Genomic DNA, 142990 nt, shown 5'->3' with positions numbered 1-142990 from the left:
TCAGTCTCAGGGACAGTTTACTGTATCATATATTAAAGGGTGTTTTGTTGCTGGTTACCATCTGATAGATGTAATTACTGTTTTGGATTTTGTTTGTTTGTTTTTTCACACTAATAAGGCCACTTACACCAGTTACAAATGAATGTTGTTTTGCTGTGAGGTACTCTCCCTGATCATTCTGACAAGAGAGACAGTGAATTCTGTGATTCAGGTCTGTCCATAGTTAGTCCTTATACATTCTCTGAAAATACTGTTCACAATCTAGAAGCAGACCTTGACCAAAAGGATGCCAGAATACATCAGACACTTCTCTTTGGACTCTGGCAGCCATTTTATGAATATTTGTTCCCTGTGGAAAACAGTTGGCTCACTATGGCAATTGATTTTTTCCCTCCTGCTTTGGGGTTACCAGGGACACCTTGGCCCATATGCAATTCCACTTTTCTCCTGTGATTTCTCCTAGGAGATAATTTTTCATCTTCTATTTAAAATAACTTTCCAGCACTTTTCAACTGAAAAAGTACTGAGACGTAAGTGCAAAAGTACTATCAAAATTATTTTGAGTATTATCTTGCTTACTGGGGGCTTAACAGGCATTTTATTGACACATTTAAAAACATCACCTAGGAGAAAACTCAGGTGAAAAAGTGAATTGCATATGGCCCCTTGCCTTTCGTGATAACCACTGTGTGGCAAAGCTTTAGTATATTTTATATTGTTTCAGGCACCTGATTTGCCACAACAACGTGAATGTTAGTCTGCACTAAAGTGTATCTAAGGGCCGGTTTCCACTGAGCTGCCAAGCATCTTGCAGGACACACCGGCACTTGCAGTGATGCGAGTAAAATGCAGCATGTGGAATCGGCAAAGTTTTTTTTTTTTTCCACAAGCGATTAAACGGGGAAATGCTGCCTGTTCCACCAATAGCCGAGCCCTCCAAATGGCATGCTGGCAGGATTCGGAACAGCAGGGCCATTGGCGGAATGGGCAGCATTTTCCTGCTGTAATTGCTTGCGGGAAAACGCTGTGGATCCTGCATTTGTGGAAATAGGCCCTAATATATTAACATTAACCACCTTGCCGGTAATGACGAGCTCAGCTCATCCATTACCGCCGCGGTGGATTTCTAAGGCCCTGCTGGGCCGATTTTCACAATTTTTTTTTTAAACACGCAGCTAGCACTTTGCTAGCTGCGTGTTGGATGCGATCGCCGCTGATCTGTCGCTACCCGATGCGTAACAGGCCACTCCCCCCCCTTCACAGCCTGGCCAATCAGTGCCAGGTAGTGCTGAGGGGTGGATCGGGACTCCCTCTGACATCGGTGACGTCATCACGATCGTCGCCATGGCGACGGGGGAAGTCAAACAGGAAATCCCGTTCTGAACGGGATTTCCTGTTTGCTCTGATCGCCGGAGGCGATCAGAAGGGGCGGGGGGTGTGAGGCTAGCTACATGATTTAACAAAAAAAAGAATTTAAAAAATAGTGCTGCGCAGGCACCCTGGCGCAATCAATAGAACGCCAGGGCGATTAAAGGTTTTCTACTTACCAGGGACTTCCTCCAGCTCCCTGTGGTCCCCAAGTTCCCTTGACTTCGTCCTGGTTTCCTCTGAGGTGCTGCTGTTAGCCCTCCGATCGTGATTTTGTGCACGGGAGCATTCTGCGCATGTGCAGTTAGTTTAGACTGTGACTGAAGTTAAGCAGAACTCTCCTGGCCAAAGGAGCACAATCAGCGAGTGCATTGGCTGGACTGCACATGCACAGTGGCCCACAGTCCAGTTCGATCGCGGACTCCACTGCGACGCAACGGAGGGAGCTAATAGACCACAGGGGGCTGGAGGAAGCCTCAGGTAAGTATAAATTATTTTATGTGTATTGTCTCAGGTTTGCTTTAAAGCTCGAAGACTGAAGGTGGGGCGGAGCTCCGCCCCTCAAGGAGGAGATGCGCGCGATCTCCTGCAGTAGCCACCCCAGGACCTGACGCCGATTGTAGAGTAAGGCGGTCCTGAGGCTGCCGCTGCGGTCGGCTCATTGGCGTGGGGCGGTCCTAGAGTAGTTAAAGGGTAACCGCAGTGACATGATGATAGACATGTGTATGTACAGTGCCTGAAAGAGTTAAACATCAGGTATGTACAGTAAGTGGCAGTTCCTGTCTGAGTCAGACTACAGTGTGACCCTGATAAGAAATTACAACTATAAAACACTTTCCTAGCAAAAAAAATGGCTTGTGAGAGCAGGAAAGAATAAAAAGGGTCAATAGTTCATAGATTTTAGCTCTGGCATACTTCAATGAATGTGTCATTGAGCAAAAACAATAAAACAGTAAAAAGTAGATTTAAATATAAAATAAAACTGGAATATCCTAAAAAGTCATTTTCAAGAGAAGGAAGATGGCTACAATTGTTTTTCATTAGTTTATTTTCACCTCGGGTGTCCTTTGACCTTCACTTTAAAGCACCCTGACAATATATAGTAATCAATTATTCTTAAACATTTAGGTTACGTTTACAGTGGGGCGTTGTGCGAAACAATATGATATTGTTAATGTAATGCATATTGTAATGGTACATTTACACTTATGTGTTAGCAGTCCAGGCATAACACGATGCATGCTGTGTGGTACCGCATAAGGCATGTGACAGTGAAGCATACTTTCTATGTACTGTATGCGTTGCTCTGCAACTTTTTATCTCTGTTGTGGTCCTGCTTTTACAGAATGTGCAAGGTGGCGTGGTGCCCCACTGTGAGCGTAGCCATATGTTAGTCGTGGCATACAGGCAGAAATTTTCTGCAAGGCAGTATTAGTTTAGCCTCACTTGTATACAGTTCAGTAGCTTTGTTTCCTGTACTTTATTATATTTCAGGACCCTTAGCAACAAATATTTACAACTATACTTACATAGTACAGCCAAGTACAATTTTTTGCCTTCCTAAAACAGATGGTATGTGCAGGTATTGAGCTTCACAGAAATTTCTCCCATAATGCATCGCTTAAAGGACAACTGAAGTGAGAAGAATATGGAGGCTGCCATATTTATTTTCTTTTAAACTATATCAGTTGCCTGACAGCCCTGCTGATCTATTTGGCAGCAGTAGTGCCTGAATCACACCAGAAGCATGCAGTTAATCTAGTCAGATCTGACAATAATGTCAGAAACACCTGATGTGCTGCATGCTTGTTCAGGGTCTATGGCTTAAAGTATTAGAGGCAGGGGGTCAGCAGGATAGCCAGGCAACTGTTATTGCTTAAAAGGAAATAAATATGGCAGCCTCCATAGCCCTCTTGCTTCAGTTGTCCTTTAAGCTCAGTGGGTTAATATGCAAACCATTCAAAGCCAGAAATATATGTAACTGCTATTTTATACCACACCTATAGCCTATTAATTTTACAGAGTCATATAATGCAACTTCAAAACGGCTCTTTAAACGTTATATGCCTTCATCAGCCCAAGGAATAGATTGAGGAGGCTGTATGGGTAGCGGTAGGACATGCAATGAACAGGCATTACAAGGTACACAGTTCAGTCATGGAGAACCGGAGCTAACAGTATATCTGTAGAGGGCCAAAGGGAAGTGCAACTATAGCCTATTACATTTTCACTGCTTTATAATCCAGATTGTACAGTTGTCTCAGAATGATTTGTCTCAGCAGTGCAAGGTGTGAATTGTGGTATCCAGGGGCGTAGCAATAGGGGTTGCAGAGGTAGCGACTGCATCAGGGCCCTTGGGTCAGAGGGGCCCTTCCTCAAGCACAATATTAGCTCTCTATTGGTCCTGTGCTGGTAATAATCACTTCTATAGATGCTTTAAATAGTAGGGGGGCCCATTATAAAACTTGCACCCGGGCCCAAAGCTTATTAACTACGCCACTGGTGGTATCTGAACAAAAGATGAAGAATATTCTATATTAGTGCTACAGAACAATGTCATGACCTATAGCAATGCTTCAGCATGTTTGTAATAAAGAGATTAATTGAGAAAATTACCACAGCCCAGAAATTCTTGGCTTCAGATGAGAGAAGGTAGTATGAACATGAGCCATGCTATATGTGGGGCATGGCAGTCAAGGGAACAACACCAACGCTCAAAATGGCGAGAATGAATGAAGGTACTTCAGGATCATGCCTGCGAACAATATTATGAATCACAATACAAATTGCTAAATAAACTATTTCTAAACTTCATTAAAACAGATCTGTAATTAAGCTACAAGCAAGTTGTAAAACCACAGTTCCATTTTTGTGTTCGGCAGAATTCGTAATATTCAAAGTCTGTTGGACTATATACTACATGCAGGTGGTAAACTTGGTCAGTGATTGGCCAATCAAAATTGGATTTGTGTATGCACCCTAAAACCTGGTACACATTTTCCATTATGATTGGCCAATCACTGACCAATTTTACCTCCATGTAGTATGAGGGTCAACATATATTGAGTACTATGAGCTGAGTGTGTTAGTAAACCTTCATACTACACGGAGGTGGTAAAATTGGTCAGTGATTGGCCAATCATAACTGAATGTGTGTACCAGGCTTAAGAAAGAGGCTACACAGGTTGTTTTAATTGCTCAAGATCAAGAAAATGTAAATCCTAGAGGTAGCCATTAATGGCACAATTTTCTGTTCTGATTGACTTTCAGATCTGATAATCGGGATCAGAAGGAAAAGATCATAAATGATCGATTACAGCCATCAATGGGATGAAAATGTATAACCAATTTGATCATTTTACATGGAATCAATCCACAAAATTGATCACTTGCAGGGTAACCGACTGATGAAACTAGCATTTGTTGTCAATTGGCAAAATCAACGCCCTCTAATTTCAACCAATTAAATCGCTATTATCAGACTGGAAAGTCGAATGGAACAGAAAATTGTACCATTAATGGGCACCTTTACAGCTGCCTCATTTACAATCTGCACACTACAAACAAAACCAATGCCTACAAGGAGTTAAATCTTTTGATTTCAAATAACTAATCTTCCTCTTTTATTCCAGACCTTAAAGGGAAGGTTCAGGGAGGGTAGTGAAAAAATAAAAATCAATTTCCACTTACCTGGGGCTTCCTCCAGCCCGTGGCAGGCAGGAGGTGCCCTCGCCGCCGCTCCGCAGGCTCCCGGTGGCCGACCCGACCTGGCCAGGCCGGCTGCCAGGTCGGGCTCTTCTGCACTCCAAGGCCCGGCACTTCTGCGTTTCACGCGGGTGCGCTGACATCATCGGACGTCCTCCGGGCTGTACTGCGCAGGCTTCCTTGTTCCTCCAGGACGCACTGGTGCGTCATCTCACGATGCGCGAGATTAACAGGGAACGAGTGCTCGTAGGAGCACTTGTTCACTGCAGGAGGAACAGTGAGACGGCTGCAAACAGCTGGCCAGCCGCCAGTGCAGTTTCTAGGCTAAAATTCACCCAGGGCGAGGGTGTAAAAATTGCGCCCCCCCCCGAGCAAGGTATGGGTGCCCGCAGTATAGGTTAGCCAGGTCTAGTTGCACTTAGTATAGGTTCCCCCAGTATAGGTAGCCAAGAATAGGTACCCCAGTATAGGTAGCCAGGCATAGGTGAGCCAATATAGTTGTCCCCCGCTATAGGTTAGCCAGGTAGGTGCCTCCAGTATAGGTAGCCAGTATAGTTGCCACCTGTATAGGCTAGCTAGGTAGATGCCCCCAATACAGGTTAGATAAGTGCCCCCAGTATAGGTTAGATTAGGTAGCTGCCCCCCAGTGTAGGTTAGATAGGTAGCTGCCCCCCAGTGTAGGTTAGATTAGGTAGGTGCCCCCCAGTATAGGTTAGATAGGTAGCTGCCCCCCAGCGTGGGTTAGATAGGTAGCTGTCCCCTATAAGGGAGGGGGGAGCCGGAGCCACGGGAGGGCAGCCCGACCTCTCCCGGGCCACCCTCCTGCTCCCCCCTCAGATGCAGAGCGAGCAGGCAGGGAGCGCTGTATACAACACACCTTCCTGGCTCCAAGCACTGCTCTCTCGCCGCCGGTCTCTTCCTCTCTGCCTATACGATGATACACACGCTGCTTCCGGCTAAATAGGAAGCAGCGTGTGTATCAGTGTATGGGCAGAGAGGAAGAGACCGGCGGCGAGAGAGCGGCGATTGGAACGCAGGAAGGTATGTTGTATACAGCGCTCCCTGCCTGCTCGCTCTGCATCTGAGGGGGGAGCAGGAGGGCGGCCCGGGAGAGGAGAGGAAGGGAGAGGTCAGGCTGCCCTCCCCGCGGCTCCGGCTCCCCCCTCCATTACAGCGCCCCCTCCCAACAGCGCCCCGGGCGGCGGCACGCCCCGCACGGCCCTAGAAACGGGCCTGGCAGCCGCGATCAGAGCTGGCAGGCTGTAAATATAATTAAAAAAAGGCAAAAATCATTTGTACAGTGCTGCAATCTAGCGCAGTGCTGTACGGGGAACATTTCTGTCACTGATCTGTCCCCTGGAGAGGCACACAACTGAGTTCCACTCATAGGCTGATGCCTATGAGAGGTGATATAATGATGGATCTTGGGGGGGAGGTAAAATAAAAAAAAAATAATACTAAAAGAAAAACACTTTTCAAATTCATTTTTTTCAATGTTTTAATCAGATGCCACCAACAGAAAGGAGGCAAGATGCATTTGTGTGTTAAGTTGTATGGCCGTGCAGCAAACTGTTAAAGCTGCAGAGTGCTGAATTGTAAAAAATGGTCTGGTCACTAGGGAGGTGTAATGCTGGGCATAGATGGTTAGATTATGCAGCGGTATTCAGCCAGCGGCTCGATGCCGGCTCGTCCCCGCAGGGATCGAGCAGGGAATCTATCCGGCAGGTCATCGGACATTATCATCAGCGGCTCGATTGATAAGCAAGAAACGAATAGTGTATGCCCAGAATAAGCCTGTGTTCCTCAAGAGGTTAAGGACCAGAGACTGCTGGTACCACAAAACGGCGCCTGCCAACAAATCGCAGCACATTCCCGCCGCTACTGCTGATCTCACCGCTCTCTCTCTGCCTAAACCCCGCTCTCTGCTGTCCTTATGACGACAGCTCTGTGCGCCGTTTGAGAGCTGCTTTCATTGGCTCCTGACACTGTCCATCAAAATGAGCCAATGTGATTGGCTCACAGTGATCACATGGTCAGGAGACAATGAAAGCGGCTCCTGACCAGCTCACAGAGCTCTGCCATCACATAGACAGCAGGGCAAGTGAACTGCGGTGGGGAGAGAGCGGCAAGATCGACAGTAGCTGTTGTAGTGCGTGGCGAAGTTGTTGAAATCTATGTCCTGTCAGAGCCGCACAGCCACCTGCAGGATGTAGATTTCAACTAGCATGGTCTGGAAGCAGTTAATATCCACTGTTAATGACTGTTTTGGGTAACAGTTTAGGAAAGATCTCCATACAGGCACACTGCCTAGCTATCTGCGGAGTTGTCTGTTCAGTTCTGTGTAGGTAGTAAGGAGACGAGCAGGAGGCCCCCACTGTGGGAACTACAATTGGACTGCATCAGAAGTGGAATCCAATGCCGCACAATTACCATCTCAAGCAATGGAGCTCTGGTATATTTATGTAGTTTAAACAAATTTACATTCCTTCATGTGAGCTTTACATTTCAGTATTATATTTATAGTCAGTTAGATAATTAATTACATTACCTTGGTGACCTGATGCTAACATATCACATTCCCGGAAGACTGAGGATTAGAACCAGACAAGATGTAGGGACATTCCAGCATGCAGCTAGAATGGAGAAGTCTCTAACAAGCATTCTATGACACTATATTTGGGATTGACATAATAGCCAGCTGGTGGCTTGTGCTTAACTCCTAGCTACATGTCACAATGCTGACCTTACATAAACTTATTTCAGGTAAAATGCTGAAGTCCAATTGGCTATTTGCAATGTAACTTTAAAGCATTCACTTCCTGTAAGTTGTGGAATATCTTGCAAAGAAAGGAACTACAATACCATAAATATAAATATTTCTGTTTTATAACAGACCTTAAACCACATTCATCTTGGCTTTAACATATTAAAGGTTTGATGAATCATTTCTGGGCGAATTTTTAATATTCTTCATCAACATGAAGATGTCGGCAAAAAAATCTCCTCACAGTGAAACTTAAAGTGGTTCTCCAGACTGGAATGGAGACATTTTTCAACGTGCTCTGCACCCATCCAGATTTCATGTGACGTGTTGTTCCTGCTTACCAAAAAGATCACCCCAATACACCTCCACCTATGATGCATTACTCGTACTGATAAATGAACATCATTGTAACGATTGTGGAACTTTCTCCGTGATCAGCGCACAACGCGTGCGCTGATACGGCGGCAATCCTCCACAAGCGTATAATTACAGGCACCCAGCAAAAGGTGCTACGCACCCGTAGAGGGAAATTCCTGTCGGCAGATGGCGCTGGGGAGTGCAGAGGAACCAATCCTCTGTACCTCCACAAATGCCAGACAGGAATTGTACGAAGCGCAGAACGCAATCGCAAGAGAAGCGATTGTGAATGAGAACGAGCAAAGGGACAGATTGTATGTGTGTGCGCCAATCTAGTCGCCACCCCGCGACCGCGCACACACAACAGCAGATACGAAACAGAAACGCAACCGCAAGAAAGGCGATTGCCAGAAGTGACACAAGGCAGATCAGAACAGAATACGAGGATAGCAAAGGCACAGCAAATCATACAATGAGGAGATGCGGAAAATAACAAACGCTAGCTAACCGCGAACACCGCACTCATTCGCAACAGTGCACGCGGTTATGCGCGGTCTCCACGTGATAAGCACAATAGAGACAAGCACACCTAACTAACCATCGACAGACAAACATGAAACAGAGGACGCGAACGCTTGCTTAACGGTTACCTCACCGAGCCTCCAGCAAGCGTCCGTAGCAGACAAGACAGACACACGAAAACAGGGACAAGCGAGAGATAGAATCCACAGCACTAGCGAAAGTGGCTAGCGCGATCCAGGAAGACAGAACAGAAGGATCCACAGCACTAGCGAAAAGTGGCTAGCGCGATCCCAGGAGACAGAACAGAAGGATCCACAGCGCTAGCGAAAAGTGGCTAGCGCGATCCCAGGAGACAGAACAGAAGGATCCACAGCGCTAGCGAAAAGTGGCTAGCGCGATCCCAGGAGACAGAACAGAAGAGATAGCTGGGAGCAACCGCTGCACCAGCTATACTCCAAGAGCAGAGATCAGAACCATTTCCTGTCGACCACCGCTGGGACAGGACAACAGCAACAGAACATACAAACAGATAAACAATCCTAACTGCACTAAGGAATCTGCCTAGCACAGTTTCCAGGAATTACTCTAAGCTGATCTTCAAACAAAGAGCATGGCTGACACTCTCCAGAGTGTTTCACAGGAAGACTCCTTATGACCAGCGAAGCATTGTGGGAAAGACATAGTACTTAGAGTACACGCCTCCAATGAATGTGGCCAGGCAATTTGCATGACAATGTATGCAAATTCCTCTGCAAGCACAAGCTGCAAAACTGACAGAAGCTCTTCTTTCCAGAGTCCTGCAGCATGCAAACCTACACAATGGTCAAAAAGCTGCCTGCCTGCACAGGCAGCTGAGCAAATCATCACAATCATGCTGTACTCTCCATCTTTGCTTCCTCATTTTCCTGTGGCAATCTGTCAGGGAAGGTGAGAATCGGGGCTAGTGCAAGAGATGTATATACAAACCTCTTTATACGCACCAATCAGGTGAATGGCTTCCTTATTCTATCTTTCTAGCCTTCCTGCTCATTGAACTGGTTGACAGGAAGTTATCTAAAGCAATCCTGTCAGAGTTCACAATGTAAATAAAGAGACAAAGTTTAGTTGAAGGTATTGGAAGAGGCCTGGAAGTACTTTTCTTGCACTGTAAAAATATTCCTTGTGCACCAAGGAAGCCACTCTAGCTTTGGGATTTCTGTGAATAGAGAATGGCCTTAGTCAATAACTTTGAGCTTTGCCTTACCTCTTGCTATCACTGAAACAGATGTGATATTGTTACATAGACCCAAGGTGCTCTCTTATTTTTAACACCAGTAAGGAAGAAAAGGACAGAATTTGGGATGATAAAGCTTTAAGTTGGCAAAGTCTCCATTATGGACATTAAAGGGACTCCGCGCACCTTTCATGGGTATGCCTTTAAGCCAGACGAATTCCAACAAAGTCACGCTATGACCCCTCTGGAGGAGCCTCTTGCAATGGCGATGCGTCTCACTTCCTCTTATTGCTTCATTCAGTGATGCACTTCTCTAACAGAGAAGACAGGGGTGACCCGGGAGTTATAACATAGCCAAGATGGCAGCCGCAACTTTTAAATTGAAATCGAACGAAAACTATTTAGTGTAGAATGGAGATTCAGGCATCAAATGAAAGAGGAGAGCACAAGCTACAGAAGGGCATGCATCTTTAAGTACTTTGCAGTACTGGTCGGAGTCTCTTTAAAGGCATTCCTATGAGAGGTGCTCGGAGTCCCATTAACACACAGGAAAGGGCCTGCAGTATACCATTTGTATCTGTAGGTACCTTGTAGTTGTACAGAAAATTCATCTGTAGCATTGAATTATCATTAGATTAGAATCATAATTGACTTGAGTACTCTTCTGCTAAACAGATGTGTCAAAATTAGATGACTGTATGGCAACGTTTAGAATACACTCTCTTAGGTTTAAAAAAATTTTTCCAGAAAAGTAATTTTTAGGCTGTTATGCACAGATACATTTCAAGGATTACAATTCATTTTTGAGTTGAATTTTGTGTTACCTACATTTACTTAGAAATGGCTTACAGTACTAAATGCATTAAATGAATCCCGGAGGAAGTGGGGGTGAGATTATATGTGGATGTCAGATATCCACTTTTGCATAATAATCAAAATAAATCATGTGATCTAAAAAGAGAAAGATTGAGGGTTATAGCTTCTCCTTCATCTTTTTCATGGAGAGCAAACAAACAATGAAACTGCTCCTGCCCTGTGAGTGACGTATATGGAAATGCAGCTATATAAATGCAGGCATGCAGATCTGTTGGTGCTGTGTGTTTAGTCATTGGATCACTGGGTTACCCACTGGCTTAGCTGTGACTACCCACATGGAAATAATATGTAGATGAATTACATGTAACACAATGTATTGGGTCATTCTAAATAAGAACTCACATCCTGATGGCGTGGTTATGACTAGACAGGGCCGGGCCGAGGCATAGGCTGGAGAGGCTCCAGCCTCAGGGCGCAGTGTTGGAGGGGGTGCACAATTCATTCAGCTGTCATTCCTAATTGTGTTTGAAGCAGAAAGAAATTAGAAAAGGAGATACATGGAATTGACTACAAGCCAGATAACTAGAGATTAAGGTGTTGGGGGCCCTGGGATGCCTCTTAGTCTAATAGCAATCAGTGTGTGACGGCTGGGGTGGAGGGATGGAGGGGCGCACTTTGGTGTCTCAGCCTTGGGTGCTGGAGGACCTTGTCCCGGCTTTGAGTCAGGACTCTTTCACATGAGTGGCTAGGTGCTTGTTTCCTGAGAAGCTTTATGGAGCAAGTGTCCTGATATTTTACTGGGAAGTAGTGATGGCTAATGCAGCACTCAAGCACAGTGGCGTAGCTAAGGAGCTGTGGTCCCCGATGCAAGTTTTACAATGGGGCCCCCCAAGCACTCTATACATAACAATTGATATGGCGCACCAAAACCTGCCAATGGCAACCACAGTGTCAGAGGAGCAAGAAGGGGATGGGGAACAGCTTGTTAATGATTACTACTATTCAAAGCTATCTATAGAAGTGATTATTATGAGCACAGGACCAATAGAGAGCTAATACTGTAGTTGAGGGAGGGCCCCTCTGGCCCAAGGGCCCCGATGCGGTCGCTACCGCTGCACCCCCTATTGCTACGCCCCTGCTCAAGCATAATGGCTACCAAGAAAAAAAACCCTTTTTTTTATCCCGTATATTCACCAAGGCCCTGATTGAATTATCTGTAGGTGAAAAAGTGCTATTAAAATTACTCTGAGTATTTTGTCGCTTGCTGGTGGCCTAAAGGGCATTATATACACACATTACACACACACGTACACTGCTTCTGCTTGCAGTAGTTCATGTACAGCAAGATGAGTAGAGTGACCTCCTGAGTGCCTGGCACTTCCAATCTCAGCTGCAGGAAGCACGGTATACCATTCGCGCTCACTTGGACTCAGCACAGGTTCTATTTTTGCAGTACTGAGAACAAGCTTTTATTTAGGTTTGGTTGGAGGCCAAATGTCCACAGCGTGTTCTTCCTGCTAGAAGGAAATCGCTAATCATATGTTTTCTCTTTCCTATTTTGAAGCAGATTTTTCGGGGCAAGGAAAACATTTATTTGCTGTTGCAGTAATGATATGCTTCTGCCAGCGCCTCACAATCCACATACAGAGACACACAGATGTTGCTAATAGAGTTAGTGCGCATTCATAAGTGGGACGTTATTGTCCTGTGTTAAAAAGTCATTATAACACAGGTTAACGCACTGTAATGCTAAGCTTATGCGATGCTACCACGCTTTAAATGTTGCGTTATGCTTGCAGTGTGTTACCTCTAAACACAGATGTTAAACAGATACAGAGAGGCATACTTTTCATTGCCTGTGTGCTCCACTGCATCTACTGTATGTCATGGTAACGCAGTGTTAATGTGCGTTATAACCATTTTTTTTCGTTGTGTTGTAATGCTGTGTTTGACTTTAACGTTGCATTACAACACAACGTCCCACTGTGAATATGACCTTAAGGAGCATTATGGCGAAAAACTGTAAGATACATATGCACACATGCATGCAAGATGTACATTTGCCCCAGAGTACATTGCATTGTAAATTACTTTTTCCTATGTATTGGTTAGGAGGTACTATCAATATGATGGCTCTGAAGCTTTCAGATTTTGGACTAGTCCATCTCCTCATGGGGCATTTTCAAGGTATCCTTTAGTAAATTGGATAGCACTCTCTGGCAAAGCCCTATAAAAACATGTAGGGATGGCCCTGGTTAGGAGAATTCATGGAGAAGCATGTGATCAGTTTGATCAGCTGATAGATTTGTAAGGCTCTGATTTGCTGGTCCTGATCATGTGTTAAACCAGGAAGTCATCACAGCAAATCAGAGCCTTACAAATCTATCAGCTGATCAACCTGCTCACATGCTTCTCCATGAGTGTTCCTAATCAGGGCCATCATTAAAAACATGTAATACCATTTGTTCTAAAGCAAGCTGAGGTTATATTAAAGGGAACCTGAAGTGAAAGGGATATGGTGACTGCCATATTTATGCACTTTTAAACAATACCAGATGCCTGGCTGTACAGCTGATTTCGTTGCCTGTAGTAGTGTCTGAACCACACACCTGAAACAAGCATACAGCTAATTTAGTGAACTTTCTTCCCAAATGTACTTACCTCTTCTGCTTGATGACAGCTCCTAGCTCCTCCCCCCAACCTAGTTCCAAACTGAATACAATTTGCATGCATGCGAGTGATTAGCAACTCACTGGCCATCTCTAGTGTTGGATGTGTTACCCCATTCACATATACTGAATCCATGTAGATAGTCTCTTCCCTGAGAGTGAATACTGGGATTCTAGGCCCTGCAACACCAAGGGTGTCTGCTAGAAATACTGTAGCTGATCATTTATAAAGTTTATACCACTGTAGTAAAAGAAAAAAAAGATTTTTGTCAGATACAATGCAAGGAAGAGCTGCAGATAGCTCAGCATTCTGTGGGTAGTTTATGCTGTGTGGCTGGATGTTATCTGTACACAGTCTGTGTGCTCATGCTGAGAGTGACGTTTGGCTGCAGTCATACACTAGCTGCTCTCAGAAGATAATGCTATAGCTAGCATGGAGAAAGTATATAGAGTTTCTTTCCTTTATTCTTCTGGGATGTCACCTACACTTGTGCACTGTCAGTGGCGCAGCAATAGGGGGTGCTGCGGTTGAGACCACAATGGGGCGCTTGGAACAGAGGTTCCCTAGCTCAACCGCAGTATTAGCTTTTTATTGGTCCTGTGCTGGAAATGATCACTTCTTAACATGTTTTAAACAGGGCTGGTTTTAGGCTTTTTGCTGCCTGAGGCAAACTTATCAGGATGCACCCCCCCCCCCTACCCCCCAATTTAGAATGATCACACAACACAGGATAATTTACTCTACTTCATTTAATGTTCTCACATGACATGATGCAGCTCAACACAATAGCACACTGGCTGGCTGTGAGTCTGTGACAAACAACCTGCTCACCCTGAGGCCACTCCATTCCTCCCACCAAAAATAATTTACTCTCATAAACATAGAGACTTCCTATATACACGACACACAAATGCAGTCAATAAAACATGCATTTATTGTCCATACAGACAGGGGGCGTAGCAATAGCCATAGCAGCTGCTATGGGGCCTGGAGCAGAGAGAGCCCAGGTGGTACTTGATGTTTTCACTATTAACTTTCTTCTGTTCCTACTCTCTCTCACTTTGTCTTAGTGCCCATGGACTATATGCAATGAAGATATCATGTGAATGTAAAAGTCGCACACGCCAGTGAATAGGCTCCTCTGGATATGTATGTGTATTGTGTACCTTACCTACCACTTGCCCTGTGACATACCCTATACAGCCTAGGGTCCAGTTTAGAGTCCTTTTGCACTGTCTAAATTGCATTGTGATAACATTGCAAGCAACAGTGCCGAAAAGTCACAATCTGTGTAGCAGATTTCATATATTGTTATAGTAGAGCTGTTACTGAACAGCTTCTGTAACATAAACACCTGGAAAACAGCTCTGATCTAGCGTTTTTCAGAGCGTTTTTCCACTTTCCTATACTTTAACCTTTTGCCGACCGCGTCACGGCGATGGGCGTGGCTGCGGCAGCAGCCCCAGGACCGCCTAACGCCAATTGGCGTAAAGTCCTGGGGCTCTGTTTTGCAGGAGATCGTGCGCAGGCTGCGTGCGCATCTCCTGCTTGGGGGGCGGAGCTCAGCCCGCCTTCAGTCTCCGAGCGGCTATTGCCGCTCGGGAGACTAATAGACAGCGTGATCGCCGTCTATTTGCATGTACAGCGCTGCGATCGGCTGCAGCGCTGTACTGGGGACAGCCGTGTGACACGGCTGTCCCCCTGGGGGACAAGAGAGCGATCGGCTCTCATAGGCAGAAGCCTATGACAGCCGATCGCCATAATTGGCTGGCTGTGGGGAGGGAGGGAGGGGACATTTTTAAAGAAACAGCTTTTTAGCCTTAAAGCTGCAGTGGGCTATTTTACTAAAAATAGCCTGGTCACTAGGGGGGTTTAGCACTGCGGTCCTCAAGAGGTTAACATTGAGGCAGAAACGCCTCATAAATCTAAACAATGCTACAGCCCCCGAGTTTGCGTTTGTGGAAAAAACGAGCCGCTCTGGTGTGCACCGTCCTATTCACTTTCATTAGCCAAGCGGTTTTCCCCCTGCAAGCGTGTTAAAAAAGCTCTTCAGAACCGCTCTGATGTGCACCAGCCCTTACAAAAGCATCTCCACTGCTGAAATCAAAAATGATTTAGGAAACCTGGGCTGTATTAGAAAATAACAATCTGCTTCTCCAATGATGTTATTAAAATTATCTTTCCATTTCAAACATCAGCCAGGTAATAAAATCCAAAGATGATATGCAGCTCAAATTGCTTTTCTTTGCAGCCTGAGCTAGATTCACAGTGTGAGGGCTGGTGCACACCAAGAGCGCTTCTGAGCGCTTTTAGAAATGCCATCACTTTGAAAAGCGCTTGGCTAACGTATTTGAATGGGATGGAGCACACCAGAGTGATGAGCTTTTTTCCCAAACGCAAACGGGTCTTGCAGCATTTTTTGCTGATTTCTGAGGCGATTCAGTGGAAAGTGGAAAATCTCTCTGAAGCGCTAGATCAGAGTGGTTTTTCAAGCGTTTTTGTTACAGAAGCTGTTCAGTTACAGCTGTATTGTAACAAAAAATAACAAACACTACACCAAAATGCTCCAAAAATCGCTAGGCATGATTAAAAAATCGCTAGGGACATGCCTAGAATCACCTAGGAAAATCACTTCAAAAGCGATGAGCGTTTGCGATTATGCTAGCGCTTTTTGGTGTGCACTGGCCCTAACAACAGGAATCAGAAAAGGGTATACATGGCAGTGACTGCAAGCCAGATAAATAAATGTTGAGGGCCCTGGGACATCTTTTAGTTTAATAGCAATCAGTGTATGGGTAGCCCAATGGGGAAGGGGCGTCCTTAGCAGAAAAGGCACTCCTGTAAAACGCCCCCTCTGGAATGCTCCTTCTCCACCTCTCTTCCACCCCTGCAGCATCATGACCCCGGGGTCACAACCATTTTTTTTTTTTAAAAAGCAACAGTAGTGGCGGTAATGGGCTCTTGCCTGATTCGGCTAGCCTACTGCATCAGGTAGTGTGCAGCCGGCTCGGGTGTGCTAGGACTGCCTAACGCTGATAGGCAGCGGCGGGTTTAAGTGGTTATTACATGGAGCGGCCTCTCCATGTCAGTTCACGGAGACTGTCTCCGTGAACAGTGTGCGAGCCGCCGATTGCGGCTCGCACGCCTAATGTAAACACGCGGGGAAGAAATCCCCGCTGTTTACATCAATACAGCGCTGCTGTGCAGCAGCGCCGTAAGGCAGATCGGCGATCCCCGGCCTCTGATTGGCCGGGGATCGCCGTCATTTGATAGGCTGAAGCCTATCCTACATTGCGCAGGACGGATATCCGTCCTGCGCAGCCTAATAAGGAAGAGGGAGGTAAGGGGAAGGAGGGAGCGCGGAAAACGCTGCGGAGGGGGGCTTTGAAGAGCCCCCCCCCCGCTCGGCTACACGGAGTGGCAGCGATCAGACCCCCCCAGCAGGTCATCCCCCTAGTGGGGAAAAAAGGGGGGAAGTCTGATCGCCCTGCCTTGCTCACGATCTGCGCTACGGGCTGGAGAGCCCATGCAGCGCAGATCTCAAAGAACACTGAAGCGAAAAAAAATATATGATATAATGAATTGGTTGTGTACTATGAATAATTACTAGAAGATTAGCAGCAAAGAAAATATTCTCATATTTTTATTTTCAGGTATATAGTGTTTTTTCTAACATGGCATTATTCTTTAATATGTTCAGATTACACAACACTCAGCATTCAAAATGATTCTTTCAGAGCAGTCTGTGAACTACTGACCTCTCCTCTGGCAGAGGAAAAGTAAATAGTTAACTAACAGTTGAGATAATAAAAGTCAGATAACAGCCCTCTCCACGACTTTGAAAGTCATAGAGCTTAATGGCTTTTTTGCATAGAGATAACAACTGGAGTTTCTTAAATCTTCCTGTACTGGAAACAATTAGACTGATGTATCTGATCTTAATGTTTTATTTCTTAGCTGTACTACACATACAAATCATAATATCATCATTTTTTTTCGCTTCAGTGTCTCTTTAAGTGGTTAAAGGGAACCTAAACTGAGAGGGATGTGGATGTTTCTTTTTAAACAATACCAGTTGCCTGGCAGTCCTGCTGGTCTCTTTGGCTGCAGTAGTAAGAGGATCACACGCCTGAAACAAGCATGCAGCTAATCCAGTCTGACTTCAGTCAAAGCACCTGATCTGCATGCTTGTTCAGGGGCTGTGGCTGAAAGTATTAGAGACACAAGATCAGCAGGAGAGTCAGGCAACTGGTATTATTTTAAAAGGAAAAATTCATATCCTTCTCAGGTTAGGTTCCATTTAAGGTTAGGTATGGGGAGTTAGCTAGGTTTAGGCATCGGAGGGAGGGGGTAGGGTTAGGGTCAGGCATTGGTAGAATGAGCATTCTGTGTGAGAATATGGTAAGGTTTAGCTGAAGTAAAATATCAGTATAATTTACCGATAGTTCACTATTGGAATTTGCAATGCAAAATAGTAGAACATCAGTAAATGTACTGATATACTATTGGCTATTTCGGGTGACCAGATTTCCATCCGTCGTTTTAGCATGTATGCCTATCATGGCGGGTAGAGGGAGTGATGCTACATCTAGATTACTTATATAGCAGGGGATACCTGTTTAGTTATACGCGGAAGGGGGGGGGGTGCATCTAGCTACCTAATACTGGGGGGGAGGGGCTACCGCTTGGCTAATCTAATGAAAACTGAGGGTCACCACTGGCTACCACAACAGCGTGCTTGAGCCTGGGATTTTTATATGGATAATCGCATTCACAGTACCAGTGAAGCATACTTTCATTGTACTGCATGTTTCACTGTATGGTCCCACGGCATGTCTAATGTGTTGCAATGGTATTGCAAAGCAATGTGCACATAATGGAAGTTGCTGTAATAGGGGTAATAACCAGGGGCGTAGCAATAGGGGGTACAGAGGTAGCGACCGCATCAGGGCCCTTGGGCCAGAGGGGCCCCGAGGGGCCCTCCCTCAACTACAGTATTAGCTCTCTATTGGTCCTGTGCTCATAATAATCACTTCTATAGATACTTTGAATAGTGACAATCATTAACAAACTGTTCCCCATCCCCTTCTTGCACCTCTGACACTGCAGTTGCCATTGGCAGGTTTTGGTGTGTCGTATCAATTGTCATGTATAGAGTGCTAGGGGGGGGGGAGGGGGGGGGAGGGGGGGGGCCCATTGTAAAACTTCCATCGGGGCCCACAGCTCCTGAGCTACGCCACTGGTAATAACCCAGTGCTATTAATTGTTCTCTGCAGGTGAATTTAAACTTCTGTACAGTGCAATATTCCTAGAGACCACATAAAACGTTATAAAACTTGTGAAAACATTCCTGACAGTTTCGTGCAAAAAAAAAAAAAAAAAAGAAGGAAAAATCATGTCCTTCGGACCGGAATCGAACCAGTGACCTAAGGATTACAGCTGGGTAACTCCACTACAGTCCTCCGCTCTACCAACTGAGCTACCGAAGGATTTCTGAAACAAACATGCTCAGTAGGGAATATGAGCCGTTCTACCAGGATGTACGTCACACGTGTGCGTCTGACATCGAAAGGGAGGTTTTCTTGTTGCGTTCAACTAGTGCAGAGGTTATTTCTTATAGAATGAATAGCCATGGCTATATATATTGTGAAGCAAGTGTTGTGTATGTTCTGCTGCTTAGTATAGTCCTTGCAGATTTCAGAAAATGATCGAGTTTTATACAAAGCGATACTCCACCATGAAGCTTAAAAATGGTGTATTAGCGACACCTACTGGCAGTTATGGCACACTGCAGATATGGCACTGCTCAGATGGTGAGCATATGCTACTAATTCGAGATGAGTGTTGTTGAATAAATATCAGAACTCCATGCTGGATGGAAAATCTTGCAAGGCTGTACATACCTTATAATGACGATGAGTGGCTACAAAGGACCTCTAAAGTGGTATAGTTGCAATGTGTGAGTGCACAGCCCAGAGGCAGCAGTTTCTCTCTTACATGCTGGTAAATGTACAGGCTTCTTGTACTACAGTATATCACTCCCTTACACACTCCAATCAGTTCTGGGTCACCATGAGTTTGCTGGTTAGTCTGTGACTCACAGAAGGAGGCCCACTACCACTAGTGTTCAATGTATTGCATGTCACACGCACTACATGTTACGGCCAGAGCCCTTCATCAGGTGTGCTGAAGCCCGTAACATGTAGTGTGCGTGACATGCAATTAATTGAACGCTCCTTCTGTGAGTGATATTGCACTGTGTGGCCGCAGAAGTGGTGTATTTGCCTGAAGGATTGGCACCGCCACCATCTCTACACACTAGGTTAGAGTCTCCTGAGGTTTAATTTATTGTTCATGTACTAACTATCTCATTACACGCAGGCCTCTACACAACTGTTTTATCTTGTTTCAAGGAAATCAAGCAGTCTTCAGTTCCTCAAGAAGAAGCAAATGTCCATGTCTCTCTGTGCACATTGCTTCTGGATGATTGCAGAGAACCTGCTTCTGAAATACATTCCACAAACAAAGCAGATAAGATTATTCTGAGAAGGAGGTTAGTGTTAGCCCATATAAAAAATGCAGCACACATTACCCCATATATAAAATGCAGCACACGCTATCACATATACAAAGTGCAGCGCACATTAGCCCATATATAAAGTGTAGCACACATTATCCCATATATAAAATGCAACACACATTTGCCCATATATAAAATGCAGCAACGATACTTGCTGCACTGGCACCACAGTTTCAAGTATAGGTCTGAGCACACTACCACAGTGGCCAATAGTGGAGGGAGCATAAAAGGAGAAGCAGGAGGGGGGCAGTTTTAAACGAGAGGCCGCAGCGCTGTCAGTATCTTCAACTATAACTGCACCTGCATCATCCATTACACCGGTGCAGCCAGCCCTGATTGGAGCAGAGTGCATGGGCCTGCTCCTCTGCACTTCAAGGGGCCTGTTATGAGTCTGCATGAGGCCCACAGTGGACCACCTTATCGCCCTGGACCACTGGCCCCTTTTGGCGACAGGCTCTATAGCAGCCACTATGGCTGCTTTGGTGATCCCCACGCTACTGTCAATACTAATTAACTGTAGAAGTTTTTCCCTTAGGCATAATACAGAACTAGATCAAAGCTGTACTGTACAGAATGGGATTTTATACGCACAGATTGATATAAGCTCATACCTGTTACATTAAGTTCTGTATGTTCCTGGTCTAATTCTGTATCAGGCATTAGGAAGGAACTTAAAGCGGACCCAAAGATACCTAAAAAAGTTTCACTTACCTTGGGCTTCTGACACCCCCCTGCAGCCGTCCTGTGACCACACCATCCTGGAATGATCCTCCGGTCCCCCGCCGCAGCTCATTTTCTCTTTCGCCAACTTAGAAGTCGACACCCACTGCGCCTGGCTGCGTGAGTCCTTGTTTGTGCTCCCGTCGCCAGGAGTGTCCTGCACAGGCGCAGTACGAGAACATCTGTACTGCACTTGCGCAGGACTCTCCCGCGGAGGGAGTCCTGCGCAGATGCAGTAGAGATATTCTTGTATTGCGCCTGTGCAGGACACTACTGGCGACGTGAGCACAAACAAGGACTCACGCAGCCAGGGCCGCATTGGCGACTGGCAAAAGAGAAAGTGAGCCGCAGCGGGGGACTGGAGGTTCGTTCCAGGATAGCGAGGGCACAGGACGGCTGCAGGGGGCTGTCAGAAGCCTCAGGTAAAATAAACTTGTTTTTTTTAGGTATCTTCAGGTCTGCTTTAAAGAGAAACCGTGACCAAGAATTGAACTTCATCCCAATCAGTTGCTGATACCCCCTTTTACATGAGGAATCTATTCCTTTTCACAAATGGATCATCAGGGGGCTTTGTATAGCTGATATTGTGGTGAAGCCCCTCCCACAGGAGACTGTGAGGAACATTTTTCCGGCAGTTTCCTGTCTGGGAACCTTGTTGCATTGTGGGAAATAGCTGTTTACAGTTGTTTTCAACTGCCAAAACAGCAATCAGCAGCTACATCACCTGCCAGCAGTAAAAATTTCACCATGTGATAAATGTCAGAATGTAAACCAAGGAGAGGTAAGCTTTTACAATGTGCAAAAACACTGACTAAATCGTTTATACATAATTATTGTAAAAATGAAGCACTTTTCTTTATTACATAATTTTCACTGGAGTTTGTCTTTAAAGAAAACCTGAACTGAGAATTAAAACTCAAAATAAGCATACACAAGTCATACTTACCTTCCATGTAGTCTACTCCTCAGTGTCTTTCTCCTCTCCCGAGTCCTGTTTGTTCACTGTGATCAAGGGAATTTTCCGTCCTCCATTTTGAAAATGGCCATTACCCATAACAGCTTTCTGGTCAGCACACAGTTAAACTGTAACATCGCCCACCTGAGCCATAGGGAAACATGGACATTACCGGGAACGTCAGTTTTCCTCTCAGCTATAACTGACAGCAACTGATATTTTACTGACAGCAACTGATATATTTCAGATCTGACAAAATATTGTCAGAACTGGAAGGGATTACTGTCAGAAGAAAATGGTGAGCTTCTGAGAGGAACTGATGGCAAGGTAACTATGTAATGTTCATTTGAAGTTACCTCATGTGTTTATTTTAAATATTTTTACTCAGTACAGGTTCTCTTTAAGTTCTGAAGCATACAAGACAACCATATAAAATTGTATGTAGTGGTGCTTGAACTTTCCAGTACAAGGCACCCTTCTGTAACACTGACATTTTATAATGCTGGCAAGCAGGGCCAGATTACCGAGCAGGCAACAGAAGCAGTCGCTTGGGGGGGGCCCCCATTCAGAGTCAAAGGGGCCCCATCAGCACATAATCCAGCCCTCGCCATCCTGTCAAAGGACACCGCCCGCTGCTGACTGTCTTCAGAGCCGGGCTCTCCTCCTGGGTCCCTCTCCTGCTACTGTGAGCTCTGCCGCTGCCCGCTCCTCCCTCCCTTCCCACAGAGAACCACAGCTGCAGTGGGCAGGAATGATAGTAGCAGATGACAAACGCCCACTCACCTATCCGTGATACAAGCGATAGAGGTCCCATCTTCCGAAACCTATCTGTCTCCTCTACGGTGCCGCAGCTTGCTCTGAACTTCCTGATTCTCAGATCAGACAGGAAGTAGGAAGTAGTAATAGTAGTAGTAACAGAGCAGCGGCACTCTAGTGGAGACAGATGAGCTCCGGATGACAGGACCTCTATTTCTTGGTTGTTTGGTGGTGGTGGTGGGGGGGGTTATGTAATTCTGTCTGGGGGGGCTGCTTCTGGGTTGGCGGTGTCCAGAGCTTTCTGTTATTGCCAGGCTGGAGATGCAGGGGGAAAGCGCTGCTGCTGTGATATCTGGCACCCTCTTTACAGGGGTACCCCGAGTGACAACGTCCCAGCCATTCATCTCTCCCCCTGCATGTTGGCGCTGCTATTCCGTGCATTGTGCACCCGCAGAGGAAAGCGGGCTGTTGTCCATAGCAACCAGTAGGGCAGCTGCCCTGGTGTTTCCAGCATGTTACTGTGCACAGCACGAAGCAGCTGCATCTTCCCATTCTAATATGGGGGGGGGGGACCCAAATCAGTTACTTTGCTTAGGGCCCCATTTAGCCTTAATCCGGCTCTGCTGGCAAGGTGCATTACTGTGGAATGTTTTATTTTTCCATACTGTGAAGTGAGCAGACACCTCACTTGATCTCCCAGAGTGCTCTGGGGCAGAAAGCGTCACATCATAGCCTAAGCTGAGCATCACTGGGAGGGTAGTGTTACATATCAATATACAGCAATATATAGATGCGTTTCTGATGCTGAAACCAGAATAATTAAGGTAAAAATGGGTATCCTGATTAATTTATAATTTTTAATATGTGAAATTACAGTTCCTTTTTCAGGCAGCAAAGCCACATTTTGAAGGGGGTGATTCTGTACTCACTGTAGGTCACCTCGTACACAGCAGAAGCACAATAAAGCACTGTTCACTGCTATAAATCTGCAGTGTTTCTCCAACCTGTGATTAGGACAGGGAAACAGCCTTTTGAAATCAATAGACAGCCATCTAAATCACACGCAGGGGGAAAAAAGAGGATGGAATTTAGCGTAATTTTGCAATGCTCATGTGATTCCGCAAAGCCGTTGGAATCAGATGCATGCATACATTGTAACAAGTGGTGTCGTGCAATCCAGAAACGCACACTGGGCACAAGTGGAAACAGGCCCATAAGCTGCATAAAACTCTCTGCAACTCAGAACATGTTTTTGTATTTACTTACATATTAAATAGGAAAAAGCCCACTGTGGCCCCTCTCCCCAGCTAGTAATACCAGTTATAAAGTGATAAGCAGAGGGAGACCTATGAGTGTGGGGTCCCTCTCTTTGTTTCCAGTATAGCAGATTCGCAGTGTTTCCCCGCATGCAAATTTGGAAGCGTAATTGCAGCCTATTGACATCAATAGTTGCTTCTGAAATTTGTGTGTGGGGACTAAAGTGCCAGCAGCATTTTTCGGACAACACATCTAAATCCTTATAGCCGTGCATGGCATATTGCCGCTGTTGGATCCATTGTTTAGGTGAGCCACGCTGCCTGCCGCTACTTCTGCGGGGAGCAGATGAGACATGGGGGCTGGTGGAGGACACTACAGGGAGTCCCTGACATCGTGGCAGGTCAGCGGTTCGTATAGGCGGGCTATCGTAAGTTAGGGAATGCCTGTATTTGGCATATAAGACGCAGGCACTTTTTCTCCAGCTTTTTTGGGGAGAAAAAGTACATCATATATGCCGGGAAAAAAAATTCACATCGAAAGTAAAACAGGTATACTCCACACAGTCTCATAGATCACTATCACAGAGGGCTGCGCAGATAACTTGGCAAGGGCCGGGTGTCTTCCAAGTCACCTGCTCGCATGTGTGCTTCGCTCTATGTGAGTGTGGCAATAATTTTAACTACTGCACAATAGCATGCTCTCTCAGCCTCTCACGCATGCGCAGTACGGAGCCGCCTGTCTTCGGGAGCACTTGGGACTCCCGAAGCCTTCTGCAGTGGGGGATTCCAACGGGGGTGACATCACTGGAACGACGGGACTGTGAGAGGAACGGGAAGGCTCTATAGGAACCAGAGCCTTCCCACTAGCTTTAAAGTGTTATACTTGTAATAAAGTATACATAATATATTGTAATAAAGTTGTGACATTTAACAAAGTGTCTTGCCTTTATTTCTTGTTTTTTAATGAATTACTGTATTATTATTTATGACTGCCCAAGGGTTTTAGCATAGCTCCCAACTGTCCCTTTTTCGGTGGGACAGTCCCTTTTTGGGAGCCCTGTCCCTCTTTCACCCTCATTTGTCCCTCTTTCAGGACTTTGCCCCTCTTTCTATGTATATATGTATATTTCTCTACTAAAAATGTGTTTGATTGACTCTAAACTTTATTCCCAACCTTTAAATTGATATATTACTAATTTTAAAATGTTACTATGAAGGAAAATGAACCAGAATAGTAAGGACCAGTGTGGTTTGAATTATAAAACAACATGTTTCTTATGAAATCTTTATGGTATTCGTGACTAGAGGCGTGGTGAGGGCGTGGGCTGGGGTGTGGCTTAAGTGTCCCTTTTTCTCATCTCAAAAAGTTGGGAGGTATGGTTTTAGTTTGTGTTACCTGCAATCCCATAGAAACACAACATGCAAAATGTAGCAAGCCATGTCTTCACATATTCAATAAAAAACTAAAACCACTTCATCAATGGGTGGGGCGTTTATAGGTTTATAGGAAAATGCATGCTCTAAAGACCAGGCCCGGGACAGCATACTGAGTCTGATCACATGGCCTGCAGTGCTAAGCTGCAAGAGAGCCTGTAAAGTTCAGCTCTTCTGGTTGAGTGATCCAGTTGTAGAAGCCTCCTCATTACCGTATATTACAAATGATGTAATGAATAAGCCTTCCTGGATCAAACAAGTGATAAGAGCGCCAAACACAAGACAGGCAGACATGTAATAGCCACAACCACACGCCATAGATATGCGGGCACATACTTGGCAACTAAGCGGCAGCGCGTCTTGCCACACCCGAGCACGCTATTGGCTCCGAGCTGCGCCTGTCATGCCAGAAGCTGCCGCCAGCCAATAGTAAGCGTGTTTCTCGCCTTAGAGGAGCTCAGCGGCGGCAGAATGCGGGGCGTGGAGTGCGGGCTGCAGAAGACGGAGAGCGCGGTGAGTGTTGCGGTCTCATGCTTCACTACTATGATCCACTAATGGGGGTGCGCGCGCTCAGCACGTGTCTTCCATTCCTGGACAGTGTGATGGGAAGAGATATTTTATAGCGACTTTGACTTGCTAGGATCTGTAAATTCCACAACTGTGTGGCCCTCACTTATCACCCACTTCCTAGCCGATCCCTGCCTGTTGTAGCATTTAGCTCTGTGCATAAGATGGCTGGTGGTGTAATGGGCACCTAAATACCCACTGCTCTCTTCTGCGGGAAAATGTTAGATTTGAATTGTTTATTGTATATTTGACAGATCTGGCACTGCACGGAGTGGGGGAGGGGTAGAGTATTTTAATTCTGTCTGGGTCGTTGTTGGAAAGGTTTCGTTTTCAATGATTATCATTCCCAAGAACAGAAAGTGAGGGATGTAACTTCAACGAACAACTTTTGTTTTGTACAATTTAGATGTGTTTTTTTTGTGTGTGGTCTTTTTTCTTCTAGTCTGGGATCTCATATAGAAGAAAACCACTAACCACTTTGTATTGCTTTCCCACCAAATATAGAACGGGAAAAATAACCTGACAGTTTTTGGTAACCGATTTCAACACTATTGGCTAGAGTTCTGCTTTGATTACAGAAAATCTTATTAGTTGTTTGTTTGTTGATTACAGAAAACCAGTTACAATGTGCATGTGGAGTGTGAAAAATGATTTGGAATTTTGGTAGCCTTAAGTTTCAGTCTTTTCTACTATAAAATAATAGTAGTACTATAAAACAGACTAATTTTTTGGTGAATTGTTGAACAGTATAAACCAGTGGTCCTCAGGCTGAATGTGGCCCCTTGAGGCTTTTTTACCGGCCCCCCGCACAGAAAATGTATTACTTATAAATATTAGTGGTCCACATATGGAATAGTAGTGCTGGCACCACCCATCCACTAGGAAGCAATAATTTTGCTGGTTTCCAATCAAATTGCACATCAGGTGACACTGCTGTCCAATTGGACAGCATGTTTTTGCCTGGGTATGCTTCACTGTCTGGCCTGTAAAGACTTCTACATCATCTTATGTATACTCCGGCCCCCAAGCAGTATGTTGACCTGGCCCTCCACCCAAAACGTTTGGGGACCCCTGGTGTAAACAACTGTGTTGTAGCTTCTGGGAGACTTTCGTTGACCAAAAGGCTGGTATTTTGTGTCTGATAAACTTGTGATCTCTGCAGATGAACATACCTATGTATTAGAGCTAGTCCACACTAGGTCCGGAAACGTATCCGTGGCTGCGTTTTTCAGCCCTGATGAAAAACGGAGTCCCGGATACTAATGTTAAAAATAGCAGCCGTCCTCACCCAAGAAAAAAACTGATTCGTCTGCATTTGCAGGGATCCGTTCTCAAAACCTGAACGGAAGGTCCGGATCTGCTGCATTTTCACGCAACGGATCAGGACCCTGATACACGCAGGGGTAGTGAAAAACTCCATCTCCACAGGCAAAATAGCACCAAAAACGGCTGAAAAACTGGATAGCCTGAACCAGGGGCGTTTCTAGGGTCCTTGGAGATCAGTGGCACCTGTGGGCACCAGGTGGGGAGGCCGCGGCAAAAAAATGGGCGTGACCATGAGGTAAGTGGGCGTGGCCATGGGTGGGGCCAAATGTACATGAACTTAGCAGCGGTGTAAGCTACGGATAACGGGCCTGCCCATCGAAATATTGGACGGAGCCCCCTGTCCTTTATTTAGATCATTTACAATCAGTATAGGCATAGATCAAAGATGTACACGCACATACAATTTTGATTGGTCAATCACTGACCCCCAATTTTCCCACCCCCGTGCAGTAAGTGGGCCAACAGACAATGAATTTTATGAACAGAGCTAAAATTGGCTAATCAAAATTGTATGTGTGTACCAGGCTTTACAGCTAATACTGTACATACTGAAAGTAGCAGGGATCAGCATACAATACAGCTGGTTTACAATCAATAAAGGCACAGAGTAACACCTTACACTGTACACACTGGAGGTAAATCAGCACACAGTGCAAGCACTAGAGAACAGCGTATACTGTACATACTGTAGGCAGCAGAATTCAGCACACTGCAGCTAGCGTGCCAAAAATATGACGATCACGTTGTGCGGCGTGCTTATCGCGCCGCACCAAAAAATTGGTGGGCCATGGACCAGAATATAGGTGTGGTAACGGGTGGAGACAAATTTACATGAACCTAGCAATGGTGGGACATCAGATTAGGACAGTGGTGGCGAACCTTTTGGAGGCCGAGTGCCCAAACTGCAACCCAAAAGTCACTTATCTATCGCAAAGTGGCAACAGCAATTTAAACTAAATACTGTACAAACGTTTTAACTCATACATGAACATTATGGAAAATCCAAGTTGAAAATAAACTGTGAAGATAAACAATTTCATCCATCCTACTCCTGAAAAATGTATTCAATTTTTTAGAACCTCCCAGTTTTATTTTCTGTTTTAAAACGCTAAAAAAGTAGGTTTAATGCTATTGTCTCATATGATAAGGATTCAGCTTTTCCCATAGTCTCGCAGTTAGCAATCATGTGACCCCCAACAAGACAAATTCAGCAATCATGAGGCCTCCAACAAATCATGAGGCCCCCAACAAGACAAATTCAGCAATCATGAGGCCCCCAACAAATCATGAGGCCCCCAACAAGACAAATTCAGCAATCATGAGGCCCCCAACAAATCATGAGGCCCCCAACAAGACAAATTCAGCAATCATGAGGCCCCCAACAAATCATGAGGCCCCCAACAAGACAAATTCAGCAATCATGAGGCCCCCAACAAGACAAATTCAGCAGTCATGAGGCACATAAATAGACAGCATTTCACATAAATAGGCAGAATGCCCCCTTAATATGGTAGCCCCCCAAGTTAGGTAGTGAGTGACAGGGACCCCCAGGTTAGCTAGTGAGTGACAGGCGCCTCCAGTTAAGTAGTGAGTGACAGGGACCCCGATGGTGAGTGACAGGGAGCACCTTTAGGTAGTGAGTGAGTGCCAGGGGAGCCCCTTTAGGCAGTGAGTGAGTGACAGGAAGCCCCTTTAGGCAGTGAGTGAGTGCCAGGGAGCCCCTTTAGGCAGTGAGTGAGTGACAGGGAGCCCCTTTAGGCAGTGAGTGAGTGACAGGGAGCCCCTTTAGGGAGTGAGTGAGTGACAGGGAGGCCCTTTAGGGAGTGAGTGAATGACAGGGAGCCCCTTTAGGAAGTGAGTGAGTGCCAGGGAGCCCCTTTAGTGAGTGAGTACGTGCCAGGGAGCCCCTTTAGGGAGTGAGTGAGTGACAGAGAGGCCCTTTAGGGAGTGAGTGCGTGCCAGGGAGCCCCTTTAGGGAGTGATTGAGTGACAGGGAGGCCCTTTAGGGAGTGAGTGCGTGCCAGGGAGCCCCTTTAGGGAGTGAGTGAGTGACAGGGAGCCCCTTTAGGGAGTGAGTGACAGGGAGCCCCTTTAGGGAGTGAGTGAGTGACAGGGAGCCCCTTTAGGGAGTGAGTGAGTGACAGGGAGCCCCTTTAGGGAGTGGGTGCGTGCCAGGGAGCCCCTTTAGGGAGTGGGTGCGTGCCAGGGAGCCCCTTTAGGGAGTGAGTGAGTGACAGGGAGCCCCTTTAGGGAGTGAGTGAGTGACAGGGAGCCCCTTTAGGGAGTGAGTGAGTGACAGGGAGCCCCTTTAGGGAGTGAGTGAGTGCCAGGGAGCCCCTTTAGGGAGTGAGTGAGTGCCAGGGAGCCCCTTTAGGGAGTGAGTGCTTGCCAGGGAGCCCCTTTAGGGAGTGAGTGAGTGCCAGGGAGCCCCTTTAGGGAGTGAGTGCGTGCCAGGGAGCCCCTTTAGGGAGTGAGTGAGTGCCAGGGAGCCCCTTTAGGGAGTGAGTGAGTGCCAGGGAGCCCCTTTAGGGAGTGAGTGAGTGCCAGGGAGCCCCTTTAGGGAGTGAGTGCGTGCCAGGGAGCCCCTTTAGGGAGTGAGTGAGTGCCAGGGAGCCCCTTTAGGGAGTGAGTGAGTGCCAGGGAGCCCCTTTAGGGAGTGAGTGAGTGCCAGGGAGCCCCTTTAGGGAGTGAGTGCGTGCCAGGGACCCCCTTTAGGGAGTGAGTGAGTGACAGGGAGCCCCTTTAGGGAGTGAGTGAGTGACAGGGAGCCCCTTTAGGGAGTGAGTGCGTGCCAGGGAGCCCCTTTAGGGAGTGAGTGCGTGCCAGGGAGCCCCTTTAGGGAGTGAGTGAGTGAGTGACAGGGAGGCCCCCCCTCTAGCCGCCGCTCCCCCCCCTACCTCTCAGCAGACCTCAGGATCAGCGGCGACCCGACCAGATGTACGAGCGGGCACTGGACGCACCCGCTCGATATGCGGAAGTGATGTCACTTCCGCATATCAGTGCGGGCGCTGGGTCCTAGCGCCCGCACGATTGGTCGCCGGCTCGCCGCCTGATCCTGAGGTCTGAGACTGTCAGTGACGCGGCGGCTGGAGGGAGCCGCTGAGTCTTGACAGAGGGGGCGGCCGGGCGGAGATCCGTGGCACCCCAGGACAGATTGGGGGCACGTGCCCCCCTAAAACAGGGCTAGCGACGCCCCTGGCCTGAACTTTATTATTGGCCCAAAAAATCCTCCCACTACCTTCCTAATCACAGAGACGTTTTCTGTCCGTGTTTTGGGGTAAAAAACTGAACGAAAACTGATGCACTTTTTATAAAAACGGATCCTCCCACTACCTTCCTAATCACAGAGACGTTTTCTGTCCGTGTTTTGGGGTAAAAAACTGAACAAAAACTGATGCACTTTTTATGAAAACGGATCAGTTTGCAGTCTGGTGGTACTTCCCCTGATCCCGGACTGCAGTATCCGTCCTGCAACTGTGCCTAGCGTGGACCTAGCCTTATACTATTTGGAGTAGATTAGGGAAACATCCTGTGAATCCCAGTATCAATAATTTCCCTGGTCTACCACATTTCACCATTTGATGCTGCATCAGATTCTAGTAGCAGTTTGATGTGTTGTCAGTCACACTGCCAGCTTACGGCTCCATACAGTGTTGTGACATCTTTCATCACTTCTGCCCACTTTTCCACATGCTGCTACTGTAATCGATGCAGATTTTTATAGCCGTTCCCATTCAGCGTTCAATTGATACCCCGATTGACCATTAATTGAGGGGTCTTTGTGAGATTGTCAGCTTTTATTGAATCTTATGTTTAATTTGTTGAATATATAGCATAGCGTTTGGTTAGCTTCAGGCAAGTATAGAAAGAGAAAAACGGGTTCCTAATCACTGCCTTTTTACACGGCAGCCCAGAGATAGCAGATGTGTATATTGGGTAAATGCAAGCTTGTTTTATTGTTGTTAAATGATCACATTTGGATCAAGAAAATTATTGGGGTCTCCTTTCCACCTCATAAAGGGTTAACATTTCTTTCTGGTAAAATACACCTTGCAACAAAAATAAAAGTTTACAAATAAGATAGTATACTGAATACACACGTATCTCATCAGTGCAGTTACTGTACATATATATATAGGGCTAATGGTGTTTATTGTGTCGACTGTAGGAAAAGCCTTGTACAAAAGCCTACCAACAAGAACCTATTCTCACTTGGCTGACAGGCAGAGCTAATGTAGAGGACTTATAACCGAGGGGACTTATACATTCTTTAAAGAGGAGCTGTCAGCCATACTATCTCAGAATGATCATTTATCAACAAGACAAGTAAGAGGGATTTTAACTTTTGGATTGCCTGGTTAGCATCCTTATTATTTGTTTACCAGATAAAAATAAAGACTTGATTTTATGCCCAACAGTTACGCTTTAAAACCGCCGTTGCACAACACTGCCAAGGCCTCGTTCACATCATTTAGCGCAGATGGCTGTGCGATTGGAACGCAACGCGTCCGATCGCACGCCATCTGTGCTCCTATGCGCTGCGCTGCAGATCCCATTCATTACAATGAATGGGATCTGCGCTGCGATTCCCAAAAATGCGTGCAGCACGCGATAGCGCAATCACGCTGCCATGCAGCGCATATGATGGGAACGGTAGAAGGGCTGTCTATGCCCTTCTACCGTTCTTGCGTGTCGCACACTATACGCGCTGCCAAAATGCGGACGGCAGCGCGTATAGTCTGAACGAGGCCTAACACATACAAGCATGCAGTTTCTATGCAGGGACACAAATAACGGTCAAAGCTAAGTGTGGTTAGCATGTCAGTTACTCCCGAATGCAGATAATGTCACATTTATTTGAAGTATGCCTTCAATAAACGCTTGCTTATAATATCCATCCACACAGTAGCCAGATTCCAGTAATATATTAACCACTTGCCGACCGCCTACTTCATATTGGCGGCGGCAAAGTGGCAGCCCCAGGACAACGTAACGCAGATTGGCGTCAGGTCCTGGGGCACTCTCTGGCCGGGGATCGCGCGCTGGGATGCGCGCGCATCCGCCGGCAATAGGCTCCGCCCACCCGCGACGTCAACCCGCCGGCCAATCGGAAGCGCCGGCGGGTTGTTAATCCGACGATCGCCGGATAGGAAGCGTATAATACGCTTTGTAATGTTTACAAAGTGTATTATACAGGCTGCCTCCTGCCCTGGTGGTCCCAGTGTCCGAGGGACCACCAGGGCAGGCTGCAGCCACCCTAGTCTGCACCCAAACACACTGATCTGCCCCCCCCTGCCCCCTGATCGCCCACAGTACCCCTCAGACCCCCCCCTGCCCACCCCCCAGACCACCGTTTGCACACAATCACCCCCCTAATCACCCATCAATCACTCCCTGTCACTATCTGTCAACGCTATTTTTTTTTTTAGTCCCTAAACTGCCCCCTGCTCCCTCCTGATCATCCCCCCACCCCTCAGATTCTTCCCAGACCCCCCCAGACCCTCCCCCCCCCTGTGTACTGTATGCATCTATCCCCCCTGATCACCTGTCAATCACCCCCTGTCACTGCCACCCATCAATCAGCCCCTAACCTGCCCCTTGCGGGCAATCTGATCACCCACCCACACCAATAGATCTCCCGCAGATCCGACATCAGATCACCTCCCAAATCCATTGTTTACATCTATTCTCTCCTCTAAACACCCACTAATTACCCATCAATCACCCATCAATCACCCCCTATCACCACCTGTCACTTTTACCCATCAGATTAGACCCTTGCGGGCACCCAATCACCCGCCCACACGCTCAGATTGCCCTCAAACCCCCCCTTATCGATTCGCCAGTGCATTATTTACATCCGTTCTTCCCTGTAATAACCCACTGATCACCTGTCAATCACCCCCTGTCACTGCCACCCATCAATCACCCCCTGTCACTGCCACCCATCAATCAGCCCCTAACCTGCCCCTTGCGGGCAATCTGATCACCCACCCACACCAATAGATCGCCCGCAGATCCGACATCAGATCACCTCCCAAATCCATTGTTTACATCTATTCTCTCCTCTAAACACCCACTAATTACCCATCAATCACCCATCAATCACCCCCTATCACCACCTGTCACTGTTACCCATCAGATTAGACCCTTGCGGGCACCCAATCACCCGCCCACACGCTCAGATTGCCCTCAGACCCCCGCCTTATCAATTCGCCAGTGCAATATTTACATCTGTTATTCCCTGTAATAACCCACTGATCACCTGTCAATCACCCATCAATCACCCCCTGTCATTGCCACCCATCAATCACCCCCTGTCACTGCCACCCATCAATCAGCCCCTAACCTGCCCCTTGCGGGCAATCTGATCACCCACCCACACCAATAGATCGCCCGCAGATCCGACATCAGATCACCTCCCAAGTGCAGTGTTTACATCTCTTCTCTCCTCTAAACACCCACTAATTACCCATCAATCACCCCCTATCACCACCTGTCACTGTTACCCATCAGATTAGACCCTAATCTGCCCCTTGCGGGCACCCAATCACCCGCCCACACGCTCAGATTGCCCTCAGACCCCCGCCTTATCAATTCGCCAGTGCAATATTTACATCTGTTATTCCCTGTAATAACCCACTGATCACCTGTCAATCACCCATTAATCACCCCCTGTCATTGCCACCCATCAATCACCCCCTGTCACTGCCACCCATCAATCAGCCCCTAACCTGCCCCTTGCGGGCAATCTGATCACCCACCCACACCAATAGATCGCCCGCAGATCCGACATCAGATCACCTCCCAAGTGCAGTGTTTACATTTCTTCTCTCCTCTAAACACCCACTAATTACCCATCAATCACCCCCTATCACCACCTGTCACTGTTACCCATCAGATTAGACCCTAATCTGCCCCTTGCGGGCACCCAATCACCCGCCCACACGCTCAGATTGCCCTCAGACCCCCGCCTTATCAATTCGCCAGTGCAATATTTACATCTGTTATTCCCTGTAATAACCCACTGATCACCTGTCAATCACCCATCAATCACCCCCTGTCACTGCCACCCATCAATCACCCCCTGTCACTGCCACCCATCAATCAGCCCCTAACCTGCCCCTTGCGGGCAATCTGATCACCCACCCACACCAATAGATCGCCCGCAGATCCGACATCAGATCACCTCCCAAGTGCAGTGTTTACATCTCTTCTCTCCTCTAAACACCCACTAATTACCCATCAATCACCCCCTATCACCACCTGTCATTGTTACCCATCAGATTAGACCCTAATCTGCCCCTTGCGGGCACCCAATCACCCGCCCACACCTCAGAACGCCCTCAGACCCCAGCCCTGATCACCTCGCTAGTGCATTGCTTGCATCTATTTCCCCCCTCTAATCACACCTTGAGACACCCATAAATCACCTCCTGTCACCCCCTAGCACACCTACCCATCAGATCAGGCCCTAATTTGCCCCGTGTGGGCTCCTGATCACTCGGCCAAACCCTCAGATCCCCCTCAGACCCCCTTCCGATCACCTCCCCAGTGCATTGATTGCATCTATTTTCCCCTCTAACCGCCCCCTGAGACACCCATCAATCACCTCCTGTCACCCCCCTAGCACTCCTATCCATCAGATCAGGCCCAATACATCCTGTCATCTAAGAGGCCACCCTGCTTATGACCGTTTCCACAAAATTTGCCCCCTCATAGACCACCTGTCATCAAAATTTGCAGATGCTTATACCCCTGAACAGTCATTTTGAGAAATTTGGTTTCCAGACTACTCACAGTTTTGGGCCCGTAAAATGCCAGGGCAGTATAGGAACCCCACAAGTGACCCCATTTTAGAAAGAAGACACCCCAAGGTATTCTGTTAGGCGTATGATGAGTTCATAGAAGATTTTATTTTTTGTCAAAAGTTAGCGGAAATTGGATTTTTATTGTTTTTTTCACAAAGTGTCATTTTTCACTAACTTGTGACAAAAAATAAAATCTTCTATGAACTCACCATACCCCTAACGGAATACCTTGGGGTGTCTTCTTTCTAAAATGGGGTCACTTGTGGGGTTCCTATACTTCCCTGGCATTTTAGGGGCCCTAAACCGTGGGGAGTAGTCTAGAAAACAAATGCCTCAAAATGACCTGTGAATAGGACGTTGGGCCCCTTAGCGCACCTAGGCTGCAAAAAAGTGTCACACATGTAGTATCGCCATACTCAGGAGAAGTAGTATAATGTGTTTTGTGGTGTATTTTTACACATACCCATGCTGGGTGGGAGAAATCTCTCTGTAAATGGACAATTGTGTGTAAAAAAAAAATCAAAAATGTGTCATTTACAGAGATATTTCTCCCACCCAGCATGGTTATATGTAAAAATACACCACAAAACACATTATACTACTTCTTCTGAGTACGGCGATACCACATGTGTGACACTTTTTTGCAGCCTAACTGTGCTAAGGGGCCCAAAGTCCAATGAGTACCTTTAGGATTTCACAGGTCATTTTGAGACATTTGGGTTCAAGACTACTCCTCACGGTTTAGGGCCCCTAAAATGCCAGGGCAGTATTGGAACCCCACAAATGACCCCATTCTAGAAAGAAGACACCCCAAGGTATTCTGTTAGGTGTATGATGAGTTCATAGAAGATTTTATTTTTTGTCAAAAGTTAGCGGAAATTGGATTTTTATTGTTTTTTTCACAAAGTGTCATTTTTCACTAACTTGTGACAAAAAATAAAATCTTCTATGAACTCACCATACCCCTAACGGAATACCTTGGGGTGTCTTCTTTCTAAAATGGGGTCACTTGTGGGGTTCCTATACTGCCCTGGCATTTTAGGGGCCCTAAACCGTGAGGAGTAGTCTAGAATCCAAATGCCTCAAAATGACCTGTGAATAGGACGTTAGGCCCCTTAGCGCACCTAGGTTGCAAAAAAGTGTCACACATGTGGTATCGCCGTACTCAGAAGAAGTAGTATAATGTGTTTTGGGTATGTATTTTTATACATACCCATGCTGGGTGGGAGAAATCTCTCTGTAAATGGACAATTGTGTGTAAAACAAATCAAATAATTGTCATTTACAGAGATATTTCTCCCACCTAGCATCTGTATGTGTAAAAATACACCCCAAAACACATTATACTACTTCTCCTGAGTACGGCGGTACCACATGTGTGGCACTTTTTTGCACCCTAAGTGCGCTAAGGGGCCCAAAGTCCAATGAGTACCTTTAGGATTTCACAGGTCATTTTGCGACATTTGGTTTCAAGACTACTCCTCACGGTTTAGGGCCCCTAAAATGCCAGGGCAGTATAGGAACCCCACAAATGACCCCATTTTAGAAAGAAGACACCCCAAGGTATTCCGTTAGGAGTATGGTGAGTTCATAGAAGATTTTATTTTTGTCACAAGTTAGCGGAAAATGACACTTTGTGAAAAAAAAACAATTAAAATCAATTTCCGCTAACTTGTGACAAAAAAAAAAAATCTTCTATGAACTCACCATACTCCTAATGGAATACCTTGGGGTGTCTTCTTTCTAAAATGGGGTAATTTGTGGGATTCCTATACTGTCCTGGCATTTTAGGGGCCCTAAACCGTGAGGAGCAGTCTTGAAACGAAATTTCTCAAAATGACCTGTGAAATCCTAAAGGTACTTATTGGACTTTGGGCCCCTTAGCGCAGTTAGGGTGCAAAAAAGTGCCACACATGTGGTATCGCCGTACTCAGGAGAAGTAGTATAATGTGTTTTGGGGTGTATTTTTCCACATACCCATGCTGAGTGGGAGAAATATCTCTATAAATTGACAATTGTGTGTAAAAAAAATAAAAAAATTGTCATTTACGGAGATATTTCTCCCACCCAGCATGGGTATGTGTAAAAATACACCCCAAAACACATTATACTACTTCTCCTGAGTACGGCAATACCACATGTGTGGCACTTTTTTGCAGCCTAACTGCGCTAAGGGGCCCAAAGTCCAATGAGCATCTTTAGGCTTTACAGGGGTGCTTACAATTAGGCACCCCCCAAAATGCCAGGACAGTGAACACACCCCACAAATGACCCCATTTTGGAAAGTAGACACTTCAAGGTATTCAGAGAGGAGCATAGTGAGTCCGTGGCAGATTTCATTTTTTTTTTGTCGCAAGTTAGAAGAAATGGAAACTTTTTTTTTTTTTTTTCTGTCACAAAGTGTCATTTTCCGCTAACTTGTGACAAAAAATAAAATCTTCTATGAACGCACCATGCCTCTCACTGAATACTTTGGGATGTCTTCTTTCCAAAATGGGGTCATTTGGGGGGTATTTGTACTATCCTGGAATTTTAGCCCCTCACGAAACCTGACAGGTGCGCAGAAAAGTCAGAGATGCTTGAAAATGGGAAAATTCACTTTTTGCACCATAGTTTGTAAACGCTATAACTTTTACCCAATCCAATAAATATACACTGAATGGTTTTTTTTTTATCAAAGACATGTAGCAGAATAACTTTCGCGCTCAAATGTATAGGAAATTTTACTTTATTTGAAAAATGTCAGCACAGAAAGTTAAAAAAGTCGTTTTTTTTGACAAAATTCATGTCTTTTTTGATGAATATAATAAAAAGTAAAACTCGCAGCAGCAATCAAATAGCACCAAAAGAAAGCTGTATTAGTGACAAGAAAAGGAGGTAAAATTCATTTAGGTGGTAGGTTGTATGACTGAGCAATAAACCGTGAAAGCTGCAGTGGTCTGAATGGAAAAAAAGGCTCTGGTCCTTAAGGGGTTTTATGACTGCAGTCCTTAAAGAGAATCTGTACTCTGAAATTCTTACAATAAAAAGCATACCATTCTATTCATTATGTGCTCCTGGTCCCCTCTGTGCTGTTTCTGCCATTCTCTGCTGCAAACCTGGCTTGTAATTGCCAGTTTTAGGCAGTGTTTACAAACAAACTAACCAGCTTCTAATAGGCTCAGCTAAGCAGAGTGTGTTAGTCACACAGAGCCTGCAGGGGGTGTGTACAGCTTCTAGCTAATCACAAGCAGCCCTGCACATTCCAGTCTGACTGCCTCAGCCTGACTGTGCCGACTATAGAGAGAAGATTAGATCATATAACAGAGATAACACAGCTACTGTGCAATTAGGAAAAGCTGCAGTAAGCCAGACCACATTAGAAAAGGCATAGGAACTTATAGCATAGAAGAAATAAAGATAAACAATTTGTTACAGAGTCTCTTTAAGTGGTTAAAAAATCAAAAACACATTTAATCAGCACTATTTATATTTAAGAAATACTTATGTAGTTTTGTTTACAGTAAGTAAAAGAAAAGGATTAATATGAAATGGGGCCCTATGTAAGATAGCAGTCTTTGCCCAGCGCTGATGACTTTTTTTAGTTAGATTTGTTGCTGATCTGTTGCATGTGTACAGCATCTGTGTGTGCAGCATCTTACAAAGATTTTTATCTGATGGGGAGTTCAGCTCAATAGAATAGACTGTGTAGGTGTGGCTCTCATACTACATGGAAGGGGTAAAATTGGTCTGTGATCTTTCATTTTCCAAAGACTTTTATCTGATGTGTGTACCCACCTTGACTCTCTATCTTCTGGCCACGCTCCTGCCTATGTACGAGCACATCCAGACAGGGCGTGCGTGTGTAAAGTTTGCTGATGGACTCGTTTTTTTACTCTATGCACAGAGCTTCATTCTACTGGGCATACAAAGACTTTACTCACACATGCCAAGTCGAGATGTGCTCGTCCATGGCCAGGAGGCCGACCACCAGAAACAGGATAGGTATAGGACCCAGGGCTGCAGAAGTAACCCGTTTTTTTGCTTCAGGTACATGTTAAACAAAGCTCAACACTTTCCCCTATGTCTCATATATTATGCAATTACTGTGAAGTACAAATGCAGCAAAAGAAGTTAAGCATAAGGCTCGGCTCACATTGTAACACAAAACTGACATTTTTTGTCCCTTTAACCAGATTCCAATGGATTTTAAAAACTGGCTCTTGAACGAATCATATTAACTGCCTAACAACTGCTCCACGCCGATTGGCGTGAGCAGCGCGGCAGCCTCAGGATCACTCCACGCCGATTGGCTTGAGTGCCTGGGAATGGGGATAGCAGGGGATCATCCCCGCTTGAATGGCGGAGCGGAACTCCGTCATCAGCCTCCCGGTGATGATTGCCGCTAGGGACTGTTAGACATCTAATAATCATGTACAGGTTTGCAATCTAAAGCCGCATCTACACGAGTAGATGCGGCCGCGATGCTCCTTATCAATCGAGCCGCTAATGCGGCTCGATTGATAAGATCCAGCAGGACGGATCTCCGCACCGCCGATTCCCTGCTCGATCCCCGCGAGGGGACAATGGCAGGGAATCGTGCGGGAGATAAGCGGCGCCGGCGAGGACGAGCAGGCACGAGCAGGGAATCGAATGCGGTGAGCGGGGACGCGGCGGGGACGCGCAAGAGGCCGCCGATCGCCACAACATCTCCCCGTGTAGACGGGGCTTATGGCAGCGCTGCACTGGGGACTGCGATCTAAAGCAGCGCTGCACTGGGGACAGCCGTGTGACACGGCTGTCCCCCTGGGAGGCAAAAGTGTGATCCACTGTCATAGGCTGAAGCCTATGTTAGCCAATCATGCTGATTGGCTGGTGGATGGAAGGATATTAAAATAATTTTTAAAAAAAGGCAGGATTTATTAGCAAAATAATACAATAAATATTTACACATATAAAAAAATAAACTTTGGGGGAGCAATCAGACCCCACCAGCAGAAAGCTCTGTTGGTGGGGAGAAAAGGGGGAATGAATCACTTGTGTGCTGAGTTGTATGCAGGGCTGTGGAGTCGGAGTCGTGGAGTCGGGCAATTTTGGGTGCCTGGAGTCGGAGTCGGGAAAAAATGCTCCGACTCCGACTCCTAATGAATTTGTAACTGTAATTAAAATAGAAAATATGATAAAATGTTCTATTTCTCAGATAATAGTCATTAAAAATAATGTATATATACAGTATATATACAGTAATAGCTGTGCTTAGTCCACAAAAATGAAATAAACCAATCAAAATTAGTTACTTGTGCTGCTTCAATAAAGCAGTCCCCGTATTTTTAAGGTCAGATATACATATCTGATTTGACTGTATATATGATGTGTACACAGGAATCTCTTATATATACTAAATAACATCTATGCTGTAAGAATAAAGCCTGATGTGTAGCTGTGTCACTAATAGAGATGGTCAATGAGATGGAAATAATTCTGCATTGATGCTGATTTATGCAAATGTATGCACTCCCTTTGCTGATGAAATGAAATAATTTGATATGTTAAATTTGGTTTAGTGACTGCAAATTAAAGGGTACCTGAGACGGATGAAAAGTAAAGTTTTATACATACCTGGGGCTTCCTCCAGCCCCCTTCAGGCTAATCAGTCCCTCGCTGTCCTCCACCACCCGGATCTTCTGCTATGAGTCCTGGTAATTCAGCCAGTCAGCGCTGTCCGGCCGCATGCCGCTCCCACAGCCAGGAACATTCTGCACCTGCGCAATAGTGCTGCGCAGGTGTAGTATGCTCCTGGCGGCGTAGTGTGTGCATGCACACTACGCCCGACTGGCTCAAGTACCTGGACTCATAGCAGAAGATCCAGGTGGTGGAGGAGGACAACGAGGGACTGATTATTCTGAAGGCGGCTGGAGGAAGCCCCAGGTATGTATAAAACTTTAATTTCATCAGTCTCAGGTTTACTTTGTTACACAGTAGTACTATACTCTACATATGCACTCCCCACAGAGCTGCAGGGAATCCACTGAGAATGCTGTGCACATTGAACACAGAGGTGTTGTCTGTTTACAATCTCCTCATTCCCCTGCAGAGTACCTGCACATCATTCTTACATGTACCCACACTTACATTGCCTAGGGCCTGATAGATGTTCTTTGTTCCGGTTTGTACCTTTTACAAGTACTCTTACCAAGGACTAGTTTTAGCCTAAAGGGAATACATATGGCAGTCTCCATATCCTTCTCACTTCAGTTGTCTTGTACTGGTTGAACTCGATGGACATATGTCTTTTTTCAACCAAAATAACTATGTAACTATGTAAAATTCCTAAGCGTTGGCAGTTAAGAGACGAATTTCATGTTACATACTTTTAATCAACAAAATTGTAATATGCAAATTAGAGGAGTCGGAGTCGAGGAGTTGGAGTCGGTGGAATCCTAAACTGAGGAGTCGGAGTCGGTGGATTTTTGGACCGACTCCACAGCCCTGGTTGTATGGCCCTGCAGCGAGCACTTAAAGGGAACCTTAACTGAGTAAAATTATTTAAAATAAACAAATGAGGTAACTTCAAATGAACATTACATAGTTGACTTGCCATCAGTTCCACTCAGAAGCTCACAATTTTCTTCTGACAACGATCATTTCCAGTTCTGACAACATTTTGTCAGAACTGAAATATATCAGTTGCTGTCAGTTATATGTCAGTTATAGCTGAGAGGACAACTGATGTGCCAGGTAATGTCCATGTCTGCCTATGGCTCAAGTGGGCAATGTTACAGTTTAACAGTGTGCTGACCAGAAAGCTGTTATGGGGTAATGGCCATTTTCAAAATGGAGGACAGAGAATTCCATTGATCACAGTGGACTAACAGGATGCCGGAGAGGAGAAAGAGATTGAGTAGTAGACTACACGGGAGGTAAGTATGACCTGTGTATTGTTATTTTGACTTTTAATTTGCAGTTCAAGTTTTCTTTAAAGGGAAGGTTCAAGGACTATGAAAAAAAAAATCCTTATCCACTTACCTGGGGCTTCCTCCAGCCCGTGGCAGGCAGGAGGTGCCCTCGGCGCTGCTCCGCAGGCTCCCGGTGGCCAACCCGACCTGGCCAGGTCGGGCCTCTTCTGTGCTCCATTGTGCGTTCCACACCGGGGCACTGACGTCATCAGACGTCCTCCGGGCTGTACTGCGCAGGCTCAGAACTACTGAGCCTGCACAGTACAGCCCGGAGGACGTCCGATGACGTCAGCGCGCCGGCGTGGACCGCACAATGGAGCGCAGAAGAGGCCCGACCTGGCCGCCGGCCTGGTCGGGTCGGCCACCGGAGACCACCGGGAGCCTGCGGAGCAGCGCCGAGGGCACTTCCTGCCTGCCACGGGTTGGAGGAAGCCCCAGGTAAGTGGATAAGGATTTTTATTTTTTTTTCATAGTCCCTGAACCTTCCCTTTAAAGCTGCCGTGGCGTCTTTTGTAAAAAATGACCTGGTCACTAGGGGGGTTTAAGACTGCGGTCCTCAAGTGGTTAATAGAATCCGTTCACACGTGTCAGTCTGCAAAGGATCCGTCGGGCAATGCAAACTCCGAACCTGCACAATGTTTCTGGACAGCGGATGCTGCACTTGCTAGAGAAGTCTGCGCTGGAAACGCATCTGCTCCGGATTCCAACCAGGCACAACTCATCATCAGAGCGGACACTGCACTATTTGCTCTGAACTGGCCACTTGTGATCTGGCCCAATGTGAATTGAGCCTAAATGAAAGTATACACCTTATTAACCAGGATTCCTCATCAAGAATATATGCAGGTGAAGCGGATCATGTCATCTCAGTGCCTGATCCGTGCCGCACTGCACCTGATTTGTACAAGCCATAGACCGCAATTTTAAATGACGCAGGGAGATTTCTCAAGAAATCCCAGTATAGGTAGTCCCCGGTTAACGAACGAGATAGGGACTGTGGGTTCGTTCGTAACCTGAATCTGTTCTTAAGTTGGAACACCGTGCCATCTCTGTCCCCTGTACCTCCTATGTGCCTCCAGTGTCCCCCTCTGTGTCACCTCTGCCCTTTGTACCTGTTTATACAAGCTTAAAAGCCATTTTTTTCTTTGATTTTTTTTAAACGATTTTCTCAAAAACTACAAGTCCAATTTGAATTTTTTTTCTGACTTGTTCCCATGGAAACAGAGAATCCAATTCTTTCATATCGGCGGGTCGTTCGTAAGTCGGGTACTACCTGTAATTTGGATGCCTGCAATAGCCAGACCCTGAATTACGTGTGTCTCCCCCAAGTTGCTACCACTTAGAGGGGGAATAGTATTTAACGTATCCACAGAGTTTCAGCAGGAGCAGAGTGAGCCTTCTTTTCGGCTAGCCCTGCGCCCAACTACTGAACAGTGATGGGATAATATGGACTGTATCAGCTAAAGGACACATGTGTTATATTAGAGAGCAATGTGCACATACATATTTTATGAACAGTTCAGAAAACAAATTACACCACAAATTGTAAAGCTGGCCACTAACGGTCCAATTTCTAGCGAAAAATCGTTCGAGCGATCAGAAATTCTGATCGGACGAAAAATCGTTCACTACACCATCAACTAACCAATCTTTGCTTACTATTTATCACGACCACCAAGAAAATCCAAATTTTCGTTCGACGAAAATTCATTCGGGCGACATTTTTTTCACTCGTTCATAATCGATTGTGTCCACCAATGGAGATTATTTACAACCAATCCGATCAGAATTTCTGATCGCTCGAACGATTTTTCGCTAGAAATTGGACCGTTAGTGGCCAGCTTTAGAAAGAAAATGATTTATTGAAGCAGCCCTGAAAAGGCTCATAAGGTGGTGCTATTCAAGTTTCTACTAAAGGTGCCCATGCATTGGCAGATGGGGCAGCAGATTCCATCTGCAGATAGATCCCTCAATTATCAAATCTGATCAAAAAGATATCTATTTCTGCCACACATCTGCACACAGATTTCCAATACATTTCAGCATGAAATCTATTGGAAATCTGTGCAGCCGCCTCAGCCTGCTTCCCCCCCCCCCCCTCCCCCGGGTATTTCCCATGTAATGTGGCCCATGGGCCTATAGTGTGTGTTGCGGTGTCGTTTTGGCCAGGGCTGTGGAGTAGGCAAAAAAAATCATCCGACTCCTCAGTTTATTAAACTACCAACTCCTCGACTCCGACTCTTTAGTCTAAAACTTACCAGGGCTGTGGATTTGGTACAAAAATCATCCAACTCCGACCCCTTAGTTTATGAAACCCCCGACTCCGGGTAACCACAATTGCTCCAACTCTGACTCCACAGCCCTGATTTTGGCTAACCTGTGTACTGGTTCACCTCCTCCTGTGTTCTGTGTTTCATGTCTCCTCTCTGTTGCCGCTGGGAAGCCTGTACTCTGTTATGTGACATGTGCATGGCCTCATACAGGGCATAGGTTACAGACGCCCCGGTGGCAATGAAGAGAAGACACAATATAAGAGGGGGTAGGGAAAGAGGGAACCAAAACTACACTACAACGCTCACCACGGGCTGTAAAAATCATCCGACTCCTCAGTTTATGTAACCGCTGACTCCAGGTACCCAAAATTGCTCTGACTCCTTAGTCTAATTCTTACCAGGGTTTGGAAGTTGGTACAAAAATCATCCAAATCTAACTCCTCTGTTTAATAAGACCCCCGACTCCAGGTACCCATAATTGTTCCGAATCCTCAGCCCTGGTCAGTTGTTAGGAAATCGAATGCTGCTATGAAACAATGATTGGGAAGCCACGTGGCAGCATCAATATGCCAGAATTGATTGTTATGATCGAATCTTTGGGATATTGATGCCGCAAATTGAGTAATGTAATTAATGATCTCAACCTAAAGTCAATGTATTTTACAATAAATGACACTCTAAACATGAATCCATTATGAAAATGCCAAAGAGGAGAGACAGCTGTCTTGCATTTATCCAGATGTGCCATTAAGTGGTGCTCTTTTCCGTACATAAACAGAATTATTTCTCATGATTATTAAGTTGTGTAACAGCATATAAGAATTTGTGATACCAAAGTGCTGCCCATCTGATGAATGAGGAATCCAGGAGGAGTGTATGTGCTGTCACCTCGGTATAGGAGATGTTATTTATGAGGGGTTCCCTGTATTATGATTGGGTAGCAAAGTCCCTATTTCTGGAACCAGGTCTTTGGTGCAATGATTTGGGCACTGGTACTCTGCAATAGAAAAATTATTGGTTCTGGGGTGTTGCATTAGGCATTGGTGCTGAAGCAAAAAAAAAAAAAAGGTGTAAGGTAAGTACCAAAATGCTAAAGCTAGGGAGGTTAGTTTAGAGGAAATTATGGTTTGGACCATTAGGAGAGTTAGGAAGTAGTTTAGGGCTAGACACCAGGAGGTGAAGTGGTTTGGGCCAGATGAACGTGGTGACAAAAACACTGTGCTGTACCCATGATCCTAACCATCTGTGCCAATTTGACACATAGTCACACTTCTGTGGACTGGAGAAGTATCATTGAAAGGATGTGTCATTTGAGGTTGCACGAGAAGTTAGGATAAATATGAAAAACAAACAATGAAAAAAAAAAAAAATACTGTTGCAAGACACATAGACACACCAAATAATATTTGTTGCATTGCATTTCAAAGTTAGGGCCATTGACAGAATTACTGTACAGTTTACTTGCAGACTAAGAATAGTGTTTTATATTACGGAATATATTATACAATAGTATATATTGCTGTAAACCTATAAATAAAATAATAAAATGTTAGGCCCCCTTTCTCCATTTGTGCATTGCTGGTCACGTTTTCAACAAGGCGTTGTGTGGGCAACACACAAGGACAACAGAACACATTGGGCTCTATTCATAAAAAAGTTGTGGCGAAAAAACTCGTGGAGGTAAAATACCGCAGCGGTATTTTAGACTTCTGGGTGGTCATTCATAAAAATCTTGCCAGCTGCGATGCAAGAGCAGAGATCTCCCGCTGAAGGCTGGCGGTAAGCTGTCGGAAGGCATGCGGAAACACTTCAGCCGGCAGAGTCCCTCCGTGCGTTGCTCCCTCTGGGAGGTCTGTCCCATTCACTTTCATGTAATCCGAACTCTTCTCGCTACATCAGAGGAAGTGGTATTTCCCGTCCACTTACCGCTTCCTCTAATCTTTATGAATTGACATTTTGTAACTTTTTCTAGATAAATCTAGAAAAACACTGCAGAAGGCGGAAATTTCTCGCTCTGCTGGGGGATTGTAGATTTTCATGCGGAAACAGCTTTTATGAATGCCCACTTTGCTAAATGGTCGGGAAAGTCCGCTGTTTTGAGCGGAAAACTTGCGGTAAAGTTTTATGAATAGAGCCCATAGTGGCATGCAATTTTGAGTGAATATTTATTATACATTATATTTTGCTTGGATGAAATGGTATCCAGTATTTACAGCATCAGGGGTGAGGGTACAGAGTGTCTGGCCTAACAGCAGCCCTGTACCTAGTGAGGTGGCCTCATTTTGATTGATGAGAGGTCTGATGTGGGAATTGGTGAGTTGCAATCCAACGCCCGAAGACAGCAGGGCGACGTTTATGACTAACTGGGACATTGTACATATTCAACAGGCATACTAGGTGACACACTTTAATAGCTTCTGACCAAGTGGGAAAGCCTGCAATACAGCTGTTAGGTCTGACACTTGCACACACACTCTAAGTGTCAAGTGGATTAAAAAAAATCGGATACTTACCTAAGGAGGAGGTAGGTTCTGGGTCCTACAGAGCCTTCCCGTTTCTCTCATGATCCCCGCGTTCCAGCGCTGTCACCCCCAGTAGCAGTATCTCACTGCCCTCTGTCACTGCAGGAGGCTTTGGATGTCTTTGGGAGCTTGAGTGCTCCTGAAGACGGCCGGCTCAGTACTGTGCATGTGCGAGTGTGCTCTCTTGCGTGCTCATGCATGCGCAGTACGGAGCCGCCCATCTTTGGGAGTACTTAGGACTCCCGAAGCCTCTTGCAGCAGGCGATTCAAACGGGGGTGACATTGTTGAAACGTGGGGACCGTGAGAGGAACCCTGAGCCTTCCCCCTACTTATGTATCTAAATTTTTTTTTCTACCCCCAATTGACATTAGCTTTAAATAGCATGCATGGCACCAGTGCCCAGACTCCTTCTTTCACATTGGATTATTGTGCTTTTATCATTGTTGACAAGGTCATTGGTGATCCCTTTTTCTACTGTGTCCCCTCTGAACAGTACATAGTGCTCAGCAAAGAGAAGAGCAGTATGTCTGTGCAGTGCCTGCTCCTATACTGTTACCCAAAATGACCCCTCTCCAATCCAGTTTTTGGATCACCCACGTCATCTCCAGCCTTTACTTTTTTCCTGGAGTGTGGGGGGACACATGGGTAATCTAGGGAGGTCTCTACCTCCTCACTATAGGCAATCCAGCATCAGGGGGACAGACAGGACTGGCACTAGCTTGCACACACGCCAGCATAATTGCACAGCGTGGTTCTGAAGGGGATCTGGTGACAGCTCCCCTAGTGACAAACCCAAATGTTTGTGGGAGAGCTGGCAGGCACTCGTGTAGCGCTATGTTCTGCAGGCAATTAACATACACCCTGCAATAACTATGTGCTCAAGACACCAAGGCAAAGTCTATGCAAAATATCCAGGAGAACAAGAAAAAAGGTCTGGCACTATAGTTTTAATGTGCAGCAAAGTGACACATAAGTTAAATTATATTGTAACATTGCAGGTGAAAAACAAGCTTGATTAACATCAAAACAACGCGTTGTCACAAAAGTGTCCAAAAGCTGTACCTGGGTGTAATGGGAGGCAGCGGATGTGGGTGCCAATAGGTGCACAGCCTAACGACCGTTTCGCATGGCTGGTGCCAAGCTTCTTCTGAGGTGAATGTGAGGTGAAAGACGCCAAGCTTCTTCTGAGTTGAATGTGCGTTCACCTCACATTCACCTCAGAAGACACATTCACCTCACCCACATCCACTGCCTCCCATTACACACAGGTACAGATTTTGGACACTTTTGTGACAACACGTTGTTTTGATGTTAATCAAGCCTGTATTTCACAAACCCAAATGTGCCCACTTAATATTTAAATTACATGGCACAGCGGCGGATGATGGGGCCAGTGGCAATCAGAGTGTCAGAATTAGTCCAACACTTTGATCTAAAGGGGCTGATGTTGGGATGGATTTTAACAGGCAACAGCACCCCCAGCGGCAGCCATATTTTCCTATGGCGGACTATTCCTGATATTGGAGACATTGGACATATACTGGAACAGGCCAGTCTTGGACATAGTCCAATATAGGATTGGAAAGGGTTAACATATTAAGTTAAGCTGCAGGAATTTAATGCGTGTATATAGCTTAATTTTAATCACCCAAATTTCCTTGCAGCGTTGTCACAAGATGAGGATGGCTAGCAATGAAGAAACAGGTGGCAAGTCTCATAGCTATGAGTCTTTGTCCTCTGGGATTCCAGGGAAGAAGTCTTCACGGCTGCCCAAGTGTGCCCGCTGCAGGAATCATGGCTACACATCTCCTCTGAAGGGGCACAAACGTTACTGTGAGTGGCGGGAATGCCAGTGCCCCAAGTGTTGCCTCATCGCAGAAAGGCAGCGTGTCATGGCAGCTCAGGTAAGAGCCATTATGTGTATCAGTGTTTCCCATTGAGCAGAATATGCAACAGTCCACCACTAGGACTTTCTCTCAGTCTTCCTAGCATTGCCTTGTGGAAAATGATGCCACATGCAAGTAGGAGGGGTTATACAAGAAGCCTGATAAACTGATTTATGGGTTTATATGCATTTCAAGGAGATTTTGAGAAAATATAGCAACATAACAGGAAATCAATATTTTTGGTGTGTAGAACATCTGACTGTAGTTAATACAGTTGTATATTGTAAGTGTTACTTGCATAATAGAGGTTGTGATTGTAGTACTCAGGAGAGCCAAGTTAGAAATACTGGTTCAAAAGTGGGGTGATTTGGTGAGGTAGAAAAATACTGGAGAACATACTGTGTGATCCAACAGGTCCAACAAATATGGGCTGGAAGTTTTGTTTTTATGTTTATTGTTAGGTACAAACTTTTGCAATCCCCACCTGGGGCAGAGCAGAGCGCAGCGGGGATTACTGGAAGGCTAGTAAACTAGATTATGTGCAGTTTCAGTCACACGTATGTACCTACTGCAAGAACTTAACTTTAGTGAATCAACTGAAATGTCTCCTCCCTACAATTTACACACTATGTGCCTCTTTTGTCCCCATGTTTCCCCCCCCCCCCATTTTCCTTGACAAGCCCCAAGTAGATGACATACTTACCAAGGCAGCCGTTGAGTCCCACGATGAACCGATACAGGGATTCCTTCCTTGTGCCCGTGCGGCTCCAGCTTACTGGGGTCCCCGTTTAAAGGGAATGTCCAAGAAAAATAAAAATTGAGTTTCACTTACCTGGGGCTTCTACCAGCCCCATGCAGCCATCCTGTGCCCTTGTAGTCACTCACTGCTGCTCCAGTCCCCCGCTGGCAGCTTGCCGACCTCGGAGGTCGGCGGGACGCATTGCGTACATTTTTACGCATTCCCGCTAGTGCAGGAACATTAACACGTACATTTTTACGCATTACTGGTTAAATTCGTAAAAATGTACGCATTGAACCAGTAACGCGTATAAATGTATGTGTTAATGTTCCTGCACTAGTGGGAATGCGTAAAAATGTACGCAATGCGTCCCGCCGACCTCCGAGGTTGGCAAGCTGCCAATGGGGGACTGGAGCAGCAGTGAGTGACTACGAGGGCACAGGATGGCTGCATGGGGCTAGTAGAAGCCCCAGGTAAGTGAAACTCATTTTTTTTTGCTTGAACCTTCCCTTTAAGATTGAGCGGCCAATCCGGTGGGGGAGCTGCAGGGGAACTGTCAATTCAGCGCCCCCTGCTGTTCAAACTGGAGCCGACAGTGTCTCTTGCGGGACCAGAACTCCATCACTGGCCAATCACTAAACTCCAGCTAGTGCAGTGATTTGCCAGTGACAGAGCTCCAGCGAGACTGCCGGCTCCAGTTAGACACAGAAGACACACAGGTTCTTAAAGAGAATCTGTACTCTAAAATTTTTACAGCAAAAAGCATACCATTCCATTCATTATGTTCTCCTGGGCCCCTCTGTGCTGTTTCTGCCACTCTCTGCTGCAATCCTGGCTTGTAATTAACAGTTTTAGGCAGTGTTTACAAACAAACTAACCAGCTTGTGATAGGCTCACATAAGCAGAGTGTGTGAGTCATACAGAGCCTGCAGGGGGCCTGCAGAGGGTGTGTATCGCTTCTATCCAATCACAAGCAGCCCTGCACATTCCACACATTCCAGCCTTAGCCCACTGAAGAAAACAGATTAGATCATATAACAGAGATAACACAGCCACTGTGCAATTAGGAAAGGCTGCAGTAAGACAGAGCACATTAGAACAGGCAAAGGAACTTATAGGATAGAAGAACTAAGGCTGAAAATTTTGTTAGAGTCTCTATAAGAGGCACTGGTGGACACGGAGGACACACTGGGGACAAGAGAGGCACCACGGGACACGGAGGATACATGGGGACAAAGAAGACAAAAGAGACACAGAGGACAAGGACACGGGGACAAAAGAGGCACCGGGGGACACGGGGACAAAAGATGCACTGGGGGACATGAAAGATAAAGCTAATTTTTTTACTAGATCCTGCTCAGTTTTTTTTTTACTTTCTGCTAATTGTCCTACAGATTAATGCATTTTGCATTTTCCTAGTACAGTACCTATAAAAACTACACAGAAAGAGTAGAAGACATTCACACTGAGTTTTTCTTCTCATTCTGATTGTTTCTAGGTTGCATTGCGGAGGCAGCAAGCTCAGGAAGAGGAACTTGGAATAAGCCACCCTATTCCTCTATCTGGTGCAGCGGCACCGGCTGTGAAATGTGAACAGAGCAGCAGCAGTTCCCCTATGCCTGAAAACAATCACATCCATGCAGCTAGTGCCATTTCTGGGGGCCCTACCTCCAGCTCTTCCGGTAAATGTGTATGAAATCAGCAATATACCATTCGGGGCCCAATCTCTGTCAGTTATGCTTAGTAGAGTCTACCCGTAGTCCTGTGGCATTTGTTCTTCCTACTGCATAGGAGGAGGATGCTGAGAATCAGGGTCTCAGTGGGCTCCAGAAGGAGTGGGTGACATCACACACAAGTCTGGAGTGCCTTACACAGGAGCTTGGTCCTGCAAGTGACGCGGCAGGGAATGTGCGCGGTACAGATACATCACTCTGGTTCTGCTTCAAAGAGTGGGTAGATTCTTCCAGAAGGAATGTCTGCCCTACTGAGTAGTTACTCAGTAGGGCAATTGTGGATATGATGAGGGGTAAATTGTCAGTTTCTTTCATGTCAAGAACATCAAGAAAATATTGTTAGTTCCTTCCAGTCCAGTATATACTCTGTAATATTACCATTTCGCCTGGAGTAAAATTGTAGGCATAATTCAGAGTGATCCTTAAATAACACAAAAAATGTCCAAACAGTTCTCATCCGCTGTTTGATTACTACCAATAATCCCTTGAATCTTTAAAGATTCCCCCTGCGCATGCATCCTTTCGCACAGCACTGCATACACGCCGTGCCTGTTACAACTGCCTATTAGTATATTAGATCAATAAATGTGTGAACTCGTTTGCACTGGTCTCCTGTTTACTGGCTGTGAGCGTAGGTGTGAAATCTAATGAAATGTCAACTAGTGGATGGCAATATCCAGATGAACAATCAACATTAGTCAGATATTGTTCATTTTTATGATCTGAATGCCATTCTGTAGTGTGTGGAAGTACTAAAGCAAAGTACATACTTTAAATATTCCTCAAATAAAACAGTCATTCCTAATTGACATTTTCCTTAGGATGATATTGCAAGGAGATCAGGACGTTTATATACCTCTCAACGTTTGGAGTCAGGAAAGAGGGACACTTAGACACGCCCCTGCCACACCTTTAACCATGCACGCATTTTATATGTGCCATGCCCCCTAGCATATAAACACCCCCCCCCCCCCCCATATAGCTTGCATGGTGGCCTAGTTCTCCCCCCCCCCATGGCTTCCCTGGTAGTATAGAGGTCTTTCACCCCCCCCCCCCCCCCCCCATTTAGCTTACTTGGTGATCCAGTATTGCTCCCCCCTATACCCAATGACTATCCTGTTATTTTAGGACTTCCTTTCCCCAAACACTATAGTTTTCCTGGTAGTCTAGTGCCCCTTCCCCCTAAATGCTTCTCTGTGTCCCCCATAATCACTCCAAGCAGGAGAGTACTTGGGGACATATGGAGGGGCGCTCAGGAGTGTACTTGGGGACGTATGGAATGGGGCCCAGGAGAGTACTTGGGGATGTATGGAGGGGGCCCAGGAGAGTACTTGGGGACGTATGGGGGGGGGGGGCCCAGGAGAGTACTTGGGGACATATGGAGGGGGGCCCAGGAGAGTACTTGGGGATGTATGGAGGGGGCTCCAGGAGAGTACTTGGGAACGTATGGAGGGGGGCCCAGGAGAGTACTTGGGGACATATGGAGGGGGCCCCAGGAGAGTACTTAGGGACGTATGGAGGGGGGCCCAGGAGAGTACTTGGGGACATATGGAGGGGGCCCAGGAGAGTACTTGGGGATGTATGGAGTGGGGCCCAGGAGAGTACTTGGGGATGTATGGAGGGGGGCCCAGGAGAGTACTTGGGGACGTATGGAGGGGGGCCCAGGAGAGTACTTGGGGATATATGAAGGGGGACCCAGGAGAGTGCTTGGGGACATATGGAGGGGGGCCCAGGAGAGTACTTGGGGACATATGGAGGGGGGCCCAGGAGAGTACTTGGGGAAATATGGAGGGGGGCCCAGGAGAGTACTTGGGGACATATGGAGGGGGGCCCAGGAGAGTACTTGGGGACGTATGGAGTGGGGCCCAGAAGAGTACTTGGGGATGTATGGAGGAGGGCCCAGGAGAGTACTTGGGAACGTATGGAGGGGGGCCCAGGAGAGTACCTGGGGACGTATGGAGGGGGCCCAGCTTTCTGCTTCCCTCCCCTCCATCTCGTGCATACACACCTTTGACGGATGTCGTCTGTTGGGGATCAGGACCTGATCCCCTTGGCTGACATTGCTGGGCCACTGCACACACACGTGTCAGCTGTGTAGCTGACGACGCGCTGTGTTGCAATGGGGGGGGGGGGGGTGGACGATGAGCGCTGCATGCATGATGTCACAGAAAATGGGATCTGTGGGGGTGAGTAGATCCGCGGGACGGATCACTCGCGGGTTAGGTGCCACCGTACACATACCTGATTATCGGTTGGGGAGCTTGTTATCGGCTGCCTCAGCTAACTTAAGTCAGGCGTGTGTATGGGCCTTAAGAATTGGCAAGTTAAAAATATTTTTCTGAAGACCAGTGAATCTGAATAGAAAAGGCTGGCCAAATCCCATGTGAAGTTTATTGTTCTTACTGTAATGTGAATGACATCATCCCCTCTCTATATCAGCAACTTGTCACTATTGTAAATGTTGCAGATAGTAACTGTATTTATGTAATTAATTTTACATATTTTGTAATGTTGTCATTTGTGTACTCAAGTTGTAAGCTGTGGATATATTTTTGTCTGTTTTGCAGAGAGCAAATGTTTTTTTCATGCTATTTCAGCTAGCACCAGCAGAGGGCACATGGAGAGCACATCTGAATTTGTTGTAGACCCAGCTTATTACAGCAGCATCTATCATCAAGCCTCCTTCTATCCTTATTGCAACAGTCTCTACAATTATCCTCCCTACCAAATGGCCATGAACGCTGACCCAGCTGGCGCCAATGATATAGGTGTAATGGGTGGATCGCCAGTAAATACCAGTCTAAGGAATGTCTCAGCTACTTACCAGTGGCAGGTAAAAAAGTGCTAAGAGAATATATTGTAAATTACAAACACAAGATTGAGGTGGCAGAAATTGTGATTTCCTGTAGTTCTGGTCTGACTAATAATAATAATCCAGTGCCGCTGGTCACTTTTGGTTGTGAGCTTGCCCCGTTAGCAGTGGACTTACATATTGGTGAAAAAGATGTTCTGTGGAAATTGGGGAGCTCTGGAAGATGTGAAGGTAGAACACTCGGGTCAGCTCTGATGTGAGCCACACACACACACCAATCTTATGGCAAGTCACACCAGCACGTATATAGTACGAAAGCACTCCTAAGATAGATAATAGTTTAATTCTGTTGCAGCTTCATACAACACTATGTATTATCACATTAGAGGTAATTAACCACTTTATCCACCACTACAGTATAACTATGTCCTCTGTGACTTCATCTAAGTCACAAGGATGTAGATTTATGTCTTGTAGCTAAAGCACAGCTATTCACAGTTGTGCATTGTTCCTGTGCACACCTCTGGCACTAGCTGATGCAACACTAATTGGTGAACGGAAATATATGTTCCTTGAGCCAATGAGATTGTTTTTTACCATTAAAATACTTTTTGTTTCTCAGTTCATAGTAAAAAATACCCACTGTAGCATTATTTCAGTTGCAAATATCCTCAACATAAATTGTGACAGGACCATAATCTAAGTTTTGTGATAAACGGTAGAAATAGCCAAACAAAACTTGTGGTATTTTATCTACAGTAGCGCTTTTTATTTTAAACTTGAATTGGTAAAACTGAGAAATAAGGTTTCCTTCTATTTTTTTCCCTCTTTTTCCCATTAAATGGATGAAAAACAAAATAGCTTGAGGTAGGCCTGAACGATAAATTGAATTTAAACCGAAATCGCGATCACCAAGATAACGATTTCGGAATTGTCAAAGCGACAATTTCCGCGATTACGTCATTTTTGCATGGGGAAGTCTGAAGAAGTGGCTTCAAACTCCACCCCCCCCCCCCCCCCCCCAAGTTCCAACACATGTAGTGTTGGACATACCATGCAGCATCGGCAGTGTTGGACATACCTTCCGCACAAATCCAATGCTGTCCGTCCTCTATCGCCGTCTGCCGCCTCTTGTGCACGGCATACTTCCTGGTTCCTTTATGTCACGTGACATACAGGAAGTATTCTGTGCTTTAGAGCCTGCAGTAGGCGAAGTGGATAGACGAGTATTGCTGGACTCATGCTGGATGGTGTGTCCAGCACTGCCACAGCTTGGGTGACAGAGAGATGAAAGGGGCACAGAGAGAGACCCAGAGGGGGCACAAAGAGAGACACAATGGACACAAAGAGAGACACAGAGAGGACACAAAGACAAAGTGGGCACAAAGACACAGAGGGCGCACAAAGGGGGACAGAGAGGCACAGAGGGGGAACAAACGGGCACCAACGGGGAACAAAGCTAGATTTGGAGGAAATTGTGAATCGAATCGAATCGTAATCATGATTTTAGGCAGAAATCGCTCAATTCAATAGCTGAAATGTCAAAACTGCTCTAGGGGAAACAGGGTCTAAATGTGAAGTGGTTAAAACAGTATTACCATTCACTGTTTATCACTCCCAATCAGGTCCAATCTCGCCTGAACTATGTGGTTCTAGGTTGACGTAGATTTAATGCTATTAATTACAATACGTAAAGCTCACTTGAACTTAGAAGAATATGGAGGCTGGCATATTTATTTCCTTTTAAACAATGCTCATAGCTTGGCTATCCTGATAAACCTGGGCCTCAAATTCTTTTAGCCATAGACCAACAAGCATGCAGATGTTTCTGAGTGAAGTGTGATGAGATTTGCCACATGCCTGTTTCAGGTGGTTGATACAGACATTGCTGATGCCAAAGAAATCAGCAGGACTGCCAGGCATCTGATATTGTTTAACCACTTAAGGACCACAGGCTCCCCCCACAGTGACCAGGCTATTTTTTACAATTCAGTGCCCTGCAGAGCCATACAACTGTGCACACAGAGGAATAGCTTCCCCCCCCCCCCTCCATTTCTGCCCACCAACAGAGCTTTCTGTTGGTGGGCTCTGATGCCTGCTGGCATGTTTATTTTATTAATTAATTTATTTTTTAAAATAAAAGTGCCTAATTTTTTTTTTATTTATACCTCCCCCGACAGCCAATCAGGGTGACCCTCTCTTATAAGCATCAGCTTATGAGAGGGGATCACGTTTTGGTGCCTCTCCAGGGGACAGCCGAGTGACAGAGTTGTTCCCAGTACAGCGCTGCCGTAGATCGTAGCACTGTAGAATGCAAATAGGCCGTGGTTTCATCGTCTAATAGGCTGTTAGCGATCACCGCTGGCAGACTGTTGACGGAGTGGTGCTCAAGCAGGGCGATCCCCTGCAATCTCAGCCCCCAGGACTTGACCGCCAATCGGCATTACGCCGTCCTGGGGGAGCCACCTTGCGGCCGCCGATCGGCATTAAGCGGTCGTAAGGCGGTTAAAAGGAAATACATATGACAGCCTCCCTTTCAGTTCAGGGGAACTTTAAGTTTGCTGGTAAAAGTGGCCAGATATAACCTCTAAAGATTGCTGCATGTGGTCACTGGTATTGGGACCTGGGATGCTGTCTGTAAGAAGTATGTTTCTTCTCTTAGTGTCATAGTATACCCAACAGCTTTCACCACCATTGCTGCAGAGGCTGGAGGATGGCTGTTGTCAGTAAAATCTCTACCTGAAAAGTGGAGAGCCACACAAACACCTTTTTAAAACCTTAGGTCAGGATTGCGGGTTTCTAAATCCATTTTGTGTGCAATATACAGGTAGTCCCCGCTTAACGAACGAGATAGGGACTGTAGGTTTGTTCTTAACCTGAATCTGTTCTTAAGTCAGAACATTGTGCCATCTCTGTCCCCTGTACCTCTTCTGTGCCTCCAGTGTCCCCCTCTGTGTCACCTCTGCTCTTTGTACTTGTTTATACAAGTTTAAAAGCCATTTTTACTTTGATTTTTTTAAAATCGATTTTCTCAAAAACTACAAGTCAAATTTGAAAAATGTTTTTTTTTTCCTGCTCCCGTGGAAACAGAGAATCCATGCCAGTCGTATCAGTGGGTCATTCATAAGTCGGGCGTTTGTAAGTCGGGGACTACCTGTATCATAATTTGCAAAGTTTTGTAAACCATTTCTGCACTATTATTTTTATTACCTGGATGACTGGGATTTCAAAAATGATTTCCTGTGTGAATGTCAGATGCAGTTGACTGAATAGCAGTATGTTGACCGTCCAAACACCTACCCTTGTGCCATCAGCACCCATAAGGCTTCTTTCACATCCGTGAACGCGTGCAGGAGCCATTCTCCTGCACGCGTTATGGCCTGTGGCATGTCGCCGGGATGTTGCAGTGCCAAGCAATCAGTGGCGGTAGTTATTAATTCACCTTAAGGCCTGGAACCCACTGAAAACCGCAAACGCAACCGCTAGCGTTTTGTCTGAGCGGTTTGCAAGCGGATTCATGCGCGTTTTGGGTTGTGTTTTGCAACATTGTATTTTTTTCCCCAGCGGGTGCCTAGCGTTTTGCGTTTTGCGTTTTTATCCTGATTGGTCCTGTGAATTATTTTTCATTTTGTTACAGTGTGCTGAACCGCAAAACGCTAGCAAAACCGCTCAGTTTAGGTTTTGCTGAGCGTTTCTGCTAGCGTTTCAATACTTTACATTGAAGCGCTAACGCTCCCAAAATGCTGCAGGTCCTGCGTTTGCGTTTCTGGGAAACGCAAACGCTCCTGTGAAAGTTGCCTTATCCATTAACATTAGCCCAGCGTTTTGGCAAACTGCTAGCGTATCGCAGTGCTGCCAAAACGCTGCCAAAAGCGCTCCTGTGGGTTCCAGCCCTAAGGGAAAACATTGGCTGTCGGCGAGTAAAAGCTCTCGGGTGCGTCGAACTATAACTCACCAAAATGCAGCGTCGGATATGACAGTCTATGGACTTTCATTTTGCCTTGGTTAACGCAAAGTTTTTACACAAAACTGGTTCAGATGTGAAAGAGCCCTAAGAGGTAATCGGGGTGGAGCTGGGAGGGAATACTTCTTCTGAAGGGAGTTGAGCTATTTGTGGCCAGGACTGTAAGGGCTCGTTCAGACTATACACGCTGTCGTGTGCATTTTGGCAGCGCACATAGTGTGCGGCACGCAAGAACGGTAGAAGGGCATAGACAGCCCTTCTATTGATCCCATCATATGCGCTGCACAGCAGTCCGATGCGCTATCGACCTGCAGCATGCATTCTCGGAGATCGCAGCGCATAGTAGCACAGATGGCATGCGATCATACGCGATCGCACAACCATCTGCGTGGAATGATCTGAACGAGGCTTTACACTGCAGCTCTAAAAAGTCTCATCATGAGTTTCTCTTTATTTCCCTTCTGCTCTGTATGCACTCCTCAGAGTGTTTATAAAAAAAGTTCTGTAGAAGAGCAGTGAGGAATGGCTTTTAATTGCTGGCTGGGCAGAGCGATGAGAGGTACACATGGCTTCCAGTGGGCTGGGTCAAGGGATTGCTCTGCACTGAGTAAGGAACTTATACTCTCCTGGACATAGGGGTGGTCTATATAGATCAAATGATTATGACTAACATGAAGAATATGACTAACATAAAGTAATGAAGTATAGATTCAGCATGGAATTGAGCTAATTAGATACACTTTCTGCAGTTCTGATTAGCTCTCTCTCTTCCAAGATACATAGAATTTGCATGCAAGATGAAATTATTTGCACCTTATTGGCCATCTCTGCTTGGCAATATAGAGCTCTGGATGAAGCCTGCCAGAAGCCGTACAAGTACTTTTAATATACATATTGCAGATATATATACAGGTGTGCAATGAGCTAAACTTTGTGTATTGCAAATGATTGCAGTATGTAATAAAATAGGTTGCTGAACTAGGGCTTTAAAGCACATATTACAAATAAAATTAAAATGTTAAATACATGTGTATGATTACATACAGTATGTACATTTGTCCCAGAGTAAAATGCACTATAAATATTTATTTTCCTAAGTAGCTGTCCCTGGAAGTAGGTATTACTAATCTGACAGATTTTGGACTAATCCATCGCCTCATGGGGGATTCTCAGCATTATTCTATCTTACAAACTACTTCCTGCATCTTTCTTTCGGTCCATTACAGGGTATTCTTTTGAAAAGAATACATACAAATTTGAGAATCCCCCATGAGAACATGGAAGTAGTCCAAAAGCTGTCAGAATCATCAGAATAATAATATAAGTTACAGCAGCATAGGCAAAAAGTAATTTACAGTGCATTATATTCTGGGACAAATGTACATCTTATATGTATGTATTTTACCTTTTACACACAGTATGTTTTGCGATGCTTTTGTAGTGTGAATTAGCCCAAAGGAAGGGATGATATAAGGAATTTTGTATGGCTGCAGATTGTGCAATGTTGCATGTAATTAGCTTTAAAAAAAAATTTCCTTTTAAATAATACAAGTTGCCTGGCTGTCTTGCTGATTCTCTGCCTCTAATACTTTTAGTTATAGACCCTGAACAAACATACAGATCAGGTGTTTCTGACTGAAGTCTGATTGGATTAGCTGCATGCTTGTTTAAGATGTGCGATTCAGACACTACTGATGCCTGAAGGATCAGGACACCAGGCAACTGGTATTGTTTAAAAGGAAATAAATATGGCAGCCGTCATATCCCTCTCACTTCAGATGTCCCTTAAACCCTATTCCAGCAGAAAATATTTTAATTTTGGATATTTTCAAATCCAAACATCTTCACATAGTTTGTTTTCCCTTATACCCATGTGTTAGAATGTCTGTCACTTTCCTCCCAAACAGGAAGGAGGAACACATGAAATCTTTTTTTAGAGTAAAAAAAAGAGTCTGAATTCCCAACTAATTTTATTGCTGCCATTTATTTCCTGTCAATAGGACCTCCAGTTTTCATGTTACATATCACAAAAGCCCCATTAAGTTCTCAGGGACAGGAAGTAAGGGGACATATGTCCTCAATGGAGGAATAGACAGTGGTGATAACACCCTTTCTAAACCCATCCCATGCTATTCCAAGGTAAAATTTTGAAAATGTTGTTAGTAGGCATTCAATACAGAAATGGTTAGGTATTACCTAAATCGGATGCCTATTGATAACGTTTAAGCAAAACTAGATAAATAGCTCCATCAGATAGCTGTTTTAACTTGCAACAAATACTGTGTAAATAGTTCAGTCACTGTAGATCTGTGACAGAAGGTAAGATGAGACCGCTGTTTCATATGATGACACTAGAAGCTTCAAATTTGAACTGGGAAATAGCAGTTTTCTCTGGTATTATTATGCATTCATACGGCAATAAATCATTTCGTCTCACTGAATGTCCCACAATGGGGCCAATTTTTTGAGTAAAGCCAATTGTCTTACTGGTATATTTTTTGGGTTCGGTTAGGGAAGGAAACTGGATCCCCGAGAGGAAGCTCACACAAATGAGGAGAACATGCAAACTCCATGCAGATTTTGAGCTGTGGGAAATTCAAACCTGGGACCCTAGCTCTTGCCACCAAGTCATTGGGCCACCCATCCACACGTTTGCATTTCAATTGTGTATCCAGTTTTTTAATTTTTTTTTGTGTTTCCAACCATTAAATCAGTACTCTTTTGTTGTACTATATAGCATGGACAGCCTAGTAATACTACTCCTCCTACATGAGTAATTAGCTGCAGAAAGCTGGAAACATTAAAAACATAGGGTGCTCTTAGCCTTTATATTAACATAGATAATCTATAAGGCCGAATCGATACTATAAGTGCTTTTCTGATCGCTGTGTGATTGATTAGCGCTTTCTGAGCGCTTTTTAAAAATGTCATTCATTAAAATCGTGGTAAAAATTGCTGCGCTCGCGTACACGAAAAATCGCCATGATTTTTACCGCAATTGTAATGAAAGTGAATGGGAGAAATTTTTTAAAAGTGCTAATCAATCACAAAGTGCTCAGAAAAGCACTTGTAGGCCTAGTGCACACCAAAAACCGCTAGCAGATCCGCAAAATGCTAGCAGATTTTGAAACGCTTTTTCTTATTTTTCTGCAGCGTTTCAGCTAGCGTTTTGCGGTTTTGTGTAGCGGTTTTGGTATAGTAGATTTCATGTATTGTTACAGTAAAGCTGTTACTGAACAGCTACTGTAACAAAAAACGCCTGGCAAACCGCTCTGAAGTGCCGTTTTTCAGAGCGGTTTGCGTTTTTCCTATACTTAACATTGAGGCAGAAACGCATCCGCAATTCAAAATCTGCAGCAGCCCGGGAGTATGCGTTTCTGCAAAACGCCTCCCGCTCTGGTGTGCACCAGCCCATTGAAATACATTACCCTAGCGGATCCGCACCCGCAAGCAGATCGCAAACCGCAGCGGAAACGCTCCGGTGTGCACTAGGCCATAGTGTGGATCCGGCCTAAGAGCAGAAGGGAAATTTTAAATGTAGTTCCACTTTAAGATTACGTGGGAGTAATCCATGAAGCAGCTTACAAATAATAGAATCCGTTTTATGTGATATTGATATAGATGACATAAACACCTTGCTATCGCCGGTGTTCAGATGTCCAGGAAGGCTTCTTTCTGCATTGGGATTTTACTTCTCTCTACTCTCCTTTCACAGAAAAAAAAAATGAAGTTACTGCTCTTTAATGTCAAAAAGACAAATACGCTATGTATTCTCACTAAAATGAGATTGATAATCCTGAAATGATTTATTGCAGTTGCTTGTTGAAAACACTCTATTGCAAAGGATTTATAAGACAAACCATTTGCGATAATGTTTATTTCAAATCCATGGTCAGAAATATAACAGTATAATGCCGCCTGTCTGCGGGACTTGATGAAATGATTTTTAGCTGGCTGCCAGCAAGAGCCGCAAGCATTGAATTTGCATAATATCTGTGACTGCGGTCCTGACCTTCCCTGAGATATATTTATGTACAGTGTAAGTACAGCACATTGCACTGCACAAGCACATATAAAAGCACCATTTAAAGCGGACCTCCAGCCAGTGGCCAGAGCTAAGGCCCTTCCTATCCTATACCTGACTTTAAATAACTAGTTTAATGAAATCCCTATTCCAGCATGCACATTACAGTGAATCTGCATTGATTAACAAGGCACATAGTTTTCTACATTTATGCAATAAATATATTGAAAATGCCTGGCTTACTGCATCCTGCAGCTTCTTGCTGCCAGAGGAGGGCAGACTTCCTGTATTTTTTCAACATCAATAATAAACCAGTAGCAATAAGAAATCATTCCTACTGTTGTTTTATTTAACCATGTTGTAAAGACACTCAAATGGGTTGAATACTTTTTACATTGAATAGGAACAGGGAGATAACTCTATTGAGATGTTGCTGTAGTGCTGGCCACAAAGAGCAGCACAGGTAGGAGATGGGAAGGGCCATCTGTGTATACACAAGGAAAATACTGGTTGCTCCTCCCTGACTACCTCACGATGGGTATTAAATTGGAATAAGGAAGAAGTTTGAAAAGGTGCAATGCAATAAAATTGCACTGTCAACTCAAGAGGAAATGGAGCTACAAGAATCATCTAGTTAGGTTCATTCAATATATCGCAAAAAGTACAGACAAAACTTTGTGCATTGCTAATTCTGATTTACTATCATATGCAAAAAAAAACAAAAAACCAAACAGGAGTACGTCAGCAAGTCAGCCAACAGAATCAATGCGTGGACATTGGATCACCTAACTGACCGCAATCCAGTCTCTGCTCCAGTGCCAAGGTTGGAATGTGAAAGTAAATTAACAGGCAGATCCTCCCCAAAATAGTATATATGCTACATCACTCACCTGTGTATATTCCCCTTCACTTTTTAAAACGCCTTAGATCGGTGCTGCTAAGTTTCATTTGGGGTAAAGGCAGGGCCAAATGGCGCTTTTTGTTACTGCAAAATCGAAATAGCCTCGAAAGTATAGCTTTTCCATCGTTCCACAAGTATTATTTAGCAGCACAACTACAGCATATGGCTGCTTGGTTTGTAGTTCCATACGCAGTTAATGATGAGACCTTAGGATACGACCCTGATCCCCAAAAAGAAAGCCTGGTGCTGGATATTCTCACATCGTGTCTGCCTGGGGAAAGATGGGAAACACTATTCTAAGCCAGGCGGTTGGAGTATGGAAGTGTATTCAAAAGGAGTACATTTCGGAGGGATATGAATATCACACCCCTTTATGGAATAACCCCTCTATGCCAACATTTCTTACAATACCGAATCACAAATTTCCCCAGACAGCAGTTCCGATATATGCAGCTTAACCACTTGAGCCTAACTGGACAAACATTTTTATCCAGTTAGGCTGCGCGCACTCCCACGCGTCGCGTGCGCTCCCGCCCCCCCCGTGCGCGCTTCCGCTGCTGGCCGTTAGTGATCGGAACCCCCCCCCCCCCCCCCCGGAGAAAAGCCGACAGCGTATCTTTTCTGAGCTAAAAAAGTTCCTGGTCTTCTTTCTTCTTCCTGGGGGCGAGATTGATCGCTCCCAGGACCTTTTAACTGGCCATCTTGTGGCCAAATAGTAAAACTACACCCCAAACCACATTTTATTGAATAAATACATGTTTAAACATTTAAAATCCCCTGTTTACCTCCCACACCAAAAAATACCCACATAAAAGTTTTAATAAAAAATAAAATAAAAAAAATTACAAAAATTATAATTAAAAAAAACAACATAAATAGTTACCTAAGGGTCTGAACTTTTTTAAATATTAATGTCAAAGGAGTATATCAATATGATTTGTTAAATTATGGGCTTCTAAATAGTGATGGATGCAAATTTAAAAAATGCACCTTTATTTCCAAATTAAATATCGGCGCCATACATTGTGATAGGAACATAATGTAAATGGTGTAATAAATAAAGTACATAGGTTTTAATTATGGTGGCATGTATAAATTTCAAACTATAATGGCCAAAAGCTGAGCAATAATGATTTGTTTCCATTCCTTTCTTAATATTCCTGTTAAAATGGATTTAGAATAAAATAATTCTCAGCAAAATGTATCACCCACAGAAAGCCTAATTGGTGGCGGGAAAAACAAGATATAGATCAATTCATTGTGATGAGTAGTGATCAAGTTATTGGCAAATGAGTGAGAGGTGAAAGTTGCTCAGATGTAAAAAAAAAATCTCAACCCTGTAGGCTGAAGTGGTTAAACATGCCTTCATGTGTCAATTCTAGAAATTTCCGCTTAAGATTTTTATCTCCCCTGTAGTAGATATCATTTCTAATGGCCCAAGCCCGCATCTCATTGGCAATATATATAAGGAATTAGTTGACAACGGAGCCTTAGAGCTTACCACCCCATCCAGATGTAAATGGGAGGGCAGTTGGCATTGATATATCTGAGGAGGACTGGGATGATGCACTGATGGCAGTTAAAAAAATCCTCTCCCTGTGTTCAGTATTACTCAGTTATACATACTTCATCAATCATTTCTGACCCCTGCCAGACTATGTAAATACAATCCCTCCATTCCTGACTGCCTCTAACATCCTTCTTTCACTTTATTTAGGAATGCCCTGTTTAGTGGATTTTTGGACACGTGATGAAATTTCTCTATTGCAGAATGGGTTGCCCTGGACCCTATACTCTGTTTGTTGGGAGTTATACAAGATGAGGGCCTAGATTCACATTTAAAGACCTTCATGACGAAACGCTTTTCGTGGCTAGGCAGGAGGTGGCATGCAGATGGCTTGTGCCAGCGCTCCCTCTAGTCGCCAACTGGATCAAAAGAGTTAGTAGCTCCCTTCCATACAGGAAACTTATATATGTCCATAGAGGCACGGCTCCCAAATTTCACCTAATATGGGATAAGTGGAAAGATCGCTAGGTCGCCCCATCTGTGTCTTCCATGCGGCTCCCTCTTTTGTTTTTCCTGGCATTAGATCTGCTTGGTATTCACCAGTTCGTTTTTACATTACGCTGGCCTATACTTACGCTAGTGTATATGACTTATTTACCTTCTCCATGCCTTGTTTCTTTCTCATCTATATTACTTAATGGTTTCATTTGCACCATTTGTTTGCTACTTTTCATTTTTGTACGACACTTGTAAAGTTTTTTTTTTTCTTTTTTGATTATTACTGCATAATACCCTAGTTGTACAAATGTGATTACTTCTTGTCAGCAAGTTATATTATTGTCTTGTGCTTCATAAAGCCTTGTTTTTGTTTAAAAATAAATAAGTAAAGAGAGGGGGCTTCATCCAAAGTTTTGCTGGGTGGGCCCACAGTCTTAGAATTACACTGATTCTAAGTTCATATACATTTGGTCCCGCCCATGACCATGCCCAATTTGGCTGCATGGCCATGCCCATTTTTCATTACGGTGTGGTATACATGCATGCTCCAATCTGGTGTCCAGGGGTGCCCTGGGTCTTTCATGATCCTAGTAGCGCCTCTGGTACTTACATCTAAATTTGGCTTCTTAAACCTGAATTATTGCAGATTCCTTTTGTATTAAAAAAAAATCTCCCATGAAGAAGGATTATTTATGAGCTCTTATGAGCTTTTTTTTTTTTTTTTTTAAATAACCAACCACAGTTTTTTCCCCTTAAAAACCAGAGCAATTTTACCCATCACACTCCTCCTATTCATTAGCCAATAACTTAATTGTTACATATCACACCAAAATGCTCTATATATTGTTTTGTTTTGTTTTTCACTACAAATTAGGCTTTCTTTAGGTGGCACTTTTTATTAAGAATAATTTTATTCTGTATCCATTTTAAAAAGAATAAGTCATTTTCAGCCATTCTAGTTAAAATAAATAAAACGTGCTATTGTAGATAAAACCCACACATTTTATTTGCCCATTTGTTCCGGTTATTACAACATTTAAATTATGTTCCTAGTACAATGTATGGCAATAATATTTTATTTGGAAATAACGGTGTATTTTTTCAAATTTACAGTCAGCTCACCCTCCAGACTAGTGTAGGACAAACCAGGCAGCAGTGCTCGGATCTGTGCTATTCACTCATTTACTACAATATTCAGAAAGCAATCAGGAATCAGCAACTTACATGCAGCTTCCAGCTTACAATGAGCATTTTGTTTGTGTCACTTACACATATATCTTATCTTATATACTGTATATATCTTATATATCCAATATTTCTTATCTTACTGATGGCTAATACAATACTCTACTGCTACATATAGCTTGGTTTGGTTTACATGGGTTGGATCTCCTGGGTCATTAATCATAGCCACACATCCATCAACCTTATCACAAGCCAGCCTTTGCTCCAATATAAAGGCTGGAGACGTGGTGGAGGGACATAGTTTGGTTAATGCAGAAAGACCTGACCGGACAGTGCATATATATACTATGCATGCTTTTCAAGCGCAGCTTCCACGTAACCCAGAAGCAACTAGGTCTTCCCTTACCTTGGTGCCTGTTAGTCATTTGGTCTAGTAGTGTCAGAAACACTATCTCTGCATACTATAGAGTAACCAAGCAGCTCAGGGTGACCCAAACTACTAGGAATGTATAGGGGGATAAAAGGAACCAAAAAGCCCTCCTACTAAAAAAGCAAAGCTTTGTGTAATTGCCTTCTTAAAACAGAAGGAAATTTGCAATAATTCATTTATACGTGAACATTTGTGGTTACCCACAATGCACTACCACTAAATATGCAAATTATCCCTTTTCGCCCTTGTAAGCCAAGCAAGCATCCAGAACCGCTGGTGTATAGCAAGCTTATAACTTTTTAGTTTTACACAGCCATATCAAACCCACATGTAGACAGCCTGTTTCGGACTTTTGGTCCTCATCGGTACATGGCAGGGATTGATAAGGCTGTATGAAATAGGGCTTGGACGAGTACAACAGAGTAACCAAGCAGCTCAGGGTGACCCAAACTACTAGGAATGTATAGGGGGATAAAAGGAACCAAAAAGCCCTCCTACTAAAAAAGCAAAGCTTGGTGTAATTGCCTTCTTAAAACAGAAGGAAATTTGCAATAATTCAGTTATACGTGAACATTTGTGGTTACCCACAATGCACTACCACTAAATATGCAAAGTATCTGCATACTATAATGGATTCAGACAGTGGTTTTACTATCTACTCACCCTCGGCCAACTCTGTGATGTATAAAGGCCCATACACACGTCGGATTTGCGCGAACGACGGGTCGTTTGAACGTTCCGTCGTTCGCACGTTTCCGCATGAAATCCGGCGTGTGTACAGACTATCGTTCGGGAGATAAGACTGGTTACCAACGATCCGCCGGGCGGATCGCTGGTAACCAGTCTTATCTCCCGAACGATAGTCTGTACACACGCCGGATTTCATGCGGAAACGTGCGAACGACGGAACGTTCAAACGACCCGTCGTTCGCGCAAATCCGACGTGTGTATGAGCCTTAAGGAGAAGGCCTGCCCCATTCTGAAAATATGGTGTTTTTTCTGAGGGCGGGGTTACTGCCTCCACAGCCCAGCCTCCTGCCCTGTAGCCAGCTTCTATCCCAGTGGCCGGGGTGTAACTGCGATTCCTCTTTGAGGAGAGAGGAAATCTTGGCAATTGTGCAAGAACCACTACTGTGAAAAATACATGTTTATTTATACATATAAGCAGGAAGTTTTGAATCAGGATGATCAAAACTTCCGGCTCTTACTGATGGCTAACACGGTACAATACTCAACTGCTACTACTATGTATACATGTACATTTCTCCCAGAGTAGAATGCACTATAAATTAATTTTTTACATGTTAAAGTCACTTACAGTAGGTTGAAAAATGTCCTCCCATGGGATTCTTAGTATTTCCCTTATTCTTTACTAAAACACTCCCTCAGGCAGAGGAAGGGGTATGGAGGGAAGATTTTACAATAATTAAGCACTGAATAAATAATGTATAAATATTGTAAAAAAAAAAAAAATCAAAAAAAACTACTCCTCTTTAAAGAGACACTGAAGTGGAAAAAATTATGATATAATGGTTGTATAGTACGGATATTTACTAGAACATTAGCAGCAAAGAAAATATTCTCATTTTTATTTTCAGTTATATAGTGTGTTTTTTTTATAACATTGCATCATTCTCTAATACTTGCAGTTTACACACTACTCAGCATTCTAAATGATTTTACAGAGCAGGCTTGTGAACTATTGACTTGTCCTCTGCAGAGAAAAAGAAAATAGTGACTGACAGTTGAGATAACAAGCTTCAGAAGACAGAGCTCCCTGTGACTTTCAAAGTGGTGGACCTCAATGGCTCTTTTGCATAGATAACAAATGGAGTTTCTTAACTCTTCCTGAACTGGAAACATTATTAGACTTATGTCTCTGCTCCTAATGTTTAATTTCTTAGCTGTACTACACATACAAATCATTATATCATAATTTTTTTACCCGAAGTGACATGATGAGATAGACATGTATTTGTACATTCCCTAGCACACAAATAACTATGCTGTGTTCCTTTTTTTCTTTCTCTGCCTGAAAGAGTTAAATATCAGGTATGTAAGTGGCTGACTCAGTCCTGACTCAGACAGGAAGTGACTACAGTGTGACCCTCGCTGATAAGAAATTCCCATTTTTTTATCTCTTTCTTGCTCTCAGAAGCCATTTTCTGCTAGGAAAGTGATTTATAGTTGGAATTTCTTATCACTGAGAGTCACACTGTAGTCACTTCCTGTCTGAGTCAGGACTGAGTCAGCCACTTACATACCTGATATTTAACTCTTTCAGGCAGAGAAAGAAAAAAAGGAACACAGCATAGTTATTTTTGTGCTTGGCACTGTACATACACATGTCTATCTCGTCACGTCACTTCGGCTATCCTTTAAGTGTTAACCATCTATAAGAGCAACATTGACATAAAATAAAGCAGATGTAGCATTAAAATCAATTTTGAAGTAGGAAGCCTAAATCATCATTGTTCCAATCTAGTGTCCAGAGTAACAACTGAAGCTTGCTCAGTTCACCCCAGATTATGCTGCTGAGTGAACCCATGCAGAAACGTGAAAACATTGGGAAGTGCCCTATGATATACAGTATCAAATATCAAAAATGATTTAAAAGGGAAAGTAAGGGAGGGTTCACACATATCATTGTGGAAAACTGAAAGTTTTTTTTGCAGTCAAATCCTAATTTTCTAATTTTTTTTAAAGAACGGCTTATGAAAGTCAATGGGAAATCATATGCAATGTGTGAATTTATGCTGCAAATAGTATGTTTTTTTCCACGCATACAAATTTTAGCAGAAGTGCAATTTTTTCATTGACTTTCATTAGATGTATGGCAAATGCATTTTCTCACATTTTAAAAAACAATTTTTATTAAGTGTGAACCCAGCCTTAGGGTTGGTTTGCCTCCCAGATGATGTTACAAACCAGTCAAAAAGACCAAAATTCTTATTAAAGGGGATTTACAGCGAAAAACAGTAAAATTTTAAATATGTGCAAACATATTCAAATAAGAAGTACGTTTTTTCCAGAGTAAAATGAGCCATAAATTACTTTTTTTCCTATGTTGCTGTCACTTACAGTAGTAAGTCCATCTCTAGTCCATCTCTTTATAGGGGATTCTCAGGGATATACCGGTATTTATTTTCAGAAGCACTTAGTGAATGGCAGTTGCTCTGTCCAACTGCCAAAAAACTGTGTAGGGAGCAGGGAAGCTGGCCAGCATTATTGTTTAAATCCTTTTTAGGGAATATCTTTATAAAGAATAAAAGCTCTGCTGAGAATCCCCTATGAAGAGATGGACTAGTCCAAAATCTGTCACTTCTGTCAGATTTCTTCTACCTACTGTAAGTGACAGCAACATAGGAGAAAAGTAATTTATGGCTCATTTTACTCTGGAAGAAACGTACTTCTTATTTGAATATGTTTGCACATATTTTAAATTTTACAGATTTTCGCTGTAGTGCCCCTTTATTGTCGCAGATTTGTAGGCTGTGCTCTTCCCTGTGACCAGCCTTGTTGCCACCCATGTACACCCCCTCCTGCTCCTCAGCCTGCCTCTCTCTGCCCGCTCCTGCATCTGCCAGTCTCATCCCCGCAGGCGCAGTCTGAGTGTCATCATAATTGCAGTGCTGGAGCTGTGCGCGAGTAACCTAATTTAGTGCACAAGAGGATGTTCTATGCATGCACGATAATGGTGAGCAGTGCATGGGTAATGTACACGCAGCAAAGCCCCGGAAGTAGTTCTCTGGGTCGCACTCATATTCTCATATTGAAAAATGAACAGGAGTAAAGAGTAATAACTATATGACTAAACAGCCTTGGAGAGCGGCAAAATATGAATCGGGCACATCAGGATCTAACGGGGAACAGGTACATATGTTTGTTTTGAATGGATCTCTCTTACAGTTGTCCTTTAACCACTTCACCTCGAAGGGTTTTTACCCCTTAAAGAACCAGAGCAATTTTCACCCGTCGGCGCTCCTTCCATTCATCCACCTATAACTTTATTACTACTTATCACAACGAAACCTATATCTTGTTTTTTTTCCGCCACTGATTAGGTTTTCTTTGGGGGGTACTTTTTGCTAAGAATTATTTTATTCTAACTCCGTTTTAATGGGAATAATAAGAAAAAAAATTAAAAAATTCATTATTTAGTTTTCAGAAATTATAGTTTCAAAATAAAACATGCTACCGTAATTAAAACCCACACATTTTATTTGCCCATTTGTCTTGGTTAATGCAACGTTTACAATTTTTCCCTAGTACAATGTATGGCGCCAATATTTTATTTGGAAATAAAGGTGCTTTTTTCAGTTTTGCGTCTATCCCTAATTACAACCCATAATTTCTAAAGTAATTGTAGTATACAGTTTTTATATACATATTAAAAAAGTTCAGTCCCTTTTTTTATTTGTAATTTTTTTTTCATTAAAAAAAAGAGGGTAACTTTAGGGAGTGTGGGAGGTCAGGGGTTAATTTAAAAAGAAAAAAAAAGGTAACTAGGGATCATTAACTGAAAAAAGGGGGATGTAATATTACAATTTGGCCACAAGATGTCCTCAGTGGTGACTTCAGCTTACCGTACTATTAGTACAGAAACGGAAGCACTCCGTGGATGGGATTTATGAATGGCAGAGCTGCGGCCATTCACGGGGACTTGGATCAATGAATGGGATTTGTGTTCCCATTCATTGATCTAGCGGCTAACGATCTACAGTAATGAGCGGCGGTACCGACGCGGGGGAAGGGGGGCGAGTAGGGGGGGGGGCGCAGCGGGAGGGACGTAGTAGCTACACCCCTGCACAGAATGCGGGTTTTTGCAGGGGCATAGTTACTTGTCCTGGCAGAGGGGAAGTGGTTAAATGAAATGTGGATGTAGGGTGGGGGTTGTGTAATTGGTGCTCAGATCACTGACAGTTATCTGACAACACATGTATGCTGGGGTGAGGCTTAATGCAAAGTTAATGTAGAAATCCATGAGACGGTTTGTCTCAAAAGCAGTTTTAGATATTGTAATTAGCATGTAGCACCTCCTAATGTTTCTAGTTTCTAGTCGGTCACCTCTATTGTCTGGTCAATATTTTATGTTCTAGATATTTTTATTTTTTTTAGAGTGACCCAACAGTTTGAGAGAGACCATATACCTGAGTGAGGACAGACCATATACCTGAGTGAGGACAGTGCATATCCTCTACTTACTACACCATCAAACTTACTAGTTTCGCTCTCTGTGCCTTGCCTATTTGTTTTTAAGGTCCTTTGGAACAAATTTCTCCTTTGTCCATGCAAAACTGTTCACTTGCTCACCCCGTGTACACAAATATTTTATTTGACAAGGCCATTTTTAACCAACCATGCTTCAAAGGATTTGTGTCTTTATCATGCAATATTACCTGTCTTTCAACTCCACACAATACTGAATAACTGGAACAGCAACCTAAATGTTTAGGTTGAAAGTTTATATTTCCAATATTCACAGACACTTTATAAACAAAAAGTTGCAGAAGATAGGCTTGTTGGAAAGAAACAATATTTTCTCTCCTTACCATAATATGCTGACCCAGCATTGTTTTTGAATGGGTAAGTTGACAGCATTGATGATCTGGCACTGGATCTCCATCTAGAATATTTTCATGTTTTTTGTTTCCCCATCATAGCCTTGGCCACATTACATTTATTTTGCTGTATTTTTAGATTTCTAAGTTGATCAAAATGTCCTGCTCACTTTCCTGTCTTCATTCTTATTTTGTAGAAGCTTTATGTCACGAACACTGTTGCATCCTACTTCACCTGCTGGTGTTATCACAAGTCACCAGCAGGTGGCTCTGCTACGTCACCTGCAGTTTCCAGTTTCACCACAAGATGGTGTATCACATTCTGGGCATGTCTCTGATCAACAGGTGTTCTTCTAGCAGTTTAGCATTTCCTAAAGAGTGTCTGAAGCGAGAATAAATCTCGCTTCAGACCTCATATATAGCAGGGGCACGTGTGCCCCTGCTAAACCGCCGCTATCCCGCGGCTTAACGGGGGTCCCTTGACCCCCAAATACCCCTCCGTGCAGCGGGGGAGCGCTTCCTGGTTGGGGCAGGGCTAACCGCCGCAGCCCTGTCCCACGCGCGTCTGTCAGCGCGTATCTCCGCCTCTCCCCCGCCCCTCTCAGTCTTCCTTCACTGAGAGGGGCGGGGGAGAGGCGGCGATGCGCGGCTGATAGACGCGACTGGAGGCAGGGCTGCAGCCGTTAGCCCTGCCTCCAGGAGCGACCAAGCCTGCGACCAAGTGTCGCAGTGGGGGGTTTGGGGGTGAAGGGACCCCCGTTTAGCGGCGCGTATGCGGCGGTTTAGCAGGGGCACACGTGCACCTGCTAACTATGAGCTCTGAAGCGAGATTTATTCTCGCTGCAGAGTCTCTTTAACCACTTCGCATCCAGACCTTGTTTTCAACTTATTGACCAGAGCAGTTTTGACAGTTTAGCTATGTCCCTATTTAATCAGAAAAAACTTTATCCCTACTTATGACACAGAAATGAAATATATATTGTTTTTTTCAAGACAAACTAGGCTTTCATTGTATGCCATTTTTTCCCTCAAACAATTTTGTTTTCTATGAATTTTAATGGGAAAACAAAGAAAAAAATAGAAAAAAACATGTATTTCTCAGTTTTACCAATTCCAGTTTAAAAATAAAAAGTGCTACTGTCAATAAAAAACACACATTTTGTTTGGCTATTCTTACTGCTTATCACAAAACTTCGATTATGTTCCTGTCACAATTTATGGTGAAGATATTTGATTCTGAAATAGTGCTACAAAGTGTGTTTTTCACTATGAAATGAGAAAATACAAGTATTTTTCATAGTAAAAATCAATCTCATTAGCTCAGGAAACTTATATTCACATTCACCAATTAGTCCTGCATCAAATAGTGCCAGAAATATGCACAGGAGCAAGCCCAATCCTGCACAGCACTGCTTCTGCTACAAGTCGTATATCTACTGACCTGTGGCTTAGATGAAGTCCCAGAGGACGTATATCTACTGACCTGTGGACGAAGTGGTTAAAGAGAGTCTGAAGCAAGAATAAATCTCGCTTCAGACCTCATAGTTAGCAGGGGCATGTGTGCCCCTGCTAAAGTGCCGCTATCCCGCGGCTTAACGGGGGTCCCCTCACCCCCAAATCCCCTCGGTGTAGCGGGGGATCTCTTCCTGGTTGGGGCAGGGCTAACCGCCGCAGCCCTGTCCCACGCGCGTCTGTCAGCGCGTATCTCCGCCTCTCCCCTGCCCCTCTCAGTCTTCCTTCACTGAGAGGGGCGGGGGAGAGGTGGCGATGCGCCGCTGATAGACATGACTGGAGGCAGGGCTGCAGCCGTTAGCCCTGCCTCCACGAACGACCAATTCTACGACTAACGTTTGCGGGGGTGGGTTTGGGGGTGAAGGGACCCCCGTTTAGCCGCGGGATAGCGGCGTTTTAGCAGGGGCACACATGCCCCTGCTAACTATGAGCTCTGAAGCGAGATTTATTCTCGCTTCAGAGTCTCTTTAAGTCAACCACACCCCTTGCAAGATTGTCAGATCTCCAGTTAGCTTGGCTTCTGTTGCTTGGTACACCTTCTGATACTCTGCTCTATAATCTTTAAAGAGAACCCGAGGTGTGTTTAAGGAATGTTATCTGCATACAGAGGCTGGATCTGCCTATACAGCCCAGCCTCTGTTGCTATCCCAAACCCCACTAAGGTTACCCCTGCACTCTGCAATCCCTCATAAATCACAGCCATGCTGTGAGGCTGTGTTTACATCTGTAGTGTCAGTCTCCGCTGCTCCCCCGCCTCATGCATATCTCCGGTCCCTGCCCCCGTCCCTTCCCTCCAATCAGCAGGGAGGGAAGGAATGCAGGCGGGGACTGGAGTTCTGCAGGAGGTGGGGAGAGCAGCAGACTGACACTATAGAGATAAACACAGCCAGCTCTGACAAGCTGTTTGTCAGCAGCGTGGCTGTGATTTATGAGGGATTGCAGAGTGCAGGGGGACCTTAGGGGGTTTGGGATAGCAACAGAGGCTGGTCTGTATAGGCAGATCCAGCCTCTGTATGCAGATAATATTCTTCAAACCCACCTCGGGTTCTCTTTAATCCTGATCTATGAATTTAGCTTGTTCTCTGACTTTTATCCTGTTACCTGATTTTTGTCTGCTCTGTACTCGTTAATCCTGATCTGCCCGTGAATGACCTTAGCTTGCTCTCTGACATTGCTTCTGTTTCCTGATTCTGTCTGATCTGTATGCATTTATCCTGATCTGCCCATGTATGACCCTGGCTTGATTCCTGACATTGCTCCTGTTACCTGATCCTGTACCTTGATTATATGAGTATTGTGATATTGTATATTTTGTATATAGTTTGCTAGTCTGCTGTGTGTTTGTGGGAGAGATCACTGTCACTTATATGTATATAGCACAGTTCATTAAAAGCACAGTTTCACTTCATCTTTGTGTCCAGACTTTTGTATATGCTGCTAAACGTGATCACCAGATACCTTGTCTACGGAAGTCGTAACACTTTAGTTGTGTCTGTATATTAGAACCTCTATGCAAGTCATTCCTCTCTCGCCACTCTTCAGGAATTCATATTCTTTTACCGGCCACCGGTCAGTGAATAGTTTTAAAAACCCTTCTTCATCACCCATTACCTTCGTGTCCCAACTTTTGTCCCCTGATACTTTTACATTTAGTTTTCCTGTCCAAAACCATCACCACTTCCATCTCAGCCAATCTATGGTCAACTGTCTCAATTCAAAGATCAGCCAACTATTTTCATCTCAGCTGCTCTGCACACATCCGTCATCTTTTCCAGCTCCTCCACCCAGTCTTTTTCCAGCTACTCTACAAACAGTTGATGCTAATCACAGCTTCTTTACCCAATCTCTTTTCATCTCAGCCACTCTACATAGAGCGCCCACCATTCTCAGTTCCTCCATCCACTTTTTTATAAGCTTAGCTATGCCATACACCCAGTATCCTTCAATCACTGCACTTTCCATTCTCATTCACCGTATCCTCTTTGGCCATGGCTTTCTTTACTGCCCAGATTCTTTTATAGTCTAAACTCCTTAATCTTTGATTAGCTGCACTCCACAGTCTTCTTCACAAAGACATGCCAGAAATGTGCAGCTGACTTAGTCCACTAAGTCTTCATCTGTAACTGAGATATTAGGGTTGAATGAACTTCTCCTTTACTGATAGATGCTTCGTGTTTCCAGCACAGGTCCACTTTGATAAGAAAGTTCTTACAACTGCTGTCTTATGGTTATCATGCTGTAAATTGATGATGATGAGTAAAAATAAAAGCTATGGAGTAGAGAGATATACTGAGTGTTCTGTCTGGATGAATGTTCCGCTTGTCTAGAAGTCATAGAATATGTATTATTATGTCCTCCAGCCTGCAGATTTATGCTAAAAGTATCATAGTGTTTCTGACAGCTCATGTGTGACATAAATAGAAGCTATATTTCTTAGCGCAGGTAATATAAAAGATTTTTTTTCTCCTCCAATAGTGCTGATAGGGCTATATCTCTTTGGTGTCACAGCAATTTGAGATTGTGATGGCAACATATTGTTTATGGGTCAATGATTTTGTCTAAAACAGTAGCTTGGAACAGAATAGCAGAGGTTAATTAAGTATGTCTATCAGCGTGGACAGATATAGATGTTTCCTCTCAAAGCCACGCCAGCATTTGCAGTGATTCAAGCTTGTGTGTGCCCTGTTCTTTTTTCCTTAGTGCAGCACTACGTGATTTCGATTTAGAATAGACAGCAAGAGTTTCCAGAAAGCTGTTTTACTGGTGCTAGAAAATTCATCCATAAGTCTGTTTGTGTAAGCTCTCTAGCTTTTGTTTCTGGCAAAGTAATAATCCCTTTTTATTGCAGTGTTAATATTTAAAGGTAAAGTATATTGAAATTATATACAACACCAAACACTTTACAAATAGGGGTTTAAATGGAGCAAACGTGAGGTAATATTAATTTTTAAATAGCATCACAATTTTTCTTCATAAATTTCTTCTGGTTTCATACAATACGAGTAGTGACGTGTAGCTCCATATGCATCGTTAGGTCAGACAAGTTAGGTCTTATTGGGCTAATTCTTATCATTGGCATAATGACCTCTCATAAACGACCACTGCAGCGAAAAAAGTAAAGCAAGTAAAAGTAAGCAATTAAAATCTAACAGAACCGTCAGATTTTAGACTGGTCCATCTCCTGGGGAGGGGGGGGGGGAGGTTCTCAGGGTTTTCTTTGCTTTCAGGGTTTTCTTTGTATTGCATTCCCTGAAGGGCAATTGCTCAGTCCAAATGCCAAAATAGTGTGCAACTAAGTAGGAAGGTAGGCAGGAAAAGCTTTTAGTATAGTAAGAAAACCCTTAGACTCCCCGGTGAGGAGTAGGGATGATCAATGAGATGCAAATTGTTTTGAAATTATGCACATTTTGATGCAATATTTGCATAAAAATTTGCATAAATTTGAATCAAATAGGAACAATTTGAATATCAGTGATCATCCCTAGTGAGGAGATGGAGTAGTTCAATACCTGTCGGTTTTGAGCTGCTTACTTTTTTCAGTATAGTGGTCCTTTAAGTGTATCAGGTTGCAAAAATAAATTGCCATTAACATAGCTTGCAAAACAGCTGTGGTGTAAAATGTTCATAGCAACAGTGTCATCTTTATGGCCAGGCAACTAGCACATTCACAAAGATCTTTCATGTTTTTCTCATGAGTGTACGTTATGACTGGCATGCTTGGTAAAGTACCAGTGTAGTGTACTGTTCTCACTTGTTTTCAGATTACTGTAAGTAAACTTTTATGAGCCATCCTATAAAATGTAACAATTTTTTTTTCTTACATATGTACAGATGAAAAGCAGCGATACCCGCTTGGCAGGACATAGTACAAGTTCTCAGTATCGAATGCACTCCTACTATCCTCCGTACCTGGGGCATGGCATGGCTGCTCCTGCCTGTGTTCAGCCTATCTTTACTTTTGAGGAAAACCCAAGTTTCCCAGATGCCAAGGCAAATGGTAGGTCTCCGATCATTGTAGAAGAGCAAAGTAAATACAGTATATACTCATAGACAAAACCACTGACATGTTTAAGCCTGACAATAGGTATTAAAAATGAAGGCCAGAATATCCAGTCCTCTTGAATCCTTCCCATGCATCCTCAGGCCCCCACCCCACAGGCCTCTGTACAGATTGGTGTTGGAAACTTGTGGGTTGCAGTGCACAATTTGAGCAGCATGCTGATGGTATATATTTACAGCAGTCCCTGTATTAGCTCTGCACTGTTTGATTCCTGACATGAGCACGGGGATGGTTTTGAACCCATATTCTGACCCTCAAATGTTTGCAACGCAGCGGGTGTACCTGAAAACGTGGGGAGGTGATTGCCAATGGGCAAAATCAGATATCAATGGTATCAAACAGTTCCTGTAATTTTCTATGCATTTTGAATGTTTACATTTAGGGCTTCGGAGTCGAAGAGTCGGAGCAATTTTGGGCACCTGGAGTCTGAGATTTCATGAACTCGGATGATTTTTGTACTCCACAGCCCTGTTTACATTTACCGTTCACCACCTGGGTGATTTGTTTATACTGACATATTATGTATTTGTGAAGGAAATGTGCAGATATACATAGCATGACTGCTGACACAGCTATGCATGTACGGCCCTATAAATGCTACATTAAGACTTTTCTTCTGTACTGTTTATGATCATTTGTGAGTTTTTAACATAGTAAAGAAAAGTTTGTTACATTTTAAATCATAGAGCATCATTAGAAATAGTTCTTGACATTAATTACATTATCCAGGAATTGTTCTTGACATTTATTATATGTATTAATACACATAAGGACCCTTCTTTGCAGCACGTCCTGCTCTCCATTTGACATATCATCTGATATTGGGGTACCAGAACTTGTTTTCGATAAAGTTCTATGTCCACTCTTACCTAACCCAGGGTTAGAGTTATGCTAGGTTTGAAGTCGTTATAATACCCACTAGTAAGAGGTTAAGGCTGGTGCTTCCATAGGAGAATCCAGATAACTTTGCAAATTCCCTAAGGACCTTTTTTCATTACAGAAATGTAAGGTTCCTCGTATTCATATCTTCTCAGGAACCCATTTTATCTTAGTTTTATTTTAAACTATTCCTGTGGAGAATTATGTTAAGTGTACTGTAGGTGGGAGGTTTGTGTTGCCCTTAAGGGGAAATAATAGTATTTAGATTTAAAGGACACCAGAGGCAAAATAAACTGATGAAATAAACGATTGTATCTATCTTCCTTCTCCTAAAAATGACTTTTTTAAGATACTCCAAAGTTGTATTTTATGTTTAAATCTACTTTTTAAGTTTTAACTGTTTTATTGGTTTTGCTCAATGACACATTCATTGAAGTATGCCAGAGCTAAAATCTATGAACTATTGACCCTTGTTATCTCTTTCCTGCTCTCAGAAGCCATTTTTTGCTAGGAAAGTGTTTTATAGTTTGAATTTCTTATCAGTGAGGGTCACACTGTAGTCACTTCCGGTCTGAGTCAGGACTGAGTCAGCCACTTACATACCTGATATTTAACTCCTTCAGGCAGAGAAATTAAAAAAGGAACACAGCATAGTTATTTGTGTGCTAGGCTCTGTACATATCCATGTCTAGCTCATCATGTCACATTTCACCTCAGGTATCCTTTAGTGAAAAAAAACCAAAACAATAATTAACAGCTTTTGGCAATTTAACAGCAGGCAACTAAGCAAACAAATCTATGCTGGAAATACTTACTACCAAGGTTTCAGAACCAAAAAAAGAAGAGAGTTCCATTTTAGCAACAGCATTTTTAATATTTGTCCAAGAGCCAGAACTTTCTTCTACCCCCTCCACTGCCCACTCACCCATGAAACTGCTGTACAACACTTGTTGCTGTGTCAGCACTGTGTGGCACTTGATTGACAGTGCCACATTGTCTTTTAGCTTTTCAGGTGGTATTATTGTGTGCATTGCAGTCCAACAGCACATAGAAGCTGCATCAGAGAACCTTGGCTAACCTCGGCGTAACGTGTTGAACCAGTAACGCGTAAAGATGTATGTGTTAATGTTCCTGCACTAGCGGGAATGCGTAAAAATGTACGCAATGCGGCCCCCGACCTCCGAGGTCGGCAAAAACTAAACTAGCTGCCAGAAGGGGACTGGAGCAGCAGTGAGTGACTACGAGGGCACAGGATGGCTGCATGGGGCTGGTAGAAGCCCCTGGTAAGTGAAACTCATTTTTTTTTTTTTGCCTGGACCTTCCCTTTAAACTTTCCTGCACTTAAACCTCATCAGAAGCCTTATCTCACTGTTTCTTGTTTTTGCCTCTATTTACTTTTAAGGAAACCATACTGAATTTGTCAGGCTGTCGAAAGCTCTTTTGCATAGAAAACAACTCAAGTATTTTAACTCTTACTGTATTAGAAAACAGAAAGAGACTTCAGAGAATTTTTTTTTACTAGGGATAGTACTATAAGTGCCTATATACTAGGCCTGAAAGATAAATTTAAATTTAAACCGAAATCGTGATCACCAAGATCACAATTCCGGAATCGTCAAAGCGGCGATTATCGCTATTAAGTAATTTCCACATGGGGCAAGTTTGAACAAGCGTCTTCAAACTTCCCCAAAGTCCCGGCGCTTGCAGCCCGCAGCGTTGAACATACCTTTCGCACGAGTCCAACGCTGTCAGTCCACTATCTCCGGCTCTTGTGCTTGCCGAAACTGCAGGGCCTCTATGTCACATGACATACAGGAAGCATTAGAGCCTGCAGGAGGCGAGGTGGTTAGATGGGCATTGCTGGACTTGTTTAGAAGGCTATGTCCAGAACTGTTGCAGCTTGGGGGACAGAGGAGGCACTGAGAGACACAGAACGGGCACAGAGAGAGACAGAGTGGGCACAGAGACACAAAGGGGGCAAGAGAGAGACCCAGAGGAGGCATAAAGAGGGCACGAAGAGAGACAGGGGGACAGAGGGGGAACAAACAGGCACAAAGGGGGAACAAAGCTTGATTTGAAGGAAATCATGAATCGAAATCGCAATTTTGGACAGAAATCGCTCAATTCAATTTTTTCCAAAAATCGTTCAGGCCTACTATATACCTTATGTCTCTGCAGGTGCCCTTTATTACATCCCTGTAAGCACTCCTGTTGAGGGGAGTTATGGTGGATCAATTCATGTTTCTGAAATATTTCTTTTGTGATGTTTTTTCTTATGTTTTTCTGCTCAAACATTATGGCATGTGAGGAATTTCACATAAGGAAGAAAATGAGCATTAGCTGAGAAATAGCAGGATAGAAACAGCTGCATGATAGGTGAAGGCTCAGCAGATGTTAGTTAACTATTTGAAATGACAGTGTTAATAGTGAAATGACAGCGTTAACATGTCCTGTTTATCTTAGGAGCTTCCAATCTAGACTGTTGCACATTGGTTGGCTTGTAAGCAAAATAAGCCAGGCACGGGTAGAATAACCTTCAGGGGAGCAATGCTGTCCTTCTGTCAGCCGCTGTCTTTGAAAATTGCCTACAGAGTTAGTGAGCAGGAACAGTTAAGATTTACAAACAATGATGAAGCTTGTCACGCATCTTTCACCATTCATCATTGGGGCCGCCGGAGCCGGGCGGTGAAGTGTTCTTCATAAAAACCAGCTCAGTGTGAAATACACCTCGCTGCAATGTTTACTGCTCTGAAACTCGTCACAGCCCTTTATAGTAAATCCAGATTGCGATGTGACATTACAGTATATCATTGCAGAGCGCGCTGGGGTTTACACTAGGAATGAGTGCAGTTCACACCAGATGAGATGTCCAGATTGAGTTATGTAGGAATTTGGCTGTTAGATGGGGATAACTTATTTTTTTCCCCTCTCATGTTTAGTTTTATGCTTTTTTCCTCTTTATTTTTAAGCGAGGAAAGTTAACTTCTATTTCTACATTCTTCTTTTTCCTCACGGCTTGATCTTTCCATCAGAAATTCCCTTGTTTATTTTTGCTGTTAACCTTGGATTTGGAGATTGAAAACGTTAGTATGATTCACAAGCTCACAATGTGCAGGGCAATATACTTTATATAGTGGGGCATATATCAGGTACGCTCATTCCTTATGGAGGATAACGTATTACAAATTCTGCTTGCTTTGTGTCCCTGTCCAATGCTGCATGTAATGAAATTGCCATGTCTAGCCATTGAAATGCATTTCCTCTGGATCAGACAAACCTGAGGTTACAATAACTGGCCTTGTCAATTTTAACCATAGGAATATTTCCTGAAATCCCAGGTGTATATATGTATTTTCTCTTTAATGTGTCATTTTGTGTATTGGTATTTCTGATAGCAAACTTGTGTTGGGTGCCAGATGTCCAGAAATGACTAGGGATATACATAATATTCTCCTAACATGCAGATTACTAGTGACTCAGGAATGTGATGCTGCGATAGTAAAAGAAAGACACTAGCTGCCAATCGGTTAACTGTGTTATTAACCATTCTCCAGCTTGTTGATTGACTTTTATTATTATTCTATGTATAAGACACCAACATAATTCCTAGTGGCTTTAATTTTGTTGCATTCCTTGCATTTATAGGGACCCTGAAAGTATAGAGGCTTCCATATTTATTTCCTTTTAAACAATACCAGTTGTCTGGCAGTCTTGCTGATCTCTTTGGCTACAGCGTGTCTGAATCACACACCTGAAACCATGCATCTAATCTTGTCAGATTTTTGTCAGAAAGACCTGATCTGCTGCATGTTTGTTCGGGGTCTATGGCAAAAAGTTTTAGAGACAGAGGATCAGCAGGACTGATGGGCAATGTGCATTTCTTTAAACTACGTATGTCAGCCTCCATATCCCTCTTGCTTCAGGTTCCCTTGAAACATTAAAAAGAGAAAGAGGTACAGCGCCAATGTTTATAATCTAAAGACCGTAGCTGAGAGAAAACAGTGTCCAATGTTCAAGCAATAATAATGCCGTTGAATCAGCGCAAGTCACAAGTAGGTATGTGATACAATTCCCCCGTGCTTCACATCTGAGGTATCAGACAAAGAAAGTGAGTCCCAGCACCCAAAAGGAAAAAGGCTTACCAGCCAATAACAACCCACGTTATAAGGTTGTATACATAGCGTGAGACTCCCAGCGGTCACAGAACTGTTCCATTCTTTAGCTGCGTAAAGTCGTCCTGCAGGTAGCAAGATCAATGATATATCATAAAATGATAAAAATAGCAGTACTAAGTGTAGACCGCTTTATTGAGGATAAATGAACCATAAAATCATAAAAGACATAAAAAGAGTACTCACATATGGGGCCCAAAGTTATGGGTTCCCCAAATTAAAATAGTGCGTGTATACTGGCCAGTGGTAGGAACAAGAATATGAGGTGTCGCTTGTCTCCTTCCAGACTGGTTTCGCAAACTTGCATCATCAGTGGATAAGGAGAGTGAGCTACTGACACCTTATATATAACTTCTTGTAATGGTAGACAAGTATTGCTAATCAACCACCAAATCAGTCAGCAGACCAAAGTAATAGAATGAGAAAGGTGGATTGAGGGAAAAGGATAAATAGTATGCATATTATTTTCATTAGATATCCCTTTAAACATTGTTCAAGTGTTTGATAAATATTTAAAGAGAACCTGTAACCAAAAAAAAAGTTCCCCTGGTGTAGGGCTGCACGGTTTTTCAGTTTAAAACCGAAACCGCGGTTCGTGGCAAGACGATCTGCTGATCGTCACTACCTTCGGTTTTTCGGTCCTGTTTAATAATTTGCTTCTGGCCCCGCTGTGCGCGGATTGGCCAGAAGCACTGAATATGTATGAGTGTTAATGAGCGAGGGGCGGATCCACTCGAGCGAGCGGCCGGGCACATCATACAGCATTACCAATCACTGGCTAGCGATGGAATGACGGCAGTGGTAGGCGGAGCTGTACAGAGCATACAGCTCCGCCCACCGCTGCCGTCATTCCATCACTAGCCAATGATTGGCAATGCTGTATGATGTGCCCAGCCGCTCGCTGGAGTGGATCCGCCCCCCCTCCCCCGCTCATTAACACTCATACATATTCACTGCTTCTGGCCAATCCGCACACAGCGGGGCCAGAAGCAAAGTATTACAGACAGCGGACCGGGCAGTGCAGAACCCCCCCCCCCCCCAGCATTTGAAAAAAATCGGGGGAAAATCGAAATTGCAATGAGGCTTCCCCGTCCGCTGTAGCTGCAGGCAATCCAGCGCTGGCTCCCCCGAAGACTCCAGCAATTATTTACCTTCCCTGGCTCCAGCGGGGGCGCTGTTGCGGCTCTCAGCACGGAGATAGGCGGAAATATCCGATCTCCATCGCTGGAGCCGGGAAGGTAAATATTTACATCCCGGCCATTCGGAGGGCCTGAGCGAGACTGTTGTGGGGCACAGGAGGACGGGGGAAGCCGCGATAGGATCCGGAGGCTTCCCCTACCCGAGGTGAGTACCCCCCAGGGGAACATTTTTTGGTTACAGGTTTTCTTTAACCACTTCCCGACCGCCTAACGCACAGAGGCGGCCGGGAAGTGCACCCCGCAAGGACCGCCGTATAGACAAATGGCGGCGGTCCTTGTAGGGGCATGGGCGGAGCGATCGCGTCATCCTTGACGCGATCCTCCGCCGGCGCCTGTCACCGCTCGCCCGCCGCAACATCCCGCCGGCTATACGGAAGCGCCGGCGGGATGTTAACCCCGCGATCGCCGCATACAAAGTGTATAATACACTTTGTAATGTTTACAAAGTGTATTATACAGGCTGCCTCCTGCCCTGGTGGTCCCAGTGTCCGAGGGACCACCAGGGCAGGCTGCAGCCACCCTAGTCTGCACCCAAGCACACTGATTTCTCCCCCCCCTGCCCCAGATCGCCCACAGCACCCCTCAGACCCCCCAGACCCCTGTTTGCACCCAATCACCCCCCTAATCACCCATCAATCACTCCCTGTCACTATCTGTCAACGCTATTTTTTTTTATCTCCCCCCCTGCCCACTGCCCCCTCCTGATCACCCCCCCACCCCTCAGATTCTCCCCAGACTCCCCCCCCCCCTGTGTACTGTATGCATCTATCCCCCCTGATCACCTGTCAATCACCCATCAATCACCCCCTGTCACTGCCACCCATCAATCAGCCCCTAACCTGCCCCTTGCGGGCAATCTGATCACCCACCCACACCAATAGATCGCCCGTAGATCCGACATCAGATCACCACCCAAACGCAGTGTTTACATCTATTCTCTCCTCTAAACACCCACTAATTACCCATCAATCACCCCCTATCACCACCTGTCACTGTTACCCATCAGATCAGACCCTAATCTGCCCCTTGCGGGCACCCAATCACCCGCCTACACGCTCAGATTGCCCTCAGACCGCCCTTATCAATTCGCCAGTGTAATATTTACATCTGTTCTTCCCTGTAATAACCCACTGATCACCTGTCAATCACCCATCAATCACCCCCTGTCACTGCCACCCATCAATCACCCCCTGTCACTGCCACCCATCAATCAGCCCCTAACCTGCCCCTTGCGGGCAATCTGATCACCCACCCACACCAATAGATCGCCCGCAGATCCGACATCAGATCACCACCCAAGCGCAGTGTTTACATCTATTCTCTCCTCTAAACACCCACTAATTACCCATCAATCACCCCCTATCACCACCTGTCACTGTTACCCATCAGATCAGACCCTAATCTGCCCCTTGCGGGCACCCAATCACCCGCCTACACGCTCAGATTGCCCTCAGACCCCCCCTTATCAATTCGCCAGTGCATTAGTTACATCTGTTCTTCCCTGTAATAACCCACTGATCACCTGTCAATCACCCATCAATCACCCCCTGTCACTGCCACCCATTAATCACCCCCTGGCACTGCCACCCATCAATCACCCCCTGTCACTGCCACTCATCAATCAGCCCCTAACCTGCCCCTTACGGGCAATCTGATCACCCACCCACACCAATAGTTCGCCCGCAGATCCGACGTCAGATCACCTCCCAAGGGCAGTGTTTATATCTGTTCTCTACCCTAAACACCCACTAATTACCCATCAATCACCCCCTGTCACTGCTACCTATCAGATTAGACCCCTATCTGCCCCTAGGGCACTCAATCACCCGCCCACACCCTCAGAATGCCCTCAGGCCCCAGCCCTGATCACCTCGCCAGTGCATTGCTTGCATCTATTCCCCCCTCTAATCACACCTTGAGACACCCATCAATCACCTCCTGTCACCCCCTAGCACACCTACCCATCAGATCAGGCCCTAATTTGCCCCGTGTGGGCTCCTGATCACTCGGCCAAACCCTCAGATCCCCCTCAGACCCCCTTCCGATCACCTCCCCAGTGCATTGATTGCATCTATTTTCCCCTCTAACCACCCCCTGAGACACCCATCAATCACCTCCTGTCACCCCCCTAGCACTCCTATCCATCAGATCAGACCCAATACAACCTGTCATCTAAAAGGCCACCCTGCATATGACCGGTTCCACAAAATTCGCCCCCTCATAGACCACCTGTCATCAAAATTTGCAGATGCTTATACCCCTGAACAGTCATTTTGAGACATTTGGTTTCCAGACTACTCACGGTTTTGGGCCCGTAAAATGCCAGGGCGGTATAGGAACCCCAGAAACGGACCCCATTTTAGAAAAAAGACACCCCAATGTATTCTGTTAGGTGTATGACGAGTTCATAGAAGATTTTATTTTTTGTCAAAAGTTAGCGGAAATTGATTTTTGTTTTTTTTTCACAAAGTGTCATTTTTCACTAACTTGTGCCAAAAAAATAAAATCTTCTATAAACTCGCCATACACCTAACGGAATACCTTGGGGTGTCTTCTTTCTAAAATGGGGTCACTTGTGGGGTTCCTATACTGCCCTGGCATTTTAGGGGCCCTAAACCGTCTAGAAAACAAATGCCTCAAAATGACCTGTGATTAGGACGTTGGGCCCCTTAGCGCACCTAGGCTGCAAAAAAGTGTCACACATGTGGTATCGCCGTACTCAGGAGAAGTAGTATAATGTGTTTGTGGGTGTATTTTTACACATACCCATGCTGGGTGGGAGCAATCTCTCTGTAAATGGACAATTGTGTGTAAAAAAAAATCAAACAATTGTCATTTACAGAGGTATTTCTCCCACCCAGCATGGGTATGTGTAAAAATACACCCCAAAACACATTATACTACATCTCCCGAGTACGGCGATACCACATGATTGGCACTTTTTTGCAGCCTAACTGCGCTAAGGGGCCCAAAGTCCAATGAGTACCTTTAGGATTTCACAGGTCATTTTTGTTTCAAGACTACTCCTCACGGTTTAGGGCCCCTAAAATGCCAGGGCAGTATAGGAACCCCACAAATGACCCCATTCTAGAAAGAAGACACCCAAACGTATTCCGTTAGGAGTATGGTGAGTTCATAGAAGATTTTATTTTTTGTCACAAGTTAGCGGAAAATGACACTTTGTGAAAAAAAACAATTAAAATCAATTTCCGCTAACTTGTGACAAAAAAATAAAAACTTCTATGAACTCACCATACTCCTAGCGGAATACCTTGGGGTGTTTTCTTTCTAAAATGGGGTCATTAGTGGGGTTCCTATACTGCCCTGGCATTTTAGGGGCCCTAAACCGTGAGGAGTAGTCTTGAAACAAAAATGACCTGTGAAATCCTAAAGGTACTCATTGGACTTTGGGCCCCTTAGCGCAGTTAGGGTGCAAAAAAGTGCCACACATGTGGTATCGCCGTACTCGGGAGAAGTAGTACAATGTGTTTTGGGGTATATTTTTACACATACCCATGCTGGGTAGGAGAAATACCGCTGTAAATGGACAATTGTGTGTAAAAAAATCAAAAGATTGTCATTTACAGAGGTGTTTCTCCCACCCAGCATGGGTATGTGTAAAAATACACCCCAAAACACATTGTACTACTTCTCCCGAGTACGGCGATACCACATGTGTGGCACTTTTTTGCACCCTAACTGCGCTAAAGGGCCCAAAGTCCAATGAGTACCTTTAGGATTTCACAGGTCATTTTGAGAAATTTCGTTTCAAGACTACTCCTCACGGTATAGGGCCCCTAAAATGCCAGGGCAGTATAGGAACCCCACAAATGACCCCATTTTAGAAAGAAGACACCCCAAGGTATTCCGTTAGTAGTATGGCGAATTCATAGAAGATTTTATTTTTTGTCTCAAGTTAGCGGAAATTGATTTTAATTGTGTTTTTTCACAAAGTGAGGGGCATGGTTTTTGTCGCAAGTTTGAAGAAATGGAAACTTTATTTTATTTTTTTTTTGTCACAAAGTGTCATTTTCCGCTTACTTGTGACAAAAAATAATATCTTCTATGAACTCACTATGCCTCTCAGTGAATACTTTGGGATGTCTTCTTTCCAAAATGGGGTCATTTGGGGGGTATTTATACTATCCTGGAATTCTAGCCCCTCATGAAACATGACAGGGGGGCAGAAAAGTCATAGATGCTTGAAAATGGGAAAATTCACTTTTTGCACCATAGTTTGTAAACGCTATAACTTTTACCCAAACCAATAAATATACACTGAATGGTTTTTTTTTTTTATCAAAAACATGTTTGTCCACATTTTTCGCGCTGCATGTATACAGAAATTTTACTTTATTTGAAAAATGTCAGCACAGAAAGTTAAAAAAATCATTTTTTTGCCAAAATTCATGTCTTTTATGATGAATATAATAAAAAGTAAAAATCGCAGGAGCAATCAAATAGCACCAAAAGAAAGCTTTATTAGTGACAAGAAAAGGAGCCAAAATTCATTTAGGTGGTAGGTTGTATGAGCGAGCAATAAACCGTGAAAGCTGCAGTGGTCTGAATGGAAAAAAAGTGGCCGGTCCTTAAGGGGTAGAAAGCCCTAGGTTCTCAAGTGGTTAAGATGCTTTTAATGTGGAACTTTACTAAATGTAACTTCATTATTAAAATTAACGTTTTACAAGATTCATTTCTAAAATATTTAGTAAATCTTTCCCCATTATAAAATCTTTCTGATTCATACTCTTACATTTATCACAGGTGGTGACATCCTTTCTGCTGGCAAGGTGCATCACTACGGAATGTTTATTTGTTGTATGTTCCAAAGTGAGCAGAAACAACACCTGGTCTCCCAGAGCGCACTGAGAAGGCAGCATAACTAAATCACCTAGGCTAAACATAACTGGGAGGGCAGGGTTACATACCAATATACTTCTATATACTGATGCTGAAACCAGGATAATTAAGGTAGATTTGGGTATCCTCATTTAGGACAGGAAATGGCTTCTCTTTATGTCCATCCTTTTCCTGTGCAAGCCAACTGCTTTAAGTCCAATGAAAAAATGCACCTATATTGGTTTTCAGTTTAGTCCTTGCAGTGAGAAAAAGGAACACTGCTTGATTCTGTCTAAGATTAGGAATTTTCATACACATCTCATAATGCTACGTGCCACTTCAAGTACCCTTTAAAGTTGAAAGTTTAACCATTACTGCCACTGGGATGTGAGCTTCACGTCCTCAGTGGCAACTGCTATAGTCATGTCCCTGTAGTTTGGGGGTACTGTGCGGGTGGAAGTTTGCGATCGCGATGTTCCCGGCAACAGGGGGGATTGGTGGCAAGGGACGGAAGTCCCCTGAGCCAATCCATGCATGTCCACCGAGAATGATCAGTTTTTGCTCAAAAACAGTGATCATTCTTAAATCGTGCCACCGCGCTGCCTCCCGATCGCTCGTTACCGCCTCTCGCGCCGCTGATCGTTAGCAATAGCAGCATAGGGGGCGATATACAGGCTAGGAACGCGAATAATCACTCGCGTTCCCATGCCTGTCGGCCGGGGATGGCGAAACCGGAAGTCGTCGCCGGTGGATCCAGAGGCATCGGAGCGGAGCTGCGAGGGCACCGATCGGCTGCAGGGGGCTGAGGGGAGCCCCGGGTGAGTTAGGGCCTGTTCAGACTATGCGCGTTCCTAGACGTTTTCAGGGAACGTCTCTGGGTACCAAAAACGCATAGAAACGGCTCCTAATGCTTTTGAATGGGCTAGTTCACATGTATGCGTATGAGACGCATACGTTTCTCATCCGCATTGCTGCACGCAGTTCTGTGCGTCACGCATAGAAACGGACGCAATGAAAGTCTATGGACGCGTATCAAAAACTCGTACTATTGCGTTTTTAGCGTCCGTTTTCCTCTGCGGTTCCCATAATTCTTTTTTTCCCCCTGGGTCACGTGTGTGTGCAAAACGCAATAGAATACGCATTAGAACGCAAGAAAAACGCATGCGTTTTTCAACTTGCGTTTCTTTGATTTTAAACGCATTCTTCATACGCAGATAGTCTGAACAGGCCCTAAATCTAATTTTTTTTTTAACCGGCTTTAGGTTCACTTTAAAGAAAACCTGAACTGAAAATTAAAAGTCAAAATAAGGATACACAAGTCATACTTACCTTCCATGTAGTCTACTCCTCAGTGTCTTTCTCCTGTCCCACACCCTGTTTGTTCACTGTGATCAAGGGAATTTTCCGTCCTCCATTTTGAAAATGGCTATTACCCATAACAGCTTTCTGGTCAGCACACAGTTAAACTGTAGCATCGCCCACTTGAGCCATAGGGAAACATGGACATTACCTGATACATCAGTTTTCATCTCAGCTATAACTGACAGCAACTGATATTTTACTGACAGCAACTGATATATTTCAGATCTGACAAAATATTGTCAGAACTGGAAGGGATTATTGTCAGAAGAAAATGGTGAGCTTCTGAGAGGAACTGGTGGCAAGGGAACTATGTAATGTTTATTTAAAGTTACCTTGTGTGTTAATTTTAAATATTTTTACTCAGTACGGGTTCTCTTTAAGCAGTGATAATGTTATTGGGGAATGAATGGAAGAAGTGCTGAAATGTGAAAATTCCTCTCATCCATAAGGTGAAAACAAAACAGTAAAATTTTGCTTGACATAAATATATTGGGTACATTTCCTTGTTACAAAATCATGTTACTTTGAATAAAGCTGTCCCTCTTTCTTTCTATGAATGAAAAATATTGCTCTTACTTTTCAGCTTTTATGCTGTTAATTTGCCATGAAAGTAGAAGCTGTAATGATAATAATATCTTCATTTGCACATTGGCATTAGGAAGATGCATAGAGAGTGTGTGATATTTAATGTGCGTAAAGAGAAAAGGATCATGAAATAAGACAAGAAGAAGTACACACTTGTGACCACTCTAGGAAGCCTGGCTGTCCTTTTAGGGTGAAGATCTACTTTATGAGGTTTTAACTTGTTATATGTTCCCTAACAGTGATTAGTGCAAACATCAGCCTGCTGGCAGCAGTAATGGGGCAGAGTAGTGTTGGCCTATAAAGCCAGGCAAGTGATGGAGGATTGGAATGTTGGTGATAGAAGTTATTCACCATGCTGGAACTTGTGTACAGTCTGTACAGAAAAAGATGTTTTAGCTGAACTTACAGCTTTGGCCATTGATGTGAAACTGGATATTTATTAGACCTTTTGAAACAAGGTAGAAAAAACCCTGCTGTTGGTGCATATTTCATTCCTCTGTACTTCCCACATCGCTGCTGTTACCGTGCGAGTTAAATAGGTAGATAATTTCCCAATGTATTTACTATTGGGTGATCAGTTGCATTGTTGCACAGACTATACAGCTTTTTGTAGGCTGAGGATTGTGGCAAGTGCAGGTGTTTAGCTTTCTATGTTTTCACACTGCACTCTGTGAGCAGATTTCAGTAATCCTTTTTAAACCTTTGACTGTGAAATGATAACAGGTCTTTGTAGCAGCTTGATTGAGTTACCTTTCCTTTGCACATAAGGATGTGGAAGAACAGGCTCTCACTGTACTGCTGTCTGGCACCAGTGTTTCCTTCACTATAGAAGATACTCAGTTGAGCCGGAATGCAGTATGTTGCCAGAATTCTTTATTTACCCATGCAGTGCTGGAGACGGCTTAATTGCCATGTAGTGTTAAGCAGGGTTGTGTGGTTTCATCACTAGCAATATACTCCATTAATATAAGTAATACCTCATGACTATAATAATGCTTTGATGGATCTTTCTGTATTAGTAGAACATTTTAGAAATACTGGATTGTTGCAAATGTTTTGGAGCTTGGACACCATTTATATAGGATACATAAAACAACAAAAAGAAAAAAAATATTTTAAAGATTAAAAGATAGAGGTCCATTGTGTTACAGACTTCATACACACACTCAACAGCTGTCTTTTATGCAGCACAATTATCAAACAACTTTTGTTGTGAAACAAGTTGAACAACCCAAAAAAAAGTTGCTTGCTATTGTTCACACAACTGATAAGACGTCAATCCAACTGTTGGATTGACGTCTTATCAGTTGTGTGAACAATAGCAAGCAACTTTTCTTTGGTTGTTTAACTTGTTTCACAACAAAAGTTGTTTGATAATTGTGCTGCATAAAAGACCGCTGTTGAGTGTGTGCGTGGGGCTTAGTAACTGTACTTCATTCTACAGGCCCACCAAAACTGTTGCTGGGGCCACAGCTGAAATAATCCATTTACCAAATTATCTTATAGAAATGACTAGTAAGGAGTTTACATTGCTGTGTGCTCCTGATGGCCAAGTGATCAGTATATTATTATTATCATTATGTATTGTATTTATAAAGCGCCAACATATTACGCAGCGCTGGACCATAAATACATACAGTGATACAGAGGATGACAGACGTAATGAGGTTATATAACATAGGAAAAAGCTATACAAGGCAAACGGGGTACAAGATACATGATCATGTAATTTTGGGCTGGTTAGGTAGGCCCAGTAACACAAGTATGAGACGGTTATAGGAAGGGAGCACACGATCATGTAGAATACACTGCGGAAGGGAGGACCCTGCCAAGTTTGTGAAGCTGCACTTCTGGATCATGTGATGTGAAACACTTACCTAGATGTCTTGCACCAACAGCAGTTCTTCCTTAGGGGTACTAATGGGAACATGCTTTGTGCTCGTGAAATAATAAATATATACAAAATGTAATCATTGACTGAGAGACTGACTATGTAAATTTAATTTGTAGACAGAGGTGCTGTACTTGGTTACACAACTTCTGAGTTACTCCTATCTTTATTATTGCCTGAGGAAGCGGGCTAGAGACCCGCGAAACGCGTTGCATTTTTTCTGGAGTTCGAATTAAATCTTGTTTAAAGAGAATCTGTACTCTAATATTCTTACAATAAAACGCATACCATTCTATTCCTTATGTTCCCCTGTGCCCCTCTGTGCTGTTTCTGTCACTCCCTGCTGCAATCCTGGCTTGTAATTAACAGTTTTAGGCAGTGTTTACAAACAAATGACTGGTGTAAGGAAACACGGAAAGGCAGCCGCTTGCTCTCAGAGCAGGGCGGCTGCTTCCGCGTCCAGCATGGTGGCCAGCGGTAGGGGTGAACGCGGGGAAGCCGCCGCGTGCGATGCGGCGGCCCCCGCGGCAAGCGTACGAGCCAGGCATGGTGTGGCTGGGACTCATAGTCCCTCTAGATTCAGAATGACACGCGTGCGCGCGGAGAGGCAGAACTTATATGGCAGCCAGAAGGAGGTCAGCTGACCAGGCCGGTCAGCTGACAATTCTGCTCCTCCTCATTGGTCCAACACTTAGGGAGGTGCTGGAGGGGGATCTTGTATATATATATTGCTGGTTGTTCAGTTGTTCTTTGTCTGGCGTTGCGATCACATAGTGGTAGCACTCAGACCTGAGTCAGATCCTAAAGTGTGCCGGGACCAGCTGGAGCTGTAATCCTACACTTAGTTAGATTCTGTTGATAGTTTAAAGTACTAGTTTGATTGTGATTATCTGTTATGACTTTCTGCCTGCCTGACTATTCTCCTGAACTCTGATCCTGTACTTTGTCATTCTAATACTCTGTTGCCGAACCCCGGCTCGTCCTTAGACTCTGCATCTGCCTTCTGATTTTGTACCTCGATATTTCTGATACCCTGTTGCCGAACCCTGCCTATACTTTAGACTCCGCCTCTGCCTTCTGAATCTGTACTTTATCTGTCCGTGTGTTTACGACCTGGCTTGTCCGACCTCGGGAACCGACCTTACTGTTTGAGGCGGTTTCCAGTCCTAGTAGTGACACTCCCCCTTGAGTGTCACTCTCGTTCCTTCTCTCAGCCTGACTCCTCCTTCCGGGAGAGTCTAGAAGGAATTGTGCAGGACTCCTTACTACTCTGAGGCCCAGCCCTCTGTTTATTACTGTTTGCACCAAACACTCTTACTTCTCAGGTGACCAGAGGTTAGCTTTTATATCTGATTATCGGTGATACTGCAGATCATCTATAATCTGGTATATATCTGTATTCCCAGTGATACTGCAGATCACCGGTAATCAGATCCTCTCTGTGTTACACCGATCGTTACAACTGGCTTCTAACCAGAGTATCATAGGCTGAGAACAGCTTACTGTGTGATTCATGCAGAGCTTGAAGGGGGTGTGTAAAGCTTCTGCCAATGACAAGCAGTGCTGCACATTCCACACATTCCAGCCTCTGCCCGACAGAGGAAAGAAGATAAGATTTATTACAGAGACAGTGCAACTAGAAAAGGTTGCAGTAAGGCCCGGTTCACATTAGCGGTGGCTATCCGGAATAGCCGTGCCGGAGCCGCACCGCATGCTGGCCGGACGAAACGGACGCACGGCATAGCAATGTAAATCTATGCCAGGGTTCACATGTGTCCGTTTCGTCCGGACCGGAGCCGGACCGGATCCGGACTCCGGTGTCCGTTCCAACATGCGCTATTTTTTGGTCCGGCTCCTCCGGCAGCCGTATCCGGGGCGGAGCCGGACTGCACCATCCGGCCAATGGAAACCAATGAGAACCGGAGAGCGCACAACACACTGGCAAAAAATCCGGATGTTCTACCCCACTTCCTATGCGGATTTTTGCAGCGATATTGGCTGGGGACACATGGGCAAGCATTTTGGAGTGGAGCAGCACAGCTGGATCCGGATCCGGAGATGTTGGCAGCATGTCGGAGGTGGAGGTGAGTGCTAAACAGCAGAGGGCCTGATTCCACAGGTCCCCCTTCTGCTGACCTCCCAGACCCCAACATTTTTTTTTGTTTTTATACAGGTTGTTACTCTTTAAGAATCCGGATCCGGACCGCAACCGTGTTCATACCGCACGGAAACCGTATGCAACCGGACCGGATCCGGACAGGAACCGTACGGTTCAGGTCCGATCCGGCTCCGGTGCGGTCCGGACATCCGGTGCGGTTTTTGCAAAACCGCAAGTGTGAACCGGCCCTTAGACAGACCACATCAGCACAGGTATAAGAACTTATAGAATAGAAAAAATAAGGCTCAAAATTTTGTTACAGAGTCTCTTTAAAACATACATAGTGGTTGTGTTTGGTTTTGGGGAGGTAAGTCAACCCTTGCCCCCCAACTTTTATCTGTTTTTACCTATGATCAGTTACTCTGCTGGCGCCTCTGTTTCCATTACAATGTACATTTGATTGAATTGTGTATATTTATATTATTTCATATGCCTGATGAAGCCATGATATTGGGCGAAACATGAAGGGTCACTTTAGTGTTTAGCTGTTTATGGTTAGCACGGAATTGCTAGCTATCCTTGCTAAATAATACCATAGCAATTGTATATGGCGACATATGCAATCCCTGCACACAAGTTACAAAGTTTAGATTTATATTATGTCTAGATTCGTACATATCCTACTTTAAATTATCTTTCAATTTTTGTGCATTGCTAGATATGAGAAGATCATCTAATTAATACATTACCTGGCATCTAGGCATTTGGTAGAGTTCTCTAGAGTTCTTATTTGTTTACTTTACAGATTTGTATAGGACATTTTATGCAGTGCTTTACAAAGACCAATTTACATTTTGGGTTTACTTTTTGAAGTGTAATCTTTGTGGATAATCAACTAACGCTTAATACAAATAACTCCCCTATATACAGTATAACTGAACAGGAAATAACCTTTTTTATGTTATGTGTTAAGTGTCAGTTCCAGGAAAAAATAGCAGTTCATGTATGTTGTATGACTTGCATTAGACAAGCAGGGCTGCTATACAGGGGCAGAGGTGAGACTCTGCTGACAGGAGCAGTCTTAGCAGCTAGTGAACTGCCTCTAATGACCTCTCAGCATCCGGGTTGGGGGGTTGTCAATCTTATCTTTAATGCTAGCTTAAGGGAGAAGTCAATGTTCAGTTGTTTTATTTGACACGACTACCAGGTTAAGAGAGCGTAATGGCTGGAGGGGACAGATAAGCCAATTGTATTCTCTGTCAGCTTGTCTCACTTCAAATATTGCGCTAAACGTTTTGCTGTTGATCCATAGATTGGGTTAAATAGCAGGATAATTGCAGCAAGCACCTTCCTTGTAATTCCTTGTTCTACATCTGTATCAGCTCTTGCCTCAGGCAGTGATAGTATTGTTTTTTTCCCCTTTGCACATCCAGCATCTCTGATTTTGTCAAGCAACTGTTGCAGAGCCAAGCAGATTGTTATGAATAACTGCAAATAAGGAAAGGAGGCTAGAAAAGAAGACAGATGTTAAAGCATCCTAAAAATTACTTTCTGCCAAGCATACCCGCAGCATATTTCTCTGACAGAAGCAGTTTTGCATTGCTGTATAAACCGTGAAACTAACATACCCACACTCTATTGAAAGAGCTGCACTGTTATACTTGTATTTAAACCCACCTGCAGGAAAGAAGATCTGAACAATGGAACCTTTTCACACGCTAGCAGTCACACTTTGGCCTTTTGTATTAGGATGGTAAATGTTTTGTAAACCCCATCCAAGCTCAGGGTTCAGTAGGACATATTCACCATGCTTATGAAGTGGCACAAGGTCACACATAGGGCTTGCTCTACTAAAGGGTCCCAGAGGATGAAGTAAGAGTGTCTCCCCCAGATTTAATAAAACTGTAGCTGGGGTGAAATGAAACAATCTAGTCTTATACTGTTGTAGCAGAACAGTCATCATATACCAGGAAGGATTTATGCTGCCAGGTGCAGAATGGACTATGAGGGTGTCTCTGTGTGCGCACATTACCACTATTACTTCAAAGCTTGCTAGAATTGTTATATTCCAGTTCCCACCTAATAAAACGACACTTGAAATTGAGCAAGGCAGATTATATTAGCAATCACAGTAATAAGTCGTTATAATCAGTTTACAGAGGCAAAGTAGTTGACAGAATGCCAGTTTTATCAGCCACAATTTCTGCCATTGTAGTACAGCTCGCTTTCCATCTCCTCTTGATTCAGAGGGTGGTGTGAGCCAATCAGAAATGACCATCTGTCACTCAAAGTAGTAAAAGTAATAGATGGAAGGCTGCATTTGCCCAGCATCCTAGCCTTTTAGCCATGTACATGACAAGGCAAGACTTGTAAGTCACAGGAAGTAGGTGGTGGGTCGTTGTTTTAGACTGGCAACAGGAATCTTGCCAGGCAGGGCAGGCTTTAAATAAACTTGTGTACAACTGTTTGTGGCCAATCCGCTGGGCGGATTGCTCAGAAACAACCTTATCAGTCCACCGACAGACTGTACACATACTGTACTGTCTGCTGAAAAACCGCCCAGCGGGAGGTGACGACGGACCCGTCGCTTCCTTTGATCAGACGTGTGTACGAGCCTTAAAGAGAATCTGTATTGTTAAAATCGCACAAAAGTAAACATACCAGTGTGTTAGGGGACATCTCCTATTCCCCTCTGTCACAATTTCACCGCTCCCCGCCACATTAAAAGTGGTTAAAAACAGTTTTAAAAAGTTTGTTTATAAACAAACAAAATGGCCACCAAAACAGGAAGTAGGTTGATGTACAGCATGTCCACACATAGAAAATACATCCATACACAAGCAGGCTGTATACAGCCTTCCTTTTGAATCTCAAGAGATCATTTGTGTGTTTCTTTCCCCCCTGAGGGGGGAGTTCATAGCAGAACCACAACACTGAAGAACTTGGCAGCCTTCCAGACACAGGCTGACAAGTCTGACAGGGGAAAGATACATTGATTTATTACAGAGACTGTGATAGCAGAAAGTGCTGCAGTAAGCCAGAACACATTAGAATAGCTTTTGGAACTTGTAGGATGATAAAAAACAGGATGCAATTTTTGTTACGGAGTATCTTTAAAGAGACTCCATAACAAAAATTGCATCCTGTTTTTTATCATCCTACAAGTTCCAAAAGCTATTCTAATGTGTTCTAGCTTACTGCAGCACTTTCTACTATAACAGTCTCTGTAATAAATCAATGTATCTTTCCCCTGTCAGACTTGTCGGCCTGTGTCTGGAAGGCTGCCAAGTTCTTCAGTGTTGTGGTTCTGCTATGAACTCCACCTTTCAGGCCCCTCTCTGCACACTGCCTGTGTGATATTTAGATTAGAGCAGCTTCTCTCTTCTCTCTTATCTTTTACAAGCTGGATAAATCGTCCTCTGAGCTGGCTGGGCTTTCACATACTGAGGAATTACAAACAAGGGCAAAGCTGTTTGCAGGAAGAAAAGAGCAGCCTGAAACTTCCGTGCATGAGAACTGCAGGGGGGAAGAAACACACAAATGATCTCTTGAGATTCAAAAGGAATGCTGTATACAGCCTGCTTGTGTATGGATGTATTTTTCTATGTGTGGACATACTGTACATCAACCTACTTCCTGTTTTGGTGGCCATTTTGTTTGTTTACAAACAAACTTTTTAAAACTGTTTTTAACCACTTTTAATGCGGCGAGGAGCGGCGAAATTGTGTCAGAGGGTAATAGGAGATGTCCCCTAACGCACTGGTATGTTTACTTTTGAGCGATTTTAACAATACAGATTCTCTTTAACACTGTTCACCACTCAAGCCTGAATCTCTAGCCCTCAAACAGACACAGGTTTTCTTAAAGTGGACCTGACCTCTTGCACAGGATAGAAGGAAAACAGAAACATGCACCCTGTATGCATTTAGAGAATTTAGCCTGTCTAATTACCCTTCATTTGTGTCTAATCACAAGTTGTAATTTGATCTCTCTCCTGTGTCCGCTGACTGCCACAGCAAATAAGCTCATTTGAAAGCACAGGATGTTAACACTATGTCTTCCTCCTTGAATCAGGAAGTAGAAGCAGTGCCGATTTATTGTAGGATTTGTATCCGCTGTATCAAAGAAATACAAAAAAAAAAAAAAAAATCAAAGTAGGATAGGCAAGGGAAAGGTACATGTCTATCAACTAGCCAAACGACATTAAATATTAAGAATTTTTTTTGTTTAAAGGTTATTATGTTGTTGCATATCTTTTAAAGCAGAGAGGAAGTTCTGAGTTCAGGTCCGCTTTAATGCTTCATAGATAGATGGAAGTGCATAGTGGGTTTTGGAATCTGAAAAGTTGGCTTCTAATGCGAATACCTATAATTTACACAATTACATAACGGCTTTGAGAATTTAACTAGCTCAAGTTCCCGATATTTCAGCTGTGTTGGTATTGGTACAGCTATAACTTTTCCATTGATTTTGGCATCCTAGTATTACGAAAACCCTGTATGGGGTGTCTTCAATTTTTTATAAAAAAAAAAGTCTGGTGCTAAGTAGCCTTTAAGGCTGCATACTGAATGATTTCTGCTTAGTGCTATAGTGCTGTTAGTATTTAGACAGTATGATGGTATGACTCTACTGCCTGAGTTAATATGTGGGTATTGTATATTTGAGAAAAAGTGCATTACAGTTGGATTTGTAGGCCTTCCATGTATTCAGCCAGTTTGGTCTTTTTGAGCGGTTTTGTTAATATATTTGTATTGCCAGGATGTTTGGAATATTTTAGTGTTTGTGTTTATAATTTAGAGTGATTGATACAAATATTACTAAGTATTCTGGGCTTCTTTTAGTTTTTGGGACTAATATAATGAGTCTTATTTATCATGTTAGGTAGCCACCTCCTTTTGAACGCACACTGGAATTCTTCTAGTAATTTCAAATCATTCATTTCTGAGCTGAATTCTTTTAGTTGTTTCATAGTTATTTGTTTATTTGGCAAAACACTGTGGGATTCCCTTCTGGACTGGAGGTTTATGCTGTATAAATGAGCACCGCCTCAGTTTCCTCTTTGGTAATTGAATCATTCAGCTCCTGTTGGTCTTCAAGAGCCAACTTGGGAAGGCCAATATCATCTAGGAAGCTTTCCAAATCTGAGCCTCTATTATTGTACTGAGAAGAATGTAGTGTGCTATGAAAATGAAGGGTATTTATAATAGAGTTTGTGATGGTGTATATTGACCCAGAATCATTTCATATTTGTGGTATTGCTGTGGAGGGGTTTTGAACTTTTAGTAAATTGTATAAAATGTTACAAATTGTATTTGTTAGTTCAGAAATTCTTTGATCAGTTCTCAGTAGCTCCACACACATCAGATGAACCGTGGGTATGGGAACCCCCCACCGATTGGCCAGCAATCTGTCCTGGCAGATAGCATTGTTTTTCCTTGCTTTCCCTGCTTACCTGGCTCCTGTGTGACATCACTCCTGCACCTCCCCATAACCCCCCCCCCACCCCTCTCCACCAAGGTGACAGAACTGGTTGCTAGCATGTAGGCAAGTGAACACGTCTGTCTGCGATGTCACCCGAGGGAACTTGACGTTTATTTTGCGTGTCTAACTTTTGCCCCATTCAAACATGCCTCTATTAGCAATGAGAAGCTTTCTCAGTGGGTCTCTTAGCTGTTATCAGTTGGTTTCCTGTTACTCAGTACAGAGCCCTCCAGGAATGCGAGCATGTTCTGGAAGTGGAAGCATTAATACATCCGATCAAGTGGACTAAAGATCTCTATTCACGGATTTATGTTTCACACCTACTTTTCAGAGAAAGTACACAATGAACATGTCAAAGTGTTGGCGTCTGAGATAATCCTAATTATTTCTGTGTCGGTGGCAATGGTTGCAGCTGAGTAGAAAGGGAACAGATCTCTGACTCTAGAAAAGAAAGTGAACATTAATCATCACTGCTTGCAAGGATTATTTTTCCTTTTCTTACGTCTTAGGATTGTTTCGTATGTTAATATTTGTTTCGTTTTCTTTGTTCAGGTATTTGTGATTTAGGATCATTTCACTTGCATGCCATGTGATTAAAGTGGAAATGTTTATTTTAGTGTTATGCGTTGTCTTGCTGCAGTTAATATGGATCAGTTGAAATATCATTATGCAGCTGCCCTTCCCCAGTAACAGGAAGTCACAAACATGCTTTTCGTGAAGGCAGATCCTTAAATATATTTCTTAGGTTTAGAGCCATCTTGTGACTGAGCCATCTTGTGACTACCATTGCACTGACAGACTCCCAGGTAGGGTCACTTCTAGCAGACTTGGACTATACCAAACAGTACATTCATGCAACTTACCTCTCAGCTTTTGCTTTTCACCCTTGTGTGTAAAATACCTTTATAGTACTTTCCATGTATAACAAATCACTGAAGTTAAGCTGTTGATTAAAGAGAAACTCCGGCCAAGAATTAAACTTTATCCCAATCAGTAGCTGATATCCCATTTTACATGAGAAATCTATTCCTTTTCACAAACAGACCATCAGGTGGCGCTGTATGATTGATATTGTGGTGAAACCTCTCCCACAAAAAAATCTGAGGACCGTGGTACTGCTGGCAGTTTCCTGTCTGTGAACCTTGTTGCATTGTGGGAAATAGCTGTTTACAGCTGTTTCCAACTGCCAAAATAACATGCAGCAGCTACATCATCTGCCAACAGTAAAAATGTCACCATGTGTTAAATGTCAGAATGTAAATCAGGGATTTAAAAGATTTTACAATGGGCAAACACTGACTAAATCATTTATACATAATTATTGTAAAAATGAAGCACTTTTTTTTATATATTATTTTCACTGGAGTTCCTATTTAAAGCACACCACTCCAGTGAAAAAATTAAGCAGTTTAAATCTAACAGAACTGACAGGCTTTGGACTAGTCTATCTTCTCATAGGGGTTTCTCAGGGTGTTGGCACCTTCCGCAAGATAATTATCAATGAACCATGGAGAGAATCTCACCTCTTCTTTAGCTACCATGCCAAATACGCATTTAATATCAAATATAGATAGCCTCCTATACAATATCAAGTAGAATGCCCCAAATGCAAACAACTCAATGCTGACATGGTCCATTGTATCTGGACATGCCCCAAGTGCAGTTCTGGGACCAAGTTTCCCATTCCTGAAACAAATAAACTGTGGTGCACACCCGAGAGACCTGTTACTATATCTGTTTCATGCAATGGGAGAGCTATCTCTGAACTCATCTAACACTCTCAAAACTCTGATATCCTACACTTAACTGTAGCTGCTACAAGAAAGAAAGTCTGTCTTTTATAGGTCTATCTACCCCACTGTTTCTACCATTCAAGACGTTAAAGAAGAAATGATGGACCTCTTTGTCATGGGCAAATCTGATGCCTTCCTGCATAAAGATAAATTAAGCAAGAGGTTTTTTATAAAATGGAAATCCTTCATAAAGGAAGTATTCTCTGGAGAGGAGATTCCTCACTTAATGAACTCATTTAATTATACCTCATGGTACTGTATTGAACTATAGATGATGATGCTAGGCCCATTGCAACTCCCATCCTAACCATCTCAATTCATTACTTACCTCGTCTAAATAACTAGGTGTACTTTTAGTCCTACACAGAGCGCAAATGGGTGGGAAAATTGTTTTGGGGAGGGAGGAATAGATAGTTTCATTAAGTTAACTACTACAAACTTGCTTCATATACAAACTTGGCCCTCAGCCTCACGCCAAGTAGGTGGTGCAGACAAAGCACCTCTCAAGTACTCAGTCACTCATAAACTAGCGACTTAAAATCTATAAGACTGAATGTATGATCCTAGCTGACCACTTTTTTTTGTTTCTTTGTTTGATTAATAAAAAAACATGTTTAAAAACTAAACAAAACACCTTTGCAGATTTCTGCCACTGATGGAAGACTGGACAGTGTAAATACAGAAGTTATTGAGATCTTTTATAATGTATTTTATATACAGTATGTATTGTGGTAATGGCAGCTTTAAGTGAAATGCATTTTGTGATGCGTGACTGTCAATGTACCTCTTTTTTAGGTTACACTTTAACTTTAAAGAGCAAAAGCACATTTCCTCAGTCTGCAGTTCTTGTATTGTCCTCCCATATTTTGTATTTTGACTGCTAGCCAGCGAACAGTACATATTTGGAAATAATCAAAGGCGGGGAAATCGGTTACAGTTTTTCCTTTGTACAATGAAACTAACCACAATTGGATTTATGTTACTATAGCTAAGTGAGTGAACTGGCTTACCTGGAAGTTCCTCGATATCCCCTTTTGATGCAATGCACACGTGTACACCTTATGATGAATGCCACTGTGTGTTACTGCATCCCATTTAATCAAAAACAGTGCCAGCCTATCATACATTTAACCTGCTATACTCACTGTGCTGTCTGATCTGTTTCCTTTACTACACTAACAAGTCAGAACAGGAGACTGTCAGACCATGTGACTTCTGTTCCACCACTGTCTTGTGCAGACCAAGCCTATTTAAAGGAAACCTGTAGTTAGACAGGTGTGGAGGCAGCCATCTACCTTTCATATTAAAATGATGCTTGCCTAGCTGCCATGCCAGTGCCTTCTTTCTGACTCACTGACTACATGGGGATATTCAGATAAGGTGATATGACCTTACTGCCTGCATGCTTGCTGCAGGTGTGTAGATTAAAGACTACTGTATGCATCAATGAGAATGACAGCCAAGCAGTTGACATTTTTTTAACCCGTCCTGCAATGCCCTCATTTAAATGACCAGGGAAATGTGTTTCTGTGTTATGCCCTAGTTAAAGTGACAGTGGCTTTAATTTTGGATCAGCGCACCATCTCTACTGATTATTGTAGCTTGTCTGAAATTGCAGTTTTTATCCACTGTAACACTACCCTCTGATATCACTCAGTGTTATTTAGATTTGGTTTATGCAGAATGTATTCCATGTAGATCATAAACGTTGTCACAGTATAACAGAGGTGTTCCCAATACCTGTCAGTAGTACCCTCTACTTGATTAGCAGCTCCACCATAGACAGCGGCTGTAGCAGATGACCTGTGCACATATTAATGAGAAGGTTATTATTGGGTGCTTCTGTATTGCCGGATGGCTAGCCGCTTATTCTTTCCTCAGCCATTGCCTGTTAAACCTCTCACCAAGCCATTGTGCTGGGCTGTCAAGAAGAAACAAATGTAGACTTTCCAATTCAAAAGTCAATAAGCTTTAAACACATCTTAATTTAGTAAGGCATTTTTGAATGTAGTTAATCATTTCATGGGATATATTGCACCTCGGAGAGCTCTAAGTTCTGCAGCGCTCTGTCCCATTTATTTATGCTTCACTCCATTATAGATGATTCCCCTCAGTGGAGAAACACAAGCGCTCCGGGAGTGAGGGTTACGTGGAATAAAGGGAAGGTCACAAAAGCTTCTCATCTCATTGTTCCTTTATTGTTCCTCAAGTGACCCAAGTAACATAGATAAATATCCGGTTATTATCCTACTCCCGTCTGTTTCTGGGAAGTGGATGTATCCCTAACTTAATGTTGCCTGCAGAATTGCTTCATTGGAGAATCATCCACATATAAAACCTACATAGGTCACTTTTGACAGAAACATTCAGATGACTTTTCTGATATTATGTCTGTTTCATAGAAACGCATTAAAATAAAATAATTGCCAATTGTAATATTTCTTTAGAAAGAGTAATTTTTGTTAAAAGAGAATAAGGGAAATTCATTTTTTCATAAAACTAGGAAATGCCACAAATGAAATGTAAGATTTTTGGTTTGTACCGTCTGTTGGTCAGACTTTCCAATTTCAAGATCACCTTTTGTTGTGGTGTAGTAGGAATGAAATAACATGATAGAGAGGTGTAGGGCTTAGTTATTGGTGGCCAGGAAAGGTAAATAATACGCAAATCATTCCAGCTTGCATGAAGATTTCATTGCAATTGCATGCATTCAACTTGCAGTAAGGTTACACGAAAGGCAGAATTATTAGCATCACATTTTACCATTTCTCGCAGCGTTTAAGTTTACGGACTTTCCTTTTGTAATGTTACAGATTTCTTTACAACAGGAATGTAAAACTTCATGAATGAGTTTATAAAAACCTCCACAGCTGAAAAATGAAAGATATTTTATTTGTAATATTCCACATGTTTGTAATAAAATAATACTTGTTTTAGGGGTAAAGACAATTAAATAAAATAAAACACTGTCAATTCCTTTTAAAACCGTGAATTGCCTGTATGTGCGTTTCTTAACCTCCATATCCTCACCTGCGTGCACCTCAGCCATCTGTACCATGCCTTCATTGGTTTATGAACTACAGGAGCATCAGAGGTTTGGCTATTATAAAGTCGAGTTTTGATAAATAGTTAGGAGGGTTAGTGTTAGGGGATAGGATAGGGGGAGGATAGAGGTCATAGTCAGGGAGAGGAGAGGAGGTTAGTTTTAGGCATTATATTTAGGCCCATACACTTACACGATTTTCCGACGATATACAGCAGATTCGATCACTGTGATTGAATCTGCTGTGAAATCGTTGTGCAAACGCTGACCGAACGATCGATTTCCGTCTGAAACCATGCCAGGTCATCCTCTACTGCGCCTGCCAGTCATTTGCGCGTAATGTGGAGTGTTCTGCGCAGGTGCAGAACTACTTGCGCCTGCGCAGTACACTCCACACCGCATGCGAATGATTGATGGCGGTGCTCACGCAGGCGCAGTAGAGGATGACCTGGCGAGGTTGGCTGCACCGTCAGGGACTGGGAGCCAGCAGCCGAGAGCGGAGCTGCGGCGAGGGACATAGCAGCTGATAGGGGCTGAAGGAAGCCCCGGGTAAATAGATGTCTTTTTTTTTTTTGCAGCTCATATATTCCCTTTAAGTAATCGGGCCCAGTAAAAGGAACTGCAATTTACAAGTCCTCATTTATGCATAAGCGGTTGCTTTTACTGGGCATGTGTGATTTGTGATTTTACCCATTTCTGTTTGAAATACACACATGCTTACTAATGGGTGGTTCATGAACTTGCTCATGCGCAGCACATGTGTGCTTGTCCATGGCTGCGGGCCAATAAAATTATCTGTAGGGGGTTGGGGGTTTGTGGTAGGGGCTCTTGAACACATGAAGGCCGATACGTGGTTCCAATAAGGTATGGGACCACTGCCCAGTATTTTTTTTTTTCCTTTTTCTGCATGGCAATTTGCGTTTTACTTAAAACCAATGTACATCAATGGAATTGTTCACACTTGAATGGGAATTTTGCCCTGGCCACTCCCTGACAATGGCCCTCAATTCACTAAGATCATACCTCCTCTGTAGTTAAGTTACCTCCTCTGTAGTTATTTTCACACGCAGTTAATGAACAGCCTGTCTTTAACTCTGGAGTTATTTTAAGGATTAAAGAGTTAACTTAAAGACAGAAGAGCTAACTTTAGGTTTGCCTGAGGTAAAATGTTTCCTGAATACTACATCCCTTATCACCATGGTAACAACTCTAGAAGAGTTATTAAAGACAGGAGATAAGCTTAGTGAATTGAGGCCATAGTCCTTTAATTTCATTGATGCATTTGGTCGTTTTTTTGGGCCTTTGGATAAACTGGACGAAATCTCTAGTTCTCCCCTTAAAGCCGGTACAAACTACTCCATGAGAGCAATGACAGTTGACCTTGGTCTCTGAATTCAAGTACCTTTGTATCCATTTCACTACAAATGTACTGCACTTTCATAGTTTAATGTCTCCTCCAGCTACTGAGGGACAAGTGAAAGGCGTGGCAAGGGCTACCTTTAACACTGCTTGGCAAATCCAATAAATTTACATACGTTTTGATTATCAAGTTGAGGATGTTTGGTGCCAATGTTTCTGACGTCTGTGGCAGATGTGGGCAGCAGGCTTTTTTTCATGTTTTGTGGCAATGCTCGCATCTCCTACAGAAGTGGATGGAAATGAGGTATTGGATGCAAAAGTCTTTCCCTAGACACTCAATTCAGGTAAAGGCAAAGCCACTGTTACTCGGTGTGATGAACACTTTGATAAAAGGGAAACTTAAGAGGCTTCTCTTTAAGCCTCGTACACATGAGGCACAAAAGTCACAAGCAACATTAAAAAAAAAAAAAGCAGCGACAGCTCGTCGCCAGGTCCCTCTGTGCAACAGCCGTACACACGGTGCACAGAGGGACAGAGATGCGTCGGAAGCTGTCGCTGAAGGTTCCTCTCCCCCCCCCCCGCGCCGGAAGCTCAGTGCATGGAGCATGGGTTGCTGTCGCTAGTCCGCATACACACGCGGTACGCGTGGCGAACTAGTGACAGTTGCGGCGACAGCTGTTGCCGGCGATTGGCCACGCCAATTGCCTGGCGACAGCTTGGACTAGCGACGGTTCGTGGCGCATGCATTATACACACGGGGGACCTGTCACCGCAACACGCGCGTGCCACGTGTTTGTGGCGTCAGTTGTGCCCCGTGTGTATGCACCATTAGGAACCTCACAAACTGTGCTAAAAAGATCATAGTGCTTCAATGGCACCACTCCTTACCTCCTAGTTGGGCTAACTGGTTGGCTTCTATTCATAAGAAGTTGCCAATCCTCAAAGCGGTTTATGAGAAAGATTTGAGAAGGTATGGTCAATGTAGCTTGATTATAATTTTTGATTTGATTTGGATTGATTGTCTCTTAGGGTTGTAGTTTACTGTTAGGAGGACCATGGGCTCTCCCTTTTGAATATTGCCACAGGTAGTTGGCGGCTCTTCTCTGCTTTGCATCATGTGTTATTTTTGTTTTGTTGTCTATGTGTTATTGTGCCAGTGAATCAGCTGGGCACTGTTGTAAATTGAAAATGTTCAATACATTTTGGAGAACTGTGCATGCGGAGAAATATCTCACAGCAGTGCAGCATAATGTTTTCATTGACAATAATTAGCTACTCTATGCGTTCTATCAGATGGAGTGAGAGGAAACCTTTCTTTATAGACAATAGAGAAAAACCTTTCTATCCAAAACTAAAATAAACATTTTGGGTTGAGTTACACTTTAAAAGATCACAGGGGATCAGAGACTTTGATGGTAATGGCATTATCAATCCATGTACTGCAGTTATAAAAAAAAAACAACTTACTATACTTTTAGTGGATGTAAGAAATAAGCATTATTTTATAGACGTATATGCTGCACCTATGTTTTACTATCTTTCTTTATAGACTAGTGTGTTTATGACTTGCCATATTGGCCACTTCAGAAGCATTTTATTAGAATGGAAGGCAAAGCAGTTGCTCAGTGACTACTGTCTCCTGTTTCACATCCATGAGCTTAGGAACACTGTAAAAATGATTATAATCAAACACAATAAGTGTTGACAGTGAACATGTCAGAACAAAGTATGGCTTGCTATGATTTAGACCTGTACCAGGCTAGCAATGCGTTTAACTTAATTACGCCATAGATTTCTCCATTGATGAACACAGGTTGAATTAACACATGAGCACTAATGTACCTTCCCACCATTATTGTTGTACAAGGAGCAGTGGCAGATGCAGGCAGTTAGTTACACAAACATTAGTAATAACGATCAGCCATTTGGAATTGGTGACAAACTGCAGCCTGGCGAAATCTTGAGGCTGAAACCAATCAGCAAGTTAATGAGGGGAGAAATTGCCACTGCAGCTTCCCCTTAATTACATTCAGGCTTGGCAGGAGCTGGGATTGTGTACAGAACGAGGAAACCAGAGGTTGGAGGACCTTTCTTTTAGGTTTTTTTATGTATCACTTGTAATTCCTAGCTGCTGTTGCAGTTATCTATTTTCTTGCAATATTGTGTGCATGTGTTAAAGTGTACTTTTAATAAGAATTTTTAGTTTATATAAAGCTTATTAAATCCCAGTTTTTTTTAAAGATATCAGCCTAAAGCTTACTGATAAGTTTTTTTTAATCTAGTTTGTTGTTATTAACATGAACCTGGCAAAAAATATTTTCTTTCCTACTAAAAAGGACATTTTAAAATTAAAGTATACCTAAAGTTACATTCTGAGATAAACATATGTATGTATAGTGCTCACAATTGTTTAAAGTACTGTTTTCCAGCACAGCAAGAATTAAAAAATGATCTATGCAAAATAGCTTGAACAGTTTGTGAAATTTAGTGAGGTTTCCAGAAAAGTAAATAAAAGCTAAAAGCCTGTTATCTGTCAGGGAAAAGGCAGATAATAAGTTTTTAGTGCAGGAAGGTTCAAGGGGTCATTACTTTGGTTTCCCTTTTCAGATAAACAAAGCAGAGTGTGGATTCTAAACAATGTGACAGTCTGATGCAGTCTTAAAAATTAACACCTTATACTGAGAATAAAAACATGAGAGTCATTTTTATATTACTATTCTTATATTTATCATCAGTACTACACACACAATGATCTCATAAGTTAATTTTCACTGTATGTTTAAATTTTAACCTGATTTTTTTCCAGTACATACAGTGCATCTGTATTCACAGTGTATCTGTAACGATTGGTGTCAGCACACAGAGAGAATCGGATTATTGATGATCTGCAGAATCATGAACAATACAGATGCATACCTGATTATGGATGATCTGCAGAATCACCAATAATACAAGTATGACTAACCTCTGGACACCTAATAAAGTGTAAGTGTTTGGTGCAACTGTAGGCTATCTCCCGTGGGGCGGGAGAAACAGATAACTTCGGCCAGAGACCACCTGAGGAGCAGGTGGCCCTCGGCTGTGCAGGGACTATCTCTTTAAGAGAAGGGGATAGAGATAATCTTGCAGCCAGTGATTCCCTGGTAAACTAGGAATCAGACTGTACTGCAGCCAGGGGACTCTTATGGGATAGAGGCCACTGGCTGCACTGCAGGAAGGACTCTCTGAGGAGCAGGAGGTCCTTGCAGCTAACTGACACTTGGTGGAATAGTGTCACGGGTAGTACAGACAGACTGAACACTCGAGGGATGAGTGACAGCCAGAAGGGTCGGGCAGGCCAGGTCGGCAACACGAGCAGATAAGGTACAAAGACAGAAGGCTGATTCGGTAACCGGGTACAGGCAAGGTTGGCAACTGGTAGGCAGATAGGCAGAGGTACCGAATCAGAAAGCAAGAGAGAGGTCGACAGAGCAAAAGGTCATAACAGATATCAAGCACAATCCTAGTCTGAGGTGTGAGGTCCTTGGTCTCGACACCCGGGAACTAGTCTGAAGAATAACACAGTATCCTATGCTTGGGTGTGAGGTCCTTGGTCTCAACACCCTGGAACTGGTCTAAAGTATAACACAGCAATGACACAGTAATCCTAAGCTTGGGTGTGAGGTCCTTGGTCTCAACACCCTGGAACTGGTCTAGAGTATAACACAGCAATGACACAGTAATCCTAAGCGTGGGTGTGAGGTCCTTGGTCTCAACACCCTGGAACTGGTCTAAAGTATAACACAGTAAATAACAAGAGCGGAATCTGGCTAAGTGTGAATTCCCAGGTCCACCTGGTTCTAACACACTGTAGGATCTGACTGAGGTCTGAGTGCTCACACGTAAGTATTCGCAACGGCAGACAACCAGCAACTGACAAGCAAGATCTATATATACTACAGCGCTCCGCAGCGCCGCCCCCAGCCACTCAGCCAATTAGAAGTTCCGCTGGGATCAGCTGATCGTCCCGATCAGCTGATACCTCTCCTGCTGGCATAAAGGTCCTGTCTTCTGGCGTGCGTGCGCGTAGCCCTCCGTCTGTGTGCACTAGAAGGCCCAGGAAAACCAGACACATGTTGCTGTGCGGAAACCGCCGGTCTGAACGCGGAGACAGCCGCCCTGCCGCCAGACTGCACGACGGCATCTCCGCTATTCATTAAACTATCCCTTTTATATTTTGTTATGTTACAGCCCAATTCCAAAATGGATTAAAATTCATTTTTCCTCAGAATTCTACACACAACACTCCATAATAACCACGTGAATAAAGGTTTACTTGTAGTTTTGGCAAATGTATTAAAAATTGAAAAAATTGAGAAAGCACATGTACCTACAGTACATATTCACAGCCTTTGCCATGAAAATTAAAATTTAGCTCAGGTGCATTCTTGTTTCCCCTGATAATCCTTGAGATGTTTCTGCAGTTTAATTGGAGTCTACCTGTGGTAAATTCAGTTGATTGGACATGATTTGGAAAGGCACACACCTGTCTGTATAATGTCCCATAGTAGACAGTTCATGTCAGAGAACAAACCAAGCATGAAGTCAAAAGAATTGTCTGTAGATCTCTGAGATGGGATTGTCTCAAGGCACAAATCTGGGAAAGATTACAGAAAAAAATTCCGCTGCTTTGAAGGTCCCAATGAGCACAGTGGCCTCCATCATCTGTAAATGGAAGAGGTTCAAAATCACCAGGATTCTTCCTAGAGCCATCTAAACTTAGCGATCAGGGGAAATGTTGCCCACATTGCGTTATTTACTGCTGACATGTTGCCCACATTGCGTTATTTTCTGCTGACATGTTGCCTACATTGCGTTATTTTCTGCTGACATGTTGCCCACATTGCGTTATTTTCTGCTGACATGTTGCCCACATTGCATTATTTTCTGGTGAAATACTGCCCACATTGCGTTTATTAAAATTTTATTTATTAAAATAAAAGTATTTTTAATGGTAAAAATCAATCTCATTAGCTCAGGGAACATATATTCCCATTTGCCAATTACTGCTTCATCAGATAGTGCCGGAAGTGTGCACAGGAGCAAGCCCAATCCTGCACAGCACTGCTTCTGCTACAAGACATATATCTACATCCTTGTGGCTTAGATGAAGTCACAGAAGACGTAGATATACTGTAGTGGTCGATAAAGTGGTTAAATCTCAGACTGGGGCAACGATTTATCTTTCAGCAGGAGAACGTCCCTAAACACACAGCCAAGATATCAAAGGAGTGGCTTCCGGACAACTCTGTTAATGTCCTTGAGTGACCCAGCCAAAGTCCAGACTTGAATCCAATTGAACATCTCTGGAGAGATCTTAAAATGGCTGTGTGCAGATGCATCTCATCCAACCTGATGGAGCTTGAGAGATGCTGCAAAGAGGAATGGGGGAAATTGCCCAAGGATGGGTGTGTCAAGCATGTGGCATTATATTCAAAAAGACTTGAGGCTGTAATTGCTGCCAGGGGTGCATCGACAAAGTATTGAGCAAAGGCTGTGAATATTTATGTACATGTGACTTCTCAGGGTTTTTTTTTATTTTTAATACATTTGCATAAGCCTCAAGTAAATGTTTTTCATGTTGTCATTATGAAGTGTTGTGTATAGAATTCTGAGGAAAAAAATGAATTTAATTTAATTTGCCAAGATGTGCAATTGTTGAGATGTATCAATAATTTGTAGCCCACCACAGATGAAACACTGCAAGGGTTAAGCCTGCATACACTGTATTGCTACTAGAAAATGGATATGGGTTTATTAGAAGAAAGGTCAAATATATAGTGGGACGCGAAATTTTGGGCAACGTTGTTAATCATCATGATTTTCCTGTATAAATCGTTGGTTGTTACGATAAAAATTGTCAGTTAAATATATCATATAGGAGACACACACAGTGATATTTGAGAAGTGGTCACAGTGCATCATTCAACCATTCAGCGCACTTTACACAAGGTGATGCTGTATGCAGAGCAAGCCTTTTCTCCACCCACAGCACAAACAGAGCCACTTGAGGTATGCTAAAGCACATTTGGACAAGTGAGCTTCATTTTGGATTAAAGTGCTGTGGACTGCTGAAACTAAAATTGAGTTATTTGGGCATAACAAGGGGCGTTATGCATGGAGAAAAAAACAACACAGCATTCCAAGAAAACCTGCTACCTACAGTAAAATATGGTGGTGGTTCCATCATGCTGTGGAGCTGTGTGGCCAGTGCAGGGACTGGGAATCTAGCCCAAGTTGAGGGACGCATGGATTCCACTCAGCATCAGCAGATTCTGGAGACCAATGTTCAGGAATCAGTGACAATGCTGAAGCTTTGCTGGGGCTGAATCTTTCAACAAGACAACAACCCTAAACACTGCTCAAAATCCACTAAGGCATTCATGCAGAGGAACACGTACAATGTTCTGGAATGGCCATCTCAGTCCCCAGACCTGAATATATTTGAAAATCTGAGGTGTGAGTTAAAGTGTGCTGTCCATGCTCAGAAGCCATCAAACTTGAATGAACTACAGATGTTTTGTAAAGAGGAATGGTCCAAAATACCTTCAACCAGAATCCAGACTCTCATTGGAACCTACAGGAAGTGTTTAGAGGCTGTAATTTCTGCAAAACGAGGATCTACTAAATATTGATTTCATTTCTTTTTTGTGGTGCCCAAATTTATGCACCACCTGCCTAATTTTGTTTAAACAATTATTGCACACTTTCTGTAAATCCAATAAACTTCATTTCAATTATCAAATATGTCTCCTATGTGATATATTTAACTGATATTTTATATCGTAACATCTAACAATTTATACAGGAAAATCATGAAGATTAAGATCGTTGCCCACACTTTCGCATCCCACTGTATTTTATTGCTTCTATTTCTGCTTTATGTAGGTGATGGCCTGGTCTCCAATGGTAAATATTGATAATGCATGAATACTGCAAGTTTGGTATCTACTAATATTACCAGCTATAATTTATATGAAACACTATGGCATCAGTGGTACAACCATTTTTATATTCCTTATTTTTCAGTACTAATAGGTGTTTATAAGCTGTTTTCTTTTATATACAGTATATACATATAATAATTTTTGTTACATTTTTTGTAAGCTGTTTTGGAGGTAGAGCGGATAAATACCTGTTTTTTCTTCCCTGTGCAGTATTTTCGCCTCCCAGCAGTAGCCAGGATTCTGGATTGGTTTCCACCAGCTCTACAGTAAGCAACGAGAGTACCAAAGCTGTAGCAGAATGTGACACTCCTAGTGATACTTCCTCCTACAATGAAGCCACCACCACCAATGATGGAGAGAGAAAGGACCTGATGTAACCACTTGGCCCTGCACACTACTAATTGGCTTCTCTTGCAGTTTTGGCTTACTGTTGGCTCTTAAACCATTCAACACCTCAACTAAGTCAATGTTTGTATTTTGCCAATGCCTCTTTGCCCTTTAATGTAAGATTCCATTAACATACACAGTAGTGCTTAGCATTGCTCACAGCTTTTCACTACTGCTGGCCATCTGTGTATGTGAATGGGCTCACCGTGTCCACCATGTCAAAATCCGGCTATCCAGACCTTTTTGCAAGAGCACAAAGCTGCAGGGAGGAGGAGGTGTGCACTATGCTTTTAGTATGAACAGACCCTGATTTTTTATTTGTGCACTGCTTTTAATATGAACAGGCCCTGAATATTCATTTGTGCACTGCTTTTAGTATGAACCCAGGGATACATTTAAAAATAGCCGCGCAAAAAAATGGTTCTGGGTGATGATGATGACATCTTGCTACTAAAGTTATTTACCAGTTTATCACATTTCTAAAATGTTAGATGACGTGAGTAGCAAGATGTCATTACCGGCAACTATCCTTATTATACATTACCTGGTTCTGGTGACCGCATCTCCTCCACTTCCTGGTTAGTTTGCAGGAGTCCTGCAGTCAGCCAATGACCATATGGAGACTGAAGCCCTATGGTGATAAACTAACTAGGAAGTGGAGGAGATGCGATCACATGGGGCCAGGTAATGTATCACTTCACCCCTGTCTGCTCTCACACTGAACCCTCTATTTATCCCTCTACCTCTGCCTAATCCTAAGACCTCCCTGGTGCCTAACCACTCCGCCCCCACTGCCTAACCACTCCACCCCCCTGCCAAACTTTTCCAATCTGGCCAGTTGTGATTAGGATGGAAGTTTAGGTGCCTGCCATTTATCGGGCATTTAACCTCCTTGGCCGTAATCGCAGCTTTTACTATTGCTGCCTACAGCGCGCCATTTTTATTAGCATACGTCCTGCGCCATTTTTATCTGCTGCCTATAAAGAGGCTTTGACTGTTCATTTATGCACTGCTTTCAGTATGAACAGGCCCTAATTGCCCAATGTGGAAATTCGTGCTCTAGACTAAACAACCAAATAGCTATGTGCTTAAAGGTGTTATCCGGGCTTTCAAAAGAAAATAAAGGCTTCTTACCGGGGGCTTCCTCCAGCCCTAAGCTCCCAGGACCTCCCTCGCCGCACCTCTGCGCGCAGCCGTTCGCCGGAGCTCCGTCCCGGTCCCCGGTGATGACGTCAGAGAGACCTCCAGGTCGCTCTGTTCTGCGCCTGCGCGAGCGGCGCTGTCAATCACCGCCACGTGGGCCGGAGTGGACTGCGCAGGCGCAGAACTACTGGAGGAAGCCCCGGTAAGTAGCCTTTATTTTCTTTTGAAAGCCCGGATAACTCCTTTAAATGCACAGGGGTCAGAATGCATAAAACCCATGAATGACTTTTTCTGATGTTTTATCTCATATTTTTAGTTTCCCGCATATCATCTCATGATTTTGTAATATTAACGAGAAGATTTTGTGCAAATGATTATGCACAAACCACATCTCATGCAGTATTAGAACATGTTTTAGAGTAGCTACACTATTTGCAGTGTGTTTCTCTTGGGAGAGTTAAAGCCCTAGTTCAAGTTTCATTCCACATAAATGTGTTTATTAAAACGGTGCACTAAAAATTGTATTGCAGTTATGCTTCTTTTCTGCTGAATAAAATTCTTTTTTTCGGGCTGCAAGCTTTCTGCGGCAGCCCGGTCCACAGTTTGAACAGGCTGCAGCCTTCGCTCCATGTCACACTACATGAGAAGAGGTGTGGCCAGCTGCAGTCTGTGCCTCCATCACTCCTCAGTTGTGACTAATACACTCCATATGATGTCAGTCACCAGAGATGGCCATAATTCCAGCTTGCATGCAAATTGTACCCAGCTTGAAATTTGACCACTCAAAACCTATGGGAATTGCATTTGATTGGCCCAATTCCCAGCTTCATACAATTTCCATGCAAACCAGAATTATTAGCATATCTTTGGCTATCTCTGTCATGCCTGCATAGCTGCAAGGAGGATCTCAGCTGGCCCCAGCACGCCATGAACAAATCATATAGAGGGACATGTGACCCAACTCAATACGTTTCTGACTGAAAGGAACAGAATGGGTTGAGGGCAAGGGGGCTGCAGGCTTTCAATGGTTTGGGCTTGAAGCCTAAATTTAGAATTTTATGATGCAGAAATGAAATGTTTTGTAATATAGTTTTTTGGAATGTACGTTTTCATAAGGATAAATAGTACCTGAACTAAAGCTAATTAAAAACCTGCAGGAAGCGCGTGATAACTGGCTTGGCACAACCTAGCTGTACACCTGACATGTTATAGAAGGACTCCTAGTCTTGAGTTTGTCAATTGAACGTGCAGTGGGCCCTTGTTGTCCCCACCAGCCCTGAAGTTTTCCAGCATTATGGAGGAGTGAAAATAAGCTGACACACCAGTGATAGGCAATACTGTATGCCAACTCTGATGGCTAAAATGACTACTGTAGTGAAGGGATAAGTAAATGTGAATGAGTAAGAAGATCTTTTGCCAGAGTGATGTGTAGTGATGTTACCTTGGGAACCTCAGTATGTGCATTAATATATATGGCGCAGTCAGAATTCCCATAATGTGGTGCTGTATAATGAACAAAAGAAGACCCTCATGACACCTTTGTTTGAAATCTTTAGTTAAGCACAAAAGACACTAAAATCAACAAACGATGAGATAGGGTTCCAGCTCTCACATGTTTACATTACAAAATGTGGTCTTATTACTTGTAAATCTTAGGCTGCAGGTGATTTAGCAAGAGTCTGATGTTTGGTCCATCATCACTGGAGCAGGCAGAAAACACTTATCTCTATCATCACTTTTGAGTGGCAGCAACAAGGGAACCTTTACTCAATTGCCAGGTAGTAGTTTAGCACCACGGACACCTTCTGTCACAGCACTAGCTGAACTAGTAAAGACTATCACAAGAGATAAGGAGCTGCATTTCACTGTTTCTGCATCTGTTTGCAAGGTAAAATAGTCTCAGCTGCAAATAGTAGTAATAGTATGCAGGAACCAATGAATGATATCAGTACCCATATGCAATTACCCTTTTCTCCTAAGTTTCCTCCTAGGTGATATTTTTACACCTCTCAATAAAATGCATTTTAAGCCACCAGAAAGCAAGAAAATACTCAACATCATTTTGATAGTACTTTTTCGTTTATTTTTTGGTTCTTTTTTTAGTTGAAAAGTGCAGGAAAGTTATTTTAAGTAGAAGATGAAAAATGATCTTCTAGGAGCAAACTCAGGTGAAAACGTGAATTGCATATTGGCCAAGGTATTAATTAACTCTCCTGGTACCACATCCTTTGCACATTTTAGTAAATGTACCCCACTGAATTACATGAAGGTTTTTGGTGATTTATTAGAAACACATTTTGCACCACTCCATCAGAAAATCCTGATCAAGAAGTTTAACATTTACTGTATTCCAAAATATATTTTCATTGACAGAAAAAGGGAAATAATAAGGAATTTAGTACCCTCACTTGTGTTTGAAAACATATGGTACAAGAGTATAATTGTAACCCTGACGTACATTCACTTTTCACATCCAATTACTGTAGGTTTAGGTGGGATTCTTGTAACTTGGTTTGGATTAGAAGAGGAAACATGGGCCTCTGGAACAATGTGTGTTTCAATAAACCCACAATGCAGATTTTACATAACTGTGTGCGTGTAGATGTGAAAAAGAAAGGATTATTATTTCAGCACATTTGATGTTTTAATGCAGTAGAATTCTTTTAGCTACATGTAAAAGCAACCTTGTTCTCATTCTCCATGTTCCATGACAACATAAGGTAACAGTGGCCATATACACATCGATTTTTCTTCTCGACATCTGGCAGATTTGATCACTGCTGCTGCAAATGATACCAGATTGATCGATTTTTGGCTGAAATTGTTTAGTTGTGCCATATGGAAGATATTGCTCAATGTCAATGGCAGGTCGGCAATGCAGGAATAGCGGCACTTGATTTCAGGACTAGTCAGTGTTTGCAGCGAAGCTTACACTCACTTGTCCATGGGCGCCGGTTTTCTCTCTATTGCTGGTGCTTTTCCCTGTGTCTTCTGACGGGGGAGAGGGCACATAGGTGGGGGAGACCTGGGAAGCCCGGCAGGCAGTGCACGGCTCCACAGATTTTCAGTAGACTTTATGTTGAAATGTATTAAAATCTATTTGCAGTGTGTGGAGGGATTTGGTCAGATAGAGCCCTCTTTGATCAGATTATGAGCTGAGAGGGATCTATCTTTGGGCCTCATCCACCCGTGTATGGCCAGCTTGAGTTACTTATGTTCATAGAATGTTTCAAAATGAATCGCTGATTTTAACTAAAAAAAAACAAATGCTAATTTTCTCTGATGCATGGAGACAAATGAGCTGTTCCATCTCCCCTGGGCTGATTCACGGAACATTTCATGAATTATTTCCCTTTATCTGTTTTTTTACCTTATTTCTATAAAGCCTTTTAAGCAGCCAACAAGCAATAAAGCTCTAAAGGTATGGTAGAAAATTACAAACACAGTTAATCTATGGTAATAAGTTAAGAAATAAAAAACTTGTTTTGAGAGACCTTTTTTGCTTGGAAAATGTTGGAAAGTTTTTATTTTCATAGTTTAGATTAAAAATTATTAAGGGGCAATGATTCTTGGGATAAGTTTTGAAAATCAACCCCAATGTCACTTGCCTTTAAAACAGTAGGAAGTTCACTTTTCAGCACATCCCAGGTACAAAAAAAAGGGAAAATCAACCCAGCAAAGATAAAGGCTGCTGAAAAATTCCTGAAGCTGGTTTAACTGCATCCATGTTCTGTCAAGCTCTAAAAAAAATTGGCTCGAGTTCCCTGGTTATGCAGAACAGAGGATCTGAATGTGACTAATTGCAATTGGCTGGATTCTGCTCAAAGCCAAATGAACCCCACCAGGGATGGGAGCTGCTGCCACCTCTATGTTACCTTATAGACTGATGTAAAGACAAGGTTCTCTACCACTTCCGGATTCTCGGAGCGTATATACACGCCCCTGAATCCTGAAGTGTATTCCATGGAAACGTTCCATGTCAGTTCCCGGAGGGTGTCTCCGTGAACACCCTGCGAGCCGATCGGCGGCTCGCAGGGTAAATGTAAACACACGGGGAAGACCTTCCCCGGTGTTTACATGTATACGGCGCTGCTGCGCAGCAGCGCCGTAGAGGAGATCGGTGATCCCCGGCCTCTGATTGGCCGGGGATTACCGGCATCTGATAGGCTAAAGCCTATCCCATCAGGCGCAGGACGGAAATCCGTCCTGCGCCGCTCACAGGGGGAGGGAGAGGGAGGGAAGGGGAAGGAGGCCAGGAAGCGCTGCGGAGGGGGGCTTTGAAGAGCCCCCCCCCCCCGCAAGCGCAAGCAGCCGGCGGTGATCAGACCCCCCCAGCAGGACATCCCCCTAGTGGGGAAAAAAGGGGGGAAGTCTGATCGGCCTGGCTGCTAGCTGATCGGTGCTGCGGGCTGGAGAGCCCACGCAGCACCGATCAGCACAAAATAGCGTGGTAGGGAAGTGGTTAAGTTGAAGTGAAGCCCCTTTAAATCTTAACAATAGCTGAGAAAGGTAATGAAAGTTATGGTTCACTTTCATTAAAATGTACCGTATTTGATAGGACGAAAAGTGTTTTAAAGTTTTAGCTTTTTTTTATAAGAAAATAAATGCAATTTCTACCTTGTGACATATTTGGTATTTTAATAAATGGTGGTGAAGTAGGAACTCTGTAAATAGTATTAGTTGCCAAATAAGATGGAGTAAAGTGCACCTGTCAGCGTAGTGAGCTCTCAAAGCAAGGGTACTTGTGAAAAGAGTATGATGTGTACTGTCTCTGCAGAGAGCCAGTATGGACATCTGCTTCTGTACTGCTAGTCTGTTGATCTCTGCAGCTATGCCCAGCGGTTTGCCCTGGGTTGTAGCAGCCCTGCAGGGTAGATGGCACATGTATGTGTGACGTACAACACTCAGAGCAGGGCTTGGCTGCATAAATTGGCCACCTGTATTTTTTAAATAGCTGCTCAGATTTGCCTTTGCACTGATTTAGCACATATACTGTTTTTACTTGTGCACTTGCTTTAGGCTCTTTACAGCACTGATGGGTTGGCTTAAAACTCTTATAGGCTTGTGACAACTCTTTTACTATACTTATACAAATCGCTATACTTCCCTTTATTATGACGACAGGTGTGCTTTAAAGGACAACTGAAGGGAGAGTGATATGGAGGCTTAAACAAGGCAAATTTCCTGTTTGTCCCTTATCACCTGCCTGTAACACTTTTAGCCATAGACCCTGAACAAGCATGCAGATGGGATGTTTCTAAGAAAAAAAAAAATTGACAAGATTAGCTGCATGCTTGTTTCAGGTGTGTGATTCAGGCAATACTGACCAAAAAGATCAGGAGGTCTGCCAGTCAACTGGTATTGTTTAAAAGGAAATAAATATGGCAGCCTCCATATTCCTCTCACTTCAGTTGTCATTTAAGGCTGTACAGATGTAAGAAATTAAAGGAAACCTGAGATGTTATTAATGTGTTTATTTATACTTACCTGGGGTTTCCTCCAGCCCCATAAGGTGCTTGGGCTCCCTTACCATCCTCTCTCCTCTCTGGCAGCTCTGTCCTTGTGCTATGCCTCTGGGTAATCTTGCCGGCCACGTTTGGCACGCGCTCCCCCCATTGTGCTCCCGGGAGCGTCTTGCGCCTGTGCAGTAGCACAAGAATGGAGAGAATGGCGAGGAAGCCACAAGTAAGTATAAATACACACATTAATAACATCTCAGGTACACTTTAACTACTTTATTATATTTATATTACCCACTTTATTTTCGTTTACTGTAAAGGCAAGCATACTTTCAGGGCTTGTTCACACACGGGCATAAAAATCATGCCAAGTCTTTTGAGGGTTTGTTTGCACTCCAGCACTTAAAATGCTTCACAATGCCTCCCAGTCTTCTGCAATGTATTTGAATAATTTTGCTGTCACATGAGCCATTGTCCAGCTCTGTACATTTCAGCGTAGAATATCAATGTAGACACAACATTTTTACCATTTTTACTTCTTTCGTAGCACACAATAAAACATCAGTATTCTTGATTAGGCGCATCTAGATGGTGTAAACACACAAGTTAAGCCAATAATGAAATCTATTTACAGAGTTAATCATTTTGCTGCTGTTGTTTAGAATATAAGGTTAACTAAAGCCGTTTTTAGAACCAGAGCTGCCCTTTAACACTAGACGTTTAGTAGATTAATCTTAATAGTGCTAATGGTTTCATGATTAACCTAATTACGTAGTATGCTAAGCTCAGCTTGAGACGTTACATTCCGTTGTTTTCTATCTTTAAATTCCAGTCTGTTGTGCATTGTTCTGTTATTGCTGCCGCACTGGAAATAAAAAAAAATGTTATTGATGACCAAATTTACCTGTTTGTATACTTGGCGAGCTGTATTAAAAAAGAAAAAAAAAAGAAATTACTTGTATTTTCTTCGCCTTGTGCTTTTGAAAACATCTATTTGATTTCACCCCCATCTGTTGTAATCAATAACCTGACCATCTTGTTTTTTTATTAAATGTACTTACTCTTAATTTCATCCACCAGTGGTTTTAGAGAGAATAATGTGGAGTTACCTATATGGCTTTGACATTATAAATCACTTCTTGAAGCTGAATCGTATAGCGGTATCGATTGATCCTGATATATCACAGAAATTTACTGTCACTTCTGTTTTCAATTAAAGATACAATCAGTCAGATAATGACTTAATTGGATTTTACAGAAGATTGAGTTTTATTGCCTAGTGCTTTACGAGTTTAGTTAAGGCAGATCATTTCATCACACTTGTCAGCCAGTTACTGCAGTCCCTGTGCCCTTCCAGTGCCACTATTGTGACAAAGCCACACACAGCAGGTCAGGGAGGGGGGATGTATACACTCGTGACCATTAAGATATACACAGTTATAGCTGAAAAAGATGCACAAAGAGGTCTTTTTGGATTACGTGTGTCTCCAGTGCTTTGTTGATGGTGTTATGTAAATGATCTGTCAACATGAATGTATTATTACATTTTTAACAGAGCAGTCACATGGCCCTTTTATTCATTCTATTACAGGGGCTGCCAGCTCAGCGATTCGGTGTCTGCCTAGGGCTTTAAGGTTAAGATAATATCAATAATATGGAAATTAAAACGGATAGGGTCAGCGATTTTCCTTCTCATTTAATGCCTCGTTAATGTTAGAGATAGGCTGTGTACACACATGGGATGAATGACTCCTGAAACAATTTTTAATGATTGTGTCTGGTGATATTTTCCTGGATCAGTGTACAGATCAGCTGCCAGCTCTCTGGTGAGCACCTATTATGCTCAATGGATAGTGAAGGGAAAGAATGAGTAGGAGGTGTACCCCTGGAACTCACAGTGCTGGATAGTGTACTGGTTAAGGGCACAGCCTTCAACATGGGAGACCAGGGGTCAAATCCTGGCTAGGGTCAGTACCTATTCAGAAAGGAGCTCAAGGCAAGACTCCCCAACACTGCAGGGTGGCCTCCTGAGCGCATCCCAGAGGCTGCAGCTCTTGATCGCTTTGAGTCTGACAGGAGAAAAGCGCTGTACAAATGTTTGGATTATTATTATTATAAGTTACAATGTGACTGACCAACATTTTCCAGTGTGCCCTATCGCCTCTGACATTGGGGGACACCTTTACACACACTGGATAGTCACCTGAAATGATCATGAACAGGTGTTACAGGCACAGTTAATGTCTATGCTGCTGGCACTTTTGAAGTTTTGTGATTACATTATACACTATAGATGGTGTAAAGTATCAGCTTATTGCATTTGCCTTGTAAGGCAAGGTGGACATATACACATTTTATTCCCATAAATTACATGTTTCTTTATGTCTCGTTTGCTTTTGCAGTTTCTCTTGTATCTATGTGGGAATAGGGTCAGTGGGAAATTATTGAATACATGTTTGTTGCAACTGAGTTACAGCCAGGTTTGAAAGTCTCTCACATCCACCATGGAGAATATAGTTACAATATACAGGGTGAATGTATATCCCAAAAGGGAAATGTTTATATTTTCCTATAAGTAAATACATCACTGTATTTATGCTCAGCGCACATCCATCAACTGAGCATAAATACAGTGGTTGTGGAAAGCCTTACCTGGTCTGGTGATAGCGCACTCTGTGGGACATGTGCAATTAATGAGCGATATTATTGCACTTTGAGATAATTTTAAAGAAAGTAAATAATCAAACCTAACTAGAGATGTAGTGGCTAGCACATTCACCGTGCAGCACTAGCGTCTGACTGTACTATGTGCATGGAGTCTGTATGTTCTCCCTGTGCTTGTGTGGGGTTTTTCCCTGAACGTACTGATAAATTACAGCAATTGGTACCCCTTAAAATTGTCCTTAGACTGTGGAAGGGACAATAACTAGGGTAGAGTTTATTATTATTATTGATTTGTAAAGCTCCAACATATTCCGTGGAGATGATTAGATTGTTAGCTCCTCTGAAGACAGTCAGTGACATAACTCTATTCTTTAAAGCAGTATGAGGTATGTCAGTGCCGAAGCCAGAAAGATGGCCGCAAGAGGGAGGGAGGGAGGTTAAAGGGTTATGTATTGGTAGAGGGAGGGTTAGGTATTGGTAGAGGAAGGGTTGGGTATCAGTGGAGGCAGGGTTAATGGTTAGGTATCAGTAGAGGGAGGTTTAAGGGTTAGGTATTGGTAGAGGAAGCGTTAGGCATCGGTAGAGTGAGGGTTCAGTGTGAGATTAGGGTTGGGTTAAAGGATACCCGAAGTGACAAGTGACATGATGAGATAGACATGTGTATGTACAGTGCCTAGCACACACATAACTATGCTGTGTTCCTTTTTTTCTTTCTCTGTCTGAAAGAGTTAAATATCAGGTATGTAAGTGGCTGATTTAGTCCTGACTCAGACAGGAAGTGACTACAGTGTGACCCTCACTGATAAGAAATTCCAACTATAAAACACTTTCCTAGCAGAAAATGGCTTCTGAGAGCAAGAAAGAGATAAAAAGTGGAATTTCTTATCAGTGAGGGTCACACTGTAGTCACTTTCTGTCTGAGTCAGGACTGAGTCAGCCACTTACATACCTGATATTTAACTCTTTCAGGCAGAGAAAGAAAAAAGGAACACAGCATAGTTATTTGTGTGCTAGGCACTGTATAAACACGTTTATCTCATCATGTCACATGTCACTTTGGGTATCTTTTAAATATTGACCAAGATTACCAATATTTTACTATTTGAATTAAGTAGTAGAATATCAGTAATTTTACTGATATTCTTCTAGCATAGGTACCCTGCCCCCCTTTTTCCAGACACCTTTATTGCATGAATGTGTCAGTACTTTATAAATACATCATAGTAATTTGGTAAGGACATGAGGATATGACTGTGGTAGATATTAGATTGTGAGCTCATCTGAGAACACTGTTTGTGACAAGACTATGGACTCTCTCAGTGCTATATAAACACATGATGAATCGGGAGTGACAACACAGCCAGTAAAACACCAAATTCATTATTATGCATCCTTAGGATAAAGCAGAGAGCAAATAATAAAGTAATATGCTATGCATGAAATATTGATTCTCATTGACTGCTGTGGATGTTCAGTTTTAGCACACTACTTTTTCACCTTATTAAATAATTTTTAGAGAAATTGTTATAGTGTAAGGTAAGCTGAGTTTATGGACTGGTTAAGAATGTGTGTGTATTCTCCTGATGTCATGCAGTGATATCATTCATCTGAGCGTGTAGACTGTTCTATTGCCAGTGAGGAAATGACTATGATGCGTATCCACAACACAAGGCATTGGTAACATTGTTTACATATTCAGTGAAGGGAAGTCTGCAAGCTGTTATGTGTGCAGCGCAATCATAAAACATACTATCTGCTTAGCATTACAATCACAAGGCTTACATAGAACTCGTGCGTCCTCTGTTCTTGTATCAAGTCCAGTATCTATCACACTGTTATAGGTATACCCTGGCTTCCTCTCTCATTCTTATATTACAGTATAAAGCAGGGTTTTCTGCCACCTACAAGAATAAGCTATGAAGTCTTACTAATATCTTGCAACTCTTGCATCTTGTGTTTTGATAACAGGTTGCAGGAGTCCAGTTTGCTACCTGCCTGTATAGGTTTACTATTATAAAATGGGATCTTCTCAAACTCAAGGGGTGAAGTTAATAATGTTTCTAACAATTACAGATACATTTACTTTGGCTTTAAATGTATTACAGGTTCATAGTATATATTATTAGTTTTCCCTTACCCCTTTAGTTCCTCTTGTAATTCGGGTTACATGTTATTTCCATGTTAATAAGACAGCCATCGTGAACAATTATAAAATTTAAAATACATTCATATAAAATGTACATTTCTTCCAGAGTAAAATGCACTATAATTTTTCTTTCTATGTTACTGTCACTTACGTAGTAAAAAACTGACGGATCTGATTGTGAGCCTATCTCCTCAAGGGGGATTCTCAGTATTACCTTTATTCTTTACAAAACCACTCCCTGGAAAGGATTGATACAGAGATGTCACCGGGCTTCCTTGCTCGTTTACATTTTTGGTGGTTAAACTGAGCACCTGCAGTTCAGTAAGTACTTTTGTAAATAAAAAACTGAGGATGCACCATGAGGAGATGGACTAGTCCAAAACCTGCCAGATTTTCACTACCTTTTTGTAAAGGACAGCAACTTAGGAAAAAGTCATTTATAGTGCATTTTACTCTTGCCAAAATGTACATTTATGTGTATATAGTTTACATTTTACAATTTTTCACGATACTTGTCCTTGCACTATAAGTAACTTGTAGTGTTTCTGTATGATAACTGGTGTCAGCTACATTTGATCATAGTGATCATACATAGATCATACCCTTTGTGCTATAACTAGAGATTTGGGGTGCTGTTAGATATTTACAGTCATAGTAGTAAAGTGATTTGTTCTCTATATGTGAGCATGGCACATCCCCAGCTGCTCAGGCCACTTACTGCCCCACATCATTAAACACAGCCCTGGGTCACAGGGTGCCCTCCCAGTGCAATAACTAGCTTTGCTACAAGGCCTGCGTCAGCAGCTGACCCCCTGAGGCCTCAACATTTATTATAGTGTCACTTTATCCAGATAAATAGGTGGGATTTGTTTTTTGCAGGTCTATTTTGTATGATTTTTAAATGCTATGCACGGAAATAATCTTGGTCATGGTACATAACATATTGGTAAATACAGAGGACTGTTGTCCCAATTTTTACAATAGTGTTTTCCATCAGCTACAGCAGCCAGAGCTATGACAAACTATTTGAATGATTCTTTATCATGTGTTACTGTTTTTCACATTGTCCTATGGCAGGGGTCAGGAACCTTTTTGGCTGAGAGAGCCATAAACGCCACATATCTTAAAATGTAATTCTGTGAGAGCCATGCAATATGTTTCAAACTGGGACAGTGCACATGCGCAGCAGAGGGCTATGTTGCCATGGTGATATGTATACAGTTGATCCGCTGGGCAGAGTAAGTGTCAGACAAGTCTTCAGCTTCTCTTGGGTTTCAGCATCATCAGCAATTTCCCAGAGAGCCAGACAGGAGAAATACAGACTAACAGCTTGTGCAATTAGCTAGCTGACTTGGGGGTTGATTCACTTTGTAGGACGAGATCCCCGCACTTTGGTCCAATTGGCTGCCTGTCAAGTGACAGCCTATTAGGCCAATTAAAGTTCGAGGATGTAGTCCTACAAAGTCACTGGACCTGACAGGATCAAGGGTGGGACAATTGGAGCGGGCGTTTGTTTTGGGGGGAGCGCAAGTAAGTTAGTAGTGCATGCTACAGCAGTAGCGTGCCTACTTTGAAAATTTGACTTGCGCTGCCACACTAAGCTGCGCTGCTTAAGCAGTGTAGCTTAGTGAATCATCCCTACTGATTTGTATGTGAGCCAGATGTAGCTATCAAAAGAGCCACATACGGCTCCAGAGCCATAGGTTCCCTACCCCTGTCCTATGGCATTAATTGTACTGATGAGAGCAGTTGGTAGCAAGATGTGTCAGATACAGGTGATAGAGCACAGAACTGGGTGCATAGAGCAGCAGAAGGAATGGTATGGTGGCCTTTCTTTGTCCTAAGTCACAGGGCTCTTCAAGGTATAAGCAGCCCTCACTATACACGTCCATCTTTTTAACTATATTGTTAAGTATTGCACAGTGAGCAGCCTAGCAAGGGACAGCCTATTAGTCACAGAGGCCATTTACTCTGTCCACAGGCATTTAGTGGCCTTGAGATCCATGTGTACTCCCTTGTAGTGCCTCAGGCTGTATTCAATGTCCCAGCATGTAGCATGTTGTACACAACACTAGACAATGCTGCAACACAGGCAGGCCATTTTTCTACTAGCAATCAGGATTTCTGCAGACACAGTGGGCTCCAGTCAATTCACTTTTTCTCCAAGGTGATAGTTCACCTTTTATCAATAAAGTACCTATTAAGACAAAAACAAGCAAGAAAATATTTTATATTTTTTAAAAAAATTTTTACAGTACTTATTCAACTACTTTTTCAGTTGCAGAGTACCAAAAAGTTATTTTAAACAGAAGATAAATAATTATCACCTAGGAGAAAATGAGGGGTTTCCTATACATTGCCGAGAGAGTGCAAAATTCAGTTTCTGAAAATAGTAATATTGGACCCAGTTAGCAGAGGGTAGTAATGTCTGCTGAAAAATGAGAGTAATTTCTGCTGAAAAATGAGTATTCACATACTTTTACTTTTTTGCAGGTTAACCAGTTCAGGACCACAGGCTTACACCCTCTAGTCACAAGGTTATTTTTTTTACAATTTAGTGCTCTGCAGCTTTAAAAGCTTGCTGCAGAGCCATACAACTGCGCACACAAGTGAACCCCCCTTTTAACAGAGCTTTCTGTTGATGGGCTCTGATCACTCCTACAATGTTTATTTTTTTATTTATTTGGTTGTATATTTTTTTTAAATAAATTTCCCTATATTTTTATTTCCCCCCCCCTCCCCCGGCAGCCAATCCCAGCGATCAGCTCTCATATGCATCAGCTTATAAGAGCCGATCGCTCTCTCTGAGCCTCTCCAGGGGACAGCCGAGTGACACGGCTTTCCCAAGTACAGCTCTGCCGTAGATCACAGCGCTGTACAATGCAAATAAACTGCTAATAAAGTCTAATAGCTATTGTTAGACTGATGACAGAGCAGAGCTCCATCATTCAAGCAGGGATGCGCAATCCCCAGCAAAACCCCGCCCCAGGACTTGATGTCTTTTGGCGTTAGGTGGTCCTGGGGCTACCACCTTCCCGACGTCTATTGGCATTAGGTGGTTGGGAAGGGTTTTTTTCTGTGGGATTCCATTTTTGTTGAAAAATATTTATTTGTAACTAGTTAGGAATTTCAAAATCTGACTCTAAGCTCAAATTGCACTTCCTGGCAAGTATCGAATCTGAACTTTCTTTTAGTACAAATAGAGGTGCTCCCTGCTTGCAGTATGCTAAGACACTTGTTATTTGATCTGAGGAAGCAGACAACAAAACACGAAACGTGGTATCATTCAAGTGTCTGGTTTCTATTGAAAATTTTACATTTTTTAAATAAATGTTAATTAATTTATTAGGCCTACCCCCATCTTTTAGAGATAAGCCTATTTATGTTTTACCCAGCTGACATCTCTTCCACGCATCACATCTTGGGGATGCAGGAAAAAAGGGAGCCGGCGGCTAGTGGACGAAAAGGGCGCCGCCATAGACTCTAATGCAATCATCCTTAATATGACGAAAAAAGGGTGCCCGATAAATATCGTTGACAACATTAGAGTGGAGTGGCTAGGGTTAGGCACCATGGGGAAGGGGTTAGGTTTAGGCACCACCAGGGGAGTGGTTAGTTTTAGGCACCACTAGAGGGAGGGTGCTGTGTGAGAGTAGGGTTGGGTTAAGCTGTATTGTTGAATTACGTTACAATTTTTAACATTAATATATGTCCGTTATTAACTCCCGTCTGTTTTAAAACCGTATTTACAGTACTGTTAACCAATTTCGTTAAAGGACTTACGAGGCCTGATTTGTAAAACATAAATAAAAAAAGTTAGATACCTGTGTGTGTTTGCAAGGCACGGAGGACTCCATCCGCGCCCTCCGTGCCGTTCCGCCGGGTCCCCGCTGCTTAATATCCCCCCGAACGTCCCCCGACCGCACGGCCCGGCTCGGGCTCTCCAGCCTTCACAAAGATGGCCGCCGGAGCTGGCCGCGGCTGCGCAGTCCGCATAGCCGCGAGTGCGGCTGCGCAGCTCTAAGGCCAACTCCCCGATCCACGCTACTGTTACGTGGATCAGGGGGTTGGCCTTAGAGCTGCATAGCCGCAGCCAGCTCCGGCGGCCATCTTGGTACAGGCTGGGGAGCATGACCCGGGCCGCGCGGTCGGGGACCGTTCGGGGGGCTGTTCAGCGGCGGGGACCAGGCGGAACGGCACGGAGGGCGCGGACGGCGTCCTCCGTGCCTTGCAAAAACACACAGGTATCTAACTTTTTTTTATTTATTTTTTACAAATCAAGCCTCGTAAGTCCTTTAAGAGAACTATAATTGCCATGAGCATTTTTATTAAAAAGAAAGTAAAGAGAGGAGAGATGTAATGATTGTACTTTGCACTAGCCTGGGGGTTCTTTACCTTTTCATCCAATATACGCCCGTCATAAGCCGCTCATTCAGCCTCATTCAGCCACTGTGGAGGGCACATACTTGTGCCATATCAGTTTATACAGCATCTCAGATTGCGGTCCCCTAACTCTGATTTTTATCTGATAACAATATATTTGTGTGCCTCTGAGGAAGTGGCTTTTGGCCGTGAAACTCGTCAGGCAATTTTTGGTTCTGTATACTGGATCCTTGTGTGACCTGTCTACATTTCAGGACTGCAATGGAGGAGAACTTACTGTATATTTATGAAGAATAAAGACTGATGCTGTTCCTATAAAACCCCTAAAGGGAACCTTAACCGGCGGGGAAAAAAAATTCACTTACCTGGGGGCTTTCCCAAGCCTCCTGCAGCTGTCCTGTGCCCGCGCCGGTCCTTCGGTGCCCTCCGGTCTCCCTCTGCCGCTAAGTTTCGTTTTCGGACGACTGCCAGTCGTCCTCGGGCAAAGCGTCATCTTCTTCCGCATTCCCCGTCGTAAAGAGCCGTAAAGCACGTCCGCATGACGCCAAACGCGTCATGCGGACGCGCTTTACGGCTCTTTACGACGGGGAATGCGGAAGAAGATGACGCTTTGCCCGAGGACGACTGGCAGTCGTCCGAAAACGAAACTTAGCGGCGAAGGGAGACCGGAGGGCACCGAAGGACCGGCGCGGGCACAGGACAGCTGCAGGAGGCTTGGGAAAGCCCCCAGGTAAGTGAATTTTTTTTCCCCGCCGGTTAAGGTTCCCTTAAGTCTTTGGACTGTTTTGTTTATATCTGTTGCATAGTGTTTAGGGGTGGATCTATACTAGTGTATTTTATCTCAAGTTATTGGTACTTGATTGTACTGGCAGGTTTTGGAGCTACTTGGGCATGATGTCAAACCATTTTGGGTCCAGTCTTAAGAACCTGACTGAACCCTTCTTACTCTTCCCTCTGCAGGTAAGAGATAAACCTTTTGTAGTGAGTACTACAGCCACAGAAGGTCCCATAATCACATGAATTGTCTGTAGCTGCAATGTTGGCCACAAAGAGTTCATTTCTAAGCATCAGCAGAGAGGATTTGAACAGCGTGGCTCTGTGGTCAGAGAGCTGCCATCTAGCCAGGTGACACCTCTATTTGACACTGCAAGCTTCAGTGACTGAAACCCCCCTTTAAATTGTATACAGACTTTAGATAATACTTACTACTTGAGTTTGCATATTAATCCCCATAAAATGGCATGTACTGTATGTTAAAAAAGCAGCTGTGACCAGTTGCTGTTCCTCCAGACGGAGTCGGTTGTACAGAAACATCAGACTGCCACTCAACGCAATCACAAACAGCTTTCGAGTGACAGTTTTCTGTTGTTTGCATGAGGCTTCAGAATGTAGCGGAACAATGGACAGGTTTGTTGGCAGATGTAGTCAGACATAACTGGGTTTCTGTGCAATGCATTTTCTCTGTGATCTGTATACCAAGACTGGTTATACTCCCTTTCAGTTTTGTCACTGATTAGAGGTGTGCCTGGCAGTTACTCTAACAATTCATCATGGAACTTAATACCATTTCTAGAAAGGTAGAAACAGCATAACCTGTAAAATGTAAAATATCATGTAAGAAAATCTAATAGGATCTGTTCAGAATGTTAAAGTGAACCTATATACAGTAAACACAAGAAATTGCACTACTACATTAGTGCTGGCATTACAAGGTATTATGACTACACATATTTAAGTCTGCACTGCTCCCAAGTACCTTACAAGCAATTAGTGACATTCATATGACAATACCTGAACCTTCCAACTCTTTGCAGGGCTTTGTGATATCAGAGCAGAGGTTTTGGTTGAACCCCCACAATCAGTCTATGGTCCATATGCAATCAAAGTGTAACTGAGATGAAGTGTAAACTGAACACGTAAAACAAAGTGTAACAGAGCACGTGCGCCCCCCCCTGCACCCCCCCCCCCCCCCCCGCTGTGCTTGTGCAGAACGCTCCAAGCTATGGGGGGGCGGGGTTGGCGGTAATAAGGTTAGGGGAGTTATGCTGGGTACACACAATGCTACTTCCTGTCTGTCATGTCTGCTTTGCTCCCATTCGATAAAGGAATCGATTTTCACAGGAAAATTAATCCCGTTATTGATCAGGAGTAGTTTGGGCATTACACACGCTGCAACTTGCTGTCAGGTTACCAGTCAGACGGGAAATTGCACCGTGTGTACCTGGTGTTAAATCCGAACTTTATTATCTTGTTAGCTTAGCAGCTATTCAGCTACTATTTGTAAACATTGCTGTGCAGTGTATTATGCTAGGCACACGCGATACGTTTTTGCGTGCGATAGATGCGTTCGATAGATCATTTCTGTTATGTCCGATATTACTTTCAATAGTTTTACTGCTCGATTTTTCATGAATGAAATTGATAAGAAAAGATAAGAGAGTCAAGCGGGAAATCGAGCAGAAAAACGAATTGAAAATCGGGCGAACGGAAAATCGACCGAAAAAAACACATCATGTGTACCTAGCATTAGCTTGCAGAGAACTCTCACTGGGTACATTCAAATATATTAATACCACAACTGTGCAATGTGTACTTTGAAATTTTTACATAGACAATAATAATTGTGTACAAAAGCAAGTAAAATAACTATGAGTCATAAGAAGTAGGAAAAAATATTTTTATTGCCAGTTTCCTGCTTTATCCACTTCACAACTAGAAGTTGTCTTAACCTCATGGAGCAATTCAGTATTGACATTTTTAGATATGCCCCTATTTTATCAGGAATCACTTTATTACAGTAACATGCCCTGAGATTCATAAACAAATAGGATGGGAAAATATTGTCACTGCACAGGTCCTGGTTTTAAAGTGTACCTGAGACGGGGGTATTTAAAGAGACACTGAAGCGAAAAAAAAACTATGATATTATGATTTGTATGTGTAGCACAGCTAAGAAATAAAACATTAAGATCAGATACATCAGTCTAATTGTTTCCAGTACAGGAAGAGTTAAGAAACTCCAGTTGTTATCTCTATACAAAAAAGTCATTATCTCTACGACTTTCAAAGTCGTGGAGAGGACTGTTTTCTGACTTTTATTATCTCAACTGTTAGTTAACTATTTACTTTTCCTCTGGCAGAGGAGAGGTCATTAGTTCACAGACTGCTCTGAAGGAATCATTTTGAATGCTGAGTGTTGTGTAATCTGCACATATTAGAGAATGATGCAATGTTAGAAAAAACACTATATACCTGAAAATAAAAATATGAGAATATTTTCTTTGCTGCTAATCTTCTAGTAATTATTCATAGTACACAACCAATTCATTATATCATATATTTTTTTCGCTTCAGTGTCTCTTTAAAAAAAAATGATACACAACAGGAGCTTCCTCCATCCGCCTCCAGGCTGATCTCTCCCTTGTCGTACTCCTGCACCACCGGGATCCTCTGCAATTCGGCCTAGAAAGTCCTTCAGTCGGCACAGGCACAGAATGCTTCCGGCGATGCCCCTGTCTCAGGTTCCCTTTAAAGTGTGCAGTATAGGAGACAAGTAATAAATACACTGAATTCTAATGCAGGTACCTAGGCAGGGCCGGTTCTCTTGTGAGGCAAAGGTGAAACATTTGCATCAGGTGCAGAGATTACAGGGGCAGCATGTTTGTACTGTGTTTACACTAACAGCATGCAGTCAGAGTAGGAGGAGACAGTAGAGAAACCCAGGTGACCTGTGGTACACCCAGACATAGCCGGATTTGTACTTTTCACCACCCAAGACCCACTTTCACCCATGCACAATAATTGTTGTCTGTAGCAATCAGACCCCAGTTGCTAGGGTGACAGTTCTGGCCAAAGTGTACACAGACACGCCACTACAGTCGATTGACTTGCATGGTTTCTGTGGAGAGGAGGGGCAATGGTACAGCACACAATGGAACAGCATTCAGTGGAGGGATTCAGGAGGGGAACAATATGCTTATTCATTGCTGATGTTTAAATATCTAGCATACATTATCTTTAAACAATTATGGGGGCATCTGTACACAGGCTAACTTACTGTATCAGCCGAGCCAGCCCCAAACAGCCTTCTTGGCCAAATTCCATCTAGAGTGTGGCTGGATAGTGTAATGGTTAAAGGCTCTGCCCATGACACAGACACAGGGTTCAAATCTCAGCCTCAGTAAGCCAGCACCTATTTAGTGAGGAGACCTTGTGCAAGACTCCCTAACACAGCTACTGCCTATAGAGTGCGGCCCTGGTACTTTGAGTCTGCCAGGAGTAAAAACATAGTATAAATGTTATGTGCCTAAAAGTTTTACATATGCTATATTACTGGCAATCAGTAACACCCCCTCCCCCCAACCCTACTGGCATTGTGGCCAGGAAAGCGCAACCCTATTTCTCCCTCCATAGCATGTGTGATTAGTATAGGACCCCATCTCTCCCTTCTCTAACCTATATAGCGCTGACATCTTCCGCAGCGCTGCACAGAGTATATCATAACCTATCATTTGTAAATGTGCACTACTCTGACCTACCCCTTGGTTGTCCTACACATAGCCCCTTCCCCCAGGTGTGTTGTTTGCTCCCTTTTTGCTGAGCTAGCAGCAGCACAGGCGTATCATAGTCACCTGTCCCTACCAGTGCTGTCTTCTTCCTCAAGTTTTCTGTGTCTGCTCTACTTTCCTCCCCTCTCTTCTTCAATATTGACAGGCATCAACAGGGACACATCATAGGCCTTTACTTAAACCTGACTTACACTGCAGAAGAATGCATACATCAGGGTAAAAACACTGATTTAATACAATTAATCTGAAATGTGTGTATGTGCAGAAGATATTTAAATTTGTGTGACTGTACTTTATGTATCAATAGTCAGCAAAGGCAGATAGTAACCTGTGTGTAAATGAATGAGTTGCACTACAGCTACTATAAAGTACCAGAGTGTGTTGTGATGAAGCCGGCCCCAATAACTGGCAGCCATGTGTTGTTTATATGCCTGGACAGTGGTTTCCCAGAGTCACTGCAATCAGACACTGTTCTGTGCCTCTGCCCATATGCTGAGGAGGACACTGTCTTTCAACCTATTCTGTGAGGCTCTAACTACTAACGCCTTGTAGTCACCTTGAAATTTCCTCTGCTATTTTCCAATTAACAGCTTAATAGCCCTGGAAACCGAGTTCATGTGGTGAAGTTTACCATGGCCCCTTTCTATGAAAGGCTTTCTGCTGGGATCCCATTATGTGCTTGAATAAACCCTTTCTCAACACACTAAGAGGACTGGAGGTTGTCAGGTGTTGAGTTACAATAGACTTTCAGGCAGGAGACATTGTGCCAACATAAATACAAACTTGGCCCTATAGGGGTATGTTGTCAAATAGTAGGATATGTAAAACATTCCCATCAAATTAAGTATGAGAAAAGGATTAGAGCTCTCTATCAATGGTGTATTTAAATGTGCACCGCAGTGTGCACTGAGGTGAAACAGGGGGCCTCACCACTCACACAAATACCAATGAAAAGGAAGACGATGGAAGGCAGCCTCACTGAGATATCCATGTATGTGTGTATGCTGGATGACAGGAGACTGCAAACACTAATAAGGGGCCCTCAATGATTTCATAGCCCTGATCTGACCAAAAATGTTTCTTAATGTCACAAGTGTAATGCTTGATACACACAATGCTACTTCCTGGCAGATCCACCATAATTCCAACATGTCGAATAAATAATTTCTGACATGTCTGATCTGCTCCCTCTTGATTTTCAGGTCATTACTGCACAAAATCGGTCCCGTTAACGATCAGCAGTTGATTAAACATGTCAGAAATTATCTATTTGACCTTTTGATTTGATGAGAAATTGCATCGTGCATACTAAACTTAATTCATTTGCAGCTGTCTAAGGTAGACCAATGTGAAAAATTGCTGCTTCTGTGTATTTGGTCTCCAAGAGGGATCAGGACATGGAACGTATACAGCATGTTTAGTCGATTACAGATACTGTATAAAGGTGAATGCATAGATAGGAAAATAGAGATGTACAGTACTGTACATGGACAACTACCTCTATGTTAACTGGAGCCCAGGCCTGTACAACTGCAACATAAGCCAAGTTCATACCTTAACCACTTGAGGACCGCAGTGTTAAATCCCCTAAAGACCAGGTCATTTTTCTGAAATTGGGCCACTGCAGCTTTAAGGCCTTGCTGCAGGGCCTCACAACTCAGGACACAAGTGATCAACCCTTCCCTTTTCTCCTCACCAACAGAGCTTTCTGTTGGTGGGGTCTGATCGTCCCGCAGATGTTTGTTTATTTTTTGCCAAATATTTATGTAATTTTTTTTTCTATTAAATTTCCCCATGTATATATATATATTTTTTCTCCCTCCCATAGCCAGCCAATCACCGCAATCGGCTGTCATAGGCTTCAGCCTATGACAGCGGATCGCTTCTGTCTCCCTCAGGGGGGCAGCCATGTCACACGGCTGTCCCCAGTACAGCGCTGCCATGGATCGCAGCGCTGTACAGACTAATTAGATGGCGGTTTCACCATCTAACAGTCTCCTAAGGCTGATGGCGGAGCGGAGCTCCGTCATTCAAGCAGGGATGCACACGCATCAGTGCGCTCGATCTCCTGCAAAGCAGGCCAGCACGACCTTATGCCAATCAGCGTTAGGCGGTCCAGGGGCTGCCACCGAGGCCACGCCCATAGGTGTGACGTGGTCGGCTAGAGCACTGAAAAGGGGTCGAGGATGGGTCTTTCAGCATGAAAATGACCAAAAACACACACAGTCAAGGCAACAAAGGAGTGACTCAAGGAGAAATACATGCAGGGCCGGATTTCTGGCAAGGCCACATAGGCCATGGCCTAGGGCACCAGAAATTTAGGGGCTGCTCAGTGAGGGTAAGTAAAGCTGTTTTATGCAGCCATCCCTATCTACAAAGACAGCTTTATCCTTTGAACTCTCTGTCCTGTACTTGTGTCGTCCCTGCAAGACCTGTAAGCTCTATCCTGCAGGTACACATCAGCCTAACTCTCATGGTGACACAATGGGTCCATCATTAATGAGATGGCAAACATAACATAAAAGTTCTTAAGGAAAACACAACTAATAATCTATACACGTATTACTAAAATAGTTATTGTCTGTGACATCCAATGATGGAAAGTAAGTAGAATTCTCATTGGGGCACACAGAGATAACAACCATACAAACGGTATAGTTGGCCTTGGACGGTAAAAAGTACAAATCCGGCCCTGAATACATGAGGATCCTGGAGTGGCCTAGTCAGTCTCCAGACCTTAATCCAATAGAATATCTGTAGAGGGATATGAAAGTTAGAGTTCTCAAACATCAGCCTTGAAACCTTACTGACTTGGAAACGAAACTGCAGAGAGGAGTGTGCCAAAATCTCTCCTGTGTCCAAACCTGGTGGCCAAATATGAGAAATGCCTGACCTCTGTGATTGCGAGCAAGGATTTTCCTACTAAGTCCTAAGTCATATTTTAATAAGGGATGAAATACTTATTAATCTCATTACAATGTACATCAAGCTATGACTTTGGAGCACTGGGTTTTCGATGGTTCTTGTTTTAGTCTGTCTTTCACAGCTACAATAATCCTACCATTACAATTACGGACTGGTCATTTCTTGGTCAGAGGGCAAACTCAGCAGGGGATCAAATACTTCTTCACCTAACTGTAATTGCATCACGTTAGCAATGCTATTGTATTATCCAGCACACCGCAACACCCCAATGTAGGTTCACAATGGAACGTTGCGCTGTGATGCGACGTTAAAGTCACAACGCATCATTACAAAGCAATGGAAAGAAAAGTGGTAACACACATTAATGCTGCGTTACCGTTGCATACAGTAGATACAGTGGAGCATACAGGCAATGAAAACTATGCTTCCCTGTATCTGCTAACGTCTGCATTTAGAGGTAACGCACTGCAGCAGTGCATTACTTTGATGTAACATTTACAACGCGACTCTAACGTCGCACATTGCATGGGGTTAACATTGCAGTGCGGTAGCTTACGTTATAACACTTTATTAACCTTCCTGGCGGTAACCCCGAACGTAGTTCGGGGTAAGCCGCGCAGGAGGTTTTCTCAGGCCCTGCTGGGCCGATTTGAGTAATTTTTTTTTGCTGAACGCAGCTAGCACTTTGCTAGCTGCGTCAGCACTTCAATCGCCGCCGCCCCGCACTCGATCGCTGCTATCCGCGTCGCAACACAGCCCCCCCCCCCCCTAGACCCCTGCGCTGCCTGGCCTATCAGCGCCAGGCAGCGGCAAGGGGTGGATCGGGACTCCCTTAGACGTCGATGCCGTCATCCCGCCCCCGACGGGGGAAGCCCTCCAGGAAATCCCATTCTTTGAACGGGATTTCCTGATCGCCTATCGCCGGAGGCTCGCTACATGATTTAAAAAAATAAATAAATAAAAAAAACGGCTGCGCTGCCCCCTGGCGGTTTTTAATATACCGCCAGGAGGGTTAATGCAGGTCAATAACGTCCCATTGTGAACGTAGCCTCATTGACACAGATGGATTAGATAGATAGATGGATAGATAGATAGATAGATAGATAGATAGATAGATAGAGTGTGAACAATAGCGGAGCCGCCGCCGCGCAGGGCAGCATGGCGGCGGCCTCTGCGTCCCAGCCGGCGGTTTCCGAAACTCGCACGGAGCCGCCGGCACAGAGCAGGGCAGGCACTGCTGCGGCTGATAGGATGGCGGCGGGTCCCGCTACTCAGCCGGCAGACTTCCGTGTGCGGGCGTGCGCTGACTGGGGACCTGGCCTCTCAGAGATTCAGAGGCAGCGGGTCATGCGCACGCGCGCAAGGCGGCAGGATCTTTATTCCTTGAGGAGACAGGTCAGCTGATCCGGCGATCAGATGACCTTAGCCAGCCAATCACATGCTGACTTGAGCTCCAGCCCCCTGGGCGGGCTGGTGGAACTGGGCTTCAGCATTTAAGCCCACAGATGTCATTTGCTCACTGTCTTCTGTCGTGAATACTTAGGTGTAAACGCTCAGACCTTAGCTCAGTTACCTGGTGTTGATATCAAGGACATCAGACCTCAGTCTAGGATCGTATTGTATATTTATCTGTGTCTTGACTTTGGCTATCCCTGACTACTTTCTCCTCTTCTCGATTTTGTACCTTTGCCTATCTGATTCTTAGTTGCCGACCCTGCCTGTTTAACGGACTCTGAATCAGCCTTCTGTTCTTGTACTGCCACCGTCTCTCTGTTGCCGAACCTCTGCCTGTCTGACCTTTCTCTTTTCCCCAGTGAAACGTCTCCCACTGGTGGGATATCTCTGAGGCTTGCCTCTCCGAGACGCCTGCCCTAGCAGACGATTACTGCCAGGTGCTGAGATCCCAATCTTCACTTGGGCCGAGGATCTCACACATGGGGTTCCCATTCAGAGGTAACCACACCTCTGAGGAATCACTGTGTGGTGGATATTTCCACAGTCTTGTATATTGTACATGTTGATTGTTATTCTTTCTGCTACGGTATCCAGAGGTTAGTTACACTTGCATTATTGGTGATTCTGCAGATCATCAATAATCAGGTGACATCTGCATTATTGGTGATACTGCAGATCGCCAATAATCACATTCTCTCTGCTTACTTGCCCAAAATTGCCCCAAAAAATCGGGAAACGCTGCCATCTAAGTGTAGTTAGAGGTAATACCCTAGACGCACAGAGCTTACCTCTAAATCAGAATAATCGGTTACTTCTCCCGTGTTTCATTTCTTTGGGGAATTTGACTGTTTGCACTGAAGCTTTAATAGATTCTGGGTCTGCGGCTAATTTTATAGACTACGAGTTTGTGAAGGGGCTGGGTGTTCCTTTACAACTTTTAGACCGACAAGTAGTCGTTACCGCAGTGGATGATTCTCCTTTACAGTGCAGACAACCTCTCTCTCAGACACCCATGTTGTCATGCACGATAGGGGTTTTACACAAAGAGAGTTTACAGTTTCTGGTTTTGCACATGGCAACCTCCACCGTAATCCTCGGTATGCCCTGGTTACAGCTCCACTCCCCACAGATAGACTGGGCGTCAGGTCAGCTACTCAGTTGGTCACTTTACTGCCACAATCATTGTTTGAGGAAAATTCCCTGTTGTGCTGCCAAGATAGAGGTTAAAGAGGTACCAGTACAATACGCTGAGTTTGCGGATGTGTTCTGTCCTAGGTCCGCCGATAAACTCCCACCGAGTTTTGATTGCCCTATCGACTTAAGATCTGGTTGTATGCCCCCTAGAGGTCATCTCTATAATTTGTCAGGACCAGAAAAGCTGGCAATGCGGGAATACATTAAGGACAACCTGGCAAAAGGATTCATCCGCCCTTCCCGGTCACCGGCCAGGGCAGGTTTTTTCTTCGTCCAAAAAAAAAGATGGTGGTCTTAGACCTTGCATTGACTACCGAGGTCTAAACAAGATCACCATCAAGAATCGCTATCCGTTGCCTTTGATAGACGATCTCTTTGCCCAGATTACCAATGCCAGTATTTTTCCAAAATTAGACTTACGTGGGGCACACAACCTGGTGCGCATCAGGGATGGCGACGAGTGGAAGATGGCCTTCAATACGCCCGACGGGCATTACGAGTACCTCGTTATGCCCTTCGGGTTATGTAACGCCCCGGCCGTCTTCCAAGAGTTAATAAACGAGGTATTCAGGGAGGTGTTGGGGAGGTTTGTCTTGGTATACCTTGATGACGTACTGATTTTCTCTCCAAACCTTGTAGAGCATCGTAAACATGTTAAGTATGTGTTGAAGAAGTTGAGACAGAATTTACTGTATGCAAAACTGGAGAAGTGCCTCTTTGAGGTCACTCAAATTCCTTTTCTGGGGTATATTATTTCTACTTCGGGTCTCTCTATGGATCCAGAAAAGGCTGTCTTAGAGTGGTCACAACTGGTAGGTTTGAAGGCACTTCAAAGATTCCTTGGTTTTGTTAACTACTACCGGAGATTTATCAAGGGATTCTCTTCGGTAGTAGCACCGCTGACTAGTCTTACCAAAAAAGGGGCTGACCCATACCATTGGTCACCGGAGGCTCAGTCAGCCTTCGACATCCTGAAGAAATTATTTTGCTCTGCACCTATATTAAGACATGTCAATGTCACCCTTCCCTTCATAGTGGAGGTGGATGTCTCGGGAAATTGGGGTGGGGGCTGTCCTGTCTCAACGTTCTGGTCTACAGGGCAAGACCCATCCCTGTGCCTACTTCTCACGTAGATTTTCCCCTGCTGAAAGAAACTAGGATGTGGGTAACAGGGAGCTCCTTGCCATCAAGTTGGCCTTTCAGGAGTGGCATCATTGGCTGGAGGGTGCAGAGCATACTATTGTTGTGTATACTGACCATAAGAACCTGGAGTACATTGAGGGGGCAAAGAGACTTACCCCCAGACAGGCCCGTTGGTCCTTGTTCTTTTCTTGCTTTCAGATTCGTGATCACGTACACTCCAGGTTCTAAAAACGTCAAGGCAGATGCTCTCTCTAGATGTTTCGAGCCTGAGACAACTCAGTCAACATTTCCAGAGGGTATCCTACCCTCCAAGGTGGTGTTAGCTGCTGTTGACACCTGGGAGGATTGGGCAGCTGCACTAGCTACTTACCAGTTAGATACCCCGGAAGGGAAACCGGAAGGGGTTCTCTTCGTGCCACTTCCTTTCCGATTACAAATCATGCAGTTGTTCCATACCCATAAGAACGCTGGTCACCCTGGGATCGTTCGCACTCTGGATCTGCTCACTAGGTGTGTGTGGTGGCCTTCATTGGCCTCAGATTGAAAGGAATTTGTCAGGGAGTGTGTTGTCTGCGCCAGGAGTAAGCCTTCCCGCCTGTCTCCGGTGGGCACCCTACAATCTTTGCCAGTGCCAAATGAACCGTGGACCCATCTGTCCATGGACTTCATTGGCGAGCTTCCCAGGTCCGAGGGCATGACAGTCATTTGGGTAATCGTAGACAGATTCAGTAAGATGGCACACTTTGTTCCACTTAAAGGATTTCCCTCAGCCCAGGAATTGGCCGACCTCTTCATACAACATATCTTCCGGTTACATAGTATCCCGGACGATGTGGTTGCTGATAGAGGAGTCCAATTTGTATCAAAATTTTGGAGGGCCTTTTGCCATACGTTGGGTATGAACCTGTCTTTTTCATCGGGGTATTACCCACAAACCAACGGGCAGACCGAGAGGGTTAATCAAGCTCTGGAGCAGTTCCTGAGAAGCTATGTAGCGGATGCACAAACCGAATGGGTTAGGTTTTTACCCTTCGCGGAGTTTGCGCACAACAACCTGAAAAGTTCGTCAACAGGGTTGTCCCCTTTTCAGGTTGTATCGGGAAAATCCCCTAAGTTTTCCCCATTTCCGGTGTGTTCCTCTCCCTTCCCGGCCCTGGAGGATTGGCAGAAGACTTTAAAGAGAGTCTGAAGCGAGAATAAATCTCGCTTCAGACCTCATAAATAGCAGGGGCACGGCTTAACGGGGGTCCCTTCACCCCCAAATCCCCCTCGATACACCCGGGGAGCGCTTCCTGGTTGGGGCAGGGCTAACCGCCGCAGCCCTGCCCCACGCGCGTCTGTCAGCGCGTATCTCCGTCTTCCTTCACTGAGAGGGGCGGGGGAGAGGCGGCGATGCGCCGCTGACAGACGCGACTGGAGGCAGGGCTGCAGCCGTTAGCCCTGCCTCCAGGAAGGGAAATTCTGCGACCTTTTTACGACACACTTTTGCGGGGGGTGGGTTGGGGGTGAAGGGACCCCCGTTTAGCCGCGGGATAGCGGCGTTTTAGCAGGGGCACACGTGCCCCTGCTATTTATGAGCTCTGAAGCGAGATTTATTCTCGTTTCAGAGTCTCTTTAAGGGAACTTTGGGGACAAGTGAAGAGGAATTTGGGAGTGGCCTTTCAGAGACAAAAAAGACAGGCCGACAAGAGACGCTCTGTTGAGTGGCACTTTACTCCAGGAGACAAGGTGTGGGTGTCAACCAGACATTTGGCACTCCGACAACCGTCCACCAAATTGGGTCCCAGGTTCATAGGGCCTTATCCGGTGGTCAAGAGGAACAATGATGTCTCTTATGTTATTGATCTTCCAGTCAGCATGAGATGTGGGAGATCATTCCACGTCTCTCTACTGAAGCCGGCAGTGTATGTGGATTCCTCTCCCCCCCCCCCCCCCCTTGTGGTAATAGAGGGTCAGACGGAATATGAAGTTGAAAAGATCTTGGATTCTCGCCTAGTGCAGAATATCGGTGCAGTATCTGGTCCATTGGAAAGGGTATGTTGTGGAGGACAGGTCCTGGGTGCCAGAGGATCGCATGCATGCTGAGAGATTGAGGAAGAGATTTCATCAGTTACACCCTGAGAAACCGTGTAGGAAGTGTCCGGAGTCCACTCCTCAAAGGGGGGGTACTGTGAACAATAGCGGAGCCGCCGCCGCGCAGGGCAGCATGGCGGCGGCCTCCGCGTCCCAGCCGGCGGTTTCCGAAACTCACACGGAGCCGCCGGCGCAGAGCAGGGCAGGCACCGCCGCAGCTGATAGGATGGCGGCGGGTCCCGCTACTCAGCCGGCGGACTTCCGTGTGCGGGCGTGCGCTGACCGGGGACCTGGCCTCTCAGAGATTCAGAGGCAGAGGGTCATGCGCACGCGCGCGAGGCGGCAGGATCTTTATTCCCTGAGAAGACAGGTCAGCTGATCCGGCGATCAGCTGACCTTA

General features: G+C 43.9%; 1 protein-coding gene and 1 non-coding gene across 5 annotated transcripts; one reads left to right on the top strand and one right to left on the bottom strand.

Annotated features, from left to right (window-relative positions):
* Positions 1-18813: 18813 nt before the first annotated feature.
* TRNAY-GUA (transfer RNA tyrosine (anticodon GUA)) lies at positions 18814-18904 on the bottom strand. Its single transcript is given in 2 exon segments — positions 18814-18849; positions 18868-18904. It is a non-coding gene; the product is annotated as a tRNA-Tyr (tRNA).
* A 2508-nt stretch (positions 18905-21412) lies between these two features.
* DMRT1 (doublesex and mab-3 related transcription factor 1) lies at positions 21413-113508 on the top strand. 4 transcript variants are annotated; one of them, XM_068235875.1, is made up of 6 exons: positions 21413-21496; positions 48216-48455; positions 50675-50858; positions 53477-53742; positions 77135-77300; positions 113261-113508. In XM_068235875.1, the coding sequence occupies exons 2-6, from the start codon at positions 48228-48230 to the stop codon at positions 113425-113427; spliced, it is 1011 nt and encodes a 336-aa protein (XP_068091976.1). In that variant the 5' UTR covers positions 21413-21496; positions 48216-48227; the 3' UTR covers positions 113428-113508. The 4 variants fall into 4 exon arrangements, with proteins under 4 accessions (XP_068091976.1, XP_068091958.1, XP_068091967.1 ...); XM_068235857.1 differs by lacking the exon at positions 21413-21496 and adding an exon at positions 25542-25629; XM_068235866.1 differs by lacking the exon at positions 21413-21496 and adding an exon at positions 25543-25629 and having other exon boundaries at positions 53507-53742.
* The last annotated feature ends 29482 nt before the right edge of the window (positions 113509-142990 follow it).

Source organism: Hyperolius riggenbachi, chromosome 1, assembly GCF_040937935.1.
Source record: "Hyperolius riggenbachi isolate aHypRig1 chromosome 1, aHypRig1.pri, whole genome shotgun sequence".
NCBI lineage: Eukaryota > Metazoa > Chordata > Amphibia > Anura > Hyperoliidae > Hyperolius > Hyperolius riggenbachi.
Note: the sequence above shows the minus strand (reverse complement) of the source record. Positions and strands in the feature narration are given on the sequence as shown.

Coding starts and splice junctions, on each gene's coding strand:
- DMRT1 (XM_068235857.1), top strand. CDS start 25,588: ATGCGGGGCGTGGAGTGCGGGCTGCAGAAGACGGAGAGCGCG. Junction 48,456..50,674: donor AGCGTGTCATGGCAGCTCAG/GTAAGAGCCATT, acceptor GATTGTTTCTAG/GTTGCATTGCGGAGGCAGCA. Junction 50,859..53,476: donor CCCTACCTCCAGCTCTTCCG/GTAAATGTGTAT, acceptor TCTGTTTTGCAG/AGAGCAAATGTTTTTTTCAT.